This window comes from Cynocephalus volans, unplaced genomic scaffold (assembly GCF_027409185.1).
Source record: "Cynocephalus volans isolate mCynVol1 unplaced genomic scaffold, mCynVol1.pri scaffold_35, whole genome shotgun sequence".
NCBI classification, from domain to species: domain Eukaryota; kingdom Metazoa; phylum Chordata; class Mammalia; order Dermoptera; family Cynocephalidae; genus Cynocephalus; species Cynocephalus volans.
In genome coordinates this window covers 2,131,206-2,275,384 of record NW_026902463.1, presented here as the reverse complement: position 1 = coordinate 2,275,384, position 144,179 = coordinate 2,131,206, and the positions used below count along the sequence as shown (strand labels likewise).

The window sequence follows — 144,179 nt, the reverse complement described above, 5'->3', positions numbered from 1 at the left end:
AGATGTGTAGATGATGCTGAGGAGTACACAGCATGTGTCACCATTGGCGGCTGAATCCATGCAGGCTCAAAATGCATCGATGACAGTACAATAAAATAATTCTGATTATTACCTGCCCCTCAACCCCAAAATGACTAACTTATTTTTCTGAAACTCAGATCACCAAGGGGAGAAACTGCTCTGAGTATGTGGATGGAAAGGACAAATCTCGGGCCAACTGGATGAGGTAAGGCCAATAGGTTTCGGGTTCCAGCAGGGACACTCATCTCTCTCAAGCTCGGCTTCTTTCCTCCTCAGCATGCCTCCCTCGATGGATTTTACACTCTCTGTTCTCCTTACAATGTTCTTTCATATAATGAACATCCAGGAAAAAAGAGATAAAATATAAATATTACCATTTCTTTTATGAAAAAACTAAATCTCTATGATAGACAAAATTGGGGCACCAGAATAAACGCTGAGGAGCCTAGATTCATTGGGGATGCTGGATTCGCACTTTCATTGATCTAATCAGCATTTATTAAGCACTTACTATATTCTTGTTTAGAAAATGGAGTACATCACATGAACAGATCACACAACCCATGCCCTCGTGGAGGACTATTGCGCGGAGATGTGAAACATTTGATTATAGGAGAAGTACACAAGGCCAAGACAACCTAAAACAAGGGACCTTTAAACTGTGAGGGCAGGAAATCTTGCCAGCTTCAATGAAATTAAAACCTGAAGCCTGAGAAGTGAGCTGCAGGGTGGTCACGGGCCTCTGTGCTGCATGGGCCAGCCCCTTTCCATGAGGGACTCTCATTTTATTAGAAGATAAGAATATGGACATACTGTTATTATTCTGTATTTTCATGCTAGGACAAAGGGACCTCTAAGTTTCTATGGAAACCCAGGGAGGCAGGTGAATGGCACCTGGGTAAACTATGGGAGATTAGAGAAAGGTCTCTTAAAAGAAGATAGACTTGGGGTGAGTAAAGAATGATGTGTGCTAATCCAGAAGCGGAGTACATGATTGATCAAACACCAAATTCTGTGCTATCAGCAGAAATCGATTGAGAGTTTAGAGAAGTGAGAAGTTAGTATTTTATGGCCAATCAAGGTGGAGGTAAGTTTGTAATTGGGCTTTGAAGAATGGATAAGTAGGCAAAGGGGGGGAAAGCATTCCAGGCAGGATGAGCACCATAAGCAGGACTTGGAGAAAGAGGCTTAGGTATGAACAGCAGGTTCCTGGAGGAGGGTAACGGCATGGCCCGTCACAGCATGGGGGCCTTTACCATCTGGTGACAAGCCCAACACGGCCCTGGCAGGTAGTGGAGACTCACTGCCTGTTATTTTCTGTCCCTTTGTCTGCCTCAACCCCAGGTATGTGAACTGTGCCCGGGATGATGAGGAGCAGAACCTGGTGGCCTTTCAATACCACGGGCAGATCTTCTATCGAACTTGCCAGGTCATCAGGCCGGGCTGTGAACTGCTGGTCTGGTACGGGGATGAATATGGCCAGGAGCTGGGTATCAAGCGGGACAGCAAGTGGAAGAAAGAGCTCACAGCAGGGAGAGGTGGGCACCACTATTATTCTTTAAATAGAACAGAAGAGAAAGAATTCTCCTTGGGAATTTTCATGGTACAACTCTTAAGTAGAGTAAAAGGCAGTCGAAAGATGGAAAAATTTCAAATCAGGTGCTTCTGAAATTAAGGATTCATTTCATTTGCCTTTGACTCTTAGGGACAATTTATATTTTGAAATTTCTGTTCTTATTTCATTTTTTTAACTTCTTTATATGAAAAATATATAACAACATATAGTCCTGACAGGCTTAGAGACAAAGAAAAAGTCTCAAGCACCTACCAGCTCTTTTATCAAGGCAGTTTCATCTGGCTCTTTTAATTGTTTCTTAATTTCTTCCATATTTCTAAATAACATGCATATATTGTTTTTCATTCATTCATTATTTCAATTAGTTGTCACGTGAATTCCTACTCTGTGCCAGACGATGTTCCAGGAACAGGAAATACACACAGAACAGGATGATCAGAATATGTGCTCTTGAGCAGCTGACACGTGAATTAAGGAAACACGCAGACACGCACAGGCATGTGCATATCAGACAGTGATTCGTGCTTTCAAGAAAACTAATCCAGAAAAGAGCCTAGAGATCATCATGAGGGGAGGGAGGGTGTGACAAGGGATGGTCAGGGAAGTTTCTTCTCAGGACATAACATTTGAGAGGTGCAGAGTTGTGGGCAAAGGACTCCAGGCAGAGGGAGCAGCGCGTGCAACAGCCCTGAGGCAGGAGAGAGTGAGGGTGTTTGAGGAATGGCTGAGACCACCCAGGTGAAGGAAGCAGAGAAGGGAGCAGAGGTCAGAGAGATACACAGAAGCCTGGACATGTAGTGCCCATGATTCCTGCCCAGAAACTGGGGATTTTCCTAAGATGGAAACAATTGTGGAGTTTTGGTTAATTTTCAGAAAATAAACTGCAGTGGGTAATCCCATCAGAGGCCACTTTAGACTCCAGGTAAGAGAGGATGGTGGGTTGGATAAAGGTGGAAGTCAGGAGGTAAAAAGTCTGATTAGGGATACAATTAAAACAGAACTTTCTATTAAATTTGAAATGGCCTAAGACTGAATGAAATAACTCAAGTAGGAATATTTGGCGTGTCACCCAAGGAAGGACATATTTTCATTTTATGATTTGTGGACAGAGAGAGAAGCAATTCACAATCTAGTTTAGGCAGCAGGAACCAGAGTCCTTTACTCAAGGGGGACTGGACCACTCTGAATCCCACTTCCTGATGGAGAACCAGGTACACAAGAGTCCTCAATTAAATGTCTTTGACTGGGGAAACTCAAATTCAGTGCTCTTTAACCACTACTCTACACTGCCTTCTACATTTGTGCATCTCCAGACAAAGTGGCTCCTGACTTTATAGATCCCTTTCCCCTCATAAGAAAAGTCACTAAGGATGAGTCCATCCATAACAGCCCCTTTTCGTGTTGCTATAACACAATACCTGCGACTGGATAGTTTATAAAGAACAGAGGTTTATTTGGCTTATGATACTGGGACAGCTGCATCTGGCATGAGCCTCAGGCTGCTTCTACTCATGGTGGAAAGTGGCAGGCAGCTGGCAGGTACAAGCGGCAAGAGGAAGCATGAGAAAGAGAGATGGGGGAGGTGGTAGGGTCTTTTAAACAACTAGCTCTCGTGGAAACTAATAGAGTGAGATCTCACTCACTACTGCCACCTTCCAGGGAGAACATTAATTCATTCATGAGGGATCTTCCCCCCATGACTCAAACAGCTCCCAACACTGCCATATTGGGGATCAGAATTTCACATGAGTTTTGAGGGTTCAACACATCCAAAATCTATCACCATCTACGTAATCCAAAGTCAGTTATTATTTCTCAGTAGAATAAAATAGCTGCAGATGCTCTATCAGGAAAAGTACCCAGAGATTAGGGGGAGAAGACGATATGATATGACCCAGAAGATACTTGTAGTGTGTGTGGCAAAGTCACTGCAGTTCCTTCTGTATAAAGACTGAAGCTGCCTCTGATGCTACTGAAGGTCCCTGGTTTGGCTGGTACATAGACAAGGCCCTTGACCTAGGCTTTCTGGATTTCTGTGGAAGTTGTAGAGAACAAAAAATGGAATGAAAAAAGACTGTAAAGGAACACTCGGTGGGAGACAGCAGGCGTTACCACATGAGGAATGATTAGGGGAGCAGGCCTTACCATACAACAAAGCAGATGTCCCAGACAGTGTTGTCTACACCTCCCCTAACCAAAAACTTCCTCTTTCAGCAGAACAAAAGCCAGAGATCCACCCATGTTCTTCAAGCCCTCTGGCCTTCTCCAGTCAGAAATTCCTCAGGCAACATGTGGAACACAATCACTCCTCTCAGACCTTCCCAGGGACATCTGCAAGAGAACTTCTCCAGCCAGGGAATCTCCATCTAGTTGGTCAGAATCAGGAGCAGCAACGTTCTGATCCACACAGCTGGAATGACAAGGCTGAAGGTCAAGAGGTCAAAGAAGGGTCCAACCCCTTATATAAAAGGACAAAGCAGAGGAGAATTTCAAACACATTTTAAAGCCCACCCAAAGGACTAATGGGGAGTTCTCAAGAAGAGTCCAGAACAGGCCAGAAAGTGCGTCCAGAGGACACAGGCAAATTATTTGTGGGGTTAGGAATCTCAAGAATTGCAAAAGTCAAGTGTGGAGAGTGTGGGAGAGGCTTCAGTAACAAGTCAGGCCTCATCCTACACCAGAGGACACACACAGGGGAGAAGCCCTACCTTTGCGGGGAGTGTGGGAGGGGCTTTAGCCAAAAGCCACACCTCGTCCAACACCAGAGGACACACACAGGGGAGAAGCCCTACCTTTGCGGGGAGTGTGGGAGGGGCTTTAGCCAAAAGCCACACCTCGTCCAACACCAGAGGACACACACAGGGGAGAAGCCCCAGCAATAAAACCACATCTCAACAGAGAGAGAGGTGGCCACCACACACCTCCACGCCCCAGCACTGAGGGGGCTTCAGAGAACGTCTTTTGACCTCTTGCCTTCCCCAGGAGTGTCGAAAAAGATGTAAGTGATCAAACACACCCTCCACTTTCATGACCAGAGACGAGGCAGAAAATGTGGGGGGGCCGGGATTCCTTTAGGGCTCACGGGCTATGGACAGGTACAGATCCCCTCCATGTCCCGCATGGCTCCCCTCTATGTTCTTCTGGCCTCCTTTTCCAATAAACGTTGTTCCCACACAAACCTGCAGCACGGGCTGTGTACCTCGTCCCCAGTTCCGAAGGCGAGAGAGTCCGGGAGGCCACGGGAACTCAGACTCTCAGCAGGGTCTCACGGGAACCAAGTCCCACTTAAATCACCTCCTGGGCCCAGGGAGAGAACCAGGGGAGGAGATGGAGACAGGGATGGGTCGGGAGGGGACCACCCCCACCAGCGACCCATGGTCTCTCCCGTTACCCCCATCTCTGTAGCCTCAGAGGCGAAAGCCAGGCCCAGACACGAGTGGGAACTCAAGAGAAAAGGAAAAGAAGTCAGGAAACCAGTTGGCCAAGGCCCCAACTTCTTCTCAATGGGTCCAGTCATCAGGTTGGGTATCAGGTATCATAGCAGAGGGGGCAATTGCAGCCCCAGGATCTAGGGCACGTTTACAGAGCAGGGCTTCAGTGGTGGGGTGGTCCCAAACCCTTTAATGACAGAGGCCTCGTTCCTGTCGGGTCCTGACCACATGAGCCAAGTCACTAAACCTCTCTTGAAACAGTAAGGCTAAGCCTGTGAACCAAACTGACTCCATTTTCCCTGCAGAAGACACTTTGTTACTTTTCCACTCCTCAGTCATGAGACCCCTCCGGGCAAATGATTACCCCATGGGCTGCCCTGACAAAACAGACTGACATAAGACAGGAAACAGATATTTCCTGAGTGGCAAAACCCCTCCCCAAGGCTTGTTTACTATAATTGTAAAAGTTACAGTTTAACCTAAGACCGCTTTAGGAATTCCCACCTGTGCACAAAGTGTCAAGGTGACTGCTACAATGACCCTCCTGGGGTGACAATGATGAATAGCACTGCCTACTGAGCATGCACCCATGACACAACCAGGAAGAACAGAACGGAACACCTCCTGTGATGCTGCCTGCCACCCCTTAACTCCTTTCCTATAAAAAGACCCTGAGCAGCTCCCCTGGGGGGGCTAGCTTTACTGTTGCTACCCCCCTCATGCATAAGTCCATCTCCTCTTTTAATAAAGCGCTGCTTGCTCTATTGCTGGGTACATTGTTCATTTCTATGACTTTGGAATCCGAGAACCTAATTTAATCACTGGCAAAAATTGGAAGGGCATCGGAGAGGACCCCAGCTGCAAGAGGCAAGTGGCCACTGGGACTATTTTGCTCCCATGTCTCTGCTGCTGGCAGATCTCTCCTGGAGTCCCTGGCCTAAGTTCTGACAAGTCAATGCTTTATTCTCTTTACGTTTCTCTGACTTTCCCGGCCCTCTTCTGTTTGCTGGATTGTATCCACGTCTGTACAGGTGCACCGTGGAGGGCTCCTGGCTATGCTTTGTTTTTCTGATTTAAATCTAGTTGGTACTTTTCTTCTTTATGCTGAAAACAAAGGGGAGAACTGCTTTTATCAATTCTTGTTAATGGAGTAGGTTGGCCCCGCAGATTGGGACTAGGCTGAACTGGACCCCACTGCTCCTCTTTTCTCTTTGTTTGTTTGCTTGGTCAGAAATTTAGTTGAATACGTGTAATCTGAATAAACCTTCCAATCCTTGCATCAGCTTTTGGACTTCGAGGTCATTTGTTTAATGCGAGAGGGCAGGGCAAGCCTGGCCGGTTGGTAACACTCTGTGCCTCAGTTTCTTTGTCAGAAGAACAGGGAGAGTATATGTTCCTGCCTGTACGAGTTTGTCAGGGCTGCCATAACAAAATACCAAGAACAGGGCTTCAGCAGCAGAGCTCTATCCTCTCACAGTCCTGGAGGCTGGCAGGCCAAGATTGAGGTGTGGCAGGGCCAGTTTCTCGTGAGGCCCTCTTCTCCCTGTGTCCTTGCGTGGTCTTTTCACTATGCACAAGCATCCCTTCTTTGTGCTCAAATTCCCTCTTATAAGAACAGGACATTTAATTAGGGCCAGCCCTAACACACAACCTCATTTTATCACTGTGAGACCACATACAGTCACATTCTGAGCTACTGGCGGTTAGGGTTTCAACTTATGAACTGGGGTGGGGGAGCACAATTCAGCTCATAGTACTACCTCACAGAGCTGTTGCAGGGTTACTGAATGAGTGTAACGTGCTTAGCACCATGTCTGGCACATGGTAAGTACTCAGTAAAAGTTAGCTATTGATATTATTATGTATGTCTGTGATTGCTTGTATATCTTTGAAAGGCAGACTGGTATGGCATGAATTGTGTTTCCCCCAAAAGTCATAATCCCCAGTACCTGTGAATATGACCTCGTTTGGAGATAGGGTCTTTACAGACGATCAGGGTAAGATGATGTCATTATCATGGGCCTATAATCCAATACGACTGGTGTCTTTACGGAAAGAGGAAGTTTGGGTATAGGAAAGACGTGCACGGGGGAAGCCGGCCATCTACAAGCCAAGGCCGCTGCAGCCTCTGGAAGCTGGGAGAGAAGCATGGGGCAGGTTCTTCCCCACAGCCTCAGAAGGAGCCAGTCCTGCTGACACTCGATCTTGAGCTTGTGCCCCAGAACGGTGAGAGAGGACACCTTGCTGTTCAAGCTTCAGCTGTTCGAGCTGCCCGGCCCGTGGTCCTCTGTTGTGGCAGCCCCTGGAAACTCATGCGCAGACTGCCCTTTACACTCCTAAACACCTAGAGCCCAGTCTAGCCCTGGCGATGCCGCAGGCGTGCTGTAAGTAGGTTCTGAGTCTGCTGCGAAGTTTCACCGTCTCTCTGGGTTGAAATCACGTGTCCTCATCAAGCACTCACTGCTGGTTCCCAGAAGTTCCTTCATGATATTTAAGGTGCTGGAGTCATGAACTAATTCTTTCATTTTTTTTTTGAAAGTATGATTTTCCTGATGTTTTCCCCCTAAGTTCTCCCAAGAGGTCCTCCAGGAAAAAAAAAAAAAAAAAAAAAAAAAAAAAATTATGACTCTTTTATTCTGCAGGTGTCTGGGAAATGGAGGAGGGGGAGAGAATCTATCCCAGTTCTCCTGTCCCTGGAGATCAGGATTCCCCCCAAGCCTTGCTGAAGTCCTGTTGCAGCTGGGAACAGGTGAAAACCTGCTATTTAGTTTTTGGAGAGTCAGATAAACAGGCCGTTTGCGGCAGCACCGGTGTGGGCTCAGGGGCTGAGAAGAGGGCTGGGATCCAGCTGCTCCCCTGGATAGCTCAAGCAGCAGCTTTTCTGCCCTGCTTCTGTCATCCAAACAGGCCGTGGACACCTTGGAGTTAGGGGGCGGCCTCCTCGATACACAGTGCCATGCAGAGTGGGAACCGTGGAAACCGCAGCACGTGTGGAAAGTCCCAAAGCCAGGAGGCAGTGCTGACACCGCTAGACCCTCCCTAGGGCAGAGCGCCTCTGCTGCCCCCCACCCCAGCGATGCACAGCAGAGCAGCCCTCTGAGCCACCAGCCTGCGCCATGGCAACTTCACAGCAGCTGGATTTAGAGGCGTGACGCGTCTGAACTGAGAGGCTCGAGCCACCGAGGCCGCTGCCGTGTGTAGCTCAGAACCGGCCTCAGCCAGGATGGCCCCTGACCACCCTCGGGGTCTGCTGGTGACAGACGTCCCCTCGTCCCTTCCTTGTCATCGCTATGCTGATGACACAAGCACTGCCGCCTCCAGCCTGGGCTCCTCTCCCCAGTGCCAGGTGCATCTATGCAGCCACCAAGTGGCCACCTCCCCTGGGGGCTAAGGGGTGTCCAGACAACAGAGATGGGGTCTGCTGTGCCTATCCCGGGGCGTCACTCTGAGCCAGACATAGGGACTGTCCCCCACCCCCCACTCCCCTTCATGCCCCAGCTCTGCACGTTAGTGCTCCTGACGGTTCCTCCTCCAGAATCTAATCCCACCACTCACATCACCTGAAGCCACAGCCCCATCAAGCCCCCACCTGTGTCACTGCCCAACACACTCCTCACCCCCAGCATCGCATACCTAGGCCCATGAGGCTTCCCGGATCAAATGTCAGACTAGGGCACCCCAACTCCCAGCTCCTGAGGGTCCCCATGTTTGCTGAGCGTCTGTTGCCGGGGACGTCACACGGCCCTGAGGTCCTCCTCAGGCTTCCCCTTAGCTTCCTGACGCCAAGCACTCCTGGGCGGGTCACATGGGCACCCCAGTAGGTCAAAGTGACACAGCCTGATGGAAGACACCCCAGAACTGCTCAACTCAGGAGGGGACTGGCCCCCTCACCATGGGATTAGTAGTGTCAGTGGATTTCCCAGCTGGAACTCCAATCCCTGCACATGGAGTGTCCCCCAAGCCACCACATCACCCCATGGGACTTGAGGTGAGAGGGACTAGCACACATCTTAGCCCTAAGAAGGGTGCATGGGCTACACCAAGTCTCCCCAAAGCTTATGTGTTGGAGTCCTGACCCCAGAATGTGACTCAGAATGCAACTGTGTTTGGAGATGGGGTCTTTAAAGAGGTGATTAAGATAAAATGAGGTCACAAGGGTGGGCCCTAATCCAATAGGATTGATGTCCTTATAAGAAGAGAAGATTAGGACACAGACACACATAGAGGGATGACCATGTGAGGACACAGGGAGATGACAGGGTCTACAAGGACAGAGGCCTCAGGAAGAACCGGCCCTGCCACATCTTGATCTCAGACTTCAAGCCTCCAGGACTGGGAGTGATACATGTCTGTCGTTTAAGCTGCCCAGGCTGTAGGACATTGTTATGGTGGCCCTGGCAGGCTCACACAGAGTAAAATCAGATCCCAGAGTCAAGGAGCCCACGCACCCCCCTTGTATGTCCCCTGTAACTTTACAGGGTCCCCAGGGACCCAGGGGCGTCCTGAGAAGAGGGCTGTGCCTTGATGTACATAACCTTCAGGAAGCAGCCTCTTGCTCCCTCTGTCACAGTCTGTCTGGCCTGGCTGCGACATGTGCTCGATGTGTGAGTGCTCTCGACTACTTGACACTGTGCATAATTGACTGCACTGAGCGTCACAGCCATACTTAGACTGGGACTTTTCTAACCCTAACTGGCAGCCTCGCGGCTGTGCCGCTGAGCAGGGAGGGGCTGCCCTGGGTGCGCATGTAGCAGGGGGCCGCTGTCCCAGGGTGCACGCTGTCAATGGTGAAACTGGATCCTCCACACAACTCTGCCTCCAGCTCCATGCTCCCTGCACTGCCCAGCGACATCTCCCACAAGATGAAGGGATTTCAGCCTTGGAGCAGGGATGCTGCTGTTCTCCAGGGGCAGCAGGTTCATTGGGGAGGGACGCTGGACTCATAGAACATCTGACATGTGGAGAACCAGGGTAGAAACCATTGTGCCCATGCCTCAGCCTTGGCCTGGTCCCGCGCCCAATTCACCACACAGGCATGGGACTCCAGGTGTCCTCACCTGAGTGTGCTCAGGCCCAGCTGTGCCCTTCTGGACAGTTGTATCCGTGCTACTAATTTCAACCATGACACCAAACTCACTTTGGGCCTCATGGATCCAGTAGTGGTCCCCACTTGGGACTTCCAGGTGTGTCCCTTGGGCTCCAAAGATTAGTGTGTTCTCTGCCCAAGGCGGCCACTATCTGCTCAGACGTATGCTCTGTGTAGGGCCCTGACCGGGAATCTACCTGTCAGGCCATGAAGTGGTGCCTGGGGTCTGCTGGTATCTTTGGGCCTCAGTGACCTCCCTAGGGACAGTGAAACAGAATCAGTTCTGCAGATCTCATCAGAGATACCAGGCACCTCTAGCTGGCCTTCTGCATAAACGGTGCCCTTTTGTAAAAGACTGTGTCACACATGTGGCCCCAGCCTGAAGCTGCCCCGTGAACACAAGGTGAGACCTTAATGCTGCCTGGGGAGCTAAGAGCAATTAATGCCTCTCAAATGATAGTGGTGGATATTTTCCGTGTAACAGAGACTTACGGCGCCTGGGAGTTTTAACTATGCCGGTTGATGTCAGACATGCTATTGGCCATTCTCTACCAAGTGTCTGCAATTACAGTGAATTTGCTGATTTGTGCTGTTAAACAAGGCCGGCTTTCTGTAAGTACGGCTGTCCCACTCACAGGCTCCCTGGGAGGCTGGGCTGCAGATAAAGTGCCACCCTCCCTCGTAAACCCTGAAAATGTTTACATTGCAAGCACATTCACCCGAGCGCTCTCTACAAAGCACCGACGTACCACAAGCGCTCTGACACACCAAGAGAATGGCAACATCCCTGGGGGCCTAAACCCGACTAAGTGCGGACCAGCCACTTGCTACAGCAGGGCCCAGCACGGTGGCCCACAGCCATCTGCATGGACTTAGCTGGATTATTCAACAGGATAGACAAGGGTGTGTAATATGCAGACAAATAGAGGAAGCAATAGGAGAAATGTTGTGCATAACACGACTGCATCCGTGTTGAATACAGCTATACACACTCTCAGAAGGCAAGTTTATTCCTGCAATCTTCTCCAGGGCACCCACTCTCACACTTGATGCAGAACTGCAGTTTGGCGTGATCACCTCCACTGTTAGCGTCAGGCTGGAAGCTGCCACACACCCCTCTAACAGGATTCCCACAGCCACTCTGCTTCGGGGTCTGGTCTGCACTGACCTGCAGCCCAGGCATCACCGTGGCCAGAGCCCACCTCACCCCGCAGTGCTGGAGCCACCTGGCTGCCCGCCACAGTGTGCTTTCCTTTGTCCTGAGATTGTGTCCAAACAACGTCTCCCACCCGCCCTGCCCTGCAGCTTGGGCGCAATGTCCCAAGTTTCCAGTGGGAAGTGGGTGGAGGTGAGGTGTATCCGAGCTGGCCTGGTGTGAGGAGGAACGAAGGACGCTGTGCCTCGTGGTCACTCCACACCACCACCCACCTGCCCTGCTACTGGCCCTCCACCAAGGAGGAAAGTGAGAAGCCAGGAGGACACAGCCTGGGCCCGAGTCACCGCGGCAGCAGAGCTGTCCACTTGCATCCCTAGATGCTGACATGAGGGAACGGACGCCTCCTCCTTCCAGCCCCTGGTGCATCGGGACTCTTTGTAACCTCGACGTTTCCCTAAACACAAAGGTGCTTTGCAAACCCCTCCCCAGTGGTAACAGAAAATGAGACTTAATGTAGCTCACACTTCCTCAACCACAGCCCACGCTGCAGAGATGTGTCTCAAGACCATTACTCACGCGACGGTGCTTAAAGGCATGCCCTCGGGAAGAACCCTCGGGTCCAGCCTCCCCCAACTCTGCTGTCTGCTTTCAGGAGAGGCTTCCCTGAAACCGTGCAGCCTGCTCAGTTTCCTGTACAGCCACTCTTTGCAACTGCCTGAGCTTTCCTTGTTTTAAACATCCATTTCAGTCCCATTGAGCCTAAGGCAGCAGTGCCATCATGTGTCTCGTACTGGCACAGCCTCGCTGCAGACAGGCTCATACTCTTCCAGTCCTTCTAGGTATTCTTTGGTGGCATTAGACCTTTACTGGTTAATATCAGAACTTTGTCACTTCTGTGTTAGAGTATTTACTGTTCCTACCACTTAAACTCTGCACTGGAACTAGTTTGTTGTCCTTTGCTTACTTCTAAAATGGGGGAACTTCCTGTGAGGACCAGCACTCGAGCTCTGTGGTTGAGCTAAATTGCTGCTTTGCTGCTGATTCTCTGGGGAAGGCTTTTTGTGCAGCTCAGGATTTAATTGTGGTTACAAGATGGTCTTGTAGGTGTCTGGGTGCCAGTGTGTGTGCGGCAGGAGGTATCTGCTTAAGCGTGGTGAGGTCACCTGACCCTCGCGGGGACATGCTTCGTGCGTGCGGCGTGAGGGCGCCCGGTATTTTGGAGACCTGTTTAGTGCTTTTGAGGAATACAAACTTTATCGGTGTGACCTTGAGGCGTGCGTCCCTCCGTAGGGGAGATGGAGAACAGTTAGTGGTTGTCAGAGATTTAGGCGGGGGACGTATTCCTGTGAGTAGAGGAAGGTCACGTGAACCGCAGTTGGGGATCATGCTCCATTAGGGTGCAGGCCACATGGCCCGCGGGCATCCTGCTACCTGAGGGGTGATGTCCTTCGCTCTGATGGGGAAGACATTTACTTAAAGGGTGAAGGTGCTCGGCCTTCGGGGACGGACCTCGTCCGTGAAGTTTGAGGGCTCCAAATCTTATACGTGTCCTGGTGAGGGTGCGCGGCCCACGGTGCGGACCTGCGCCTTTCGAAGTGAGGTCTCTAGGCCTTACAGGTAGGTGTCCAGGTGAAGCGTGCGTCTCTACCGCGTAGGGACCTGCTCAGTGCAGAGGCAGGGCGTGCTTCCCGCGGTGGACGAGCACACTCCATTCGGAGGGAGGGCATACGGCCCGCGGGAGTCTTGTTCCCTGTGAAGTGAGATGATGTGACACTCGCGGGAACGTGGGCCAAGCGTATGGTGTGAGGGCTCTCGGCCCTTGTCGTGACGTTCTCAGTGCGTCACGGTATAAGGCCACCGCGGGGAACTGCTGCACCGTGTTGGGTGAGGGCATTCCACTGGCTTCTGGGACCTGCTCCGTCAGGGCTAAAGGCGCGGGACCCGCTTTGGTGACATCACGTGACCCTGGAGCGGACATGTTCCCTGCGTGCGGGGTGAGTGTGCGTGGCTGATTTGGAGACCTGCTTACTGCGTTGGGGGACTAGAGACTTCATCGGTGTCCCCTTGAGGCACGCGTCCCACCCTAGGGACCCGTTAATGGTAGAGTGAGGTTGCACGTCCTGCAGTGGGGTGTCATGCACCATTCGGCTGCAGGGCCCGGGTCCCGCGTGTGTCCTGCTCCCTGTGGGGTGAGATCCCGCGGTCCGCTGGGGGCGACCTGCTCCTGAGGGGTGAGGGCACTCGACCCCCGGGTGTTCTGCTCCCTGCGGGATGAGATTTGGCGGTTCGCTGGGAACCACATACTCTAGTGGTGAGGGCGCCTGTCCCGCGGGGGTCCTGCTCCCTGTAGGGTGAGGTCCAACGTTCTGCTCTGGGCGACCTCCTCTTCAGGGGTTATGGAGCGGGACCCACGGGTTCATGCTTTCTGTGGGGTGAAGTCTCGCTGTCCCCTAGGGGCGACATGCTCTTCAAGCTCGGGTCGCGTGCCCCCCTGGGGTCCTGCTCCCTTTGGCGTGAGGTCCTGCGGTCAGCTTGGGGCGACCAGATCTTCAGAGGTGAAAACGCGCAACGGGTGTCCAGCATCCTGTGGGCTGAGGTCCCGCGGACGGCTGGAGGCGACATGTTTTTCAGGAGTGGGGCACGCATCCCGCTGGTGTCCTGCTGCCTGTGGGTGAGGTCCCACGGTCTGTGGAGAGGACATGTTCTTGAAGGGTGAAGGCGCTCGGCCCGCGGGGACGGACCTGGTCCTTGAAGTGGGAGGGCTGCAAATCTTATACATGTCCGGGAGAGGGCGCCTGGCCAACGGTGCGGAGCTGTGCCTTTCGGAGTGAGGTCTCTAGGCCTTACAGGTAGGTGTCCAGGTGAGGCGTGAGTCCCTACCGCGTAGGGACCTGCTCAGTGCAGAGGCAGGGCGTGCTTCCCGCGGTAGACAAGCATACTCCATTCGGAAGGAGGTCATACGACCCGCGGGAGTCTTGTTCCCTGTGAAGTGAGATGATGTGACACTCGCGGGAACGTGGGCCAAGCGTACGGTGTGAGGGTTCACGGCCCTTGGTGAGACGTTCTCAGTGCGCTATAACAGTATAAGGCCAGCGCGAGGAACTGCTGCGCCGTGTTGGGTGAGGGCATTCCACTGGCTTCTGGGACCTGCTGTGTCAGGGCTAAAGGCGTGGGACCCGCGTTGGTGACATCACGTGATCCTCGCGGGGACATGCTCCGTGCGTCCAGGGTGAGGACATGCAGCTGGTTGGGAGACATGCTTCGTGCTTTTGAAGACTACAGACTTTATCGGTGTCTGCTTGAAGTGCGCATTCCACAGAAGGGAACTGCTCAGTTTAGACTGAGGTCGCACGTCCCGCGGTGTGGGATCATACTCCATTCGGGTTCAGAGCACACGGCCCGCGTGGGTCCTGCTCCCTGTGGGGTGGGGGCCTGCGGTCCGCTGTCGGTGACCTGCTCTTGAGGGGTGTGGGCCCGCATTCTGCGAGAGTGGGGAGGTGGTGATGTGCCCCTGCCGTGTGATGGTGCGAGGCCCACTGTGGGTACGTGCTCCATGAAGAGCGTGGCTTGCGTGTCGCCGGGCACGGCATCAGCTTCTTTTGGTTGGAGGGTGCGCGGCCTTCGGGAGTTCCTGCTTTGTGTGGGATAAGGGCGTGTTTGCCAAGTCAGGGTGACCTGCTCCGTGTGGGGCGAGAGCTCCAGACCTTATCCGTGTCAGGGTGTGGGCGTACGCCTCACAGAGGTCCTGCTTGGTGCATAGTAAGGGCGCGCACCCGCTGGGGGCCGTGCTTTGTGTGGGCTGAATGCTCCAGAGTGTACTGGTGTCCCGGTTAGGGCTCTCAGTCGCGGGTTGGGCGGGATATCTGAGCACAGGTAAAGGGGGTCATCCAGGAGTGCTTTCCTAGGGTATTCTGCAAATACTATGGTTGGTAAAATTCGTGTCCGAGGGACGTTGGTTTTAAAAATTCAGTTTATGGTGTTTGGCGTTTGCTTACTCGGAAAACTTCACTGCAGTTAAGCAAAGTGCAAAAAAATGTATTGGATCTCTACTTAACCCACCAGGTGGTGTGTGTATTCTTTTCTGTTTTGCACCATATATTTTGTCTCGCGTGTTTTTAAATCTGAAACCTGAAATCCTTCCCCTGTCCCGGTTTTTCAGGTTTGGATTTTACACCACAGGTGCGCAAGCTGCTCTCCAGGTCCGAATCCGGCTTGCTGCTCATTTCCTATGGCCCATGAGCTAAGAGTGGGTGTACATCTTTAAATGTTTTTTTTTTAAATCGAGAGAGGAATAGTATATGTTGCCATGTGACTGTCACATGACGTTTAATTGTCAGTGCCCATGAGTAAAGTTGATGGGAACGCAGCTATGCTGTTCGTTTGTGCGTTGTCTAGGGCTGCCTTTGCCCTGCAAATGCAAAGTTAAGTTCTGGACAGACAAAGCCAGAAATATTTACTATCTGGCCCTTTACAGAACAAGTTTGCCAACATCTGCTTTAAATTATAGGATGGCACTTTTTACAGACATCTAAGCTAGATTTTGCCATTTTGTTTAACTTTTTATGTTGGAAAATTTCCAGCATATGTTAATGTAGTAAATGATATATAAATGAATAAAATAAATTCCTCTTACCCTTCATTCAGCACATCTACACACCCCCTCATCCGCCTCACTGGATTAATTTTAAGCAAATTCCAGAACTTTTATCATTTCATCCCTACGGATTCCAGTGTACAGCTCTAGAGGACAAAGACTCTTAAACATATATAACCTTTATATCATTATCACTTTAAAATGATTAAAACCAATTCTTTAATGTCATCAGTGTATGTTTAGTTGTATCGTAAGTGTTTTTGTTGTTTTTTGTTTTTGTTTTGTACAATAGATTTCTTTGAATCGGGTCAGAATACTGTCCACACTGGCAATTGGGTGATAGGGGCTGACCATTTTGGAATCATGTATTTGCAGAATGTTTGTCCTTGAAGGCGGTTAGGTATTTTCTAACTGCCCTCCATACCCCACCTTGTGCAAGTTTCTGGGCACAGGGCTGTGTGTCTAGGGCCCAGCTATTCTGTCCCCTTACCCACATTGCCAAAAACGTGACTGAAGGCGCTCAAGAAACTTGACTTCAAATAAATGCTTTGCAACCTCAAGGTACTTTATCAGACTTGAGGAATAAGACAGGGAAGCAATATTTCCTTTATATTTGGCGTAAAATCACTTGCGTGCAGGCTAATTCAATCAAAACTCCTTTTCTTCCTGATTCTACTAAGTCGTTTTGGAAAAGCATCTTAATAGTAACTTAGTTTCTATAACTTGAATATCTGGAAGTAAATGTGTACCCAGACATCTTTTGAGGGTTAGTGAATTATTATGCGTACATCCTTTAGCCTTAGAAAGGGTGGTGGATAGTGTTGTGAGGAAATGAGGAGAAAGCAGAAGTCAGAAGAAAGCTGGTGACCTGTCCCCTTACAGAAAAATAAGAAATACGATGCCTACCTCATAGGGCTTTTATTGATCTCAAAGGAGTGCTATGTGCCAAAAGTTATATACAGAAGAAAGGCATTATTTTTATTAGCAGTGGCTTGATAATGAGAAATAGTATGTCTTAGTGTCCCCAGTTCTCCTTTAGTAGTGTATTACATAGTGTATGTTTAAACAAAGGGCATTGTATTACCTAATGAAAAAACCATAATATGTACCGAAAGTGTGTGCGCTGTTTTAAGTAGCATTAGATATGTGGGTCTAATAACAAGGGAAACTCACAAATAACAAATGTAAAAAGCAAATTATTGAGAGCTAATTTGTGAAAATCTTAAATGTATGTTTTTTAAAAAGAATGAAGGATTTATATATTCAAACTTCCAAACTGTGCTTTATGAATAATTCGTTTTCAAATGAGGTATAATTAACATGGAGATTAAAATTGAAGCTGAGAAATACAGATTGCTATTCAAAACATCACGTTGCAATGCCAAGCAAACAATAAAAAAAAAAAAAAAAAATAGGGATGAGACTGTAGCCAAAGATGGTTCAATTTGAAATCAAAGTGCATGGGATTGCCTTGCTATCATAAGAGTTATTTCCTGAGTAATGCAGTATATTTTCTTTCTCTCTCTCTGCACACTCCAATATGTGTAGATTTTTCTAACTTCCTTCAATTCCCTTCTCTTCACTTCCATCCTCTCCCTTCCCTTTCCCCTCTCTTCCTCCCTTCCTTTCTATCATCTATCTCTATGTGTCATGCTTATCTTCTATCTAGCATATCTACCTAGCTTCCTTACTATCATATCTGTTGTCTGTCTGTCTGTCTGTTAATCTATCTGTCTGTCTGTCTGTCTGTCTATATCTATATCTGTCCATCTATCTATCTGTTATCTGTACAAAGCAACTAAAGTCAGCTTTAGATTTGAATTAGAATCAGACACCAAGCATCATTTAATTCTCACGTAGGTATCATAATACGTTCTTCGGTGTTGTTAGGACTCCAAGATTTCGTTGAGAACATCTCCGATGTGAACGGAACAGACATCTGGCCTGCCTCTTTCTGCATGGGGAGTGCGGTAGGTGCTCCCACCTTTGTTCCCCTCTCCACCCTACTTACGTTCTTGTCACACTGCCATGATTGACTAAGGAGTAAAGAGGGACATACATGACCCAAAAGACTAACATGATTCCAAATACGCATTTTTACTGATCGTACAGTCCGTCACCTGGTAGAGTCAAAATAAATAATCGGTGAGAAACACACAAATGAATGTACAATAAAGATCCGCCAGGTGGGAAGGTGGCCAGGAAACGATTTAGAATGCTCGGCAAGTCGGAGGGCAGAGTTACTGGTAACCAGGGACTGATCCTCCTCCACCCTGCACCAGCTGTGTGTCACTTGACAAGGTAATAAACATCTCTGGCACTCCAATTCTTCCTCTGTAAAATGGAATTGAACATACTAATGCCTGCTTGCTGTAAATGTTAGCGATCATTTTCATGAATTATTTTCATAATTCAAGTGGCAGTTACCAATGGCCTACTGAAGGCATGACAGAGTGCTGTGTATGCGTATTAATTGAACTAGAACATCTTGGGAAAAATTTGATGGTAGTTACACGACACATTTAGTATGTCAACCACAGCAGCTTATCTTTTCTTATATTATAATAAATTAGGCTCCCAAGTCTGAATGAAGAGTTTCTTGGCTTAAATATAGAGAAAAGGAACAAATGATTCACTGACCTACACAGTTATATCCACATACAGGCGCTGGCACTCTTTCTGTCATGGGGCCCCTGGTAAATACCTTAAAGTTTGAGGTCCAATGGTCTTCTATTGCAACTCCTCAACTCGGCCACTAAGGCGTGAAAGCGGCTACCGACAATTCTCAACAAATGAGAGTGGCTGTGTATCAATAAAACTTATTTAGAAGAACAGGTGATGGGCCAGTTATCGCCTGTGTGGGCTGTACCCTGCCAACTGCACCCATGACTTCTCCAAGAGTGTGATGATGTTTAGAGTTCGTTTATTATTTTATATTAAATTTTACACCTTGAATGGACAGAAAGCAGTAACAGAGTAAAGTTTTCAAACTATCATGAAACCAGTGTAGTTTCTGTGGGGGAATGGTTCTATGTCTCCTTCCTCTTTGTTCTGGGATCTTCCACCCCATGATGGCTTCGAGAGGCACCTGGCTCTAAAGCCATCACATCTCTCTGGCAGCCCTGTCCAAGTGCAGAGTAAAGGAGTCCCACTTTGGCTCCGTGGCCTGTCAGGGGACAGTGCCCTGTCCCTGGGTCCGTTTTACTCCTGCTCAGGAATTGTGCAGTCTACAGTGGGAAAAAGGAGCTTATCAAATTAAGAGAGCAGAAGTCTGCTAAGAGAACAGTCTGTGTCACTAACATCAGTCTAGGGGTGAAAGTTTACACAGAGCACACCCACACCCCCTGCTCTGTCCAGCCATTGATAAACACAGTCTGGAGATTTTCCTCTCTTTATCATTAAACTATGAACCTCAAAAGAAGAGACACTTTGCACAGAGGTCTGTAGAACAGTGGAATATACTGACAGAGATTACATGGTAAAATTAACACGAAGATCAAAATTACAAAAACAAAACCTATACAGGTCCTTTTGATTTCTTAAGGGGAAGGAGAAAGCCTAAGAATTCAAAGAAAACATCGTGTTATCTGGAGAATGAAAATAAACATGTATAGATCGAAAGTATTTTTTTTTAAGTTAATACTCACTTTGTCTACACCAGCACTCAAAATATAATTCCCCTTTTTGTTCCATTTCAAGGCAAAGATGGGGTCTCTATGTTGGCCTAAGGTGCTGGCCAGAATACCTGTTATGTAAAACCAATACAGACAAACATGTTGACTTCAAAGTCATGGTCTGTTCACTTCACGGTTACATACAGAAGAGGGTCCTGTCCAACCCCAACACGACAGACACAGGACTACCGTCTTCCATCCATATCCTTGCAAAATGGTCATATGAACCTATGGCCAGAAGCGTCCCATTGCTCTGCGGGCCAGAAAGAGACACAAACCCACAGAAGCAGCTTAGTAGTGGTGGCACCAGAAAAGCACACAGAAATCGCCAGGATCCCAAGTCTAGAATATTCCTAAGCCGATAACTGATGCCACATTAAGAGACTAACGGGTCATCTCTGACTACTTCAGCACACAGTGCTGTTAAATTAAATGCAAGGCATGTGGACCAGGAAGTGAGAAAGCCACACTGGAACCACTCAACATGTGTGCTGTCTAATTAAGGACAGAATTTAAAATACCTACAGAAAGTCATCCTAAGACTATGCAGAAAGCAAAAAGAAGTTGAACGGCATGTGTCCCACGTATAAATGCACTTAGCTGCTGGTCCTGAGCTCTCCAGGTGGAAAGTTTTCTTTCCTGGCTGCTTGTCACAGCTCCCCAGCTGAGCCTCCCGGGGGTCCCACCTTCACGCTGTGAGGTCCCCCTCTCAGCGCCATCAGGCTTGACTCGCTCATGTGTGCTGACCATGGGAAGGCACGGCCACCCAACACCCAGCTCATTCTGTGCCCGCCATGGCCTCAGCAGGATCTCTTGGAGATGGAGAGCACCTGTGAGCCCACAGCTCAGGGCAGGGCCACCACACATTTCAAGGGGCCCAGGGGGTGGAAGATGCTTACATTCCAGTCCAGTGAGGTGACATCTTTGTTACTGGGGACATCGTGTCCCCCCTCCCGTATACATTGCCTCAGTAAAAGCTGGGTAGAGTCCCCGTTGCTGTGTTCATTAAGGTTCCATATCCTGGCCGTCGAGTCTCCAGACCTGCAGAATAAAAACACACGCACGTTGGCTCTTGGTGGGAACAGCTCTTTCCCCCTTTCCCATCCACCCCCACTCTGCTCCTTCCCACCTCTGCAATTAGCAGTTTTAAATGTCTTTGCTCCCCATCCCATGGAGAACACGGCGTGGAATGTCGACTTCACAATCTGAGACACACAGATCTGTGGACTTCACAGGACCCACTAGGGATCTGCTCATGTCGGAAAGACATGACACACGAGGTCAGACAACAGCACGTGTCCCTTGAGGCAGAATGCCAGAGACGAGAAGGGGTTCCCCTGACCCTGGAGCATCCCCCACCTGACATCCTCACCCAGAAGCCAGCAGATCACTGACAGGGTTCCAGGCACAAATGAACAACTCAGACTCATGGCCTCGAAGGACTGTGGCTTTGTTGGGTGGAATCTCAACGTCCCCATCAATTTGCATGGGTTTCGAGTGATTATCTGTTGTAGGAAACACAAAAAGGCACGTGGCTCATCAATAAAAAGGAAACTCATTCTCAGGGGGCTTCTGTTTTAGGAACACCTTGTTTTTATATACTAGGTGATACCATCTCTGATGATTATAACTAAATCATGACTTTGTGTGATTGGGTATTTTATGTCTCTTTGTATTTTGCCAGTCTTCAAATTTGAGTGAGAAATACACTAAATTATTCCTTAAACTGGGGCCAGTCAACTATGGCCCATGGGCCAAAACCTAGCCTGGTGCAGCCTCTCCTCATAAATAACGTTTAAGTTATTTACTGATGCCCACATATTTAGGCATTACCTGCAGCGACTGTTATGGTGTGAACCATGTCCCCAGTACCTCACACAGTGACTGTATTTGGGGACGGGGTCTTTAAAGAGGTGATTAAGGTAAAATGAGGTTGCTAGATTGGGTTTTAATCCAATATGACTGATGTCCTTATAAGGAGAGGAGATTAGGACACAGACACACACAGAGGGACGAACATGTGAGGACACAGGGAGAAGATGGTGTGTACTAGCCAAGGAGAGAGGACTAAGGAGGAACCAGTCTGCCCCGCCTTGAGCTCAGACTTGTATCCTCCAGGCCTGTGGGGAGAAATGTCTGCTGTTCCTGCCGCAGATCTGCGGTGCTCTGTCACAGCTGCCCGAGCAGAAGAGGACAGCTGCTACGGCATTTCAAGACAAAATTGGGTCACTGTGACAGAGACTGCCTGGCCCTGAATGCCTGTGACAGCCACTGTCTGGCCCCTTAGGGAAAGTTTACTAGCCCCTGCTTTACGGGAAAGAGAAGGCAGAGGTCCAATCTAACTAGCACACAGTCAGCAGCAGCTGACAGTTTTGTAATGCAGTGTAGAGTTGAGTCTGCTGTTACATCTTCTTGTTCAGATATTTTGGTGGAAAACCCCAGGAAGAGAAGGACTCACTTCTCAGTGGCAGGTAACCTAAGATCCACTGCTTCTGGGTCAACACATAAAAATATGAAAATGCCTGGTGACCCTTGCTTGGATTGAGAAGCCTGACACAAAATCTTCACAGCCTACCCTCAGGAACAGTGGGGCTGTGAAAAAAACCCTACTTCTTTTATGCTTCCCAAGTTCCCATGTGGCTGGGAGAAGATGAAGATAAGCAAAATGATCTTCCATGTTTGGTGTATCCATCCCCTGGTGATGGCGAGAGGACAGCTGGCATCCTAGCCAGCCGTGCAGTGGGGGCCTGGGACTCTGTAGAGGCGTGCAGAGTAGGCTGTCACCTGCTCACTTATCCACAGGCAGCCGTGGCACGCTCCAGCACAAACAGGCTGGTCTGCAGACCAGGCGTGAGGTGCTGAGAAGGGGGTTGAGCTGGCTGCTGCAGAAATTAAGAGCAGTGAGCGAGGGTGTGTTAGCCACGTGCACCAGCAAGAGAAGGAGGCTGGGCTCCCTGGGGCAGGGGTCAGTGCCCAGACGCAGCCTGGGCAGAAGAACTCCCACTGCCATGGCCACAGCAGGGAACAGCCTCCAGAGGAACAGACCAGAGATGGGGAACGGGCAAGGAGCCGACCTCAGACCAGAGGGGTTGCAGAATGGCTCAGGTCCTTGATGGAGCACAGGCATGCCTTGCATTCTGACTTTGGGTCCCAGGACATGGCACCTCTTTTGTCTCCGTTGTTCTAGTTTTAAATAGATTTTCTGATGTGGGAGTTAGTTGGTGGAAGGTGCACCGGGCCTGAGCAAGTTTTGTGATATGATTGTCGAGCTCTGACTCATCTGCTGCATACTCTTGGGAGATTAGCTAACAGGTCTAACCTCCCGGAGTTTTGCAATGACCTAGTAAGATGATGCCTGGTGTTCGGGGCGTGGTGCCCTTGCACTGACCATGGGCTCGACTACTAGACCATAATTTGGCTGAAAACCCTCTGCATGGAAGGCTGAGAGAGATACTTGCTTATGTTGGACAGTGATCATCTGGTACTTGTCCCTGTTACACGCGTGCCCTCAGGAGCAGGGCAGCAGGATTTCATAAAATCCAGGATGTGTGTCGAGAAGGTCATGTCTAAGGATTTTGCTGACAAACAGGGAATGTGAAGGTCTTCCGGCCGTACAGTAAGCAAGCACTGGAAAGCAACTGGTGAGAAGTTGACAGCAGGCAGATCTCTAAGAAGTCGTTGCATTCGCCCAGCTTTAGAAGCACAATAAAGCGCCAGAAGAAACACACTTAATTATTGCGTGTGCTCGTTCTCCTCCCCGTTGACCGTGGCCTCTCCATTCTTTGGTGGATTTTGCTGGGAAACTGCTGCCGGCGCTGACGTGGCTGCCGTGGCTGCTGCTGCAGCCGCTGCTGCTGCCGCTGCGGCCGCCGCACTGGCCTGCTGCGGCGCGAGCTTCTCGCGGAACGCCTGCTGCCGCGTCTGCACCACGTCGGGCATCACAGCGTCTATCAGGGACAGGGACTCTATGGGGCTGCCGTCAAACACCGTGCCATCCTGAGAAAGTAAGCCAAGGGCAGCCGTCAGCAACCGCAAGAGGACCTCGAGGACCAGACTCTGCCTTCCAGGTGGGAGAGGTGCAGGAAGGTGGCCCAGAAACAGAGACGCCTGGGAGCTCAGGGGCTGGGGTCGGGGGTCGGCGGCATCAAGCAGGTGCCCGGAATTTAGGGGCAGGGCAGAGGGACTCTCTGGTGGGCCAAGGACAGGGAGGTGGACAAGGGGAACCATCGATGAAGAACTAGGTATGGTGGCTGTCTCGAGGGAGACCTGATATTTGGTAAGTGTCAACCTGAACTGGGACATTAAGGACATGTGAACGTGTCTCCTTTATTCCTAGAAAAAAGTGCTATATCCCTGAGGGAAGGATTCTCAACAGGGGCAGGGATGTGTGTAAGGGGGGAGTTATTTTGTCTCCTTGGGGGACATCAGGGAATGACTGGAGACATTTTTCATTGTCACCACTTGGCAGGGAATCTACTGACAGCTGGTGGGTTGAGACCAGGGATGCCGGTCCACATCCTCCAGTGCACAGGACAGTCCCCACTACAGAGCAGGGTCCAGCCACATGTGTACATAGTGCTGAACAGGAGAAACCCCGTCTGGTGCCACGGCAAGTGTGGAATCTCTTAGTACCCACTTTTGTGGGAGGAGTAAGTCTTTGGAATCAGCAGCCCCGTTTTAGAGATGCCTGCAGCATTCAGGATTTCCTTCCTGGTGAACGTGCCCATCTGATCTAATAAAATAAGCACTTGCAGCTACTTGAAACGATGCCCTGGGTTCAGGGTTTAGACCGAATACAGCCACGATACAACCGACAATGACCTCGTTTACTTCTGATTCATATATTTTTTTTTTTTTTTTAAAGATGACCGGTAAGGGGATCACCCTTGACTTGGTGTTGTCAACACCACGCTGTACTGAGGGAGCTCCAGTCTGGGCCTCTGATTCACATTTTTGTCTGAACATCCTTCGATTCTCTGGTACTATCAAAAAAATTTCTGTACACACTTAAAAGTAAGACGTGCTTTCTAAATACTCGAATCACATGAAACCCGCAGTGCTCCGGGTGCTGCCTGGTGGACGGACAAACACATTTTTGTGTGCTCTGAACTTGAGGAAGGCGGGACAGAACTGGGACACGTGGACTCATCCGTGTGGGACTCAGCTGAATCCAGAGAGCACAGATGAAGGGGCCAGGGAAGAGAAGGGATCTGTTTAAATCCCAAATAACACTTTCAAAATTTCTATCAAATCGGCACAGCTCCAATCTAGTAGGTGGCAGGGGATACAAGAGAATCTGTATGATTTTAATTGATGGTTTTTGTTCTATACTTCCCCGGATCAGCTCCACAAAGAGCACAGTCGTGAAACCAGCACCTGAAGTCACTTTAACACAGGGCCATCATCTCTCTGTCCCTGACTGTCCCTCTGGTTATGCCCTCTGTCAGGCTCCCAGGAATGCTTGGAACCAGAAGCGTTTCACAGTGTGAAATTTTTTCTGAGTTTGGAATACTTGCATTATACTTACTGGTTATACACCCCAAATCTGAAAATCCAAAATCTGAAATGTTCAAGTGAGCATTTCCTCTGAGGATCACATTGATGCTCAAAAACTTCAGATTTTGGAACATTTAGGACTTCGTATTTGGGATGCTCAAAGTGTAACAAAAACCAAACAAACAACCCCAGCTTGCTCTCAGACGCCTGCAGGAAGCACACGCGGGCTTTGGACTGGGGTCCCGAGACCCCGCTGCTGGGAAGCCCAGCCCCGCAAACATAACGTACCTCGTTGATGCTGATCTCAGCCTCCACGTACTGCAGCCCCTTCTGCAGGATGGAGATGAGGGCGGCGGGCGGCACCAGCGTCCCGTTGATGTTGGACTGGCTGATGTGGCTCTCGATCCCAAACGTGAAGGCTGAGTGGGAAAAACCTGCTGCGAGAGGGAGGCCAGGCAGGTGAGACCAGAGCAGGAAGAGCGGGCAGAGCCAGCAAGCTCTGAAGGGGGCAGCGCGGATTTCAACCACGCTTCATTAACGGGGTGGCCACTGCTGCAGGACTGCGGCTTCCGATGTGGGGTCAGGCAGGCAGGAAAGGGCAGGGGGAGAGAGACGAGTGTGAGATCAAGGAAGACTGGGGAAGGGATGAGGTTCCTTCATGGGAGGACCCTTTCAGTGCTATTAAGAAGCAAAAGGGAACAGAGTGGAGGCTGCCCCACGTGCCCTGGATGGCTGTCTCTTGCAGAAATCCAACTCTGGGAGTCCCCCGACCCCTCGGTTCACATATTCTTTGCGGGAGCTCAGTGCCGCAGCCTCTCTGTGTCCCCTTCCTCCCCCAATGTGTCTCCGTTACTGCCTGTGTGGGAAGCTGCTTGGCAACTCAAAGGAATTTTGGATGAAGGTTTTTAAGGAAAAGTTCAGGAGAGCCAGGATGGCTACTGCGTGTGGATGACAGCCGCGTTGCGAAAAGAAGGCAGTGGCATGAGGCATGGAAGGAGGTGCTGAGGGTCCACGTACGGGTCTGAGGGCAGTGGGAAAGCTGCAATACCCCCTCCTCAAGGAAAGGAAAGTGGCCCCCTGCTGTCGGTGGGGGGATCTCTGCAGCTGCATGTAAAACGGGCAGTCCAGTCGGTGGGGCTTGATCGCCCCGTGTGGACCACAGGCGGCCCTGGGGTGCTCGAGGGCTCGTAAACCCAGGGAGGTGAATGCTGTAGGGGCATCCGAGTAACCTGGACCTCCATGCTCGGCTCCCCGGCCAGAGGTGGGGCAGGGCCTCTCACTCCGTTTCTATTGTCTGCTGATCGGGCAGCAAGGGTTCTCAAAGTGACCACTCCTCCTGACTTGGTTCTGCCCACTGTTTATGGCGACGTTGCCGGTTTGCAGGCTTAGTCCCTGGTTACCCGAGCAGGTGGGTGCCTTTCCACCTGGCCTGGCGATTGCTTCCCTTCCACCCTCCCTCAGTCACCCGAACAGAGGCAGCGGGATCAGGAGCGTGAGGGCTTGGCTCTCATCAGATGCAATATCATCAGCCCTGCTGCCTCCCGTTACCCAAATCGAACTGACTTTGCAATAAACCAAAGTCTCACTAGATGGGAGCACACCTCCATGCAAGGAGGCGTCTGTGTCTGTGCTCTCCTGCCCCTTTCCCTTCTCACTTCCCTGTCCACTCGCTCCTCCCCAACCCACCCCGTCCCTCCCTCATCTCCCGGTAATAACTGATGTGTAAAATAGGTAGTTTATATTGACGGGACGGAACAAACGTGGTAGATGTCATTAATTCTGCACTCAGTTGCCTACAGCCCTGTAATTCTTTACAAAACCATACATAAATTAGGTTGCAAGGCTTCCTCTCTTCTGCGTTTTTAGAGGATACAAGCACAGGCCCTTTACAGTAGACCTTACCTTTCCCTTCTCCCCTGTTTTATTTTTTTTTCTCTTTACCCACCTTCCTTTCCCTTACCCACTCCTAGCAAATCAAAACAAGCCACCCCTGCGTTCAACCAGTGACTCCCCTGTATCTCCACCATGCTCTGCAGCGTTATAGCTCCAGGCTTTCCTCGTCCAGGTTTCCAGCATTGCAGATCAATGGATGGAGGGCTATGTCTCATCCTCCTGGTATCCTGAAAAGACCTCATGCAGGGCTATGACACTGTGCTCCAAAGCTTTGTTACTTCAAATATTACTGATTTTGCGAGTGTGATATAAATTGCCAGTACCCCCAGATACTACATCCTGTGTGAGTCTGTACGTCTGCCTGGCAACTCTGGCCGGTCTTTTACCATTGGGACCTAGGAGCTGCCTCCCTGTGATTCTGGCTCTTGTCCCTCTGCCTACAAGTGGCCCAGCTTCCACTGGCAACACTGGGGCCCAGACTGAGGCTCTAGGTTTGCTAGTGAGCTGGCTGGAATGAGGTGTTAACTTGAGTGATCTGAGCCTTGAGTGATTCAGTGCCCCTCTTTTTTCCTGTAAGGTTTGTACATTTTGAGTCCAGAGACTATCATGTACTTTCTCTTTCCTGTGAGTTTTCCAGGCATTTAAAGTGATCTTTCCCCTAGCTTTGCCTCTCAGTCCATCTTTGACCCTCTCTAGCCAGCAGAATTTTGCACTTTGAGCTCTAAGTCCTTCAGGCACACACAGCATTTGCTTTGGTCTTCCATGCATGTGATTTCTCCTCCTTGGAATGTCTTAGAGAATATGTTCTAGAGTGGGATTGTCCAAACTTTTAAACCCAGGGCTCCGTCCACAAGGGTAAAAATGCCACATGCTTCTGTAGTGTGCAAAATTAAAACATATATAGTGTGACTACTAATTGAGAGGAAAAGCACTGCTTTTTTCAGGCTACAGAAGGGATTGTACTGGCAAGTGGCAGAGCAAACAAAGTCGATTTCAATCCTTCCACGGCCTCGTGCTGGGACTTGCTTACAAAGCCCTCTGAGGCTGATCCAGTTGGTGAGAGAATGCTCTTGGATAGAGAGGAGGGGCAATGAGGGGCCCACTTTGCAATGCATGGTGGACAGTATTCCTTCCTCTACATCCCTGCTGTTTGGCTTGTTCTGTCCAGTTGGACAATGAGATTGAACCTTAAAAGTGACTCTCCTTGGGCTGGCCTGTTAGCTCACCACAATGTGGCTGCAAATCCCTCTTGTGCAAGCAATTTAAGACTGAGGCATAGCACAGTAAGAAGCGATCCAAGAGAGAGGCAGAGGCATTCACAGACCTTTCCCAAAACTGAGCACGTGTTAAGCTACAATGAACATATGAATCATACAAAATAAAAAATGTCTTTTGGAACCTAAGTGTCAGTCAGAAGTGACAGATGACCACTTGTCTATATTCTACCGGTCATGCAGATCAGGCCTGAAAGAATGTGGGCGGGAATTACACAGAGTGTGGATAGCAGGAGTTGGGAACCATTGGGGACCACCTTGGAGGCTGTAAACTCTTGCATACATGAGAAATGTCAACCTTAAGTAATTAAAGAAATACGAAGGAATACAGGATATATGTGATTCTTCTCCTTTTAGAAATGTAGCAAAGGTCAAAACCAACAGTAAATGTTCATTCTAATAGGACATAAATTTGGTGTTACATGTCCAGAACACAGTTTAGCTTTACATATAGGAAGCCTGAGGAGTGCAAGTGCCTGATGAATTAGTAATTTCAAGACTTCAAATGTTTCCTATGGATCTAACCATCTGCTGAAAAGATTAAGGTTTTAACAAGCCTATACATCACAATATTCTCAGTAATAGCAAAGAGTTAATAAACCAGTCCACAGTAGGGAAACTGTTTAAATTATGATTCATCCTTTCAATAGGATAGATTGGAAGCATTAAAAATTACTTGTGGGAAAGTTATTTATTTTCAGGAAAAAGATTTGTACAATATGCTGATCCAAGCAGGTCACAGATGGAGATGTATTCCATTACGTCTATAAGGTGATTATAATTTGTGTTTCTATACAGATGTGTTTACATGCCTAGAAGATATACATGAACCTGTTTAATGGGCACCTCGGGGTGGGTGAGATTTGGGATATGTTTCATTTCTTATTTCTCTGCTGTGTATTGCTTTTATAAATAAGGGTTATTGTTCAGGTTAGGATTATGGTTCGGGATAGGTCTCAGGTTAGGTTAGGTGTTAGGGTGAGTGTAAGGGTTGGTTTCGGGGGCAGTTTCGGGTTTTGGTTCTGCTTCGGGTTCGGGTTAGTGTTAGGGTTTGGGTTTTCTTTCCAGTTTGGGTTAGGGTTACGGTAGTTTGAGGGTTCCGGTTTTGCTTTGGGGACTGGATAGGGTTTGGTTTAGGGTTCGGGTTCTGTTTTGGGTTCGGGTTCGGGTTCGGGTTCGGGTTAGGGTTATTGTTAGGTTTAGGGATTGTGTTTAGGGTTAGGGTTCGTGTTATCGTTCAGGTTTGCCTTACGGATAGGCTTAGGTGTAGTGTTAGGTTTAGGGTTTAGGTTAGGGTTAGGGTTAGGGGGAGGGTTTTCTTTCGGGTTCGGATTATGGTTAGGTTAGTGTTACAGTTCCGGTTTTGGTTCAGGTACTGGTTACAGTATGGTTTAGGATTAAAGTTCTGGTTTGGGTTAGGATTAGGATTAGAATTAGGGTTATGGTTATTGATAGGGTTAGGGTTAGGGTTCGTGTTAGTGTTCTGGTTTGTGTTTCGTTTAGGTTTAGGGTTAGTGTTAGGGTAAGTTGTTGGGTTAGTGTTAGGGTTCGGGTTAGTGTTCGGGTTCGGGATAGTGTTAGGGACAGGGTTATGGTTAGGCTTAGGGTTAGGATTGTGTTCGGGTTAGGGGTTTGGGTAGGGATAGCGTTGGGTTAGTGTTAGTTTTCGGGTTATTCTTCGGGTGAGGGTTAGGGTTTGGGATCGGATTCAGGTTAGGTTTTGCGTTCGTTTTGGGGTTAGGGTTAGTATTCATTTTAGTGTTCGGTTTCAGTTAAGTGTTAGGGTTAGGGTCAGGGTTAGGGTGAGGTTTAGGTGTTGGGTTTGGGTTAGTATGAGAGTTTGGGTTCGGGTTCGGGTCAGGTTCAGGTTCAGGTTAGGGTTGGGATTTGTGTTAGGTTTACGGTTAAGGTTAGGCTTGTAGTTTGTGTTCATTTTTGTGTTAGGGTTCCTTTTAGGGTTCGGGTTAGGGTGATAGTAGGGTTTGGGTTCTGGTTCGGATTCGGGTTCATGTTATGGTAAGGGTTAGTTTTAGGGTTCAGCTAAGGCTTTGGATTTGGTTTAGGGTTAGGGTTATGTTTAGGGTTCTGGATAGGATTAGGGCTTGAGTTACTTTTTGGTTTTGTGTTATGGTTAAGGTTAGTGATAGGGGTAGGGGTAGAGTTAGGTTTCGGTTTATGGTTAGAGTTAGGATGAGGGTTAGGGTTCGTGTTAGGGTTAGGGCCCAGGTTAAGGTTAGAGCTTTGGTTAGTGTTAGGGTGCAGGTTAGGTTTATGTTTAGGTTTAGGGTTCTGGTCCAGGTTAGGTTTCTGGTTAGGGTTAGGGTTAGGGTTATGCCTGGAGTTTGGGTTAGGTTTAGGTTTCTGGTTCGAGTTCTAATTCGGGTCAGGGTTTTGGTTAGGGCTCGGTTTAGGGTTCGGGTTTGGGTTAGGGTTAGTGTTAAGTTTAGTATTCCATTAGGATTAGGGATCGGTTCCTTTGTAGGGTCAGAGTTAGTGTACAGGTTCAGGTTCGGGATCAGTTCAGGGTTAGGATTAGGGTTAGGTTTAGGGCTAGGATTAGGGTTACAGTTCGGTTTAGACTTAGGTTGAAGGTTAGGGTTAGGGTTCAGGTTCAGGTTAGGGTTCAGGTAATGGTTAGGGTTAGGATTCTGGTCCAGATGTGGGTTAGTGTTAGGGTTAGTTTTAGGGTTAGGGGTAGGGTATGGGTTAGGGTTAGGTATCGGATTTTGGTTACATTTAGGTTAAGGGTTAATGTTCGGATTCTGGTTAGGTTTAGCATTAGGGTTATGGTTAGGTTTAGGTTACGGGTTAGGGTTCTGTTTATGGTTAGGTTTATGGTCCAGGTTCAGGTTCTAGTTCGTGTTTGGGTTCGGGGTAAGGGTTAGTGGTCGGGTTCGCATTCGGGTTAGGGTTAGGGGTAGGGGTACCATTAGGCTTCGATTTAGGGTTAGGGTTAAGGTTCCGTTTGGGAATACGATTCCGGTTCGGGTTAGGTTTATGGTTAGGGTTCAGGTTAGGGTTACCCTTTGTGTTCGGCTTCTGGTTAGGTTTAGGTTTAGGGTTAGGGATCGGGTTCTGTTTATGTTTAGGGATACGGTTAGGATCAGGTTTTCAGTTCGGGTTTCTGTTAGGGTTAGGCCTAGTGTTATGGTTCAGATTTGGGTTCGAGTTGGGTTCGGTTTAGGGTTGGGGTTCAGGTTCGGTTTTGGGTTCTGGTTAGCATTAGGGTTAGGGTTGGGTTTCGAGTTCGGGGTCAGATTCGGGTAACGGTTAGGGTTAGGGTTATGGTTTTGGTTAGGGTTTGGGTTCTGATTAGGGTTTCAGTTAGGCTTAGGGTTAGGGTTAGTGTTAGGGTTTTGGTTAGGGTTCAGGTTGGGTGTAGGGTTAGGGATCGGGTTCGGGGTCAGGTTTGGGTCTGGGTCAGGGACAGGGCTAGGTTTAGGATTAGCATTCAGTTTCCAATTAGAGTTACAATTAGGCTTAGGGTTGTGGTCAGGGTCCTGGTTAGGCTTATGGTGAGGGTTAGTGTTAGGGCTCTGGTTACGGTTAGAGTTAGTGCTAGGTTTCGGCTTTTAGTTCAGGTTCAGTTTCGGGTCAGGTCAAGGTTAGTGTTAGTGTTAGGGTTCGGGTTATGGTAATGGTTTGGGTTTAGGTTGGGGTTAGTGTTAGGCTTAGGGTTAGGGTTAGGGTTAACATTAGTGTCCTGTTAGGGTTCGGATTATAGTTCGTGTTAGGTTTAGGGTTAGGGGTAGCATGAGTGTTATCATTAAATTAAGGGTTCAGGTTACAGTTAGGGTTACGGTTTAAGTTCAGGTTAGGGTTATGGTTAGAGTAACGGTTACGTACAGGGTTAGAGTTAATGTTACGATTAAGGATAGGCTTCGATTCTGGGTTAGGTTTTGGATTCTGGTTAGGGTTCAGGTTTCGGTTAGGTTCGGGTTTGGGTTAGGGTTAGGTTGATGGTTAGGGTAAGGGGTTGGATTTGGTATCTTGTAATGTTTTGTTTTGGATTAGGGTTATGGTTAGGTTTAAGTTGAGGGTTATTGTTGGGGTTCTAGTTAGGATTAGGGTTAGTGACAGATTTATGGCTCGGGCTAGGGTTAGTGTTAAGTTTGGGTTTAGGGTTCGGTTTCAGGTTATGGTTAGGGATCAGGTTAGGGTTAGGGTTAGTGATTGGGTGCCGGTTTGGGTTCAGGTTAGGGTGTGGGTAATGTTTAGGTTTATTGGTTGAGTTAGGGTTAGGGATTGGTTTAGTGTTCGGTTTTGTGTTATGGTTATGTTTAGGGTTAGGTTTCGGTTTAGGGTTAGAGTTAGGATTGGGTTCGGGTTAGATTTGTGGTTAAGGTAGGGTTAGGATTAGGGTTAGGGGTTATGTTTAGGGTTAGTGATAGGGTTAGGGTTAGGGCTAGTGTAAGGGTTAGGGGTTAGGGGTTAGGGTTAATTTTAGTGTTAGGGTTAAGTTTAGGGTTAGGCTTCAAATTCGCGTTAGTGTTCTTGTTAGGGTTAGGGTTAGGGTGAGGTTTAGTGTTCGTTTTAGGGTTAGAATTAGATATTTGCTTAGTGTTAGGTTTAGGGTTATGGTTCGGTTTCATGTTCGTATTCGGGTGAGGTTTCAGGTTATGGTTCAGGTTTGGATTCTGGTATGGTTTCAGTTTATGGTTCGGGTTAGGGTAATGTTTAGGATTCAGGTTCGGGTTAGAAATAAGGTTAGGTGACGCATTAGGGTTAGAGTTTGAGTTAGGGTTCGGTTTAAGGTTAGGGTTTGGTTTCTAGGTAGGGATAGGTTTAGGATTCGGGTTAGTGTTAGTTTTAGGGTTAGTGTAACGATTAGTGTTAGAGTTCGGGTTAGGGTCCAGGTTAGGGTTAGTGTTTGGCTTCGGGTTAAGGGTTGCACTAGGGTTAGGGTTCAGGTTAGGGTTCAGGGTCAGTTTAGGGTTAGTGTTATTGTTAGGGTTAGGCTTAGACTTAGCGTTAGGTTTAGGGTTCGGGATTGGGGTAGGTTTCGTCTTCGGCTTAGGGATATGTTTAGGGTTTGGGTTACATTTAGGTTTAGGGTTATGGTTAGTGTTCGGTTTAGGTTTAGATTTTGGGTTAGGGTTTGGGTTAGGGTAAGGGTTAGGGTTCGTTTCAGGGCACAGGTTAGTTTTATGGTTCTCTCTAGGTTTAGGATTACATTTCAGGTTAGGGTTAGATTTATGGTTCATTTTAGGGTTAAGGGTAGCTTTAGGGTTAGGATTACGGATAGGGTTAGGATTATGTTTAGTGTTATGGTTCTTCTTCAGGTTAGGTTTCTGGTTAGGGTTAGGGTTAGTTTTGGGTTTTGGGCTAGGGTTAGGGTAGGGTTCAGGTTAGGATCCAGGACAGAGTTAGGTTAGGGTTAGGGTTAGGGCTCGGATTAGGGTTCTGGTTTGTTTAAATTTTAGATTTATGGTTAAGTTTAGGGTTAGCATTCGGGTTGTGGTTATGGTTAGGGTTCAGGTTCAGGTTAGTTTACTGGTTAGGGTTAGGGTTAGTTTTGGGTTTTGGGCTAGGGTTAGGGTAGGGTTCAGGTTAGGATCCAGGACAGAGTTAGGTTAGGGTTAGGGTTAGGGCTCGGATTAGGGTTCTGGTTTGTTTAAAGTTTAGATGTATGGTTAAGTTTAGGGTTAGCATTCGGGTTGTGGTTATGGTTAGGGTTCAGGTTCAGGTTAGTTTACTGGTTAGGGTTAGGGTTAGTTTTGGGTTTTGGGCTAGGGTTAGGGTAGGGTTCAGGTTAGGATCCAGGACAGAGTTAGGTTAGGGTTAGGGTTAGGGCTCGGATTAGGGTTCTGGTTTGTTTAAAGTTTAGATTTATGGTTAAGTTTAGGGTTAGCATTCGGGTTGTGGTTATGGTTAGGGTTCAGGTTCAGGTTAGTTTACTGGTTAGGGTTAGGGTTAGTTTTGGGTTTTGGGCTAGGGTTAGGGTAGGGTTCAGGTTAGGATCCAGGACAGAGTTAGGTTAGGGTTAGGGTTAGGGCTCGGATTAGGGTTCTGGTTTGTTTAAAGTTTAGATTTATGGTTAAGTTTAGGGTTAGCATTCGGGTTGTGGTTATGGTTAGGGTTCAGGTTCAGGTTAGTTTACTGATTAGGGTTAGGGTTGGGGTTTCGGTTCACGGTTTGGTTAGGTATAGGGTTAGTGTAAGTGTTAGGTTAAGTATTATTGTTAGGGTTAATGTTAGGGTTATGGTTCGGGGTAAGATAATGTTTAGGGTTAACGTTCGCGTTAGTGTTAGGCTTAGGGATATGGTTAGGTTTAATGGTAGGGTTCGTGTTCGGCTGTGTGTTCGGGTTTAGGTTCGGGTTCGGGTTAGGGTTATGGTTAGTGTTCGGGTTTGGTTTAGGGTTCTGATTAGGGTAGGTTTCGGGTTCCGGTTTTGGTTCGGGTTTGGGTTATGTTTCGGGTTCGGGTTAGGATTAGAGATCGGCATAGGGTTACATTTAGGTTTACGGTTAGGGTTGGGTTTAGGGTTTGGTTTCCAGTTAGCTTTAGATTTATCGTTAGGGTTAGGGTTAGGGTTCGGCTTAGGGTTAGGTTTAAGGCTATGGTTATGATCCGGGTTCAGGTCGGGTTTGGGTTTCATGAAGGGTTAGGGTTAGCGTTAGGCGTCTGGTTCGAGTTCGGGTTAGACTTAGGGATAGGGTCAGTGTTGGGGTTAGGTTTGGTTTAGAGGACGGGTTAGTTTTAGGGTTTGTGTTCTGGTTTGGTTTTGAGTTCAAATTTGGCTTATGGCAGGGTTCCAGGTCCGGTTTTTGTTCAGGTTAGGGTTAGGGTTAAGGTTAGGGCTTGGGTAAGGTTTAGGGTTCAGGTTAGTGTTCGTGTTTGTGTTATGGCTAGGGTGAGTGTTAGGGTAAGGTTTAGGATAAGGGTTATTGTTCAGGTTAGGATTATGGTTCGGGATAGGTCTCTGGTTAGGTTTGGTGTTAGGGTGAGTGTAAGGGTTGGTTTCAGGGGCAGTTTCGGGTTTTGGTTCTGCTTCGGGTTTGGGTTAGTGTTAGGGTTTGGGTTTTCTTTCCAGTTCGGGTTAGGGTTATGGTAGTTTGAGGGTTCCGATTTTGGTTTGGGGTCTGGATAGGGTTTGTTTTAGGGCTCGGGTTCTGTTTTGGGTTCGGGTTCGGGTTCGGGTTCGGGTTAGGGTTATTTTTAGGTTTAGGGATTGTGTTTAGGATTAGGGTTCGTGTTATCGTTCAGGTTTGCCTTATGGATAGGCTTAGAGGTAGTGTTAGGTTTAGGGTTTAGGTTAGGATTAGGGTTAGGGGGAGGGTTTTCTTTCGGGTTCGGATTATTGTTAGGTTAGTGTTATGATTCCATTCTTTCTATATATTTAACCATGTTATCTGCACAGAGGGACAAATTGACTTTCTCCTTTCCAACTTGGATGCCCTTTATCTCTTTCTCTGGCTCTATTCACAATTGCTAAGATTTGGAACCAACCTAAATGTCCATCAGTAGATAATTGGATAAAGAAAATATAATTTTCACAATATTGCTCTGGTCAGAACTTCCAGTTCTATGTTAAATAAGAGTGGAGAGAGTCGGCATCCTTGTCTTGTTCCAGTTCCCCATTCAGTATGCTGTTATGTGTGGGCTTATATATGGCTTTTATTGTATGAGATTATTTCTATACCGAATTTGTTGAGAGTCTTTATAATGAAGTGATGTTGAATATTATCAAATTTTTTTCTGCATCAAGATCTATATATTATTTTGATGATTTGGTGTGTTACATTTCTTGATTTTCATGTATAGAACCATCTTTGCTTCCCTGGGATAAATCCCAGTTCATTATGGTACATAATGTTTTTGATGTGTTTTTGGATTCAGTTTTCTACTATTTTATTGAGATTTTTTGTATCTATGATTATGAAAAATATTGGACAATAGTTTTCTATTTTTTTTGTGTCCTTGCCTGGTTTTGGTGTCAGGCTAATGCTGGCCTAGTTGTATGACTTTGGAAGAATTCAGTTCACTCTGATTTTTTGAAATATTTGAATGTTGTATTATTATTAGTTCTTCTTTAAATGATTGGTAGAATTCAGCAGTAAAGCCATCTGGCCTTGCACTTTTCTTTGTTGAGAGACTTAGTAAAAACATAAAAATATAATTCGATCTTGTTCTCTGTTATTGGTGTATTTAGTTTTTCTATCTCTTCTTGGTTCAGACTTGGCATGTCATATATGTTTAGGAATTCCTCTATTTTGTCTAGGATAGAGAAATAAAAATTTTGAATTTACTGGCATATAGTTATTCATAATGGTCTCTGTTGATCTTTTATTTTTTAGTGGTATCATTTGTAATGACTCTATTTGCATATATCATTTTGTTTACTTGGGTCTTTTTTCTTTATTTCTTTGTTAGTCTGGCTAATGATTTGTCAATTTTGCTTATGTTCTTAAAGACCTACTCTTCATTTATTGGTCTTTTATATTGCATTTTTAATTTCAATTTTATTTGTGTCTACTCGGATTCTTATTATTTCTATTCTTTTCCTTGTTTGGGGGTTAGTTTGTTCTTTCTTTTCTAGTGCCTTGAGGTGCATTTCTAGGTTTTTTATTTGCTAGCTTTAGATTTTTTTGATATAGGCATTTATTTCAATAGACTTTTTTCTTGCCTCGGCTGTGTCACCTAAGTATCGTTATGCTGCATATCTGGATTCATTTGATCCAAGTTTTTAAAAATTATTTCCTTCTTAATCTATTTGTTCCATTGTTTGTTTAAGAACATGTTGTTTGATTTTAAAGTATTTGTGTCACTTTGAAAGTTTCTCTTATTATTAATATCTAGTTTATTCCATTATGGTCAGAAAAATACTTGGCATGATTTTTATTTTTTTTGACCTTGTTGAAATTTATTTTGTTATCTAACGTGGTCAATCCTGGACTATGCCTTATGTGTTGAAAAAAAAATGTGTACTCTACAGCTGTTGTATAAAATGTTATGTAAATATATCAGGTCTGTGTTGTCCATGAAACCATTTAAACAGCATGTTCTTTTAAAAAAAAAATTTTTCATTATGTTTTTGTTCTAATGATCTGTCCAATGATGTGAGTGGTCTTTGAAGTCCCTATTATTCTGTTGACAACTATCTCTCTGTTCAGATCTAAGAATATCAACTTTATATACCTGGGTGCTCTGATGTTGGGTGCATATATAACTTATTCTCTCATTTTATTGATTCCTTTATCATTATATAATGCCCATCTTCATCTTTTAGAATAGATTTTGATTTAAAGTGTGTTTTATCTGATGTAAGTATAGCTACTTTTCACTTTTGATTTCCATTTGCAGAAAATATCTTTTTCCTTCCCTTCACTTTCATTCTGTGTGTGTCTTTGCAATCTTCACCACTTTGGGCCTAAGATGTTCCCCAGTGGAACCTTAACATGCATTAACTTCTGGGAGTTTAAATGAGGTGAATGATATTACTTTTTTGTGTATATGTGCAGATGGGATGGTAGTTTGCTTATTTCCTGCATCAATACTGTGGTCAAGTTTTCTTCTAACATACCTCAAAAATATTTATAACTTCCCACCAAAGGAGGAAGCTATAAAAACAAACAAACAAACAAAAGAATGCCAAGTTGATTGGACAAACAAAATTCTGCTTATTACCATCATTTTGTATCTGCTGCTTTTGTAATAGTAAAAAAAAACAGACATTATTATTAAAAAACTTTGCTTATCTCTTTTCTGGTCTGGCTTCTCTCCAAAATTATTTATAAACTTGCTTTTCTGCCTGAATCATTCAATACCAGACTCATTTAGTTTATCTCTGGGAGCCACATGATTTTTCTCTAAGAATAGTGGTAAATTTTTCAGATTATTTAACTTTAAATTCATCATCTCCAATCTCAACTGTGCCCATCATTCTAGACCAGGTTGTAATTTGAAGCTATTTAAACTGTGCCTTCATAGGGGCAACAGATTCTGATACCAAATTTTTTGGTTTTGAATTTTGACTCTATTGCTGACTACCTGTGTAACTTTGTGAACAGTATTTAATAATATCTGTGCCTATGTTTTCTCGTTTATTAAATAAGGATAATAATTTACCCTAGTATTATTTTTTTAACTATAAGTACATTACTTAAAAGAGAGCTGTGTATAAGTAAACGTGATATAAATGTTCTCTTATTGTTAGCAATCTTTAATTTTTATTCTTCTCCAGATTCTTTCCATTCAAATTTAAACATGCATGTGTTTTTCACATCTTAAGAATATTTATTTGTCCCACATCTGCCCCCAGGGAACATTCAGTTTCTTATGTCCAATTTATAGCCCAACGCCTCATTTCTGCACTTGAAATCTTTACATTCTTGTCTTCTTCCATTAATATCACTCATGCAAGCATCTTTTGCACTCTGACTTTGGAGTCCCCAACTATTAAAAAATCTTCAGCTAAGATCATCTTTTGTTTACTACAATTTTGGTTACTAAAATTCTTGCTTCTCTGACTTCTCTGCATCATTTTACATGGTTGAGATATTTTTTTATGGTGTTCCATGCTAGTTTTCTTTTCTTTCTAAAAAAATTTTCTTTATAATTGGCACATAATAACAACACGTTTATGGAGATACAGCATAATATTTAAATGCATGTGTACATTTTTCTAATGATCAAATGAGAATAGTTAGCATATTTATCACTTAAACAATTTATTTGTGGCGATAACATTCAAGATTCTGTTTTCTAGGTAGTGTAAAATGAACAATGCAGTATATTTATCTGAAGTCACCCTACCATGTAATAGAAAACCAGAACTTACCTTTTCTATCTTTTACTTTGTATCAGTTGACTAACCCATATGCAATTGGTTATTGCTATTTGCATTTACCCTACAATGAAAGAAAATACTGCAACTTATGTCTTCTATCTAATTTTAATTTTGTACCCATTGACCACTTTCTCTTTATTTTCCCTCACCCTGCTCTTCCCAGCCTCTCATAACCACTATTTTACTTTCTACTTATATAGAAATAATGTGCTAAGATTCCAATATGAGTGAGATTACGCATCATTTGTTTTTCTGGACTTGGTTTATCTCACTTAACATATTATTCTCCAGATTTATTTATGTTTTCACAACTGAGAGAATATACTATATGTAAATTTATTTATGTTCTCTCTATTCTCTTTCATTGTTCTCTGTACGTTTTTATGCCAGTATTATGCTACTTTGGTTACTATATTTTTGTAGAAATTTTGATGTCAGGTACTGCGATGCCTACAGATTTATACTTTTTGCTCAGGATTGCTTTGGCTATTTGGAGTCTTTCATGGTTTTCCACAAATTATTTATTTTTTTCTATTTGTGTAAGATTATCATTGGTATTTTTGTAGGGAGTGTGCTAGATATATAGAGTACTTTGGGTAGTGTAAATATTTTAATGTAAATATTTTTTTAGTTTATGAACACAAGTTATCATTCTAATTAATTGCCTATTTCAATTTCTTTTGTAAATGTTTTATAGTTTCTATCACAGAGACTTTTAACGTCGTTTAAATTTATCACTAGTTATTTATTTTATTGTAGTTGTTGTAAATGCAATTACTTTCTCAGCATTTTTAGATAGTTTGCTGTTGGTGTTTAGAAACATTAAAATTTGTGTGTGTGTGTGTGTTTTTAATCCTGAAAGTATACTACATTCATTAGTTATAACAGTTTTTGTAAAGTCTTTAAAGTTTATATATGTAATAAAGTTTATGTATGTAGTCACATTGCTTGCAAACAGATATCTGACTTCCTACTTTACAAATTGTATGTCTTTATTCTGTTGTCTGATATTTTTGGATAGTACGTTCAGGACTTTGTTTAAAAAAAGCAGCATAAGTTGGCAACTTTTCCTTCTTCAAGTTCTTAGAGAAAAAAATCTTTTAACTTCCCTCTTTCAGTATGATGTGGTTTTGTCATATATCACTCTTATTGTGTTTGACAACGTTTTTCTCTGCTTCCTTTTACAAAAAAATTTTATTATAAAACGATGTAGAATCTTGTAAAGTGCTTTTGTACATATTTCTTGGTTCTGTTATTATGATTTATCACTTTTATTAATTTGCATATGTTGAATCATCCTTATATTACTGGAACAAATCTTACTTGATCATGGTGAATAATCTTTTAAATGTGATATTGGATTTTGTTTGCTAGTATTTGCTGAGAATTTTTGCATTTAGGTTTATCAGCAATTGGTCTTTATATTTATTTATTTATTTTTATGTCTTTTCTTTTTGATACCAGTATAATGCTAGACTCATAATAAGTTTAGAAGTGTTCTCTTCCTTTCAATTTTTTTGATGGCATTAAAGAAAAAAAAAATTTGTTTGTTGCTTTTGTTTTGTTTTTAGTGTTTGGTAGAATTTAACAGTGAAGTCACCAGGCCCTGAACTTCCATTTGACAGATGGCCTTATTACTGATTCAACCTTATTGCTCATTATTGGTCTCCTCGTGTTTTCCATTTCCTCATGACTTGGTCTTCATACATTGTAATTCTACAGAAATTTAGGTATTTTTTCTAGTTTTTCCTGTTTGTTGAAATGTAGTTGTACAAAATGCTATTTTATTATCCTTTTTATTTCTGTGATTTCAATTGCCATGTCTTCTTTTTATTCATGTGAGTTTTCTCTTTATTTTTAAAGGTAGTCTAAAGTTTTGTCCACTTTGTTTATCTTTTCAAAAAACACTGCTTGTTTTATCGACTTTTTAAATTTTTAAATCTATATCTTTTCTAATCTTTGTTGCTTTTTCTTCTACTAATTCTGGGTTTATAAATTTTTTTTTTAATTTCTTAAATTGTAAAATTAGGTTGTTAATTTTACACCTTTCTTCTTACTGTAGACACTCTTTGCTATAAATTCTCTTCTTGAACTGTGAATGTTGTATTGTATAGACATGATGTGTTGAGTTTTCATTTTAATTTGTCTCAGAAATTTTTCAGTTTTCTAATTTTGTTAAAATCCCATTGATTCAGAAGCAAATGTTTAATTTCTATGTATGTGAAGAGTTTTTAATGTTCCTTTTACTACTGATTTCTAGTTTAATTTCATTGTGGTAAGCAAAGATACGTTCTATGATTTCAATATTTTTCTTAAATTTTAAGGCTTATTTTGTCACCCTACATAGGGCCTACTTTAGAGAATGTTTTGTGTGCTGTTTATAAGAATGTGTATTGTTTAGATGTTAGATAAAAAGTTTTCTACATGTTTTGTGTATTTGGCCATTTTAATCTAGAACTTTGATGTTTCTTTGCTGATCATTTGTGCATATAATCTCTTTATTGCTAAAAGTGGGGTGTTTAACTCTCCTTTATTGTATTGAGTCAATATCATTCTTTAGGTTTATAAACATTTGCCTTTTATGTTTGCATGCTCTGGTGTTTGGTGCATTTATATTTAAAATTATTATATGCTTCTGGTGTTTTGGCTTCTTTATCACTATGTAATGCCATTATTTCTGTTTTTTCTTTTGACACATTATTAGTGAATTGTATTTATCTCATATAAATATAGCTACTTTTATTGGTCTTTATTTCTATTCATAGTGACTCCATTTTGTTCAACTTCTAAATTAAAAGGTATTTTTCTTACTCTTGCAACCTGAACGGCATAGCTTGCAGCTCGACATTAGAATACAATGATTTTGGTTCACATGATTCTCTTAATTATTGTCTGTGGAGTAGTGAGCAAACAGACATTTGGGGTTTTGGTAACAAATGGATTATTTTTTCCCCATTTCTTCACTTTCAGCCTGTGTGTGTCTTTTTAGATGAAGTTTGTTTTGCGGAGGCAGCATGTGGTTAGGTTTATTTGTTAAAATGTATTAACCTACTCTAATCCTTTAATTAAAAACTGTACTGTATTTACATTTAGAATTATTGTTACATTAGTAGTCACTACAGCTATTTCATCACTTGTTTTTTTGTTCATATTTTTTGCTTTTGTAGTCTCTTTTAACTTTTTTTTTCTTCTCTTACTGTCCTTCTTGGTATTTAAGTGATTATCTCTGGTGGCATATTTTAATTCTATGCTATTTATTTTCAGTATATATATTATAAGGTTATTTTATGTTTACCATGTGTTGGGAAAATAGAATAGTTTGGTCAGGGCCCTCACCTCAGGCCCAGTTGGGTGTGGTTTTAGCACATCTTTGTAAGCAAATTGTGCGTGTGTGTGTGTGTGTGTGTGTGTGTGTGTGTGTGTGTGTGTGTGTGTGTGTGTGTAGTTAGTACAAATGCACACCGATGTATCTTTTAATGTTGTTGCTATTCTTGTGTTCTTCAGACAGAGAGAGAGAGAGAGAGAGAGAGAGAGAGAGAGAGAGAGCAGTTTTAGTGAATGAGACAGGTGGACATCTGCCTCAGGCATCTGCCCTGTGCAGCCATGTTTTCCCACCTTTTGCTCCATGACCTTTTGGCTGGTTACCCAGCTTATAGACTTATGTGAAGGAGTCTGGTGACCCAGCCTGGCGTGTGTGGGGTCTGGTGACCCAGACTGGCATCTGAAGAGTTTGTGAGCCAGTCTGTGAATGGGCTTGAGGGGCCTGGGAGCTTCAGACCCAGCCCTAGTGCAACAGTTGGCCCAGTCAGCAGGATTACCGGCAGGTAAAAGAGCCCGACAACTGGTATGGTTGCCTACCTTTACAATTGGTGATGTTGATAGGATTCCAGACCTTAGCTGTGGTTCCACAATTGGTGTAGTTGGCAGGATTAAGAGTGCCACACCATAATACTAACGATAAACGTCTTACAGATATAATAGGTTATTTAAAACTGATAACAACATAACTTTTATTAGAAACAAAAGGATGAAGCAAAAGCATACTCTAAACTTTAACTTTATTACTTTTTACCTTCTGAATTTTTAATGTCTCTGTTTACATATTTCATTCTGTCTCTTAACCAGTCCTCATAGTTATTACTTTCAACATTTTCTTTTTAGTCTCTATTAAAGATATGTTATTTACTCTCCACATTTACAATATTAGAATATTTTAAACTTGTCTGTATATTTATATTACCAAACAGTTGTATACTGTCTATATTTTGTTGTTACAAATTAATATCTTCTTTTTTCAGACTGAAGAATTTTCTGTAGCATTTCTTTTAGGATGGGTCTGGTGTTGATAAATTTCTTCAGGTTTTTCTTGTCAAAACTCTCTTCTTGCTAAAATGATAGCTTTGCTGAACAATAGTTTTGATTGGCAGTGTCTTTCTTTCCTTTCATTTATCAGCACTCTAAACATATTATCTCAATCTCTCCTAGCTTGTGAGATTTCTTCTGATAAATCCACTGAAAATTGTATTGAGGGTCCTTGAAATGTGACGTATTTCTTTTTGCTGCTTTTAGCATGCTTCTTTATCACTGATTTTGATAATTTGATTATTTTGTGCCTAAGAAATATGGTAATCCTATTTGGGTTGAATATGACTAGTAAATTCTGAGATCCATGTACCTGAGTGCTGTTGTCTTTCTTCAAGTGTAGAGAACTTTCAGCCATTATTCTAAAATATGTTTCTAGGCCATATTTGGTTTGTTTCCTTTGTAATTTATTTGCTTGGTTATAGTTTTCCATAATGTTTACAGGCCTTTCTCATTCTTTGTCTGTCTATCTGTTATCCATCCTCTACATAATCTATTTATTTTTGTTTCTCAGATTCGGTGGCTCCAGGCATCCCTGGGCTTGTGGGCACATCACTCCAGTCTCTGCCTCTGTCTTCGCATGGCTTCTTCTCTGTGTCTGTGTCTCTTCTGCCCCTTATAAGGACAGCTGTCATTGGATTTAGGACCACCCTGATCCAGAATGACCTCATCTCAAGGTCCCTAACTAATCACATCTGCAAAGACCCTGTGTCCACATAAAATCCTCTTCAAGGTTCTGGGTGGACTTTAATTTGGGGGTGTCCCGCTCCCCCCACTGCAGGTTTTATTATGAGGTCCATCTCTGGTCTCCACATTTTTTCTTCAACAAATAAGACTAGCCGAGACCCAGGAAGACTAATAAATCCAGTTTTATAAAGCATCTTTCACACGACCAGATGTTTAGCTCTGTTTGTGGCAACATAAGAAGAGAGCCACAGAAGCAGTAAAGTCACAGGTGTGAAACTGCCAACAGCAGCAGGACAGATCAGCAGACACTGGTCTCGGACGCTGAGAAGATACTGTGCCAAGTGCATGGCAGCCCCAGCACTGTCCTCTGAGAACACTCAACACCCAGGATGGAGCAGGCTCTGGATGGGCAGGCAGCTGACCTCACGGTGTCTGCGTATGACCGGCAGGCCCCGGACCCAGCCCCTGAGCGGAAGCCCGGTCTCCCCCCACATCGAGTCTTCCCCATGGAGATAGCAAACTCCAAAAAGGTGGACAGAGATCATCATCGGTGACAGCAATAACCACCTGCACAGAGACAGAGCCAACGGGTCCCAGGGCTGGGAGAGGAGGGCATCCCTGCGACCTAATTCTAACCCTCCCCACCAGGAGAAGAGCCAGGACTGGAGAAAACACAAACTGATGTTCTCAACCTGTAGAGGGTCCAGCGAAGCCAGCAGATGCACATGTTCTGTCTCCTAAATGCTCTGTCCTCTGGACACTCTGTCCTCGATGGTCTATCCCCTGGATGCTCTGTGCCCTGGAAGCTCTGTCCACTGAACACTTGGTTCCCTGGACACTTTGTCCCCTATTTGCGCGGCCTCTGTGTACATTGTTCTCTGGACACGCTGTCCTAAATGCTCTCTCCTCTGTGTACTTGGTCTTCTGTCTCATCTCCTGATTATTCCGTCCACTGCCTGCTTGACCCCAGGTCCCCATCCCCCAGGAGGAACCCCTCTTTTGGCTCTGCCTGAAACCCTGCTCTGCTCTGTCACCCAGGGATGTGGGGAGCACAGAGGTCTGTCCTGGATGTGGACACTGCTGTCCTCTGAAGGGCAGAGATGGCCGTGTGGTCATCGTGGGCTTTGCAGCCAGCAAAGGACCAGGACCTGGTCAGCTGAAGGAAAGAGGAAGATCTCTACTAACTCAGGCAGCGACCTCACTGAGTGACTGCCCCATGGGCAGGCAAGAGGCCCCCTTGTGGGGAGGCTGGTGGGAGGGGATGCTGATATCCATGCAACTACCTCCGGATCCAAGGTGCAAGATGTATCAGAGCCCCAGGAGCAGCAGGCCTGACACAGTAGGTGATAGGAGACACCCCTGGGGGAGGTGGTGAAAAGGTGGAACCCCAACATGGCCCCAAACCCTGAGCCTCTGCAGTGGGGAAAACCCTCCCATTCCTCCAACAGGGACCAAACTCAAAGGGAAAATCCAGGAGAGTGGCTTGGACCCATCCAAGCAGTTGGCTGCGTGGACACTTCTGCAGTAGGAGAGGAAGGCCATCCAGTGGGGATGGAGGGAGTGGCTCTGCAAGCAGCCATGGCTGGGAGACCTGGGACAATTTCTCAGTGCTGGCAGGACATGTGCTGAGGCAGAGAGCTTGGCTGAGTGATCCTGACGGAGTGTCGAAAAGGCTGGTCCAGGAGGTGGCAAATGCCATCCAACCCAGGCAGCATGATGGGCATGGCCTGTGAAGACCTCAGTGCGGAAAGCTTTGGGCCACCTGGCAGAGAAGTCCAAGCACAGGACCGTGACTACTCAGAGAGGACCTGGAAGGCGCAAGTGTGTGTCCTCTCAGAATAAAGATTCAAGTCTGTGATTCCTAGGAAACCCTCATGGGAGCCAACACCACCTGCTTTTCAGAGGATTAGGACAAAACCTCTCATTCAGGTTAGGATTGTGGTACCAAGTCTCAGGACAATGACGACTCAGCACCCAGTGAGACAGTGTGATGGCCTCTAGGGCCACTGGCCTGTAGGATTACTGACCTCTGGTGTTGCTGACCTCTGACCAGCTGGCCAGCCTGCCCCTAGGGCATTAACAAGCAAAAAGAAGCCCAGAGCCTTTAAGAACCAGACTGACATCAGCCCCTAACATCAGCCTTGAAGTGTGCTTTGTTACAGTCCATGAATCAGTATTGACAGATTATTGTTAACTAACACACACTGGGGGCTCACTCTCAGTGTTGTGCATTTTGTGGGGTTGGGCAAATGTGTAGAGAGCACTAACATTTATGGAGCAAATGTATTTCACAGGGTCTGTTTTCCAGGGCCGTGTGGCTTCAGGTTTAGCCTAACCTTTTAAAATTACATATAGAAATGTTAACCTTGCAAAAGACAGGAAACTTTCTTCAGGCTAGGGTCTCTGATGTGGATGGAGAGTTGTGGCAAAGCAAGGTTGCTGGCTCAAGGACAGACAAGTTACTGATTGATGCGTAAAGATACTGGGAAATTGCTGCAGGGAAAAACAGTGTTTTCTAAGATCAAACTTTTGTTGGTGGACCGACTTAACCTTTTGCACATTGCATTATGGAATGCACGTTGCTGTTTCACGTTGCTGAATTTTACCAGCCTCTACTGTTAAACTACAATTGATCATAAGTACACCTATGTTCCCTTCCTGTAACTTCCTGGTCTGGAGAATAAATGTGGGCAGAGAACCCCAGTGTGTAGTTAATTTCCCATAGGAAGGAATGCTTCTGTCTTGAGGGTTCCAGGAAATTAACCCCTTCGGGTCTCTCACTGCTCAGGAGAAATGGGCTTTAAGTAATCCTTTTTGTGGCTCCATCAACCAGGGGAAGAACGGTGACAAATCCATGTGAGGGAAAGCAACAAAATGCATAAGGTCATGTATCCCCATTAAAGTTGTAGTTTCACTGCCCTGAACATCCTCTGTGCTCCACTGGTCCATCCCTCCCTCCCCTGACCCCTGCCAACCAGATCTATTTACTGTCTCCATGGTTTTTTGCATTTTACAGGTGTCATGTGGATGGAATCATACAGGATGCACCTTTTTAGATGGCTCCTCTCACTCAGCAACATGATTTTCATGTTCATCTGTGTCTTTACATAACTCAATAGCTTATTTGTTTTTTATTGCTGAGTAGTGCTCCATGGTGTAGTTGTAGCAGAGTTTGTTTTCTGCTCACCTACTGGAGGATTTCCTGCTTGCTTCCAAGCTTTGGCAATTATGAACAAAGCTCCTATAAACACGTGTGGGCACATTTTTGTGTGGACATAGCTTTTCTGCTCGGTTGCTAAATGTCAGGAAGCATGATTGCTGCGTCGCAACAGAGTGTTTAGTGCTGTTAAGAAACTGCCAGTCATCTTCCAAAACCACCACACCATTACACATTCCAGTCTTTCTTTTCTTTCTTTCTTTCTTTCTTTTTTTTTTTTTTTGAAAAATTTCTGTAACCTACTACTGTCTGCCTAAACTAACAATCGTACCTTGTTTCCTGCCGATTCCTTAAAGAGCCATGGGGAGTTTAGTCTCCCCAGAAGGTCTGTCCACCCCTGAGGGCTGTACCAGCTTCCATCCAACAGACCAAGCTCTGAAAATGATGCCGTCTGGTATCAAAGACATCCCCCATTAGTCCTCACAGTCAGCTTAGCATAAGCACAGACACGGTCACCCTCCCTCACCCTGTCCCCTATCCCCTCTAATTCCTTCAAGGCCGGTGCATTCTGAAAACCTCTGGCACAAAACGGGATCTTAGGGGAAACAACGAAGCCGTTAGTGTCAGGATTGCTGCCCATCCGCTTCTCAGAACTTAGGCTCTTCCCCCAACACCCTCCTTCCTAAGTTCAAACCCTATGAAGCTTCACTAGACTGTACGGAGGCAGACACTGACCTTTCAGTCTCCCCTCGAGGTTCACTGGAGATAAACTGTCTTATTTGATAACATTTGGCTTGGAGTCCTTAAGTCTCTTGGTCTCGCTGACCTAACACACCCATCCCTGGTCACAGGGCTGCAACCTTTCAAAAGTTCAGCAGAAATACAGCAGGTGCAGAGATACACCACGCACACATGGCAAAACCTCAGCAAGTCGTGAGTCACTAGCAAGCATCTCTAAGTGTTCATTTTGCTCTTCTTTCCATTTTTCCGTGTATTAGAAGAATTTCAAAATGCAAGTATTGGGTCAAACAACCTAGTCGAAGGGGAAAAGTCTTCCCAGTATATGTGGCTGAGGAGACTCCCCTTTGAGAATCTGCCCCAGGGAGGAACCAAAAGGTCCTGAAGAAATGTGAGAATGGAGGTGCTCATCCCAGTGTTATTTACTGTAGAAAAACATGAAATAAATGAAACACCTGCCAGTTCGATTGTACATTCAGGTGGTGAAATACTGTGCAGCCCAGAAAGCCATGTTTTTGGAGCACGTTTGAAATGTTTCCACAACGCGTGCACACGAGGAGGCTGCAGGAAGTCGGAGCTGGCTCTCAGAGGCTGGTGAGGAGGTTTTTGTTTCTTCACTGTACTGGACACCTGGGGCTGCTGGGCTGGGCAGGCATTGTGCAGGAATCAGACACAAGCCCACCCCTGCGACCCTTGCTGAGGTGTCAGCGGTGGGAACTAGAGGGCATTTTGTGGTGAAGTCGTGGTGGGCTCCAGGCACCTGCAGACCCACCTGTGGCTCTGCCCCAGCAGGTCAGGTGGGTGACTTGTGGCTCTCTGGCCATGAGGCAGGTGGTGAATCTGAGGTTCTCATAACAGTGGGTGTTTGTTGCCCCATATGGAATGCTCTCCTGGTTTACTGTCTGCCCCAGCAGGAATGACAGGGATGGAAGACTGCTGTGGTCGTGGCAGGAGGAGGATGCAAAACCCCCTCAGGACCTTTGAGTTCCACCCCCAGTGTCAGGGGCATTTCTAATACCACCATGTACATTTCCACCCTCTCCAAGGGATCTTCCATGCACATGCTGGACACACCATCAGCAAAAGCAAGTGATTAACGGCAGGAGAAAAGAGTTCACTTGTACCTCCCTTCCCAGTGTTCCCAGTGTTCCCGGTATCCCCAGTATTCCCAATGTTCCAAGTGTTCCCAGATTTCCTGGTGTTCCTAGTATTCCCAGTGTTCCCCGTGTTCCCAGTATACTGGGTGTTCTCGTGTTCCATGTGTTCCCGGTGTTCCCCGTGTTCCCAGTGTTCCTGGTGTTCCCCGTGTTCCAAACATTCCCAGATTTGCTGGTGTTCCTAGTATTTCCAGCGTTCCCCATGTTCCTGGTGTTCCCAGTGTTCCCCATATCCTCAGTATTCCCAATGTTCCCAGTGTTCCTAGATTTCCCAGTGTCCTAGTGTTCCCTGCGTTCCCAGTGTTCCCAGTATTCCCAGTATTCCCATTGTTCCTGGTATTGCAAGTGTTCACCATCCTCACCAGTCGTGCTCAGCCGGGTCCACTCCCAGATGACTAGGTTCACATTGGCCTTGCCCAGCTCCCGGATCCCTGATGTGAGAGTCTGTACCTGGGCTGAGGTCCCCTCCCCTGTCCCCTGGGACCCGCTGCCCATCCCCCAGGTTGACCCCTCAGTCAGGAGCACCTTCCAGTGGGCCTCATGTCCTCCCACGTTAATGAAGGTGGCCTAGTCCCTGTGGACTGTCTTCCTCGCTCCAGACCAGGACTTGGAGACCAGTTCCAGCACCCTGTTCCTTCACAGGAGGACAAGTATGCACTTTGAAAACACGAGCCATGTGCCTCCACATCTGAGACACTGGATGGTGCAGCAGGCAGAACCAACTGCACACCCTCGTTTGCCCACACGCATGGCGAGACCCTTGTGGCCACATCACTCCAGTCTCTCCCTCCATCTTCATGTGGCTTCTCCTCTGTGTCTGTGTCTTATCTCCTTCTGCCTCTTTTAAGTATTGTGTCTCGGGGCTGGCTTAGCTCAGCACAGCTATGTTAAGTGGCTTTTCCACTGTTCCCCTCCTGGCAAGGGGTAAACATTACCTTCATCATCAAGGGAAAGTCTTGTGCATTGTGTCCGCAGGCTTCAGGCTGGATTGCTTTGAACCAAGACAGTGGCTCATTGGGAGCCTGTGCCTTAACCAACCAGATGTTATCAGACCACAAGGGTGGTTTCACTTGCATACCACTGATTTCAAAACTGCCCCTTACTCTGCCAGAACCCGCAAAGCCTTATAATCCTCCTGCTTTCCTTTGTTGGTGGAAACTAACCTGGCTCAGTCTCCCTTCCATGTTACTGGAATAAAGGTTTTTGGCTGAAATAGTGCCTGGCTCGGTCTCTCTCTCTTTCCCTATTCTGTGTCTCACTGTATCTAATAATAAGGGCCTTGTGATGACACTGAACCCACTCACACAATCTGGAGCAATCTCTGCATCTCAGGATCCTTAACCAAATCACATCTGCCAGGTCACTTTGCCATGTTAGGGGCCGACTCACAGGTTCTGGGATGGGGACGTGGGCATCTTTGGGGACAGCATTCAGCTGACCACAAAGTCTCACATACAAGAGGTGGAATTCTAGCACAAGAGCCCCAGCTGCAGGCACATCTCCAGGTGACCCTTGCTAAGAGGGAATGCCACGAGTACCCTGACTGGTTCCAGGAGAGCTTTGGGGCATAAGGAGCAGCTGCCTTGTGGTGGGAACTGCTCAGACCCCTGTGTCCTGGAGACCTGGCAGGGCTGGCAGGAAGTCAGGGGCAGGGTCACACAGAAGGAACAGTGCCATGCGGGGATGCGGCTGCCCCTCCCCTCCCCATCTCTGCTCACAGCACCTGCCTCAGAGCTGAGCTCTGACCTGCCAGGGAGCCAACCCAGCTGAGGGGCCTGGGAAGAAGCAGCCCCCCCCCCTAAATGAGCCCAAACGAGAGGGGAGTATTCAGTGGTGGCCCTGCACTGCACATCCCAGGCCCTCAGAGACACTCTGTGGTGACAGTGGGTGGCCGTCCTCCCCAACTTTGCGTTGAAACAGAGCAAGGACAGCCCAGGCATCCCTTGTGCATGGATAGGTGGATACACATGGTCTGTCCACACCATGGAGATGGTTCACCCGAGGCCTGAAGCTGTGACATGCTGATGCGGGTGAGCCTCACACAAGGAGCGGAGGGGAGGACGCCAGACACACACGGCACAGAGCATGTGAGGTTTTTCACACGTGTGTACAGAACAGGCGAGTCCACAGGGACAGAAAGCAGATCAATGCTAGCCGGGGCGGGGACTGGGGTGACTGCTGATGGGGACGGGGTCTCCTTTTGGGGTGATGAGAATATCCCGGGTTAACAGCACCGTGATGTATTAAAAACCAGTGAGTCGTTCACGTTTGAATGGTGAAAATGATTTTAAAAAGCCAAGCCATCTCAGAGAAAAACGTCATTGGAATTTTGGGGGGCGTTCCATTGAATTTGTAGATCACTTTGGGTAATATGGACATTTTCACAATGTTCATTCTTCCAATCCAAGAGCATGGGATACTGTTCCATCTTCTCGTGTCCTCTTTATTTGCTCTCAACAGTGGCTTGTATTTCTCTTTGCAGAGAATTTTCACATCCTTGGTCAGCTTTATTCCTAAATTTTTTAATTTTATTTATTTTTTTTCTTTTTTTTGTGGCTCTTGTACATGGGTTAGCTTTCTTGATTTCTTTTTCTGCATGTTCACGGGGGATGTATAAAAATGGTACTGATTTGTGTGTGTTCATTTTGTATCCTGCAAATTTGCTGATATCATTTATCAACTCCAAGAGTTTTTCTGTAGAGTCTTTACTGTGTTTGATATGTAGGATCATGTCATCTGCACACAGGGACAGTTTGACTTCATCCTTTCCAGTCTGGGTGCCCTTTATTTCCTTCTCTTCTCTGATTGCTCTGGCCAGTACTTCCGACACTATGTTGAATACCAGTGGTGAGAGTGGGCATCCTTGTCTAGTTCCTGTTCTTAAAGGAAAAGCTTTCAGCTTTTCCCCATTCAGGATGATGTTGGCAGTGGGTTTATCATATATGGCTTTAATTATGTTGAGATACTTTCCATCTATGCCTAACTTGTAGAGAGTCTTTATCATGAAAGGATGTTGAATTTTGTCAAATGCTTTTTCAGCATCAATAGAGATGATCATATGGTTTTTGTCTTTGCTTTTATTAATGTGGTGTATCACATTTATTGATTTGCATATGTTGAACCAACCTTGCATCCCTGGGATGAATCCCACTTGATCATGGTGTATAATTTTCTGTATGTGTTGCTGTATTCTGTTAGCTGGTATTTGATTGAGGATTCTTACATCTCTATTCATCAAGGATGTTGGCCTATAATTTTCTGTTTTTGATTCATATTTGGTTTTGGAATTGGTGATAGTTGCCTCACAGAATGAGTTTGGAAAAAATGGCCTCTGTTTCAATCTTTCGGAACAGTTTGTAGAGAATTGGTATCAGTTCCTCTCTGAAGATTTGGTAGAACTTGCAGCGAACCCATCCAGTTCTGGGCTTTTCTTTGTTGGGAGCCTTCTGATAACAGCTTCAATCTCTTTTATTGTTATTGGTCTGTTCAGATTTTGTATATCTTCTTTCTTCAGTTTTGGTAACTTGTATGCATCCAGAGATTTATCCATTTCCTCCAGATTTTCAAATCCAGACATTTATATGGAACAACAAAAGACCATGCATAGCCAAAGCAATCCTGAACAAAGAAAAATAAAGCTGGAGGCATAACACTCCCTGACTTTAAATTATATTACAAAGCTATAATAACCAAAACAGTATGGTACTGGTGTAAAAAGAGAAACATGGACCAATGGAACAGAATAGAGAACCCAGAAATTAAGCCATATGCCTTCAACATCTGATCTTTGACAAAGGCAGCAAGTCTACATACTTGGGAAGAGACTGCCTTTTCAACAAATGTGCTGGGAAAACTGGATAATCATATGTAGGAGAATGAAACTAGACCCATATCTGTCACTATATACCAGAAACAACTCAAAATGGATTAAAGAATTAAATATACATCCTGGAAAATAAAACTCCTTAAAGAAAACATAGGGGAGGGCTGACCGCATGGCGCACTTGGGAGAGAGCAGCGCTCCCGCTGTGCAGGTTCGGATCCTACATAGGGATGGCCGGTGTGCTCACTGGCTGATCGCAGTGCAGGCGACAGCAAGTCAAGCGTTGCGATCCCCTTACCGGTCACGAAAAGGACAAAAAAAAAAGAAAAAGAAAACATAGGGGAAACGCTCCAGGAAATAGGAGTGGGTACAGAATTCATGAATAGGACCCCCAAAGCACAGGCAACTAAAGGTAAAATAAACAAATGGGATTATATCAAACTAAAAAGCTTCTGCACAGCAAAAGAAACAATCAACAGAGTAAAAAAACAACCAACAGAGTAGGAGAAAATATTTGCAACATATACATCTGACAAAGGTTTACTATCCATAATATACAAGGAACCCAAACAAATTTACAAGAAAATAACAAATAAACCTATTAAAAAATGGGCAAAGCAGCTGAACAGACATTTCTCAAAGGAAGATATACGAATGGCCAACAGACATGTGAAAAAGTGTCCAATATCACTCCTACATCTGGGAAATGCAAATCAAAACCACACTGAGATACTATCTCACCCCAGTTAGGATGGTTAACATCCGAAACACTGACAATGATAAGTGCTGGAGAGGTAGTGGAGAAAAAGGAACTCTCATCCACTGTTTGTGGGGCTGCAAAATGGTACGGCCTTTATGGAAAACGATATGGAGCTTCCTGAAAGAATTACAGAGTGATCTACCATAAGACCCAGAGATCCCACTGCTGGGAATAGACCCAGATTAATGGAAATCATCATGCCAAAGGGATACATGCACTCCAATGTTTATTGCAGCTATGTATACAATAGCCAAGAGCTGGAACCAGCTGAAATGTTCATCATCTGATGAGTGGATAAGGAAACTGTGGTACATCTACACAATGGAATTCTACTCTGCGATAAAAAAGAAAGATATACTACCATTCACAACAACATGGATGGACTTAGAGAAAATTATATTAAGTGAAACAAGTCAGGGACAGAGAGAAATACCACATGTTCTCACTTATTTGTGGGAGCTAAATATGAACAAATGAATAAATACACAAACAAATAACGGTTGGGGGGAAGAAGACAGAATAAGCACAAAAATTCCTTGAAGTATTTAGGCCAACTGCACAGATATGATGTGGGGGTGGGGGAGGAGAAAGGGTAAAGAGGAACAGATAAAGGGGCATGAAAATCAAGTACAACGTATTTTGAGAAGTAAAATTAAATTCAATTAAATTCAAAACAAACAAACAAACAAATAATAATAATAAAAAGCCAAACCAGAGCAGCAGCCCCAGGCCCATACTGACACCTGCTGACCCAGGACCTGTTCCTGGGAATGGGCTGGGATACAGCAAGGTTGTTTTCTTCAACTACAGTTCCCAGTGCTGCTCTGATGGGCCACCATCAGCCCATCTGGGCAGCCAGCCCCACCCTGCCAAGGCCAACCCAAGGCAGGCAGGCCCAGGAGGGCCAGACCCCACAGACCCAGAGGTCTTAATAAATCGCCTTCCCTGCAGCCACAGTGCACCTGAGGCTGCACTTCCTGCCTCCCATCAGTGCTGCAGGGCTGCAGGCCAGGAGGGGTGTGAGGACTCCGGGGCCATGCAGCATCCAGCTCAAGTGGCCTGCTGGGCCCACCGCAGGCAGAGCTGGACAGCGAGCTGCTGCTAAGGTTGGTGCGGCTCCCACAATTGCCATCTGAAGTTCTCCTACAGCAGGCAGACATCGGAAGCAAGAAAAAAGCCCTAAGGAGGCATAGCCTAGGTTAATCCACCCAGATAAAAAGAGCACCTGGGGCCAGAAACCAGGAGGCGTGACTCAACTCCAGCACTGTGTGCCTCTCACCTGGCTCCCATCCAGTGTCTGCTCCTTGGTGTCTAAAATCTTTGCACACATCTGGCCTGGTGTTCCCTTTGAGGGATGGGTGAGCCACCACAGGAGCAGCCAGCACAGGGACAGCTCACATTCATAAGAGGCTGGCTCTGGGGGCCTGCAAGCTTTTTCATGAGGACTGACCACTGGTGACTGTGAGAAAGTCCCCGTCTCCCTGGGGACTTGGTCTCAACTTCAGAATCCTGTTCATTTGCAATGCAAATGTCAGGAGTGGGTTTTCACAGATGTGGCTGGTGGCTTCCTAATCACCAGTGTGAATGGTGATGCTGGAGTCTCCACAATCAGAGGTTGACTGAGATGCGCCTGCCCCTCCTACTGTGGCTTGAGTATAGTGGGGGATCTGGTCATGGGCTGCAGCCTCTGGGATGGGTCCAAGGCGTGCACTCCAGCAGCCTGTGACCAGACACTGTGCTATGACTCCCGGTGACCCCGAGGATGACTCTAAGGGGTGTGTGATCCAGCCTCTACAACCCTTTAAGGAGACCCACACTCCCAGGAGCCTACACAATGGGGACTGCAGGAGTGTCCTGGGACAGCCATAGCAAAGGACCACAAACTGGGGACTTAACACAACAGGAATTGATTCTCCCCCAGCTATGGAGGCAGAAGTCTGAGATCCACAGAAGGCAGGGCCACGCTCCCTCTGGAGGCTCCAGGGGAGGATCCTTCCCACCTCTTCCAGCTCCTGGTGGCTCGAGGAGTCCCTGGGCTCGTGGGCACATCATTCTGGTCTCTGCTTCCATCTTCACATGGCTTCTCCTCTGTGTCTGTTTCCTCTTCCATGTCTTATGAGGACACCTGTCATTGGATTTAGGGCCCACTCTAATCCTAGATCATGTCATCTCAAAATTATTAATTACATCTGCAAGCACTCTTTTTCCAAATAAAGTCCCCTGAACGGGTACTGGGGATAAATCTATCGGGGGCACTATCCAACCCACTACAGTGTGTAATAAAATAACCTTTTGTGTGGGAGGTGACCGAGGTCTGGAGCAGACTGTTACAAATAGCACTGGGCAGGGTCTGGGCTGAACAAGGGTGCCAAAGGCCCTTCTGGTGGAAGGTCCATGGCCCGGCCTGTCAGAGTATGAGCCTGTCTGCAGCGAGGTTGTGCCAGTACCAGACCCAGAATGAGTTACCTTGGAAAGCTGGTTCTTCTGGAATTCATCATTAAGACCATCTTGTAACCAATAATTACAGGGTTAGAAGAAATCGATCACAAGACACATGATGGCACTGCTGTCTTAGGCTCAACAGGAATGAAATGGATGTTTAAAACAAGGAAAGCTCGGGCAGTTGCAAAGTGTGGCTGTCGAGGAAACTAAGCAGGCTTCACGATTTCAGGGAAGCCTCTCCTGAATGCAGACAGCAGAGTTGGGGGAGGCTGGACCCCAGGGTTCTTCCCGAGGGCATACATTTAAGCACCGTCGCGTGAGTAATGGTCTTGAGACACATCTCTGCAGCGTGGGCTGTGGTTGAGGAAGTGTGAGCTACATTAAGTCTCATTTTCTGTCACAGCTGGGGAGGGGTTTGCAAAGCACTTTTGTGTTTAGGAAAAAGTTGAGGTTATGAAGAGTCCCGACACACCAGGGGCTGGAAGGAGGAGGCATCCGTTTCCTCAAGTCAGCATTTAGGGATGCAGGTGGACAGCTCTGCTGCTGTGGTGATTCAAGCCCAGCCTGTGTCCTCCTGGCTTGTCACCTTCCTCCTGGGTGGAGGATCAGCAGCAGGACAGGTGGGTGGTTGTGCGGGGTGACCACGGGGCACAGCGTCCTTCCTTCCTCCTCACATCAGGCCAGCTGGGGTACACCTCACCTCCACCCACTTCCCACTGGAAAATTAGGGTCATTGCGCCTGAGCTGCAGGGTGGGGCAGGTGGGAGATGTTGTCTGGACACAATCTCAGGACAAAGGAAAGCAGACTGTGGTGGGTGCTGGGTAGCTCCAACACTGTGGGGTGAGCTGGACTCTGGGCACAGTGATGCCTGAGGTGCAGGTCAGTGCAGACCAGACCCCCGATGCAGTGTGGCTGTGGGAATCCTGTAAGAGGGGCGTGTGGTAGCTGCCAGCCTGACGCTAACAGTGGCGGTGATCATGCCAAACAACTGCAGTTCTGCATCAGGCATGGGAGTGGAGTTCCTGGAGAAAATCGCAGGAATAAACTCGCCTTCTGAGAGTGTGTGTAGCTGTGTTCAACACGGATGCAGTCATGTTATGCACAAAATTTCTCCTATTGCTTCCTCTATTTGTCTGCACATTATACACCCTTGTCTATCCTGTTGAATAATCCAGCTAAGTCCATGCAGATGGCTGTGGGCCACCGTGCTGCAGCAACTGGCTGGTCAGCACGCAGTCAGGGGCCAGGCCCACAGGGATGTTGCCATTCTCTTTCTTGGTGTGTTGGGGCATTCGTGGTATGTCGCTGCTTTGTAGTGAGCACTCGGGTGAACATGCTTGTAATGGAAACATTTTCAGGGTTTATGAGGGAAAGTGGCAATTAACCTGTCACTCAGCTGATTCCAGCCCAGCCTCCCAGAGAGCCTGCAAGTGGGACAGCCGTACTTACAGGAAGCCCGCTTTGTTTAACAACACAAACTAGCAAATTCGCTGTAATTGCAGACACTTGGTAGAGAATGGCCAATAGCTTGTCTGACATCAACCTGCATAGTTAAAATTCCCAGGTGCCATAAGTCTCTGTTGCCGAGAAAATATCCAGCACTCTCAATTGAGAGGCATTAAGTGCTCTCAGCACCCCACATAGCATTAGGGTCTCACCTTGTGTTCACGGGGCAGCTTAGGACTGGGGCCACACGTGTGACACACCCTTTCACAAAAGGATACCATGTGTGTGCAGAAGGCCAACTAGAGGTGCCTGGTAGCTCTGATGAGATCTGCAGAACTGCTTCTGTTTCCACTGCCCAGGGAGGTCACTGAGGCCCAAAGATGCCAGCAGACCCCAGGCACCACTTCATCGCATGACAGGTAAACTCCTGGTCAGGGCCCGACACAGAACACCCATCTTAGCAGACAGTGGCCTCCTTGGCCACAGAACACACTAATCTTTGGAACCCAAGGGACACACCTAGAGGTCCCAAGTGGGGACCACTCCTGGATTCAGGAGGCCACAAATGAGTTTGGAATGATGGTCAAAATTAGTAGAACAGATGCAACTGTCCAGAAGAGCCTGGTGTGGCCTGAGCACACTCAGGTGAGGACACCTGGAGTCCCATGTTTGTGTGGTGAGTTGGGTGAGAGACCAGGTCAAGGCTGAGGCATGGGCACAATGGTTTCTACCCTGGTTCTCCTCACATCAGACACTTTGTGAGCCCAGCATCCCTCCCCAGTGAACCATCTGCCCCTGCAGAACAGCAGCGTCCCTGCTCCAAGGCTGAAATCCCTTCGTCACGTGGGAGATGTTGCTGGGAGGTGCAGGGAGCATGGAGCTGGAGGCAGAGTTGCATGGAGTTTCAACATTGACAGCGTGCACCCTGGGACAGCAGACTCTGCTATCCATGCCCCCAGGGCAGCCCCTAACTGCTCAGCATCGCAGCCTCGAGGCTGCCAGTTAGGGTTAGAAGAGTCCCAGTCTAAGCATGGCTGTGATGCTCAGCATAGTCAATTATGCACAGTGTCGAATACTCGAAAGCACTCACGCATCAAGCACACGTCGCAGCCAGACCAGCCAGACTGACAGAGGGAGCAAGAGGCTGCTTCCTGAAGGTTATGTACACCAAGGCACAGCCCTCTCCTCAGGACACCCCCAGGTCCCTGGGGACCCTGTAAAGTTACAGCGAACATACAAGGGGGGTGCGTGGGCTCCTTGAGTCTGGGATCTGATTTTACTCTGTGTGAGCCTGCCAGGGCCACCATAACAAAGTCCTACAGCCTGGGCGGCTTAAACAACAGACATTTATTTCTCCCAGTCCTGGAGGCTGGAAGTCTGAGATCAGGACGTGGCAGGGCTGGTTTTTCCTGAGGCCTCTCTCCTTGTAGACACCATCTTCTTCCTCTGACCTCACATGGACATCCCTCTGTGTGTGTCTGTGTCCTAATCTTCTTTTCTTATAAGTACACCAGTCCTCTTGGATCAGGGCTCACCCTAGTGACCTCATTTTATCTTAATCACCTCTTTAAAGACCCTGTCTCCAAACACAGTCACATTCTGAGGTCCTGGGGTCAGGGCTCCAACACATGAGCTTTAAGGGGACTTGGCGTAGCCCATGCACCCTACTTAGGGCTAAAATGTGTTCTAGTCCCTCTCGCCTCAAGTCCCATGGGGTGATGTGGTGGCTTGGGGGACACTCTATGAGCAGGGGTTGGAGTCCCAGCTGGGAAATCCACTGGCACTTTTAATCCCATGGTGAGGGGGCCAATCCCCTCCTGAGTTGAGCGGTTCTGGGGTGTCTTCCATCAGGCTGTGTCACCTCGACCTTCTGGGGCACCCATGTAACCCATCCAGGAGTGCTTGGTGTCAGGAAGCTAAGGGGCATCCTGGAGAGGACTTCGGGGCTGTGTGATGTCTCCCCTGACAGATGCTCAGCAAACATGGAGACCTTCAGGAGTTGGGAGTGGGGGTGCCCGGGTCTGACGTTTGGTTCCGGAAGCCTCATGGGTCTGGGTGTGTGATGCTGGGGGCGAGGAGTGCATTAGGTGGTGACGCAGGTGGGGGCTTGACGGGGCTGTGGCTGCAGGTGGCATGAGTGGTGGGATTAGGTTCTGGAGGAGGAACCTTTAGGAGCACTAAGGTGCAGAGCTAGGGCGTGAACGGGAGTGGGGGATAGTGGACAGCCCCTGTGTCTGGCTCAGAGCAAACCCCCGGGGTGGGCACAGCAAACCCCATCTCTGCTGACTGGATGCCTCTTAGACCCCAGGGGAGGTGGTCACTTGGTGGCTGCATAGATGCAGCTGGAGCTGGGGAGAGGAGCCCAGTTGGAGGCGGCACTGCTGGTGTCATCAGCATAGCGATGACAAGGAAGGGGCAAGGGGAAGTCTGTCACCAGCAGACCCCAATGGTGGTCAGGGGCCATCTTGGCTGAGGCAGGTTCTGAGCCACACAAGGCAGCGGCCTCGATGGCTTGAGCCTCTCAGTTCAGATGCGTCACACCTCTAAATCCAGCTGCTGTGAAGTTGCCATGGCGCAGGCTGGTGGCTCACAGGGCTGCCTGCTGGGCATCACTGGGGTGTCGGGCAGCAGAGACCCTCTGCCCCGGGGAGGGTCTAGCGTTGTCAGCACTGCCTCCTGGCTATGGGACTTTCCATCTGTGCTGTGGTTTCCATGGTTCCCACTCTGCATGGCACTGTGCATCGAGTAAGTCACCCTGCCCACCCCCAAGGTGTCCATGGCATGTTTGGATGACAGACATGGGGTGGAGAAGCTGCTGCTTCGGCTATCAAGGGAAGCAATTGGATCCCTGCCTTCTTCTCAGCCCTGAGCCCAAACTGTTGCTGCTGCAAATGGCCTGTTCATCTGACTGTCCAAAAACTAAATAGCAAGTTTTTACCTGTTCCCAGCTGCAACAGGACTTCCACAGGCTTGAGGGGAATCATGGCCCCCAGGGACAGGAACACTGGGACAGATTCTCTCCCACTCCTTCTCCAACTCCCAGACACCTGCAGAATAAAAGAGACTTCGGGGTTTTATTTGGGTTTTTTTGGAGGATCTCTTGGGGAAACTTAGGGGACAAAAGTCCAAAAAATCATACCTTCAAAAAAGACGGAAGAATTATTTCATGATTCCAGCACCTTAAATATCGTGAAGGAACTTTTGTGAACCAGCAGTAAGTGCTTGATGAGGACACATGATTTCAACGCAGAGGGACGGTGAAACTTCATAGCAGACTCAGAACCTACTTACAGCACGCTTGCGGCATCGCCAGGGCTAGACTGGGCTCTGGGTGTTTAGGAGTGAAAAGGGCAGTCTGTGCATTAGGTTCCCGGGGCTGCCACAACAGAGGACCACAGGCAGGGCAGCTCGAACAGCTGAAGCTTGAACAGCAAGGTGTGCCCTCTCACTGTTCTGGGGCACAAGCCCAAGATCGAGTGTCGGCAGGACTGGCTCCTTCTGAGGCTGTGGGGAAGAACCTGTCCCATGCTTCTCTCCCAGCTTCCAACGGCCACAGCGGCCTTGGTTTGTAGACAGCCAGCTTCCCCCTATCGTAGACAGCCAGCTTCCCCCATCCATGTCTTTCCTATACCCAGATTTCCTCTTTCAAAAAGGACCCCAGTCGTCCTGGCTTATAGGCCCACGACAATGACCTCATCTTACCCTGATCGTTTGTAAAGACCCTATTCACAGGTACTGGGGATTACAACTTTTTGGGGAAACACAATTCAAGCCATACCAGTCTGCTTTGAAAGATATACAAGCAATCAACGACATACATAATAATATGGAGAGCTAACTTTTATTGAGTACTTACCATGTGCCAGACATGGTGCTAAGTGTGTTATACACATTCATTAGCCCTGCAACAGCTCTGTGAGGTAGCACTATGGGCTGAATTGGGCTCCCCCACCCCAATTCATAAGTTGAAGCCCTAACCCCCAGTAGCTCAGAATGTGACTATATGTGGTCTCACGGTGATAAAATGAGGTTGCTAGGCCTGGCCCTAATTCAATGTCCTGTTCTTATAAGAAGAGGGAATTTGGGCACAAAGAAAGGATGCTTGTACACAGTGAAAAGACCACGCGAGGACACAGGGAGAAGAGGGCCTCACGAGAAACTGGCCCTGCCACACCTCGATCTTGGCCAGGACTCTGAGAGGATAGAGCTCTGCTGCTGAAGCCCTGTTCTTGGTATTTTGTTATGGCAGCCCTGACAAACTCGTACAGGCAGGAACATATACTCTCTCTGTTCTTCTGACAAAGAAACTGAGGCACAGAGTGTTACCAACCGGCCAGGCTTGCCCTGCCCTCTCGCATTAAACAAATGACCTCGAAGTCCAAAAGCTGATGCAAGGATTGGAAGGTTTATTCAGATTACACGTACTCAATTAAATGTCAAACCAAGCAAACAAACAAAGAGAAAAGAGGAGCAGTGGAACCAGTTCAGCCTAGACCCAATCGGCAGGGCCAACCTACCCCATTAACAAGAATTGATAAAAGAAGTTCTCCCCCTTGTTTTCAGCATAAAGAAGAAAAGTACCAACTAGATTTAAATCAAAAAAACAAAGCATAGCCAGGAGCCCTCCACGGTGCACCTGCACAGACGTGGATACAATCCAAGCAAACAGAACAGGTCTCGGAAAGTCAGAGAAAGGTAAAGAGAATAATAAAGAACTTAGGCCAGGGACTCCAGGAGAGATCTGCCAGCAGCAGAGACATGGGAGCAAAATAGTCCCAGTGGCCACTTGCCTCTTGCAGCTGGAGTCCTCTCCGATGCCCTCCCAATTTTTGCCAGTGATTAAATTAGGCTCTCGGATTCCAAAGTCATAGAAATGAATCATGTACCCAGCAGTAAAGCAAGCAGCGCTTTATGAAAAGAGGAGATGGACTTATGCATGAGGGGGGTAGCAACAGTAATTTAGCCCCCCCAGGGGAGCTGCTCAGGGTCTTTTTATAGGAAAGGAGTTAAGGGGTGGCAGGCAGCATCACTGGAGGTGGTCCGTTCTGTTCTTCCTGGTTGTGTCATGAGTGCATGCTCAGTAGGCAGTGCTGTTCATCATTGTCACCCCAGGAGGGTCATTGTAGCAGTCACCTTGATACTTTGTGCACAGGTGAGAATTCCTAAAGCGGTCTTAGGTTAATCTGTAACTTTTACAATTATAGTAAACAAGCCTTGGGAAGGGTTTTTTCCACTCAGGAAATATCTGTTTCCTGTCTTATGTCAGTCTGTTTTGTCAGGGCAGCCCATGGGGTAATCATTTGCCCGGAGGGGTCTCATGACTGAGGAGCGGAAAAGTAACGAAGTGTCTTCTGCAGGGAAAATGGAGTCAGTTTGGTTGCAGGCTTAGCCTTACTCTGTTTCAAGAGAGGTTTAGTGACTTAGCTCACGTGGTCAGGACCCGACAGAAACGATGCCTCTCTCTGCAGCACACACACTCTGGGGTGCTATGCTGCGCTTCCTTAGACTCCCTGGAAAAATGTGATTCCTCAGTGCACCCTCAGTGTGCAGGAGCGTGAGTGTGGAGATAAAACCCGTTTCAACCATCTTAAGCAAATGGGCACAAGGCGGAGTATTGGATATGTTGGGGAAGGAATGAAGGACCAAGCCCAGGAGCGAGAGACAGACCTGGCCGCAGAGATAGCTGGGTGCGGACTGGATGCACTGGGCTTTGTCTCCTCTCCCCGCTGCACCCTCAGAGGAAGAACTGGCTCTTCTCCCATCACAGAGCATGTGCCACACCTCACAGTCTGTGACGAGGTAGATTGATTTAGCTAATGCCATTTTTACTGTTCAAAAAGTGTCCTTGTTTGAACCCACCCCCCAACACCTATGGTGAAAATTGAAGTTTAAAAATTGTCCTGTTCTTACACAAATTTTAAATTCTTCCTGCCTTTGCTGTTTCCCGCCTATGCTGTCCCTGACTAATAAAACCAAGAGCTGTTTCTGGATGTATCTAGACAACCTGAGGAGGAAACCTCTCTGTGGAAGTTTTTGCTGTCCCTAAGTGATTAACTGGCTTGTCTTGGCTTCTGTAGCCAGCTTGCAGGAGGCCTCAAAAAACCCCCTCCCTCCTCAAACTAGGAGGAAACGTGTGTGACTATATGATAACTTTAAGTGTGTGACTATATGATTTTCTTGCCTGTGTGACAATGTGCCTTTAAAAGACCCTTTCAATTTAAACTCAGGGCTCTTCTCATACCAGAATATCTGGAGAGACAGTTGCCGGTAAAGACCCCCTTTTACAATTCTCAGTTGGACGTTCTGGTTCCTTTTCTGTGCGACAGCCTCACCACAAGTCCAGCTGCGGAGAGACTGGGATCCAGGCTGGTCAGATTCCCAAGTGGCAGATGTCCACTGGCTGCCGCCAGCCCAGCACTGCGGGAGTTGGTGTTTAGTGGGTGCAGAGTCTCAGTCTGGGAGATGAGAGAGTTCTGGAGAGGGACAGTGGTGATGTTTGCACAGCAGTGTGAACGTGCTCAATACCCCTGACCTGGACACTTAGATGGTCAAGATGGTCAGTTCTATGTTACGAATGTTTCACCACAATAAAGATTATTCCTTAGAGAGAGATACTGACGGGTGCACTGAGAGATGGGCTTAGATGGGGCCCACTTGGGTTGGGCCCCAACCTTAAGCCATGCAGCTTGCGTGGCGCCGTGGCTGGGCGCTTGCAGGCGTCAGTGGCATGGCCAGGGAGGTCAGTCCCCAGCCCAGGATGGCGCAGGCAGCAGAAAGGCGTCCTGGCGAGGGATCATCCCGGGGCTGTCCAGGGCCAGGGGACCCTCGGGCTGCAGCAGCGAGTAGGACTAATGGTCCCAGAAGGAGCGCGGCTGTGAGGGCGTCGTGTCCATCCATACTCGGGTGGCCAAACGGCAGAGAGCAGGTGTCCGCGAGAGCCCTCTTGACCCGCGGGCGGAGCGGCGGACCCCGGGTCGCGGTGCGTGCGGCCCGTCTCTGGACCCTGCGGGCCGGGTCCACACAGCTGTGGGGTGGCGAAGCCTGGAGCCCGGGAGCCCGGGACCCCGGGCCGCAGCCGCACCGCATAGTGAGCCCCGGGGACGTGTGCCAGGCGCGGTCGGGGGCGGGAGTCAGGACGGGGAGGGAGCCAAGGAGCGACAGGGGCAACCGGGGCGCCGCCCAGGGCCATGCTCTGCCAGAGACTGCGCGACGGCCGCCGTGAGCCTCCCAGCGCCCGGGCACCGCCGCGCGCCCCGGGCCACCTGCTCCCCGGGGCCCAGCAGCCGCGCGGCTACCCCAGTCCAACGCCCCGCTCTCTGCCGGCGCCACCCCGCCTACCCGCCACACCCGTCACCGCTCGGCTCCACTCGGTCCCATCCGCCACCGCTTGGCTCCACCCGCCACCGCTCGACTTCACTCGCCACCGTCCGGCTCCGCTTGGTCCCATCCGCCAGCATTCGCTCAGATGGCAGCCTGAGGGTGGGGTGCAGGTGTAGGTCCTGCAGAGCGACAGCTGAGGGGCAGGTGTTGGTGCAGCAGAGTGACAGCTGGGGTGCAGGTGTAGGAAGTGGGCAGCTGGCAGACGGGAGGTTTGCCCCTACTTTAGGTGGTTCCCGAGTGTCCACCTTCTGACTGCATCCTTCACCCTCTCCGCGAGCCAGACGGAGCCTGTCAGCAGGTGGGAAGCCGAGCGTGCAGGGCGTCAGCAGTCCAAGGGGATCTGCCATCACCGGACAGGGGCTACCTCAGCAGAGCTTGAGCCACGACGCCAGGTGTAGTGGATCGAATCATGCCCCCCGCCAACTCATTGCAGCTTGAATTGTGTCCCTCAAGTTTTATGAATTAGAAACTTAGGGAGGTCAAGATGGCGGAAGAGGAGAGGTGCCTGCCGCTTTTCCGCCACCAGTAGAAGCAGCCTGAGGCCCGCGCCGGATGCAGCTGTAGCAGAGTCAGCGCAAAGGAACGGCTTCGAAAGGGTGTCTTTACCCTGCCGAGAACCGGGAATCTTCCCCCAACGCAAGCAAGGGACCCCCCGGTTCGCCGCAGCCCGCGTCTCAGCCGCAGCCGCAGAAGTGGAAACATGGAGGCCTGAACAGCGTGTGTCACCCCAGGCTGCAGAGGTGACCACAGCTTCTGACCCCCACCCCCCGCCTCCACCTGCCCGTCCCTGGAGCTGGAAGCAATTCAACTGGCGGCCGAGAAAGGGAGACGTCCAGTGGGAGAGGCAGAATTTCCATGGAGACCACATGCCCTGCAGGGCCGCCACTGCGTGATCCAACTGGTAGGCTTCACAGCTGCCACCCAGCTTCATTCCCAGCTCAGCCCAGTGCATACAAGGCGGGGAGACGTCTGGCAGGGGAGGCGGGAACTCCACAGGGTCCACGCTGCTGCTGCACAATCCAGCAGCAGGTAGGCTTCACCTCCGCCACCCGGCTCCATCCCAAGCCCCGCCTAGCGCACACAGGGCAGGGAGACATCCTGCAGGGGAAGGGGAAGCTCTGCAGAGACCACACGCTCTGCGGTGCCTCGGTGCATCCCAGCAGCCCGGAACAGAGCACACAGGAACAGGGAGTCACTGAGGTAGCGATACCAAATTGGCAACCACAGCAACATCTTAGTCAGTCAATAGTGCCAAACCTGTGGACTGTGAAACCCCCTGCCACAATGAATAAACAACAAAGAAAAGATAGAAATACAAAAAATCAAGAAAGTACACCACCAAAAGATAATAAATCTCAAGCTCTAGATCCTATAGAACAAGAAGCCCTTGAAGTGACTGACAAGGAATTTCAAGTGATAATTCTGAGGGAACTGAATGAGATACAAGAAAACTCAGCTAGACATCATGATGAAATGAGGAAAAGTATACAGGACCTGAAAGAGGAAATGTACAAGGAAATCAATGCCCTGAAAAAAAATGTAGCAGAACTTGCCGAACTGAAGAAGTTATTCAGGGAAATAAAAAACACAACGGAGAGCTTAACCAACAGGCTTGTGGAACTTGAAGAGAGAACCTCTGAACTTGAAGATGGGCTGTTTGAAATAACACAAGCAGACAAAAAAAAAAAAAAAAAAAAAAAAGAAAGAAAGAAAGAAAGAAAGAAAGAAAAAAGAATCAAAGGCATTGAAGAAAATCTGAGAGAGATATCAGATAACCTTAAGCGCTCAAATATCCGACTCATGGGTATTCCAGAAGGGGAGGAAAAAGGAAATTGCATTGAAAACATATTCAACAAAATAGTGGCAGAAATCTTCCCAGGTATAGGAAAAATCACAGATCTTCAGATCCAGGAAGCTCAACGATCTCCAAATGTATTCAACTCAAAAAGGCCTTCTCCAAGACACGTTATAGTCAAATTGGCAAAACTCAAAGACATAGAGAGAATCTTAAAAGCTGCAAGAGAGAAGCATCAAATCACCTATAAGGGAGCCCCAATCAGACTAACATCAGACTTTTCATCACAAACCCTAAAAGCCAGAAAGGAAAGGGATGATATATTCAAAACACTAAAAGAGAGATTGCCAGCCAAGAATACTCTTCCCTGCAAGGCTATCCTTCCGAAACAAAGGGCAAATAATATATTTCTCAGATAAACATAAACTGCGGGAGTTCACCACCACACGACCACCCTTACAAGAAATCCTCAAGGGAGTACTGGGTTTGGTTCCTGAAAAATAACTACCACTGCCATAAAAACCCAAGAAAAATCTAAAGCCACTAGTATAATACAAATGGCATTCATGAAGAGAAAACAAACAAACAAAAAGGCTATCTACAACCTAAGGAACCAACAAACACAGAAAACAAACAGTAAATCAGAAAGGAAGGAACAAAAGACACTGAAGCCAACCAAACAACAATCAACAAAATGCTAGGAATAAACCAACACTATTCAATAACAACTCATAATGTAAAAGGCTTAAATTCCCCAATCAAAAGACACAGACTTGCTGACTGGATTAAAAAGGAGGACCCAACTATACGCTGCCTTCAAGACACCCACCTCACCTATAAAGACTCACATAGACTAAGAGTGAAAGGATGGGAAAAGATTTACCATGCAAACAGAAAAGAAAAAACGAGCTGGAGTAGCTATTCTTATATCTGACAAAGTAGACTTTAAACTAAAAACCATAAAAAGAGACGACGAGGGAACTATATAATGATAAAAGGACTGATCCATCAAGAAGACATAACAATCATAAATATGTATGGACCCAATGTTGGAGCAGCCAGATTTATAAAACAAACTCTATTAGACCTAAAGAAGGAAATAGACACTACTACCATAATAGCAGGGGACCTGAACACCCCACTGTCAATATAGGACAGATCATCTAGGCAAAGAATCAGCAGAGAAGCACAAGATCTAAAAAATACTCTAGACCAGTTGGACTTGGCAGATATCTACAGAACATTCCACCCAACAACCTCAGAATATTCATTCTTCTCATCAGCACATGGATCATTCTCCAGGATAGATCACATATTGGGTCATAAATCAAGTCTCAACAAATTCAAAAAAATTGGAATTATCCCATGTATTTTCTCAGACCATAATGGATTAAAACTAGAAATCAATAACAAACGAAATTCTGGAAACTACACAAACACATGGAAATTAAACCGTATTCTACTTAATGACATATGGGTCCAAGAAGAAATCAAGCAGGAAATCAAAACATTTATTGAAACTAATGAAAATAATGATACATCATTATTATTATCCCAAAACCTGTGGGATACGTCAAAAGCGGTATTAAGGGGGAAATTTATTGCATTAAATGCTCACCTCAGAAGAATGGAAAGATGGCAAGTGAACAACCTAACACTTCACCTTAAAGATCTAGAAAAACAAGAACAATCCAAACCTAAAGTTCGCAGACGGAAAGAAATCATTAAGATTAGAGCAGAACTTAATGAAATTGAAACCCAAAAAACAATACAACAGATCAATGAATCAAAAAGTTGGTTTTTTGAAAAGATAAATAAAATTGACAAACCATTAGCATGGCTAAAAAAAAAAAAAAAAAAAAAGGAAGAGAGAAGATTCAGATAACAAAAATTAGAAATGAAAAAGGTGATATTACAACTGATTCATCTGAAATACAACGAATCATTCAAGACTACTATAAACAACTATACACCAACAAGTTTGAAAATCTGGAGGAAATGGATAAATTTCTGAACACACACCAGCTCCCAAAACTGAGCCATGAAGATACAGAAAATCTGAACAGACCAATAACAATAAAGGAGATTGAAGCTGTTAGCAGAAAGCTCCCAACAAAGAAAAGCCCAGGACCAGATGGATTCACAGCAGAATTTTACCAAACATTCAAAGAGGAATTGACACCAATTCTTTACAGACTATTCCAAAAGATTGAAACAGACGCAAGTCTCCCTAACTCTTTCTATGAAGCAAACATCATCCTGATACCAAAACCAGGTAAAGACATAACCAGAAAAGAAAACAACAGGCCGATATCCTTGATGAATATAGATGCAAAAATCCTCACTAAAATACTAGCAAAGAGAATACAGCAACACATATGTAAATTTATTAACTACAATCAAGTGGGATTCATCCAGGGATGTAAGGTTTGTTCAACTTATGCAAATCAATAAATGTGATTCACCATATTAATAAAATCAAACACAAGGACCATATGATCATCTCTGTAGATGCTGAAAAAACATTTGATAAAATTCAACACTCATTCATGACAAAGACCCTCTATAAGTTAGGTATAGAGGGAAAGCATCTCAAAATAATTAAAGCCATATATAATAAACCCACTGCCAATATCATCCTGAATAGGGAAAAGCTGAAAGCTGTTCCTTTAAGAACAGGAACTAGACAAGGATGCCCACTCTCACCACTCCTATTCAACATAGTGTTGGAAGTACTAGCCAGAGCAATCAGAGAAGAGAAGGAAATAAAGGGCATCCAGATTGGAAAAGGTGAAGTCAAACTGTCCCTGTTTGCAGATGACATGACCCTATATATCGAACAGCCTAAAGCCTCTACAATAAAAAAAAAAAAAAAAAAAAAAAAAAAAAAAAAAAAAAAATTTGAAGGTGATAAATGACTTCAGCACAGTAGCAGGATACAAAATCAACACACAAAAATTAGGAGCATTTCTATTCTCCAATAGTGAACATGCAGAAAGAGAAATCAAGAAAGCCTGCCCATTTACAACAGCCACCAAAAAAAATAAAATACTTAGGAATTGAGTTAACCAAGGATGTGAAAAATCTCTATAATGAGAACTACAAACCACTGCTGAGAGAAATTAGAGAGGATACAAGAAGATGGAAAGATATCCCATGCTCTTGGATTGGAAGAATCAACATAGTGAAAATGTCCATACTACCCAAAATGATATACAAATTTAATGCAGTCCCCATCAAAAGTCCAATGACATTTTTCTCAGAAATGGAAAGAACTATCCAGAAATTTACGTGGAATAACAAAAGACCACGCCTAGCCAAAGCAACGCTGAGCAAAAAAAATAAAGCTGGAGGCATAACACCACCTGACTTTAAACTATACTACAAAGCTATAATAACCAAAACAGTATGGCACTGGCATAAAAACAGACACACTGATCAATGGATTAGAATAGAGAATCCAGAAATCAACCCACACACCTACAGCTATCTGATCTTTGACACAGGCACCGAGCCTATACTCTGGGGAAGAGACTGCCTCTTTAGCAAATGGTGCTGGGAGAACTCGATATCAATATGCAGGAGAATGAAACTAGACCCACAGCTTTCACCATACACTAAAGTCAACTCAAAATTCATTAAAGAATTAAATACACACCCTGAAACAATAAAACTTCTTAAAGAAAACATAGGAGAGACACTTCAGGAAATAGGACTGGACACAGACTTCATGAATACAACCCCAAAGCACGGGCAACCAAAGGAAAAATAAACAAATGGGATTATATCAAACTAAAGAGCTTCTGCACAGCAAAAGAAACAATTAACAGAGTTAAAAGACAACCAACAGAGTGGGAGAAAATATTTGCAAAATATACATCTGACAAAGGATTAATATCCAGAATATACAAGGAACTCAAACAACTTTACAAGAAAAAAACAAGCAACCCAATTAAAAAATGGGCAAAAGAGCTAAGTAGGCATTTCTCTAAGGAAGATATACAAATGGCCAACAGACATATAAAAAAATGCTCAACATCACTCAGCATCCGGGAAATGCAAATCAAAACTACACTGAGATACCATCTCACCCCAGTTAGGATGGCTAAAATCCAAAAGACTCTGAACAATAAATGCTGGCAAGGTTGCGGAGAAAAAGGAACTCTCATACATTTTTGGTGGGACTGCAAAATGGTGCAGCCTCTATGGAAAATGGTATGGAGGTTCCTCAAACAATTCCAGATAGATCTTCCATATGACCCAGCTATCCCACTGCTGGGAATATACCCAGAGGGATGGAAATCATCAAGTCGAAGGTATACCTGTTCCCCAATGTTTATCGCAGCACTCTTTACAATAGCCAAGAGTTGGAACCAGCCCAAATGTCCATCATCGGATGAGTGGATACGGAAAATGCAGTATATCTACACAATGGAATACTACTCTGCTATAAAAAGGAATGAAATAGTGCCATTTGCAACAACATGGATGGACCTTGAGAGAATTATATTAAGTGAAACAAGTCAGGCACAGAAAGAGAAATACCACATGTTCTCACTTATTGATGGGAGCTAAAAATAGATAAATAAATTCACACACACACACACACACACACACACACAAAAAAAAAAAAAAAAAAAAAAAAAAAAAAACGGCGTGTGGGGGGGAGTTATAATAGCTATAATTCCTTGAAGTTGATACGATGAGCAAACAGAAAGGACATTGTTGGGAGGGAGAGGGGAGAGAGAGGAGGGAGGGAGTTTTCAGTAATGGGCCACAATAATCAACAACATTGTATATTGACAAAATAAAATTAACAAAATAAATAAATAAATAAATAAACTTAGCCCCCACTGTGACTGTTAAGAGGGTGGGAAATCCTATTATGGTAATTGAAAGGTGGAGCCTTAAAGAGGTGACTGGATTGTAGGACCATGCAGTAGTGAACGGATTAAAAATGGTGCTCAGGGGCGTGTTTCCGAGGGCTTTAAAAGAAGAGGAGAGCCTGACTCTCTCTCTCTCTCTCTGTCTTGCTTCCTCCCACCATGTGATCTGCTGGTACCCGCCAGCTGCTGCTGCTTTTCCTCCATGAGTAGAAGCAGCCGGAGGCCTGCGCCAGATGCAGCTGTCCCAGAATCCTAAGCCAAATAAACCTCTTTCCATTTTAAATTACCCAGTCTCAGGTATTCTGTTACAGCAACACAAAAATGGGCTAATACACCAGGGTCTGTGACTAAATTTTGCCACAGACTGGCTGAGTTCTTGGATAATTTGCCAAGAAATGGAGACTTTTATGTAAGTGTGCTTCTGGACAAATACATATACACCTCTATATATCTCTCTCACCGTATAAATATCTCACTATATATCTCTCACTGTGTATCTCTCATTATATAAAAACCTTACTATTTATTTATTTCATTATGTATCTCTCACTGTATAATCCTCTCATTATACGCATATCTCACTATATAAACATCTCACTATAAAAATATCTCACTATATATCTCACTATATAAATATCTCAGCATATCTCACTTTACATCTCTCACTGTATATCTCTCATTATACACACAATCGAACTCTCTTCTCTCATGTTCTTTTCCATCTATCACAATATTATCGATGTCACTGGCTACAAGAAGCAGCAGTCACTGGCTGCTTCTGACCTTAATTGGGTAGACACACATGGTGTTTAGGACAATGTCAGGCCGATGTCCTCAGTGTCAGCTCTCTGCAGGTCATCAGCTGGGGGACACTTGGGTGACTTCTGAGATGTGCTGACCATTCCTGCCCATCTCCAGGCACCACGGGTACATTGCTGAGGGTCAGACTGGACAATGGGTAGATTGTGGTGACAAGACCCACCCAGGGCAATCTGGGTGCCCAGACACCTCAATCCCAACACCTGGCATGGTCCAGTGACTGCCATCCCTGGCTGCACTGCAGACACTCTCGGGATGCTTCTTTTTCATTCTGGCTAGTTGATTTGAAATTCTTATGTGGTCGTCATAGGGTTCAGGGCTACCTGTGATCCAGGTGGAGGCCCCTTCTCAGTCTGGCTTCCACTCTCATCTACTGAAAGGAAACAAGCAATGTAGACAGGGTTTAATTCCCTGTTGGAAAGCAAGATGCAGACAGAAGTTTTGAGAAATGGTTCCAGGTCCAGAGCTGTGTGGCCCCCCATCCCCACCCCAACACCCCAGGGCTCTGTGAACCCATGGGGGTGGGTTCGTTCTGTTGATAGGAACTGTAGGGACAGAGACGCCAGTATTGCACGGGTTAATGTTAGGATTATACCTCGAGGTTTAGGGCTGGATATCATGGTTGTGGTCAGGGTTGGTTCTCAGGTAACCTCAAACCCTTCCTTAACTTGAAAGGGCTGAGGCCAGTGTTTCCTGTACTCAGTTGCATTTTTCTAGGATCCCAATTTGCTCCAGCACTTGTTTAAAATTCCCCATATTACCTTGTAATATGTCCAGTGCAGTCAGTCTCCAGCACGTTGTTTCAATCCTGTAACCCTCAACAGGCAGGTGGATGTTTCGTCAACCTTTGATTTCCTTCCTCAGCATTCTGCGCACATCAGGACAGCCATGACACATCTGCAGGGATTACTTTTAGCACTTTTCTTAGAGGAATTAAATGCTGTTTTCGAGACTCTGGGTTTCATCACAACTTCATTGCTTGTGATGCACTTGCCAACTCCAGGTCAGCCTGTTGTTTTTCTGTGAACTCACCACCTCTCTCTCTCTCAACAGCAGAATCTGATCAGAAATTGGCTCCCACGTCGAATGCTGTATGCCAGTCACAGCCCTGAGGGAAAGAGGTCTTCAAGTCTGAACCTGTGGGCTGTCCACCTAGCTCCCTGGAGCTGTGCCTGGACAGGGCCTTGAGACCTATGGGGCCTCCATGTTGGGCAGTGCCCCCAATGCTCAGAGCCCACCCGGCACAGGATCAGTAGCTTTCTCCCCAGTGCCCACCGGCCTCTCACTGAAGACACACTCAGTCTGTGCAGAGACATGGTTTTCTTCTCTGTGTGAGGATTCACTCCCAGAAGGGACCAGGGGCAGAAGGAGGAGCAGAGGAGGGGGCACCATCCCCATCTCCCCCCTGCTCCTCTGTGGAACCCTGGCCCTGGACACCAGCCTTTTATACCCCATCCCAAGCTCCCCAGCTTCAGACAGGTCACAGTGGAGTCCCCAAAATGTTACTCCCATGACTCCATCCATCTACCACCTCCTAGAGCATTCTCCTCCTGGGTACCTGCCCAGGCAGATTTGTCCCATGACTCCTTCCCTTCTCCAGGCCCCACCTCCCTCTCCCCAATTCCAGAGACTTCATTTTACAGGTGGAACGTTTGGGTCTGGGGGAGATGACCTACCCAGGAGCATATGCAAATTATATGTCGGGCAGCCTCAGACCAAGACCGCAGTGGTCTCCTCCCACCCCCCTCACGCTGTTTCCAGGAGCTGGAGGATCAGGGACCAAGGGCCCACAGCTGGGGAGGGCTCTGTGATTACAGGGTTTGGGCCCACCCCACCACCGAAGCCCTGCTCTGTAAACATGCCCCAGATCCTGGGGCTGCAATTGCCCCCTCTGCTATGATGCCTGATACCCAGCCTAAGACTGGACCCATAGAGAAGGGTTTGGGGGCTCGGGGAACTGGTTTCCTGACTCCTTTTCCTTGTCTCTTGAGTTCCCACTCACGTCCCTGCCTGGCTTCTGCCTCTAAGGCTACAGAGATCAGAGGAAACAGGAAAGGCCAAGGGGGTGCTGGTGGAGGCGGGCCCCTCCTGGCCCATCTCAGTCTCCATGTCCTCCCCTGGTTCTCTCCCTGGGCCCAGGAGGTGATTTAAGCAGGGCTTGGTTCCCATGAGACCCAGCTGAGAGTCCAAGTTCTCCGTGGCCTCCTGGACTCTCCCAACTTTGGGACTGAGAACAAGGTACACAGCCTGCACTGTAGCTTTGTCTGGGGATGATGTTTATTGGAACAGGAGGCCAGAAGGACATGGAGGGGAGCCAAGTGGGACATGGAGGGGATCCGCACCCGTCCACAGACCATGAACCCTTAAGGAACCCCTGCCTCCCACATTTTCTGCCTCATCTCTGGTCATGAAAATGGAGGGTGTGTTTGATCGGTCACATCTGTCTCTACACTCCTGGGGAATATGAGAGGTCAAGAGAAGTTCTCTGAAGTTCCCTCAGTGCTGGGTTGTGGAGGTGTGTGGTGGCCACACACTCTCTGTTGAGATGTGGTTTTACTGCTGACTCACTTGCCCTTCCTGCAAACATAGGGCTTCTCCCATGTGTGTGTCCTCTGGTGTCACATGAGGTGTGACTTACAGCCAAAGCCTCTCCCACACTCCCTGCAAACATAGGGCTTCTCCCCTGTGTGTGTCCTCTGGTGTCAGATGAGGCCTGACTTGTTACTGAAGCCTCTCCCACACTCTCCACACTTGACTTTTGCAATTCTTGAGATTCTTACCCCCACAGATAACTTGCCTGTGTTCTCTGGATTCACCTTCTGGCCTGTTCTGGACTCTCCTTCCATCTCACTCTCCCTAGAACTCCCCATTTGGCCTTTGGGCGGGCTGGAAAATGTGCTTGAAATCCTCCTGTGCCTTGTCCTCTTATATAAGGGTTGGACCTTTCTTTGGCCTCTTGACCTTCGGCCTCATCATTCCAGCTGTGTGGATCAGGATGTTGATGCTCCTGATTCTGACCCACTGCACAGAGATCTCCTGGCTGGAGATGTTCTCTTGCAGATGTCTCTGGGAAGGTTGGAGAGGAGTGATTGTGTTCCACATGTTGCCTGAGGAATTTCTGACTGGAGAAGGCCAGAGGACATGAAGAACAAGGGTGGATCTCTGGCTTTGGTTCCGCTGAAAGCAGAAGGTTTTGGTCAGGGGAGGTGTAGACAACGGGGCCATCTGCTTTGTTGTATGGTAAGGCCTGCTCCACTAATCATTCCTCATGTGTTAATACAAGCTGTCTCCCACCGAGCATTCCTTTACAGTCCATTTTTCATTCTGTTTTTGTTTACTACATCTTCCTCAGAAATCTAGAAAGCCCACATCAAGGGCCTTGTCTATGGATCAGCCAAACCAGGGACCTTCAATAGCATCAGAGGCAGCTTCAGTCTTTATACAGAAGGAACTGCAGTGACTTCCCCCCCCCACACACTACAATTATCTTCTAGGTCATATCATATCCTCTTCTCTCCCTAATCTCTGGGTACTTTTCCTGATAGAGCATCTGCAGCTATTTTATTCTACTGAGAAATAATAACTCTGGATTACATAGATGGTGATAGAGTTTGGATGTGTTGTCCCCCCAAAACTCATGTGAAAATCTGATCCCCAATATGGCAGTGTTGGGAGCTGTTTGAATCATGGGGGCAGATCCCTCATGAATGAATTACTGTTCTCCCCGGAAGGTGGCAGTAGTGAGTGAGTTCTCACTCTATTAGTTCCCATGAGGGCTGGTTGTTTAAAAGACCCTAGCACCTCCCCCATCTCTTTCTCTTGCTTCCTCTTGCTGCTTGTACCCGCCAGCTGCCTACCACTTTCCACCATGAGTAGAAGCAGCCTGAGGCTCATGCCAGGTGCAGCTGTCCCAGAATCATAAGCTAAATAAACCTCTGTTCTTTATAAATTATCCAGTCTCAGGTATTGTGTTATAGCAACACGAAAAGGGGCTATTATGGATGGACTCATCCTTAGTGACTTTTCTTATGAGGGGAAAAGGATCTAGGAAGTCAGGAACCACTTCGTTTGGAGATGCACAAATGTAGAAGGCAGTGTAGAGTTAAAGAGCATGTGTAAGTACACCTGAGTTTGAGTCTCCCCAGTCAAAGACATTTAATTGTGGACTCTTGTGTACCTGGTTCTCCATCAGGAAGTGGGATTCAGAGTGGTCCAGGCCCCCTTGAGTAAAGGACTCTGGTTCCTGCTGCCTAAACTAGATTATGGATTGCTTCCATCTCAGTGTCCACAAATCATAAAATAAAAATATGTTCTTCCTTGGGTGACACATCAAGTATTCCTACTTGAGGTATTTCATTCAGTCTTAACACATTTCAAATTTAATAGGAAGTTCTGTTTTAATTGTATCCCTAATCAGACTTCTTTCCTCCTGACTCCCATCTTTATCCAACCCACCATCCTCTCTTACCTGGAGACTGATGTGGCGTCTGAGGGGATTACCCACTGCAGATTATTTTCTGAAAATTAACTCAAAGTCCACAATTGTTTCCATCTCAGGAAAATCCCCAGTGTCTTGGCAGGAATCATGGGCACTACATGTCCAGGCTTCTGTGTATCTCTCTGACCTCTGCTCTCTTCTCTGCTTCCTTCACCTGGGTGGTCTCAGCCATTCCTCAAACACCCTCACTCTCTCCTGCCTCAGAGCTGTTGCACGAGCTGCTCCTTCTGCCTGGAGACATTTGAGCACAACTCTGCACCTCTCAAATGTTATGTCCTGAGAGGAACCTTCCCTCATGTTCCCTGCCATACCCTCCCTCCCCTCATGATGATCTCTAGGCACTTTTCTGGCTTAGTTTTCTTGAAAGCATGAATGACTATCTCATTTTATGCACATGCCTGTGTGTGTCTGCGTGTTTCCCTAACTCACATGTCAGCTGCACAATAGCACTTATTCTGATCATCTGGTTCTATCCATATTTCCTATTCCTCGAACATTGTCTGGCACAGAGTAAGAATTCACATGACAACTAATTGAAATAATGAATGAATGAAAAACAACATATGTATGTTATTTAGAAATACGGAAGAAATTAAGAAATAATTAAAAGAGCCAGAAGAAACTGCCTTGTTGAAACAGCCCGTAGGTGCTTGAGAACTTGTTCTTTGTCTCTAAGCCTGTCAGGACTATATGTTGTTATATATTTTGCATATAAAGTAGTTAAAAAAATAAAATGAGAACAAAAGTTTTAAAATATAAATTGTCCCTAAAAGTCAAATGCATATGAAACAAAGCCTTAATTTCAGAAACACCTGATTTGAAATTTTTCTGACTTCAGACTGCATTTTACTCTACTTAACAGTTGTACCATGAAAATTCCCAAGGAGAATTCTTTCTTTTCTGTCCTTTTTAAAGAATAATGTGGTGCCTACCTCTCCCTGCCGTGAGCTCTTTCTTCCACTTGCTGTCCCACTTGATACGCAGCTCCTGGCCATATTCTTCCCCGTACCAGACCAGCAGTTCACAGCCCGGCCTGATGACCTGGCAAGTTCGATAGAAGATCTGCCCGTGGTATTGAAAGGCCACCAGGTTCTGCTCCTCATCATCCCGGGCACAGTTCACATACCTGGGGTTGAGGCAGACAAAGGGACAGAAAATAACAGGCAGTGAGTCTCCACTACCTGCCAGGGCCGTGTTGGGCTTGTCACCAGATGGTCAAGGCCCCCATGCTGTGACGGGCCATGCCGTTACCCTCCTCCAGGAACCTGCTGTTCATACCTAAGCCTCTTTCTCCAAGTCCTGCTTATGGTGCTCATGCTGCCTGGAATGCTTTCCCCCCCCCTTGCCTACTTAACCATTCTTCAAAGCCCCATTACAGACTTACCTCCACCATGATTGGCCATAAAACACTGACTTCTCACTTCTCTAAACTCTCAATCGATTTCTACTTATACCACAGAATTTGGTGTTTAATCAATCATGTACTCTGCTTCTAGATTAGCTCACATCATTCTATAATCACCCCAAGTCTATCTTCTTTTGAAAGACCTTTTTCTAATCTCCCATAGTTTACCCAGGTGCCATTCACCTGCCTCCCTGGGTTCCCATAGAAACTTAGATGTTCCTTTGGCCTAGCATGATAATACACAATAATAACAGCATATCCCTATTCTTATCCTCTAATAAAACAAGAACCTTCATGAAAAGGGGCTGGTCCATGCAGCACAGAGGTCCATGACCACCCTGCAGCTCACTTCTCAGGCTTCAGGTTTTAATTTCACTGAAGCTGGGAAGAATTCCTGTCCTCACAGATTAAAGGTCCCTTGTTTTACATTGTCTTGGCCTTGTGTACTTCTCCTATAATCGAATGTTTCATTTATGCTTGCAATAGTCCTTCACAAGGGCATGGGTTGTGTGATCTATTCATGAGATGTACTCCATTTTCTAAACTAGAGTACAGTAAATGCTTAATAAATGCTGATTAGATAAATTAAAGTGTGAATCCAGCATCCCCAATGAATCTAGGCTCCTCAGGGTTTATCCTGGTGCCCCAATTTTGTCTATCATAGAGATTTAGTTTTTTGATTAAAAAATGGTAGTGTTTTTATTTTACCTCTTTTTTCCTGGATGTTCATAATAAGAAAGAACATTGTAAGGGGAGCAGAGAGTGTAAAAACCATCGAGGGAGGCATGCTGAGGAGGAAAGAAGCCGAGCTTGAGAGAGATGAGTGTCCCTGCTGGAACCCGAAACCTATTGGCCTTACCTCATCCAGTTGGCCCGAGATTTGTCCTTTCCATCCACATACTCATAGCAGTTTCTCCCCTTGGTGATCTGAGTTTCAGAAAAATAAGTTAGTCATTTTTGGGTTTGATGGGCAGGTAATAATCAGAATTATTTTATTCTACCGTCATCCATGCATTTGAGCCTGCATGGATTCAGCCGCCAATGGTGACACATGCTGTGTACTCCTCAGCATCATCTACACATCTGAGTTGATTTGTCCCGTCAGAGCTGAGGCACCATAGGGAGAATGCACTTTTTCTGTCTCTGTGCCACTTTTCTCCCACTCACCCACTGACCTTTAAATAGGAGTTCCAGGTTCATGCAAAGACCACTAAGTACACAGATCTAACCATGTTGTCACTATCCATGTTCTAGCATGTAGAAGGTGATGTCCCACCAAAGGCACAGAAGGGATATAGGAAGCCAGAAGACGGGGTTAAGGTAGGCCCTTCTCACCATCCAGGAGTAGCCACTGTTGGCTGCCTCTTCATCTTCTGTGATCTGGCCCTCATAGGGGCCAAAGTGCTGACCCAACAGCAGATCGGATGCCTCATTCCATACTCCAAGCCCGGCCTCGGGGATGCCCGACGGCCCAATTCTCAGCCCAGGGGGCAAAGTGAGGGCTGAGTGGTTGGGATGCCCCTTGTCCACTGCACTGTCCTTTTCAAATGTAGGGGGTCTATAAGCCAGTCAGCTGTCGATGAAGTAGTCCTGGCATTGCTCACAATCTGAAGGCAAGAGCAGCAGGGATTAGGAAAAGTATAGTGCGTGTTCCTGGATATAAAGAGCTTAAGAAAGAGCCCAGCATTTACATAATTCAGCCTCAATCCTGTACTCCAAGCCACCATAGTAAAGGAATGATTTGGGTTCAAACAACAAGATAAAATTATTGTACCGGGACATAGCCTTCTCCATGAGTGGGCCAAAAGGGTCACTTACACTGGTAGTCATCATCCTGAGGTTCACGGACCTCTTTGTATGCATGACCCTTTCTCGCAGGCTACACATCTTCATTTCAATCTCCTTTCTCTTGAGTTCTACATTGGAGAAGATTAAGTGAGTGAAGTTAGGAGTCTGGAGTGTTTGTCCCTGTATCGTCAGAATATGTGAAATCTCCTACCATCAAATTATTTTCTATCCTTCTACATACTCTGGCTCGCCACCCCTTCACTACCTCTTAACTATTATTTCAGAGAGACTAAGACTCTACACCCACACTGACTACAGATGCATAATTCAATTTTAGTTTCTGGATTCCCAGGATCAGGATTAACTTCCGAAACTTTCTAGTCACAAACCGTTAATTCATGCATGTATTTATCCATAAAATATTTGTTGAAGTTGCATTACATATTAGGCATTGAACAAGGGCAGGGATATACAGTAAGAAAATGTGGTCTCTATTATCACAGATGGATTTATTGGACACCTTGAATGTATATTTATTTTAGTGCTTTCAAACAATATATGAGCCATTGGTCTTTATCTTCATTTTACAGATTAGCATTAATGAGCTCAGAGAATTTATAATGTCTTCCCAAGGTCCAAATGATTCTACGTGGATTATAACAAGTGTGTGACTTCAGAGTTAGTGTTTGTTCTTACATGTTATTCAATACAGCATCTAACTTCTGGTCTCAGCTTAGTCCAGCTTAAGCACAGGTCTATCGTAAGTCTATGCCACATATCTAGACCATACTCATCAACCGTTCTAAAGGACCTAGAGGGACTAAAGTCCCCAAATTATTTTCTCTTACCCAATTTTTCTCTAGAATGCTGTCCGGAGGTACTTGCTTCTGCAGGAGGGGACACTCGTTTCCGGGCCTTCTCTGAGTCCCTTGTGTTCAGTAAATCTGTTGTTCCTGACAAATTCTTCAAAATAGATTCATTATTTAACAGTGATCTGGATATTCCCTTTAATGTGAGAATCACATATTAAAAGACAACATACATTTCTTTCGTTCCTTAGGGCTTGCAACCTGTTTTCACATGCATGACTTTGGTTAATGGTTCAACAATCCCTGGAAAAACTTGGAGTGACTGAATACCAGAGAGAAAGGGAAAGGCCTGTGTGGGAAGGACAGTCTTAAGGCTCTTTTGATTCAACTTTCTATATATACATGAGAGCGAGGGAGGGAGAATAATCTGGAAGACTACCTGGAGACTCAACAAGGTCTGTGAAAGAAGGAGGTAGGGGCTTATAGGGAAAAAGAGGGGATCTTCTATGAACTAGGAGACATTTGACAGAAGGAGAAAGGTAGGAAAGCACAGAGGGTACAAAACACATCTGGAGAATGAACAGTGAGGTTGGGAAGAGAAGAAACAGTTGGCATAAAGGTTATCTAGACAACTAAGAGAGTGATGCTAAGAGCTGCAAACTGCCATATCCTGGAAGGGATATTTAACTTTGAAATTGAATTAACTAGTTCCTGTACCAATTCTGCCTAAGTAAGGGTGTACTACCAGCTAATTCTATTCACTTTCCCGATCCGTAAATTGGCATACATGCTAATTCTTAATGGTACAGTGAACATGAAATGTAATAACGCTCACCAAAGTGTTTTGAGATTAATAATTTCTCTTATAGTCCTGACATCAATTTTCCTCCTCAACCATCTCTACAGCCAAAATCTAATTCAAAGATATTATCTTCAGCACTCTCTGACCCTGTTACCTCTATTCTAATTTGAAAAATTTGGAATTATTCAGAAAACACTGAGGGGGTCATCAAGGGCTCTGAGTTGGGCCTGGGACTCCTGAGAATAATCAGTTATGGACCAGGCTCTCAAAGAGCTCGTAAAACAGAGGTGGCAGGCTATACAAATGATTACAAACAGCATGAGATTTGCCTAGTTCGGGCCCAGAGGAAGGAGCAGTTAACTTCTTCCTACAGGGATGAGCATTTCAAATCAGTACCAGGATACATTTCTACTGAATAGTGTAATATACATGAAGTGCTAAGTCATTCTCCTATCTGTTGTTTCTCAATCAAACTTCAAACTTCTCAGGGCTAGGAGCAGTCTTCTCACATCCGAATGGGTCCCTTATGAGAGAGTAGGAACTATCTCCGTCTTCATCTGGGACCAGGCACAATGTAAATTGACTGTATATTGCCAAGCTCCCCTCAGACTGTCTTAGCGTATCTCTCACTTAGCACATCAGAGAAGAATCAGGTTGAAATAATCAGTCAGATGAATAATGTAAAGGTGTATGAGTAAGGCAGCATGAACTTTACAAAAGAAGAAAGTTTTAATCAGCTCTTAAGTACTTTAGGGAAAGAAGGAGTATTGGATTAGACTGAACCACTACTGACTGTGATGTCAGGCATAATCTAACATTTCTGTACTTCAGTTTTCTCATCCACAAAATGGTTATGCTTATAGTACCAACTTCATAGGGTTGTTGTAAGGTTTGAGTGAGTTTATTCACGTACAATGCTTAAAATAAAGTCTGAAATATTGCAAAAATAAAACAAGCAGTAGTGATTATCATTGCTCTTCTTATTAACTCTTAAAAGGATGATGTCCGCCATTGTGCTAAAGAGATCAGAAAAGGGAGGCAGCAGTCCTACGATACTGTGCACATTCTCCTTCTCTTACCTGTGTTTGGATCTTACATGAGGAAGATTGTTGTGTCAATAGGATTTTTCAGGTATTCACCTTCTGGTGTTTACTCTGTTCCACTCTGAAGACCACCCAAGGAGGATTGACCAAAAGGTGATGAGAAATCAGTGTTTTGATGGGTAAATATTTCCAAGCTCAGAAGATTCTCATTAGGGACAGAGAATTCTGAACTAGAGAGTGACAATTCCAAGTATTATCCAAGGGTGATTTGAAAATGGTTTCTGAAGTACCATGAAGACCTTTGCTTCTATTGGAGGCACTGCTAATTTTCTTAAAATGTTTTTTAAAAATAGAGCTCTGGATCTTGGTGTTAACACCACACTCTAACCAACTGAAGTAACTGGTCACCCACCAAAAAACAAACAAAACAAAACAAAACCTCATCTCTGCTTCATCTTGTGTTGACAAGGTTTCTATTACATTTATTTAAAAATATATATATATATATTGGCTTGACTTTCATGAAAAAACGCTGAACAAAACCACACAATGGAGGAAAGGACAGTCTCTTCAAGAGATGGTATTGGGAAAACTCGATCACCATATGCAAAAGAATGAAGATTGACCCTATGTTACACTACATACAAAAATTACATCAAAATAGATTAAAGGCCTTCATGTGACACCCAAAAGTATAAAACTTCAAGAAGGAGACATGGGGGAAAGCTTCAAGAAATTGAGTTTGGCCACGATTTCTTGGAAATGACACCAAAGTATAAGTGACAAAAGCAAAAATAGACAAAGAGAAGTATGTAAAACTTAAAAACTTCTGAGCACCAAAGGAAACAATCAAGGAGTGAAAAGGCAACCTACAGACTGGAAGAAAATATTTACAAACCATATATCTGATGAGGGGTTAATATCTAGAATATATAAAGAATTCCTACAGCTCAGCAAGAAAAAAACTACTTCCTGGTGTGATAATATTTGGAGATGGAGCTTTCAGGAAGTAACTAGGGCTAGATGAGTTCATGAGGGTGGGGTCCTCATGATGGGATTAGTGCTTTTTATAAGAAGAGGAAGAGAGAGATTCCCCCCAAGAGGTGGAAGAAACCTAAATATCCATTAAAAAATGAATGGATAAGGAAAATGTGGTATAGAAATACAATGGAATATTATTTAGCCTTAAAAAATAAAGAAACCCTGCCATATGCTGCCACATGGATAAATCCTGAAGACATTTTACTAAGTTAAATAAGCCAGTCACAATAAGCCAAATATGGCATGGTTCATTATTTGAGGTATCTAAAGTAATCAAATTCATAGAAACAAAGTAGAATTGTTGCCAAGAGCTGGGGCAGGAGGAAATGTGGTGTTGTTGTTCAATGGGTATAGTTTTATAGTCATGCAAGATGAAAAAGTTCTAGCAGTTTCTTGCACATCAGTGTGTATATAGCTGATAATATGAAACACTCAAAAACTGTTAGGAGGGTGAGTTTATGTTATGTAATTTCTTACCACAATAAGAAACAATAAATTGACTAAGATGGGGATTTAACTGAATCCAGATTATGATGTGTGACAAACCGTGGGGTTAGTCATTTCTTCTTCTAAGACACTTGATCCAATGACTGCACTATTATGAGATTAGGGTTAGAAAGCTCTTTGGTGGATTTACAGTTCAATTAAGGTTTAGTTAAATTGCCCACTAATTAATTAACAATGTTTAGCAAAACCAGTCTTTCTTTATGACTTTAAAGAATGGTAAACTTTAAACGTATAGAAAAGTACAGAGAATAATGCTGGAAAACATAAATCCACCACCATGCAGTCCCATTTCAACATTCTGCCACAGCTGCTTGAGATGTTTTTATTTCTACTTTTTATTTCAAAATTCAAAAGTAAAAATAAAACAAACAAAAAAGGTAACTATGACATAGTGAAGCCACCTGCCAGCCCTTCCTCCTTCTCTTGTGATGATAACTTCTGAGTTTGGTATTTCTTACTCACATTCAGGTTTTTATACTTTTAGCACTTATTACTGTATCTGTAAATAAAATATGTAATCATTTTACACGTTTAAAACCTTTATATGAACAGCCTCTTACTGTATATACTCTTTCGCATCTTGCTTGTTTGTTGAACATTTGTTTTTGAGAGAACATGTTCTCCTTTGTTAACTCCTAAGATAAAGCCGAGACATCAACCCAGGCTGGTTTCAGGAGGTCACTTCTAATTCCTCCTGGCCCCTCACCTTTCTGCCTAGGTATCCATTCTTCATCGGAATCCTCAGTGTCATCCACATGGAGTTTGGCCTGCCTTCATTGACACATGAAAGCTGTTCGAGGGGCTCTAGAAAGAAGCCAAATCTTTGTCCTAAAAGGGAAGAGGTGGGAGGAGGAACAAAGAGTGGTGGCAATGGAAAGCACCACAAAGCCAGTGTGGCTCAGCATGGGCTGGGAGAGTCTTGAACAAGGTCAAGATGTGAGCTCTGCATGACTAGTGCCGACACTCAGCCATACCCTGACAAATAAAATGAACAAAATTTCCCCTCCAGATTTGTCTCCATACAGAAGGGAACTGTGGGCAGATGCAGCCACCTAAGAGAGAGCCATAATAATACAGGGACAGAAGACCTGTTTTCTATTTCCCAGGCTGGTCTGCAGCCAGCACTTGGAGTAACCTATGTTAATCAGTTCATTATAGTTCCTTTTCACATTCCTATAGCAAATTTTCTTTGATTCTCCCATCTCTGCCCCTTCTTCCTTGGAGAAGTATATCGAAATGCCTTTGAAAGCATCTTTAGCCTAGAGAAAATAACATAGTTCATCAGTGATTTACTGTATACATCACAACACCGAGTGGGGCCTTTTCTTCTACCTTGTAATCATAACAAGCAGAACACAGCCTGAGGCCTTGGGGTGGTCTCTGTGAAACAAGGATAAAGACATTTGTTCCCGCCCTCCCCAGATTGTGTCCTGTTTGAGAGGACACAGCATTTTTCTAGCTCTCCCCAACACAGAGAGTTTGATTCCAGTGTCCTCTTCTCTCCCATGTCCCAGACGGGACAAATTGTCCCCACTCCACGCACATTCACAGCCAGGGTCACACAGAGTTGCAGGCCATGGGTCTGTGGCCCCCCAGACACCAGCTCCTGTCACTCGGTTGCCCTCTCCATCCTTCTTACAGATCCTGCTTGGAGCCCAGCTTGACTTCCCCCACCTCTCACCTTGGGCTTCTGCCCTGTACTCCCTGCATCTCCCTCAGGGGTCTCCTCCCGGGACCTGTTGGGGCTCTCGGTGCTGGGACAGGCTGGCAACTACCTGCTCCAACTCCAAGGTTGGGAACAACCCTTGAGTCTCCCAGCTACAAGACCAACGTTCCTGTGGAAAGAGATGGTGCTGAGAGGAGGCCACAGCCCAGACCATTATGCACAGCCAGGCTCTGTCTTCTCCACTTGGCCATGTTGTCCAGACCAGGAAGATGTGGAGACCTTGCAAGAACTGGAGGATGTTGGGGAGGTCTGAGGGCTATCGATGGGATAGGGGGAGGGTCTCTGCTGGCCATGACAGACCACCTAACATAAGCTGTACTGTTTCAGTTCCCCTGCATCTTGACGCTTCTGAGGAAGGGTGGCAAAGGTGCCTGAGGGTCAAGGCTCAGGTATCTTCGAGGGGAGTCCTGAGATGTGAGGGCTTGGGGAGGCCCATGTAGACTTTGAGGCCCCCTGACTGATGGGACTCGGGTCAGACTCACCAGCTCCACTGAGAGGAAATGAACATTTCTCATAGGAAGCTTCTGGGATCTTCAACTGGAGATTCTGGAAAACTGTGGGAGTAAAGCAGTCTGGATCTCTAAGGAGCAGCAATCCCACAGGCTGAGGAGATTGCGGGTCTCCAAGGCCAATGAGATTTGGGGTCTCTCAGGCTGAGGTTCTGGGGGTTTTGGGGTTGAGGGGATTTGGGGTATCTCAGGCTGATAGTATTTGGGGTTTTTCAGGACAAGATTTTGGGTCTTTCGTGCTGAAGAGATTTGGGATACTCAGGTCGAGAGGCTTTGGGATTCATCAGGTAAAGGGAGTTTGGGGTCCCTGAGGATGAGAGGATTTTGCATTTTTGAGGCTGAGGAAACTCGGGGTCTCTCAGGCTAAGGAGATTTGGGGTCTCTCATTAGGGGGCATTAGGCTCTCTGACACTGACGTTATTTGGGGGTCTTTGAAGCAGAAGGACGTTTCCAGGCTGAGTAGGATCTCTGAGCTTGGGGAAATTCAGTCTCTCTGTGGCTGCGGTATTTAGCGTTTCCCAGGCTGAGGGGAATTGTGATTCCTCAGGCTTAGGGTGTTTGGGCTCTAAGCATTAGAGGATTTGGCGTTCCTGTGGGTGAACGGTAGATTTGAGGTGTCTGAAGCTGAGGTGCTTCGGGGTCTCACGCCGAGGGGGTTTGAGGTCGGTCCAGGTTAGCGGATTCGAGGTCTCTTGGGGATCAGGGGATCTGGGGTTTCCCAGGCTGAAATTTGAAGGTCTCAGGCTAAAGGTTTACAAGGGTTTCTTACTGCACGGCAAAGACTTCCCGAGTTCCTGTCAGTCTCCCTGGCTTTCTCCTGCGCCGCTGCCCACCCTGACTGGCGCCCGCTGGGATCCTCTCTGGTTGAAACGGCCACGCAGCCACCGGTACCACCAAACCACCTATCAGAGTTGTGACCCAAACGCTCCCGCCAATGAGCGATCAGAAGGACATAAAGGGGCGGAGAGTAGGGAGGAGCCAAGCCTGTCAGTCACAGGCTCCCCTCAGTCCTAGGTTCGGGTGGTAAGGCGGGACCTGGTCTTTCCCGCCTTGGGGACAATCCACCCCAAACCTCAGGGACTGGCCGCTCTGGGTGGATCCCTGAAGGGGTGATTGGATTATAGCACCATGCAGTAGTGAATGGTTTAAAAATGGTGGTGAGTGACGTGGTTCTGAGGACTTTAAAAGAAGAGGAGAGTCTGTCTCTCTGCTCTCTCTCTCTCTCAGCTTCCACCATCTTGCAGCGTGAGACCCCTGGGTCACTGTTGCCACCACCAGATGGACTTTGGACTTCCCAGCCTCAGAAACTTTCGCAATAAATTTCATTTTCTTTATAAATCACCCAGTTCAGGTATTTTTTTATACGCAACAAAAACAGACTAATACAGCAAGCTTTTCTCTCAGGCTCATCTTTAGGCTTCAGGTAATCCACAAGAGAAGACTTGAACAGATGTAAACTGCTCGTATAGTTTTGACGGTGTACCAAAATTCTGAGCCAATCTGAAAAGAACAAGACAGCATTTTTTTTATTTGTCCTGTCTTACATTTTGTTCTGGGCACATAAAGAAATGTCTCCCAAATTACTGCTTAATGGAACAGAGACATCAGTGATTGCACACGACAAGTATGGTCTACTCAAAACAGTTTTGAAAAGTAAGTTTAAAAAATCGACTATAATGATCAGAAATAAACCATGGTGAGGGAGAATAACGTGTTCTCCAAAATTACTACATTGCAATAATCATAAATTCCAGGTTTCAAAAACAAAACAAAACAAAAACCTAACAAACGGGAAAACTTTTCAAAGCATGCAAAGAAACATGAAAGCACTTCCCATTCACGGGAAAATAGTAATGATGATGATGATGATGATGATGATGATGATGATGATGATGATGATGATGATAATTTTAAAAATGGTGGGTGGGGACTCCCAGCCAATGAACTTATAGGACAGTCTTTAAATCACCCAAAACAACTGTCATACATATGTCCAAGAGGTAAAGGGAATGATGCACAAAGAAATAAAAGAAACCAAGGGTACAATGTCTAACCAAATAGAGATTCTCAATAAGGAGATAGAAATCAACAGCTCGAAAACCATAACATGTGAATTGACAGCTTCACTAGAGGGTTCAAATGAAGGTTTGAGCATGCAGAAGAAAAAATCAGAAAACTTAGTTAGGTCACTTGAAATGATCCTGTATGACGAGCAGAAAGAGAGAAGAAAGAAAAAAATAAACACAGCCTAGGAGACTGTGTGATCCCCATAAAGCAAGCCAATTGTATTAATCCACTTCTGTTGCCGATAACAGAAAACCTGAAACTGAGTGATTTATAAAGAAACAAAACATGTTTCTTACAGTTCTGGAGGCTGGGAAGTCCAAGGTCCAGGAAACATATCCGGTGAAGGCCTCTTCTTGGTGGTGACTCCACAGCAATGCAGGCTGTCACAGGGAGAGAATGGGTGAGCAAGAGAGCTAACCTGCTCACTTGCTTTCCTTCTAAAGTTGTCAGAACCACACCCATGATAACTCATTACTTCACGGACAAGGGCATAGTACTCACAATCCAATCCCTCCTCAAAGACCCTATCTTGCAAATATTATAATAGTACTTCCCACTCTCTTAGCACTGTTACAATGGAGGTCAAGCCCCAGTGAGTTTTGAGGAACAGTCGAAGCCCAGAATGACAGTCCCAGAAGAGAGGCTAAAGAGAAAAGGGCAGGAAAACAAACAAACACACAAAAACAACAACAAAAAAAAAACACATTTCGAAGAATAATTGCCCGAACTCCCAAAATTCTTGAGAAGACATGAAAGTTCAGATAGAATGTTCTTTGGCTTAGAAGCCTTTAGACCAAATTATCTCTTCCTGAAGCCCTCACATTTCTTCAACACCCAGACCCTGTAGGCAGAATAGGCTCACACTGTTACCTGCCCTTTCTGAATGCCCTGTTTAGTTTATGTCCCCCTCTCACTTCTCTGCAGGAGGTCAACGAGAATAGAGATTTTTTGACACCTTCTCATGCAATGACAAACCCATACATAAATAGCTTAGAACAAACAAATCATGAAGAAATTGTGCATAGAGTAAGTTTATTAAAGGAATAATCCAGTTAAAAACTGGAGGGGCTGTGACCATCAACTCCATTCACCACTGCACTGTGTTTACAGAACACTTACAAGTAAACCTGACAAGTAAACCCAAGATTCCCTCCCGCCCTTGAAAACGACCTGACACATTCCCTTCAAAGCGTTCATTCTCTTCTGGGGGCTAGGGGTAAAGGGGGCAGAACTAGGAGGCGTAGTTGTTACTGACTTTTCCGAAAGCCTCTCTTATGTGATCCAAGTGGGATTTATGCTCCTCGTTAACTTCAGTGAGTGCACAAGCTATCCCTGTTTCTAAATATGTAACAAGGTTAGTTATGCCTATAAGTAAAGCATTTCCGTGACTCACAAAAATAACTCACAGATAATCTCAGTTAAAGGAGATAGACGGATTTGATGCAGAAATGGAGAAAACAGCCAAATTCACATGGAGACAGACTCAGACACAAACTATATATGAATGAATGACCAAACGGTAACAGTGGCAGACAGCAAAGCAAAGAGATGAAAATATTGAAACCACTGTAGAGATGTGAGTGTTCAGTTTACATCAGCAAGGATAAATGATATCAGATGATAAAAGTATAGGCAGAATCAGAGAAATGGAGAAAACAGCCAAATTCACTTGGAGACAGACTCAGACACAAACTATATACGAATGAATGAACAAACGGTAACAGTGGCAGACAGCAAAGCAAAGAGATGAAAATATTGAAACCACTGTAGAGATGTGAGTGTTCAGTTTACATCAGCAAGGATAAATGATATCAGATGATAAAAGTATAGGCAGAGTCAGAGGAAGAGACACACACTCACACACAGAATGAGAAAGAAACCTGGGGAAATGTAGACACTCAATTTGAATTTTAAACAGAGAATACCAAGACACTGACATCAGGAAAAACAAATGTGGTTCAGAGATATCAAGTCAGAATGCTCACAAATTAATCATGTGATTATCAGGCCCACATGCACTGATACTCCATGGAAGGAAGCATTAGGGAAAATGTACAATTTCACACTTCTTTTGGTAACCCCAAAACAGCGGGACCATGTGAAAGCAGTAATATGACTGAATTACACCTATGAGTCAAGGACGAAACTCAGGAAGCTGCATTCTCTTGGGTGGACATGACCAAGCCACTAGGCAATAGCAGTTTAGTCAACAGTAGACAGCTACGGTTTTGCTAGACCCTCCATGGAAGTTCTCCTCACATTTCACTCCAAGAGCAGCTACAGTTAAAACTGGCAACCAAGGCCTAGCGGGAGATAAGTATTTGGAGAACCCTTTCCTAACCTTTTCTCCATTCATTAAACGCTAAGTAAGACCCCTAAACTTGCAGCTAAATACTCAGAAAAGGGCACACAGAAATCTGCTGACCTGCTCTCATGCAGGGCTTCTGGAACTGCTCTCTTTTACAAGCACAATGGAAGATAGGTAGCAGCACATGGCACCGGAAAAGGTTCCTGCTGTTTCGATCAAGATGGACCAAGTTGCTTAGAAAGCCTGTCCCGTTCTTTCCTTTTATGTTAACCTTATGCACAACATGCTGAAAACACCACAGAAAATGAAAGGTTTCTGGGTTCCTAATACGGTGTGGGGTATCATTTACTAAGACAACATTCTCACTGGAGTATACCAAGAAAGGAATGTACTCATAATGGCTTACCTATTTACATTTTGGGATCTTCACCTAATACACAGGGTCTTGGGTAAAAGCTTAGACCATCTGAAAATAGGAATATTAAGAATAATGTCTACATCTAGGATCATCTAGGGACAGACAGCACATGGGTGAAAGTCTAGCAGTTGTATATTTAACCACTCCACCTCCCTGCTCTGTTTATATTTTTTGCCCAAACTCAGTCACCTGGAAAAACAACGGGACTCACATACAACTACAAGGAGACCCGCTTTTTCCCAAAAGTTTATCTTTTCACTTAGTCACCTTTGCCAGAAACAAAGCCACACCTTCACTGCCTTCCCTCATCCCTTTGTGTCCTTTCCCACAGTCCCTTCATATACCATATATTCCCATTTCTTAAAATGTTGCTGGGAAGCCTGGCCCTGACAGGTTGATTGTCCCAGCAAAGCACTGTGCATTCATCTACCTAAGGATGACATTTGGTTCAGAAGTGAAACGAACTTTAATATTTCCACCTTGAATTCTCTTAACGCACAAGAGAGGATATTTGGAGGAGCCCTGTGCAAGAAAATTTCACCCTGATTATCTTACTTCTGTAATCACTAGGTCCTTTCCTTGAACTACCCTCACATTCCTGGGAAAAACAAGAAGTGTCAAACTAAACTGTTTCTCTTTCCTTTCTTCTTTCTCCACAACCCCCTGCTCTGTGGGGAAGGAATAAAAAAAGTCCTCAGACGGAATCCCAAACCTTGGTGTATCTGCTCTCTACAACTTTATAAGCCCAGATCCTCCACAGACTGACAGTTCCAGGACAAAGAATTAAAAATCCCACATGGATTTGACCTATGTAGAATCTCACCCCAATCCGGTACACAAGCACACACACAGAGACACATATGTTTGATGGTGTTTATTTCTCCTTCACACCAATCCGATTTTATCCAAGTGTCTTGCTGTCTGCATTTTTCATCACCTGACCGGCTTTTCTTTCAATCCTGAGCATGAGAACACTGTATCTGAAGTCACTTTTTAGAAGTTCTGCTTCTTTAGGTAAAGTCTGATGCTCCGAGATATTCAACTCAAAAACTTGGAATACTCTAAAACACACAAACACACATAAAAACTCATTTTCTCTGAAAAATGTTAAAAATTGCTTTAATTATGCAAGGTCCTGCCCAGGAAAAACTAGCCCTTCCCCGTTTGTGACCTCTTCAATTTCCCCTTACCATGTGTTAGAAATTGCTCTCCGTAACATCTGCCCCACTGCCAGTGTTCTCTGTATGAGTAGAATAAGCTAAGGAGATAAACAAGAAAATTAAAAGACACTGATTACCAAAATGGAAAATTGATGAGAGAAAGGAATGAGAGACTGTACAAATATTCATAGCCTTTTGTGGAAAGGGTGAAAGGAGGAACATTTGATGAGCCAAAATTTAAGGGGGTGGAGAAATGACTGAGGGTGGGGTTGGCTGTCATGGAATTAAGTTCAGAGAAGTAAAGGATTGAGCTTTGCTTCTGTCCAAACGACTCCGGACACTGACTATAGTGCAGTGGGCTTAAGCTTCCCCAGCTATAACTTGTTTTGCAGTGCAGTTTCTCCAACGTTCCTGTTTCATCTTGATGCCCTGGGTGACCTGGTTTGTGTCATTCCCTGTCTTTCAATTTCTACACTTGTGAAATGAGTGTCCAGGTACCTAAAAACATGCATTTCAGCCCCTACTTCCTGAGCTGCTCACCTGCCCTCTCGGTTCCCTGTCCAGGCACCTGCATCCTCATGTGGTACCGCAGGGGATTGAGCCATAGGTCTTTACAGATGATCTGTTAGGGGAACCAGGACAGGACCGCTCAGGGTTCAGACACCATTCCCAAGAAGGCTGGGAACCCTCCCTGGTCATTTCTGAATTTTCGCAGTGAGGCCCTACCTCAGCGATCCTGTTAGATCCTGCAAAGTTGTGGTCAGAAAACCAGTTGAAGAAGTTAACACTGCTGTTGTGGTGCCTGCGGCTATAAGCCTCATGTTCATAATCCTGATACCACTGAACTGGAGTGGAATGAGATGCCCTGTATCCTGCAGGGAAGAAAAGTATACAGGAAGGGGTTGGAGCATGCTGACGATGATAAACCCAACACCTTCACTACCCATCCTGGGATCCACCTCCTACCGGTGACATTAATGAGATATTCCTTAATAATCACTTTATTCCGGAAGTACGGGTTGTTCCGAAAGAACAACATGATCTTGCAGCAGTGAATGGGATGCCTGATTTCCTCCACCTGTCATGACAAAGTGGAGAAGGTTAAAATTTCTTTTCAGGTCACCTACCCTTTTCTGTTTGCCTGAAAGTATTGCTTCTCTTATCCTTCCCCGCTCAACCTTCCAGCCTCAGTCTCACTAGTTCTGACCTCCAAGTCGATCATGTAGCTAAGCAAGTCTTCATCTTCATCGCTGATCATGGCCAACATCTTGGGGTGGTTCACAATCTGCCTCAGGTCAAGGAGCCTTTCCATGCTACGGAAGTAGGCGCTAGAAGCAACTGAGCATGTATAAACAGCTAGGAGAGTGTGTTGCGCAGGGGTCTCCCACACCTCACACATTGTGTCTCCCACACCTTATGCACCGTGCCCTCCCTGCCTTTCATGCGACACACTCAAGGCAATGGGAGCCTTGTGTGGCCTTAAATGGGAGACTGTCCACGTTGACACAGGGAGGGGCTCCTTTCTGAGGGATGCTGAGCTCTATGTGTCCCTGATGTACTAGGGGCAAAAGTGAATCTGCTTGTATCTAAGTATGCACTTTATCAGCTCTTACTGACTAGGGTGGGAATTCATACACTTTCCTACAGCATTATTGTCAGGAAAGCCTGTCCTTCAAACACCTTTTCTACATGAGAACTCCTTTGTGCTATTCACGACACTGATCCAGAATGACTTCTAATTCTCCGCCCCAGTTAGTGTCTCTGTGCCATAAGTATTTGTATTTGCACGAGTGTGGCTGCAGCTCCGTCTTCCCTCAGTCTGTACCTTCCCCCACAACCCCCAAGTAGATGTTTTCCAGTACAGGAATGGAACACTGGTCCTTGGTGCTATCAGTTCCATTCTCTAAACAACTGAGCAACCGGCCAGAAAAGCCTGTATATTCTCATGTTGAGCTGTCCCGTGGATCGATTGCTATTACCCTTGCCCATGCTCCTACTGGTCAGTACAAAGCGAGATTCAAAAGGATACGGCTTTGGCCCAGAAGCCAGGGATGCCCTGGATGATGGCCCTTCGGTGACCGAGATGAGTCCTGCGTCTCTGCACCAGGTTCTGCCTCAAACGAGCAAAGGCCCTCCTGGCTTGGTTGTTCACGGGCTCCAACTCTAACTGAAGGACCTCCAGTGACTACAGAGGGGATAAGGACAACATGGGGCTCCACAGAGTCTGTGTCGGGGTCTTCTATTCAAGCTTCTCCTCAGGCTCTACAAGTTGCATCAGAGTTTCCTCCCCCAGGTCTTCTTCCTGAACTTTTTCCTCAAATTCCTCCTCCTCCTCTTCCCTGTCAGGCTCCTACACCACCCTCTCACCGTCCATCACGTGCTGCGCCCACTCCCCCTTCCACTGCTCCTGCTCCTCCTTCTCCTCGTCCTGCTCAACTGCCTCCACCTCCTGAATAACATCCACCAACACAAGCACCACATCCTCCTGCTCCTCGACTTCTCTCTCCCCTTGTCCCTCTTCGGATTTCCCCTTCTCTTCCTGCTCCTCCTGCCACTCAATGACCTCCGCCACCGCCATTACATCCACAAGCACAGCACCACGTCTTCCTGCTCTTTATCCTCCTGGTCGTCGACTTTTCCTTCCTCACAAGCCTCTTCCGGTTTCTCCTCTTTCCTCCTCCACAGCGACCTCCACCACCTCCACTGTCTCAAACAAAACTGGCGCCACCTCCTGCCCGGTCGCCGCCGCCTCCCTCTCTGCCAAGGCCTCGCTTTCCTGCACAGCTTCAATCCCAGTCCCGGAGGCCTCCTCGGGCGTCCCACCCAACTCTGCCAGGGTCGCACACCCCACGCCATTACTGGCCTCTGGCGGCTGCTCCCCAAGAGGCCTACCGGCCCCTCCCTCCCCAGGGCCCTTTCCCACACCTACCTTTATCCAGGGATCGGCGGAAGCCCCTTCCTCCCGGGAGCCCGCCTCACTCGCCATGCTGCCCTGGTCCTCAGCAGGCTCAGCTGCGCCGGGTACGCAAGGTCGAAAGCCTTGAGCTGCACACCCCCAGCAGCAGCTAGAGAAGCCGAGCCGCAGGCAGCTTCCGGCTCTGAGAACTTCCGGGAGCCTCGCGGTTGGTCACGGCATTCTGCGCATGCGCAGTACTTTGGCCCGCTCTGCCGGCTTCATGGCGCCAAGGCACCCAGCCACGCCCAGACCTCTACTGTGGGTCCACGGCCAATGGATGAAGAGGTAGTGGCTGTCACGCAGGATGGCCCCGCCTCCCGTACTCAGGCATCTGGCGCACAACTGCCCCGCCTGCGAGCCCTGGCCGTTGTCTCTAGGAAGCCCTCCAAGCTTGCCCGGTGCAGTGCACACACACAGCCGGTTTGCACTTTGTAAAGTCCAATGAGTGTTCCAGTCCAAAGTCCATGCCTGCGTCTTGTGTGGCACCGAACCCAGACAACATAAAGTACTTAAGGACACGAAGTGGGCGCATTGGACAGTACTGGGTATTTCAGTTCCAGCCCACAGACAGAATGAGGTTCTCTGAGGGTCGGGCCCATGTGTTGCTCTATATGATGCTGCGCTGGATTTCATCGGGTCTAGAGGCAGAGAGCAGTACTGCAAGCCCTCCCTCAGGATTAGGAAAATTAGGGGTCTCAGAAATAGTGCACGATTGTCTCTGCAAGTATCAGACCCACTCCTCCTCAGTGCCTGGCACAATGGAGGTGATTCAGCAGAATGTCAGTCCGCCTGCATGCACACATTTATGCAGTGCCTTCCCAGAGACTGAGAGAGCAAGCCGTGGCCTCCTTTCTACCAATGGCAGATGGCCACCGGCCGTTTGTGCTTTGGAAGAAAGGAAGTCGTGCTCAGGTATGTAGGTTCCTCTCTTCGGTATGTATAGTGGGTCGGTAGGTCAAGGGTGTCGTCCAGATCTCCTACACCCTTCTTCCTCGTGATCTTTCTCTTTACTCCCCTCCCTGTTGGGTAGAGGGTACCGATCGTGGTTCCCCATGGGCTGTGTTGAGTGACTGATGTCACTGTCTTGTTTTCTAGTGTCTCGATGGAATTGTACACGGGCACCCCCTTGCTTCACAACTGTGTTTTCTGCCCTTCCTTCTTTATTCTGGTAACCTGGTTTTGCACTTTCACTTGCACAAGTAGACTCCCGGGCTACCTCTTGCAAAAGAGGCAAGGTGAAAGTGACCAGGGCAAAGAGCACATGAAGTACACAGTAAAAACTGCCTGGGACCATGTTGTGTGAAGTCCTACCTGTCCTTCGACCCTTTTGATGATGACAGATTAGCACCAATTAGTACACCTGTACCACCACATCCTTCTTTTTCGATGCTGCCTGTCCCCAGACACCATGCTTGAGCCTCAAGCACTCTCTGGTCAATCAGCCTCTGAGTCCAACTTTTTCTTCATGACGCTCACATGTTCCCATGGTTTTCCCTGAACTTCCCTGGGAGTGTCCTCACACCAGCTGCTGTGTGAGCCCATGTCTTCAGTGGCTTTTATTTTCTCTAACAAACGTAGAGGAGCCCCCTGGGAGCCAACGAGCTCTGAGATGTTCTCCTTTGCTCCTGACATGCAGAAATGTAAACTGTCTAGGTAAATATCAGGAAGGGGATTTTGAGGGAAGTAGAGTCATGCAAGCTCGTCGAAGCATTAGGTCATCTGAAAGTGAGGAAAAGAGAAGGCATCCTCCCCTCCTGACCGATAGAGACTTTGCACTGCACACTCATGGACACCGCATGAGAGTGGCTGTCCCGGGAAGTGTCCGTGCTCTTGGGATTGTCATTACTGGTCTCTTTGAAAGGAGCAAACATTTCTTAGTATGCCTCCTGGTCTGGGTGGAATGTGAACGCCCTCTTTGATTTCTTTGTAAGAGTCACTACTTTTTTTTCCTAAAGTGTATGTCTTATCTGGACATTACACCACCAAAAGCAATCCGTGAAGCCTAAACACGTGAAATCAATCAACCACCTACCAGAAACCTCTTGGTTCATTGAGGTATGAAAGAGTTTCCCTTTATCTCAGTGAAACAAGGTGAGATCTCCAAGTCACCCTCAGACGGGCTGCAGAATAATGGTGACCAAGATGAGAGAAAGAGCAGTAAGGGCATGTGACACAGAGTGCTATGGACATCTTGAACTGAAAATTTTGACATGCAGGCATAGAAGACGCGAGACTCATCGAACAATACACCTAGGGAGATCAGGTGACACCGTCTCACTGACACAGACACTGAGAGAGAGAGAGAGAGAGAGAGAGAGAGAGAGAGAGAGAGAGAGAGAGAGAGAGAGAGAGAGAGAGAGAGAGCAGAGACTGAGGATATGAATGGACGAGTACGGGGACATCCTCACGTGCACGGTGCACTGTAAAAGAGTAACAAGAAACACCTCATCGAAGAGGACACGAGGAAAGGAATTGTTACAGAGGGGGTGAGCCAGAAAACTCACAAATTGATCAGGTCATTACCCCTGGATTGTGACGGGCTAGGGCCCATTGGAACTGGCATTGAAGAGAGGACAGCAGGGGCAAATCAAACCCATGGAACCTCACTTGGGATAACCCCCTATCATTTGGCCCTGGAAAGATCCCTAGTGAGAATGGGTTCCCCCTATGTGTAGATCTGTGCTCCGAGAAGACACTCAGCGTAGTCGTGTTCTCTGGGATGGCACCCGGGACGAAACGTTGGCACATGAGTCTAGAGACGGCTCCCTCAGACTTCCCTGTGCAGTGCACGTCATAGCCCTCCACTTGCACGCTTCATTTTAGGGCCGGGCAGAGTTTAACGGTGCCGTCACTTGTCCCTGCCGGGAGATGACCTTGGTTTAGACAGACGGCTAAGGCTTTCCCCTGCTCTTCAGAGCCTGAGTGCTTTCTTTTCTTTTCTTTTCTTTTCTTTTCTCTTCTTTTCTTTTGTAAATATAGAATATTGATAATTCTTGTGGCTCATTACTGAAACCTCCCTCCCTCCTACCTCTACCGCCTCCCTCCCAACAGCCTCATGTCTGTTCACTTGTCATGTCAACTTCAAGGTATTGCAATTTTTGTGTCGTTTTCCCTCCTCCACCAGTTTATTTATTTATTTATTTTTAGCTCCCATCAATAAGTGAGAACATGTGGTATTTCTCTTTCTGTGCCTGACTCGTTTCACTTAATATAATCCTCTCAAGGTCCATCCATGTTGTTGCAAATGGCACTATTTCATTCGTTTTTATAGCTGAGTAGTATTCCATTGTGTAGTTGTACCACATTTTCTGTATCCACTCATCCGATGATGGACATTTGGGCTGGTTCCAACTCTTGGCCTTTGTAAAGAGTGCTGCGATGAACATTGGGGAACAGGTGTACCTTCGACTTGATGATTTCCATCCCTCTGGGTATATTCCCAGCAGTGGGATAGCTGGGCCACATGGCAGATCTATCTGCAATTGTTTGAGGAACCTCCATACCATTTTCCATAGAGGCTGCACCATTTTGCAGTCCCAGCACAATGTATCCCACCATTCTATATACTATTTTTATGAAGTGCAACTTCTTATTTAGATTCCATAGATGACTGAAATAGCGTGGCATTTGTATTTCTGTTTCTGAAATTTTACTCATAATTTCCTGCAATGTTATCCATGTTGTTGCATATGACAGGTTATTGTTTTTAATGGCTGAATAGTATTCCATTGTGAATATGTGCCATATTTTATTATTCATCTATCCATTCCTGAAAACTTACCTTGATTTAACGTCTTGGCTATCGTAAATGGTGATGCAACAAACATGAGATTGCAGATATCTTTTCAAAATACTAATTACATTTTCTTTAAATATATTCAAATTAGTCTGTTCCTTGACCATTTTGTTCTACTACTTTTAATAGTTCAAGTAAATTTCATACTATTTTATATAATAGTTGTACTTAAATTTTATTTCCACTGAAACTGTGTGTGAGCGTTTTCTTTTCTCCACATTCTCATCAACACTTATTGGCCATTTTGATAATAGCCACCCCAGCAGGAGCAAGATGATATATCATTTTGGGTTTGATGTGCATTTTCCTGATGAGTAGTGAAGCTCAACATTATTTTCATATACCTGTTTTTCTTTTGTATGTCTCCTTTTGAGAAACGTCCATTTAACTCTTATAACTATTTTTAATTCGGTGTTTGTTTTATTACTATTGAGTTGTTTTAAGGTTGTTATATACACATATTTTGGGTGTTAACCTTTATAAGATTTATAGTTTGAAATTTTATTTTTATATTCTGTAGATTGGCTCTTTACTCTTCTGATTTCCTTTGCTAGTTTAGTTTGATGTAATCCCAATTGTTTATTATAATTTTTGTTGCCTCTGCTTTTAGACGCATCCCTGAAATCATTACTCAGCCTGATGTCATGAATTTTCTTCAAGACTTTATGGCACAGCCCTGCATTGTCTTGTAATATTTTTATAGTTCATAGTCTTACACTTAAGTTTTTATCTACTTTGAGTCAGTTTTCATAGAAGGTCACAAACAGGGGTCTAATTTTTTTCTGCAGGTAGATATCCAACACATTTGACAGTACTTCTTTCCCATTGTGTGTCCTTGGCACCTTTGTCAAAAATTATATGGCTATGAATAAGTTTATTTTGAGTCTCTCCATACTGTCTCATGTTTTGTTTCCTTGTTTTGTTTTAATACTAGTCCATTTCTGTTTTGGTTACTATAGCTTTGTAGTATATTTTAAAGTAAGGTGAGGTAACCCCTCCACTTTGTTCTTTTTGTTAAAGATTGCTTTTCTTTTTCGGTTTTATTGGGGGGATTATACAAATTTTAGGACTTTTTTTTTCTGTTTTTCTGAGAAATTTCTTTGATATTTTGATAGACATTGCATTTATGTCTACATTGCTTTGGGTAGTGTGGATTTTTGAACAATATTTAGTTTTACAATCCACAGACACAAACTATCTTTTGATTTTTGAGTCTGTCTAAATTTTCTTCATCAATGTTTTATGTTTTTTTATTATATAGGTCTATTAGCTCTTTGGTTATATCTTCCTAGCCTTTTTGTACCACTATAAATATAGTTGTGTTCTTGTCCTTGTTTTTCCAGATAGTTAACTAGAGTATAAAGATGTTACTATGTCGTGTATGTTAGTTTTGTGTGCTCCAATTTTACTAACTTTATTTATTATATCTCACAGTTCAGGGGTGCAGTATTTAAGATTTTTATATGTAAGACAGTATTATCTGGAATGAGAAAAAGTTTAACTTTTTTTTTTTTTTTTTTTTTTTAAGTTTGGATGCCTTTAATTTCTTCCTCTTTGCTAATTGTTCTGGCTATCCAGGAAAATGTTGAATAGCATTTTTGTCTTGCTTTAAATCTAAGTAAAGTAACTGTAACTTTTCTTTACTCAGAGTGATATTATTTGTGACTTTGTCATATATGGCTTTAATTATACGAAAGCACATTTCTCCTACATCTAATTTGTTTGTAGTTTTTAATCATAAAAATTGTTTAATTTTATCACAAGATTTTTTTGGCACCTATCAAAATAATTATAGTTTTGTGTTTTAATTCTGATAATGTGATGAATCATGTTTATTGATTTGCATGTGTTTAATCATCTTTGCATCCCTGGGATAAATTCCAGTTGATCACATTAAATAATCTTTTTAATGTTCTGTTGAATCTAATTAGCTAACATGCTAACATCTTGTTGATAGTTTTTGCCTCTACATTCATTAGGTTAGGTAATTAGTGTGTAATTTTAGTTGTTTTTGTTGTTGTTTTGTCCTTGCATGGCTTTGTTATCAGAATAATTCTAGCATTATAGAATGATTTTAAAGTACTTCTTCCTTCTCAATTTGAAAAAAAAAAAGTGAGAAGAACTGGCATTTTACGTTTTTAAATTTTTGGTAAATTTCAGCTGTTGAGCTGTCAGAGACCCTGGGCTTTTTAACTTTATTTTATTTTTTGTTGTTTATGTTCATATTTTTTTCGCTATTGAAATATAACTGATTACACATATTTGTGGGAAACAGATTGATATCAGTACCTATGTACCTATGTGATGATCAAATCAGGATAACTAGTACATTCATCATTCTTTGTGACCCTTTTCCACTTTCTCACTAATCTTTCTCCCACTCCCACATTTCCACCCCTAGTAACCACAGTTATGTTCTCTCCTTTTGAAAGTTCTTTATTGTGATTGTTGTATTTTTACTACTTATTTATTTATTTGTTTTTTAGATCCCATTCATGAGTGAGGACATGTGGTATTTCTCTTTCTGGTGCCTGGATTATTTCACTTAGCATAAATTTCACTAAGTGTGAAGAGATCCGTGTGAAATGTGGAAGGAAGAAATGGAACCACAGAAAGAAGAACAGGGCATCCAGCCTCAGCCACACTGCAGTATTCTGGCCTTGAGCCAGGTAGAGAGAAGGTAAGCTGGAAAAGACCTCAACAATTCCCAGGACAACCACAAATGCCAGTGATCGCCTACTTGGGGTAGTCTCCAAATAGTTTTGGATCTGAACTCATTCAGCACTTGCTCTCTACTTCCCAGGTGGGCAGACAGACATGCTGAGTGGGAAATGCACTAAAGTGGAGTGGTTCTGCACATTTGTGGCCAGCCTTGCATAGCCTGCAGCAGCTGAATCAAGAAGTGACCCATGGCCCATAGCTGAACTAGTAGCAGCCATGGCTCTCACTATGACCCTCCACATGGTCACATGAGTGACACCAGCAGGTCCGTGATCCTAGGTACATGGTAGCTGGACCCCTGTGCTGGGTTGAGTGTGCCTGAGTCTCTTTGTCTGGAGACACTGTTTACATTCTATAGTTCTCAGGTGTTAGCAGGACCAAGGCATAAGCTGCATGGAGCCTAGGGCAGACAGAAAAACTTAGACCCTAGAGACTGAAATCACTCAGTACTCCTCCACCCAAGGTGAGCAGGCAGACTGACTGAGCAGAAAGTCTGCTGGAATTCAGCAGGTCCCCACATTCACAGTCTGCCTTGTGTGACCCATGGGGACTCAGGCCATGGGTGCCCACATGGCCAATGGATAACTTAGCAAAAGCCTCACTGTAGAGGATTCTTAAAGCAAATGTACTTCACAGGGCCTGGTTTTTCAAAGCCTTGCAGTTTCCAATATTGACCTTGAAGAGGACTGGAAATTTTCCTCAGGCTACAAAGTCTCCATTGTAAGATAAAGATTTGTGGCACAGCAAGGTTGCTGGCTCAAGGACAGACCAGTTACTGATTGTTATGTAAAGATACTGAGAAATTGCTGTAAGAAGGTATGTTTGCTAAGATCAAGCTTTTGTTGATAGGGTCACTTATTTGCCTTACTGGGATGTCATCTGATTTGTTTCACTGAAAGTTACCAGCCTACATATATTGTTAAACTATAACCCCACCTATGTTCTCTTCCTGTAAATTCCTGGTCTGGAAAATAAATGCAGGAAGAGAACCCCAATTTGGGGTTAATTTCCCCAGGAAGGGATGCCTCTCGCTTGAGCTTCCTGGGAAGATTAACCACTTTGTGGTCTCTCACGGGTCAGAAGGGATGGGCTTTGAGTAATCCTTTGCATCCAGGGGAAGTAGGGTGACAAATCCATGGGGGACACCTCACTTCCCTCCAGGGCCATCCACATACTTACATGGCTACTGGAATCCCAGCCATTTGGAGCCTAGACCCCTGAACTATAAGGGGCAAGTTTGGATCCCTTCGTCTGGAGGAGCTTCCTGAATTCCACAGTGCTCACATAGGCACCAGCAAGGTCAGGACACAGGCAGCCTGGAGCCTAGGACAGACAGAGTAACCTAAACCCCAGCCTCTGAACTCACTCAACACCCTTCTCCCCAGGCAAGAAGGAAGACTGGCTGAGCAGAAAATCCTCTGGAGTGTAGCAGATCCCCACAATCACTGTCTGCCTGGCGTGGCCCATGCAGGCTGAGCCCATGGGTGCCTGCACAGCCCACAGTTAACATGACAGAATTCCTGCCTCCCCTGCAACACGACACATGGTAGCATAGGTGCTGGTAGGGCCCAAATCCCAGCTAACTGGAGCCTAGACTCCTATGCTGGACCCAGAGAATCTGAGTCCCTTTGCCTAAAGGCACTGACTGCATTCTGCAATGTTCATTCAGATGCACGTGGGACCAAGGTGCAGGCTGTCTGGAGACTAGGACAGATGGAAGGACTGAGACACAACATCTGAACATAGGCAGCACTCACTCCCCAAGTCAGGCCTTGATAGTTCTGCTAGGCTCAGGTGAAAGCTTGTTGGCTCACATTGGTCTCAACAGTTATTGAATAGCAGCTTTCTGTTTTTACAGCATTCCTCCAGACAGGTGCTGGAGGAATCATTCACATAGGCATAGTTCCGGCTCAGCTGAGCCTGTGGCCCTCTACAGACCTACCAGGAACTGCTACAAAAGTATACATCTATGCACTGACTGACAGCAGATCATGAATCCCAACAAGAAACCCACCTCAGCCAGACACTGCTGAATGACCCTCCACCTAGGTGACAAAGACATCCACTGACAACTCTGATTGAATACAGTTGAAGAAGTTACCTGAAGGCTGCACTACCACTCACCCAGATCCAAAATTAAAACGTTCAACCCAACTGACAATATAGAGTATTTCTGAAGGAAAGTCTCTGCATAATATGAGGCCTCTGCTGAGCATTGTGCCGTCAGAACTCTAACTTCTGAAATGGGTAATGGGGAAGACAGGCGGGTGACGGTGGCAGTGTGAGACGGGACATATGCAGCAGCGTGCGTGTGTCGCATAATTGCTCTGCCACTTCCTTATTTCAGGCGGGTTGTTTGTGGCTGGCATCAACCTTACGGAGAACCTGGAATACATCCTGGTGCATCCGTGTGAGTCCCTGCAGAAGATGACGGTGCCCGAAGTGCCGTACCTGAGCACCTGGGTCCGAGCGCAGTGCCCGGGGCCGGGCTCACGGTGCACCAACGTCATCGCGGGTGACTTCATCGGGGAGGACAGTTTCGTCAGTGACGTCATCAGACTCAACGAGATGCTGCTTTGGTGCTGACGAAGCTCAGTACGGGGCGGCTCGAAGATTCAACCATAATCCTTCAAGTATCGCGCTCTTGTTTCGGCCAAGTACCAGTGAGGGCAGGGGTCTGAGAGTTTGGGGCGAGGCCAGCACGGCCTCCTGCCACCTGCCCTCGTTACCCTCCAGTTTCGACGCGGGATGGAGTCAACGTACATGCTGATGGCTAAAGATGACTACGCGGCAGCACCTTCAAAGGAAGACGCGACTCACCTGTAAACGTGGGCTTCTCCCACCACCGCGGCCGTGGCGTGGGTGCTAATGACAACCCTCAAGTGTGTCCTTCACCTGACCACTTTCGAGAGCACCACAGTGCAGTGACGTTTGAATAGTGACAAGGCGCTCCTTAAAGTGCTCACGATTGTGATGCTGGCGGAGTAGGACTAAGGGGGTTGAAATCCTACCGAGAAACAAATTTTTTTAAAAGAGAACGAGGGTTACCTATTTTTAATTCTGATGAAATCACAGACTGTTCCCCTAGGCCAAGAGGATTCTTGGGTGCTCGCTGGTTTTGCTTTGGCTTTTCCAGCTGTTCATAGGAACAAATTTAATGAGATGTTTGAGGACTTACACAGATGGGGATGACGGGCCGTGTACGAGATCGGTGTCGAACACACGCTCCTCACGTGTCCCCCGGGCCTCCCTGTGCTGTTCTTATGTGCAGGAGTAAGAACACAGGTGTGAGCGGCACAGCACAGGTATTTTGGGCCCCCGTGCCACAGCCATGCTGTGACCTCGCTGTCACAGCTGTTTCTCACGTCTTCTCTCTCAACTGCCACTTCCAGTAACCTTCCTGGGCCTCCTCTGTCCACCCATCTCTCCCTCCAGGTGAGAGGCTGCGCTGCCTCCGCCAGGTGTCCCCAGTTGCCGGCTGAGATGCAAGCCCACCTGTCCTTCCTGCAGTCCCACCCTCTCTGCCTGCCAGTAACTCTTCCCTTTCCTCCAAGGCCACGGTGGGTTTGTCAGTTTTCCAACGTTTCTGCCTGTTCTGTGTTTTCTTAGATTACATTTTTGTCTGTTTGGCACCTTTCATCACAGGGCCGGCTCTATTAACTACATTTTCCTATTTCAAATTCTGGATGCTCTGGCATTTGGGGGCCTTACAGATGAGAAAAGAGACTGCCCTTCCCAGGGCCAGCAAACTCCTGAAGGTAGCCAGCGACCCGCTCAGGAGCATCCTGCTCCTGTGCAGCCCCTTTTCCTAATTGTCACACACCCAGCCAGTATCTCCCTGCCCTCAGTCACCTCAGGGATGGGTATCAGGCCAGCAGAGGACCCCCAGCAAGAAGCCCACTGTGGTTTTACAAACTCACCAGCCCCGAGCTGTCCACGCAGCCTGCCTTCCCCTCCTGTGGAAGCTCCAGAAAAGGCTGTGACCCAGGCTCTCCGTCGCCCCTTCCTGCCTCCTGACACACACCAGGGCTTTCCCCACAGCCCCGTGTGCGGTGACGGGCCCATCCTCTTGATTAATGTAGTAATTTCTTCTTTCAGTGGCATTGGCCTGTGTTGGCAGTTGGTCACCTCCAAACTTAAAGGCCAACGGGTACACATGAGACTCCCCCACTGTGGCCTGCCGTCCTTGGGTGATGTGACATTTTCCAAGTGGGTTTTTGCTTCACTTCCCAATACTGAGGGGTCCAGGTTTCACAAACCCCAAAATCACAGAAATACCTCCTTCTGTACATCTAGTTTTTCAGAGCTGGTGGTTTAAATTCTCAGCCACATAATGGATACCAGACATAAGTTGTCTTCCAGTTCCCTCGTAAGAGGGTACCCAGCTAGGGATTCTTGTTTGTCCATGTTCTGGAACAAGACAGGTTTTCTTAGGATAGTCTTAAAAATAATTCTTTAATCTACATTGACGTGTGTTGTTTGGAATCCAATTAGTCGTTCTCCAGAGGAAAATCTGCTTATACTTTTGGTATCCAGTTGCGATGATTCTATGAAGGTACCTGAAATCCAGAAGGACAAACTCATGGGCCACCACCCACTGGCTACCTCAGACCCATGATTTTCCTGGATCCAGCAGCCCAAAGCTTGATGCTCAGGAAGAGCACGATGGAGATGAAGGAACACGTCTAAGGATAAGTCTGTGACACTGGCCAGTGTTTCCACTAAACCCGTATCATGATTCCGTCGTCTGTGCTATTCAGCATGACTCGTTTAATTCCAGAGATTAAAAGAAATTAAAGTCAAATGTCTTTATGGGTTTTTGTGACCATGGAAACAGCCAAGACAATTTTGGTAGATTTCAGAATAATCCATGGGAAGAATCTAGAAAATGTTACCTTGATTGAACACTTTTTTCAGATCACAGAGTTAAAAGAAAACAATAAAATCTTGCCTCTCTCCTCCTCAGGTTACTTTTGTCATAGAAACTCAAGGATTGGGTCAAAGTTTTGAGTTTTGCATGATTTAAGCTCCGCCATGGGGACATTAAGTAAAGGTTGTGTATTGAATTTTAAAGACGAACTTCTGAAGCTTTTGAGTTCAAAGAGACATGCTCTGTCAGAAAGAGCTTTCTGGCGGGGAGGGACTCCATTGCTCTGTGCACAGAACGCCAGCCCCGTGCAGGGCTGAGTCTGGCCCACCTTCCCGCCTTCACAGCAGACAGTGCAGCTTCTGTGTCACTACCCGATAACGTTTTCAAGGGGATCTATGTGGCACGGGTGCACCTCGGGCTCTCTCGCAACCCGTCACGTGACAGATCCGGGAGAGGGGCCCCCATGGGGATCAGCCCAACGCAGACCCCCTCCTCTGAGTCCTGCTTTCCTCCCACCCAACGGGGTTTGTTCTCAGGACCCCAGTGCTCTGGTACAGCCAGATTGAGGAACTGGGAAGGGATAGGCCCAGCAGCAAAGCAAGGAGACTGGAGACACTGGGAGCTGGGAAGGATGGGGTGCTACACCTGTGCCTATCCCACACGAAGCCCACCACCCACTGTTCTGGGCTCCCTGAGACGCCCACCATCTCCTCTGGGCTGCATGAGACCCCCACCCTCTCCTCTGGGCTCCCTGAGACCCCCCTCTCCCCTCTGGGCTCCCTGAGACACCCAACCCTGTCCCCTGGGTTCCCTGAGGCCCCCACCCTCCCCTCTGGGCTCCCTGAGACCCTCTCGCTTCCCACATGAAGGCCCCTGTGTTGCCGAGCTCCTTGCACGGGGTCTCTCACTGGGCTGTGCCTGAGGAAGCAGTGGGGGCCACGCTCTCCCTCAGTGTCTGAGTCAGGGTGGAGACCACGAGAGTGGCCAGGTGGGTGCTGGAGGACAGCCAGGAGACCAGACCCCGTGCGGCCATTCCTGTGTCACCCATTCAGGGAAGACTTGGACAGGACCAGACACAGTCTGGAGCCAGACCTGGGAGGACAAGCTGGCCTTGCAGATGGGGAGAGGTCTCGGGATCCATCTGGCCCTGCAAGTCCCAGGAGGGGGTGTCTGGGAGAGCTCCTAGGAGCACAGTGGGCACAGCCCCTGGATGGCCACAGGCTGGCAAGCGGTGGGCTGTACCCCACGAGCCCCCAGGAGGCACTGCCCAAGCACGATGCTTCACAGCCCACAGGAGAGTCTCCAAAGTTGCGGTGAAGTGACTCCTCCACAGCAGAGCCCAGTGAACCAGATGGGCTGGGGGAAGCACCCGTCTCCAGCCACCGAGTCCTGAGGCCTTCAGTGGTCTCCTCACCTACTGGTCCCTGTCCCAGACGAGTGGGCTGTTCTGCTCCACTTAGTAAAGCCTGGGCGACCTGCACGTGTCATCCACCCTGTGAGGCTGGGGGCAAAGGGCTAGACAGAGGGTGCAGCTGGGACCACGTGCAAGCTCTGTCCTCACCTGTGGGTCCCAGGACACGGCCCCAGCCCTGGAGCTTACTCTCCTCACCTGTGAGAGGTGTGGGAAGGACAGGTACTGAGCTGGGAGGAGTGGGAAGGAACAGGAGGGGCCGTGTGTCTGGCAGGGCTGTGTGTACAGCAGGGCCACCTGGCCCGCCATTGGAGAAATTCACACGCACCCCATTCACACACTCAGGAGAGGGGTATAGATTTCTTTTTTCTTTTTTTTTTTTTTTTTTTTTAACTTATCCCTGAATGCTGAATTCTGGAACTCAAAAACACTGACCACTATAAGTTGAATGTAAACCTAAGAAAAAAATACGATTTTTCCTTAGTGCCAAAAGGGAAAAAGGACACTACCCGACTTCTCTCAGGCATTTCCTTAGGAAAACGTGCCATCGCAGGGCTCCCTCAGTGTCTCCGACTCTGCAGATCACTTTAAAATCTGAATGAGCCTGGGGCCAGCTGTGCATCCCATGAATGTCTTTCCAGGAGCTGAGAAGCCTCCTGTGCAACGTGAGCATTAAGTGGGGCCCTGTCTCCCTGCCTTTGTTGGAGTTTTGCTCTAAGAGGTAATTTCCCACTCCTTGAAAAGATGCAAGTAGTTTCACTTTTCTTTTGGGTAAAGACAATGGATGTGTATGTGATGGGCTGTATCCACCTGCATTTAGGAAGGTGAGATTCTCTCTTTCTCTGCGATCTCTTAGCGGTGTTCCTGGTTTGTTGCTTTTCCAATAATAAAACTGTTTTCTTTCTCTTTTACCTTTGTGGGGAGCTTTCTGGGCTGTGTCTCGACACCAGCAAGGGGACAGCAGGGCAGTCTCTGAGTCCGTGAACACCCGGTGCCCAGCACGCGCTGAAAGAACTAGAAATGCCAGTTGAGGCGCCTCAGAACAAAGCTTTTAATACCTCGTCACTGAAACATCCCAGAGGGAAACCAGTTCTTGCCACGCACTGATGGCTGGCCTGGATGTTTCAGAGCTGACACTCCAGCCGCCCACTCCGAGGTGACACCAGCCCCACCGTGGTGTCGTCATTGGCAGCAGACGCCAAGGCACACACAGGCGGAGGTGGCCTGCTCTGCTCTGATGCTGGAAAAATGCGATTCGCTGGCCGAGGGTGTCTTTTCATTCCAGAAAGAGCTTCCAGAATTTGCCATAGGTGGCGTTGCTGATGGTGACTGTAACATCGGCTGCCCCGTCCTCAGGTATCACGTCCACCTGCTGCACAGTTGCCTCCTTCTACAGCCAGCTGGGGACAGAGAAGCACGTTCCATGAAGACCGTGAGGACCCTCCACCCATTTGGTGAGTTTCAGCATAAATACCCTGGAGGACAGCCTAGTCACCCCCAAGCCCCTGCTCAGACCTCCTTGTGTTGCTCAGGGAGGTACAGCATGTAGCCCAAGAATTTCCATGAGCACAGATTAGGCACCTGGTGTACGCAGGCTGAGTCATTAACACAGCTCAGGTTCTTTCAGAAACATCCCAGCTACTTGCAGAGTCAGAAAACAGACCTAGGGTTGCCAGGGTGGAGGGGGGCAGGGGGAGGGACGCTGGGGAGAGGTTGGGTGGGGACACAGGGAATAACTGCAATTTGTTTTGAGGGGCACACTGAGAGTATTGATCTGATCATCACATCTTGGGCACAGGAGGGGATAGCTCTGTGCTCCATGAATATGCATAATCAATTAAAAAAAATAATCCCAGCTGATGCCTGCACATCTAAAGCTGGGGGTGCTCTGCCTGTTTTGTGGCTCTCCCCAAACACCCAAAGGCCCAGTTCTGGGCCTGGCGCTGGGACCCAGGTCATCACCCTTTCCCGCCCGCCAAGGCCGCTCACCTGAGCTGGGCCCCTGCCAGGCGGACACGGAGGGTGACGACCCACCTCCTGGTGGCTCTCAAAACTGCCTCTTCCAGCTCAGTTCTCAGTTCCTCCAGCCCATGCCCCAGGAGGGTGGACACAGCCAGGACGTTTGGTTCTGTGGGGCTGTACCTGCCAGGGTAGGACACAGACCCAGAGAGGACACAGACCCGGCTCAGCCTCAGGGATGACCTGTCGAGAAGAGGGTCCCCTTGTCACCCACCCACAGCCGGCTTGTGACACTTCAATTGGTGCAAGGTGAAGACACCAGCCCCACCGGATGGTTAGGACATGGAAGAGTGAAAAGAGGTGGCAGAGGCGGAGGCAAACCCCAGGCTGGGAACGAGGAACTGTCCTGAGATCACCCCTGCCCGCCTGCTGGCCACACCTGGGGAACGGGATGCTCAGCCGGCACTGGGTCCTTGGCTCACCCAGGCACCAGGTCCACCTTGTTGTGCACTTCCACCATGGAGTCCAGGAGCGGGGCGGGCAGGCCTAGGCCCTGCAGGGCAGACAGCACGCTGGCTTTCTGCAGCTCCGTCTCGGGGTGGCTCACATCCCTCACATGGACAATCAGATCCTGCAGGACGGGCCACACGTCAGAGCTGAGGTGAGTCCGACCCCAACCCCACACCCGTGGATGGCCTGCACGGTCACTGCAGGCCGGTGGGGGCAGGAGCTGCCCCGCGTGCAGTCTCAGACGGGCACCTGAGGACGGGGGCTGCTGAGGCCACCCATCGCCCCTGCGTCCGGATCCCACCCACTACCCGCCGTGACTCGCTTAGGCCACTGCTTGTGTGACACGGGGACCACCACTCGGTGCCTGACTGGTCTCCGGGGCCACAGGTACCGGCTCTGCCCCTCCAGATCCATGGACAAGGTGAGTGCCGGGTGTGACCACCCATCCACTGACACCTCATTCAAAGCTTCCAGCTGTTTAATCCTTCTGAAAAATCTTAAAAAAATTTTTTGTAAATGATTTCATGTTTTAAAGGATGCTTTTCTTCATTTTAAAAGTATCTGTACATAGGTTCCTTATGGAAAGTCTGGAAAACACAGAAGAGAGGAAAATAAAAGCCACGTGTAATCCTGCCACCAGAAACAGGTGCCACTTACAGATTAGGGTCTTCATGTCTAGGTTTTGGGGTTTGTTTGGATGTTACTTAAGCTTTTAAAAAATCTTTTCACTTTGGATAACTTTAAGACTTTCAGAAAACTTGCAGATGTTGGAGTGGGTAGCCCTTGGCCCTTGGCCACCTTTTCCCACAGTCCACCCGTGATGTGAGTGTAGGCACCTGTCCCATTGGAGGGCCGACACTGTTACATGCTTGTCACTCCTCACCTCGTTTGATTTCACTAGCTTTCCCTGAAGGCCTCCTGCCCCAATGCCCAGAAGAAACAAATACGTAAAGTCCTCACGTCTCAGGCTCCTTGGCTATGACTGCGTGTAGTTCTTCTGCTCCAATGGTTGTAGGATGTCCTCTGTCTGGAGATTTTCTCAGGTTGACACGGGGTTAAGGGTTTTGGGGGTAGACCACAGAGCAGGGTGTCCCCCTCAGCACCTCATGTCAAAGGCACTTGCTGCCAACCTGACCCTCCATTGGGGACGCCAATCCTGGCCACCTGGCTGCAGAGTGTTTGTCAGGTGTGTCCCTGTTCAGTGACTCTCTCCCCAATGATGTCCTTCTTGGAAGACGTCACTAAACACAGCCCACACTTGTGGGAAGGGTCCACCTCTTTGAGAGGTTGGAGCTACATCAGTCACTGTTTTCAGGAGATTTATCTCTTTTCCCCATTGCAGAAACATAATTGAGAAGGAGCTGGAAGTGGCAGGTAGGATCCTCCTCTGGAGCCACCCTAACCCTAACCCTCACCCTAACCCTAACCATTAACCTAACCCTAACTAACCCTCACACTATCCCTCACCCTAAACGTAACCCTCACCCTCACCCTAACCCTCACCCAAAACATAACTCCTAACCCTAACCCCTTTGAGATCCCCTGTGGACAGGACCGCGGGGCAAGGCTACGCTAGTGCTGAGAGCCAGATATGTGCCTCATGACAAGCCTGTAAGGCCGGTCACGACCTGAGAGACTGCTCTTCAGGACTCGAGGCTTCTTGACTGACGCATGCGCAGTACCCAGAGTGGCGAATGCCTGAGGTTTTGGTCAGGATCGTCCACCAGGCGGGAAAGAAGTGGTTCCTATTACTGACAGGTTTAGGTTCCGCCCTACTCCCTGCCCCTTTATCCCCTCCTGATCGCTTATTCTCGGGAGCTCGGATTGGCGGTTTGGTGGTACCGGCGGCTGCGTGGCCATTTCAAAGGTCGTCTCCCTCCTGAGAGGATCCGAGCGGGCGCCAGGCCAGGGTGGGCCGCGCGGCAGGAGAAAGCCAGGGAGACTGACAGGAACTCGGGAAGTCTTTGCCGTGCAGTAAGAAACTCTTGTAAACCTTCAGCCCAAGACCTTCAAATTTCAGCCTGGGAAACCCCAGATCCCCTGATCCCCAAGAGACCTCGAATCCGCTAACCTGGACTGACCTCAAACCCCCTCGGCCTGAGACACCGACGCACCTGAGCTTCAGACACCTTCAAATCTACCGTTCACCCACAGGAACGCCAAATCCTCTAATGCTTAGAGCCCAAACACCCTAAGCCTGAGGAATCACAATTCCCCTCAGCCTAAGGCACCCCAACCCCCTCAGCCTGGGAAACCCTAAATACAGCAGCCACAGAGAGACCAATTTTCCCCAACCTTAGAGATCCTGCTCAGCCTGGAAACGTCCTTCAGCTTCAAAGACCCCCAAATAACGTCAGTGTCAGAGAGCCTAATGCCCCCTAATGAGAGACCCCAAATCTCCTTAGCCTGAGAGACCCCGAGTTTCCTCAGCCTCAAAAATGCCACATCCTCTCATCCTGAGAGACCCCAAATTCACTTTACCTGATGAATCCCAAAGCCTCTCAACCTGAGCATCCCAAATCTCTTCAGCACGAAAGACCCAAAATCTTGTCCTGAAAAACCCCAAATAATATCAGCCTGAGAGACCCCAAATCCCCTCGACCTGAGAAACTCCCAGAACCTCAGCCTGAGAGACCCCAAATCTCATTGTCTTTGGAGACCCCCAATCTCCTCAGCCTGAGGGATTGCTGCTCCTTAGAGATCCAGGCTGCTTTACTCCCAGACTTTTCCAGAATCTCCTGGTGGAGATCCCGGAAGCCTTCCTATGAGAAATGTTCATTTCCTCTCGCTGGAGGAGAGCCCCGCTGGTCAGTGTAACCTGAGACCCACCAGTCAGGGGCCCTCAAGGTCTCCATGGGACTCCCCTAGCCCTCACACCTCAGGAATCCCCTTGAAGACCCGTAGCCTTGACCCTCAGTCACCTTTGCCACCCTTCCTCAGATGCATCAAGATGCAGGGGAACTGAAACAAAACAGCTTACATTAGGTGGTCTGTGATGGCCAGCAGAGACCCCCCCATCCCTTCAATAGCCCCCAGACCTCCCCAACGCCCTCCAGTCCTTGCAGGGTCCCCACATCTTCCTGGTCTGGACACCCTGGCCAAGTGGAGAAGACAGAGCCTGGCTATGGGTAGTGGTCTGGGCTGTGGCCCACTCTCAACAACCTCTCTTTCCACAGGAGCTTTGGCCTTGCAGCTGGGAGACTCACGGGACCTTCTCTACCTTGGAGGTGGAGCAGGGCTTGCCATCCTGTCCCAGCACCATGAGCTCCAACAGCTCCCCGGAGGAGAACCCTGAGGGAGATGCAGGGAGAACAGGGCGGAAGCCCATGGTGAGAGGTGGGGGAAGTGGAGCGAAGCTCCAAGCAGGATTTGTACGAAGGATGGAGAGGGGGTACTAGTGACAAGCAGCTGGTGTCTGGAGGGCCACAGACTTGTGGCCTGCAACTCTGTGTGACCCTGGCTGTGCATGTGCATGCAATGGGGACAATTGGTCCTGTCTGGGACATGAGGGAGAAAAGGAGACAAGAATCAAACTCTCTGTGTTGGGGAGAGCTAGGAAAATGCTGTGCTCTCTCAAACAGAACACAATCTGGGGAGGGAGGTAATGAACATCTTTATCCTTGTTTCACAGAGACCACCCCAAGACCCCAGCCTATGTTCTGATTGTTAAGATTACAAGGCAGAAGGAAAGGCCCCACTCGATCTTGTGATGTGTGCAGTAAATCACTGATGAACTATGTTATTTTCTCTAGGCTAAAGATGCTTCCAAAGACATTCCCATATACTTCTCCAAGGAAGAATGGGCAGAGATGGGAGAACTGGAGAAAATTCACTATAGGAATGTGAGAAGGAACGATAATGTGCTGATTAATTTAGGTAACTTCAAGTGCTGGTTGCAGACCGGCCTGCTAAATATAAAACAGGTCTTCTGTCCCCGTGTTATTTTGGCTCTCTCTTAGGCAGCTGCATGGGCCCACAGTTCCCTTCTGTATGGAGAGAAATCTGGAGGGGGAATTTTGTTCTTCTTAATTATTTATTTATTTTTTTTGTCAGTGCACAGCCGAGTATCGGCACTAGTCATGCAGAGCTCACATCTTGACCTTGTTCAAGACTCTCCCAGCACGCGCTGAGCCACACTGGCTTTGTGGTGCTTTCCATTGCCACCACCCTTTGTTCCTCCTCTCACCACTTCCCTTTTAGGACAAAGATTTGGCTTCTTTCCAGGTGTCGGAGCCTCTCAACCAGCTTTCCTGTGTCACCAAAGGCAGACCAAGCACCATGTGGATGACACTGAGGATTCTGATGAAGAATGGACACCTCGACAGGAAGGTGAGGGGCCAGGAGGAATTAGAGGTGACCTCCTGAAACCATCCTGGGTTGATGTCTCGGCTTTATCTCAGGAGTTAACAAAGGAGACCATGTTCTCTCAAAAACGTAAATGTTCAACAAACAAGCAAGATGCAATACAGTATATACAGTAAGAGGCTATTCATATAAAGGTTTTAAACCTGTAAAATAATTACATATTTTATTTACAGATACAGTAATAAGTGCTAAACGTATAAAAATCTGAATGTGAGTAAGAAATACCAAACTCAGAAGTTATTATCACAAGAGAAGGAGGAAGGGCTGGCAGGTGGCTTCACTGCGTCATAGTTAGCTCTTTTGTCTGTTTTATGTCTATTTTTGAATTTTGAAATAAAAAGTCGAAATGAAAACATTTCCATCAGCTGTGTCCGAATGTTGAAATAGGACTGGATGGTGATGGATTTATAGGATTTCCAGCATTATTCTCCACACTGTTCTATATGTTTAAAGTTTATCATTCTTTAAAGTAATAAAAGAAAGACTGGTTTTGCTAGACATTGTTAATTAATCAGCGGGAAATTAACTAAACTTTCATTGAACTGTAAATCCACCAAAAAGCTTTCTAACCCTAATGTCTTAATAGGTCAGTCATTGGATCAACGGTCTTAGAAGAAGACATGACTAACCCCATGGTTTGTCATACATCGTTATCTGCACTCAGTTGATCCCCACCTTAGTCACTTTATCATCTCTTATCGAGAAATCTTGTGGGATTTCTACAAGAATTTTTTTTTTTCCTTTTGAGATTTCTTATGAGAAATCACACAACGGCAACTTACCCTTCCTAACAATTATTGAGTGTTTGATTTTATTAACTATATACACACTGATGTGCAAGGAACTGCTAGAACTTTTTCATCTGGCATGACTAAAGCTACACCCGTTGAACAACAACACACCATTTCCTCCTGCCCCAGTTCTTGGCAACAATTCTACTTTGTTTCTATGAATTTGATTACTTTAGATACCTCATATAAGTGAACCATGCCATATTTGTCTTATTGTGACTGGCTTCTTTAACTTATCAAAATGTCTTCAAGGTTTGTCCACGTCATAGCACTGGCAGGGTTTCTTTATGTTCTAAGGCTGAATAATAGCCCATTGTATTTATATACCACATTTTCTATATCTATTCACTTGTTGATGGATATTTAGGTTGCTTCCACCTCTTGGGGGGAATCTCTCTCTTCCTCTTCTTGTAAAAGCACTATTCCCATCATGAGGGCCCCACCCTCATGAACTCATCTAACCCTAATTACTTCCTCAAAGCTCCATCTCCCAATGTTATCACACCAGGAATTAGAATTTCAACATATGAATTTTGGAGGAGCAAAATCCAGTCATAGCACCCATTTTTTAACTGAGTTTTTTTTGTTGTTGTTGTTGAGTTGTAGGAGTTCTTTAGATATTCTAGGTATTAACCCTTTTTCAGACATATGGTTTGTAAATATTTTCTCTCATTCTGTAGGCCGCCTTTTCACTCCACTGATTTTTTCTTTCAGTGCTCAGAAGTTTTCAGGCTTTACATAGTCTCTTTGTCTATTTTTGCTTTTGTCACTGATGCTTTTGGTGTCATTTCCAAGGAATCATGGCCAAATTCGATTTCTTGAAGCTTTCTCCTATGTCTTCTTCTTGGAGTTTTATACTTTTGGGTGTTAGATTAAGGTCTTTAATCTATTTTGATGTTATTCTTGTATGTAGTGTAAGATAAGGGTCAATCTCCATTCTTTTGCATATGGCGATCCAGTTTTCCCCATACCGTCTCTTGAAGAGACTGTCCTTTCCTCCATTGTGTGGTTTTGTTTAGCGTTTTTTCATGAAAGTTAAGCCAATTCATTTTTTAAAAGATAAATGTAATGGAAACCTTGTGAACACAAGAAGAAGCAGAGATGAGGTTTGGTGTTGTTTTCTTTGCTTTGTGGTGGGTGACCATTTACCTCAGTTGGTGAGAGTGTGGTGTTAACACCAAGATACAGGGTTCTATTTAAAAAAAAAAAAATTAAGAAAATTAGCAATGCCTCCAATAGAAGCAAAGGTCTTAATGTTACTTCAGAAACCGTTTTCAAATCACCCGTGGATAATACTTGGAATTGTCACTCTAGTTCAGAATTCTCTGTCCCTAATGAGAATCTTCTGAGCTGGGAAATATTTACCGACCAAAACACTGATTTCTCATCACCTTTTAGTCAAACCTCCTCGGGCGGCCTTCAGAGTGGGACAGAGTAAACACCAGAAGGTGAGTAACTGAAAAATCCTATCGACAAGTCAATCTTCCCCATGGAAGATCCAAACACATGGAAGGGAAGGAGAATGTGCAGAGTATCCTAGGACTGCTGCCTTTCTTTTCTGATCTCTTCAGCACAATGTCTGACATCAGCATTTTAAAAGTTAATAAGAAGAGCAACAATAATCACTACCACTCGTTTTATTTTTGCAATATTTCAGACTTTATTTTAAGCATTTTACATGAATAAACTCACTCAAACCTTACAACTATAACTATAACCATTTTGTGGATGAAAAAACTGAGCTACAGAAATGTTTGAGATCACAGTCAGTAGTGGTTCAGTCTAATCCAATACTCCTTCATTCTCTAAAGTACTTACAAGCTCATTAAAACTTTCGTGTTTTGTAAAGTTCATGTTGCCTTACCCGGACACCTTTACATTATTCATCGGACTGATTATTTCAACCTAATTCTTGTCTGCTGTGCTAAGTGAGAGATACGCTAAGACACTCTGAGGGAAACTTGCAAATATACAGTCAATTTGCACTGCGCACGGTCCCAGAGGAAGACGGAGAAAGTTCCTACTCTCTCACAAGGGATGCATTCAGATGTGAGAAAGTTGCTCCAGGCCCTGAGAAGTTTGAGGTTTGACTGAGAAACAACAGATAGGAAAATGACTTAGCACTTCATGTACTTTACACTATCCAGTAGAAATGCATCCTGGTACTGATTTTAAACTCTCCTCCCTGTAGGAAGAAGTAATTACTCCTTTCTCTGGGCCCAAATTAGGCAAATGTCATGCTGTTTCGAATCATTTATTTAGCCTGCTGCTTCTGTATTGTGAGCTCTTTGAGAGCATGGTCCATACCCGATTTTTCTCAGGAGTCCCAGGCGAGGCTTAGAGCCCCTGAGGGCCCCCTGAATGTTTTCTGAATGATTCCAAGTTTTGCAAATTAAAATACGTGTAACAGGGTCAAGTAATGCTGAAGATAATATCTTTGAATTAGATTTCAACTGTAGAGATGGTTGAGGAGGTAAATCGATGTCAGGACTATAAGAGAAATTAGTAATCTCATGTTTGCACTGTATTTAACAACTCGCAAAACACTTTGGTGAACATTATTGCATTTCATGTTCACTATACCATTAAGAATGAGAATGCATGCCAATTTGTGGATCAGAAAGCTGAGTAGAATTAACTAATAGTACACCCTTCCTTAAGTAGAATTGGTACAGGAACCAGTTCATTCAATTCCAAAGTTAAATATTCCTTCCTGGTTATGGCAGTTTGCAACTCTTAGCATCACTTTCTTAGTTGTCTGCATACATTTATACCAACTGTTTCTTCTCCTCCCAACCTCACTGTTCATTTTCTAGATGTGTGTTGTACCCTCTGTGCTTTTCTACATTTCTCTTTCCATCAAAAGTCTACTAGTTCATAGAAGATCCCCTCTTTTTCTCTATAAGCCCCTACCTCCTTCTTTCACAGACCTGGTTGAGTCTCCTGCTAGTATTCCAAAATATTCTCCCTCCCTCACTCTCACGTATATAGAGAAAGTTGAAAGAAAAGAGCCTTAAGACATGGGTTCTAGTCCTGGAGTCACTACCCAATCAGGCCTTTCCTTTTCTCTCTGGTATTCAGACACTCCAGGTTTTTCAAGGGACTGTGGAACAAAACTCCTACATGTGAAAACATGTTGCAAGCCCTAAGAAACTAAATAAATGTATGTTGGTTTTTAATATGTGACTCTCACATTAAAGGGAATGTCCAGGGCACTGTTAAGTAATGAATCTAGTTTGAAGAAATTGCCCGGAACAACAGATATCCTGAACACAAGTGACTCAGAGAAGGCCCAGAAACGAGTGTCCCCTCCTGCAGAAGCAAGTACCTCCAGACGGCACTCTAGACAAAAATTGGGTAAGAGAAAATAATTTGGGGACTTTATCCCCTCTAGGTCCTTTAGAAAAGTTGGTGAGTATGGTCTAGATATGTGGCGTAGACTTTCAATAGGCCTGCACTTAAGCTGGACTATGCTGAGACCAGAAGTTAGGTACTGTACTGAATAGCATGTGGGAACACCAACTCTGAAGTCACACGCTTGTTTTAATCCACGCAGAATCATTAGGGCCTTGGGCAGACATTATAAATTCTCTGCACTCCTTAAAGCTAATCTGTAAAATGAAGATAAACACATATAGCTCATATATGTTTTAAAAGCATTAAATTAAATATAAAAGAACTGATACATACAACTGTGATAATAGAGACCACTTTTTCTTATTGTACATCCATGCCTTTGTTCCATGCCTAATATGTAATGCACCCTCAACAAATATTTTGTGGATAAATAAATGCATGAATGAACTGTTTTGTAAGTAGAAAGTTTGGGAGGTTCAATCTGATCATGGGCATCCAGAAACTAAAATTGACTTATGCATCTGTAGTCAGTGTGGAGTCTTAGTCTCTCTGAAATAATAGTTAAGAGGTACTGAAGGGGTGGGGAGCCAGAGTATGTAGAAGGATAGATAATAATTTGATGGTAAGAGATTTCACATCTTCTGAAAAAACAGAAACAAACACTCCAGACTCCTAACTTCACTCACTTACTCTTCTCCAATGTAGAACTCGAGAGAAAGGAGATTGAAGTGAAGGTGTACAGCCTGCGAGAAAGAAAGGGTCGGTCATACAAAGAGGTCGATGAGCCTCAGGATGATGACTACCTGTGTAAGTGACCCTTTTGGCCCACTCATGGAGAAGGCTATATCCCGGTAGAATAATTTTATCTTGTTGTTTGACCCCAAATCATTCCTTTACTCTGGTGGCTTGGGATACAGGATTGAGGCTAAATTATGTAACTGCTGGGCTCTTTCTGAAGCTCTTTATATCCAGGAACATGCACTATACTTTTCCAAATCCCTGCTGCTCTCGCCTCCAGATTGTGAGAAATGCCAGGACTTCTTCATCGACAGCTGTGTGGCTCATGGACCCCCTACATTTGTAAAGGACAGTGCAGTGGACAAGGGGCATCCCAACCGCTCAGCCCTCACTTTGCCCCCTGGGCTGAGAATTGGGCCGTCGGGCATCCCTGAGGCCGGGCTTGGAGTATGGAATGAGGCATCCGATCTTCCACTGGGTCTGCACTTTGGCCACTTTGAGGGCCCGATCACAGAAGATGAAGAGGCAGCCAACAGTGGCTACTCCTGGATGGTGAGAAGGGCCTATCTTACCCCATCTTCTGGCTTCCTATATCCCTTCTGTGCCTTTGGTGGGACATCACCTTCTACATGCTAGAATATGGATACTGGCAACATGGTTAGCTCTGTGTACTTAGTGGTCTTTGCATGAACCTGGAACTCCTATTTAAAGGTCAGAGGGTGAGCCGGAGAAAAGTGGCACAGAGACAGAAAAAGTGCATTCTCCCTATGGGGCCTCAGCTCTGACTGGACAAATCAACTCAGATGTGTAGATGATGCTGAGGAGTACACAGCATGTGCCACCATTGGTGGCTGAATCCATGCAGGCTCAAAATGCATCGATGACAGTACAATAAAATAATTCTGATTATTACCTGCCCCTCAACCCCAAAATGACTAACTTATTTTTCTGAAACTCAGATCACCAAGGGGAGAAACTGCTATGAGTATGTGGATGGAAAGGACAAATCTCGGGCCAACTGGATGAGGTAAGGCCAATAGGTTTCGGGTTCCAGCAGGGACACTCATCTCTCTCAAGCTCGGCTTCTTTCCTCCTCAGCATGCCTCCCTCGATGATTTTTACACTCTCTGTTCTCCTTACAATGTTCTTTCATATTATGAACATCTAGGAAAAAAGAGATAAAATATAAATATTACCATTTTTTTAGTGAAAAAACTAAATCTCTATGATAGCCGAAATCGGGGCACCAGGGTAAACCCTGAGGAGCCTAGATTCATTGGGGACGCTGGATTCGCACTTTAATTTATCTAATCAGCATTTATTAAGCACTTACTATATTCTTGTTTAGAAAATGGAGTACATCACATGAACAGATCACACAACCCATGCCCTCGTGGAGGACTATTGCGCGGAGATGTGAAACATTTGATTATAGGAGAAGTACACAAGGCCAAGACAACCTAAAACAAGGGACCTTTAATCTGTGAGGGCAGGAAATCTTGCCAGCTTCAATGAAATTAAAACCTGAAGCCTGAGAAGTGAGCTGCAGGGTGGTCACGGGCCTCTGTGCTGCATGGACCAGCCCCTTTCCATGAGGGACTCTCATTTTATTAGAAGATAAGAATATGGACATGCTGTTATTATTCTGTATTTCCATGCTAGGACAAAGGGACCTCTAAGTTTCTATGGGAACCCAGGGAGGCAGGTGAATGGCACCTAGGTAATCTATGGGAGATTAGAGAAAGGTCTCTTAAAAGAAGATAGACTTGGGGTGAGTAAAGAATGATGTGTGCTAATCCAGAAGCGGAGTACATGATTGATCAAACACCAAATTCTGTGCTATCAGCAGAAATCGATTGAGAGTTTAGAGAAGTGAGAAGTCAGTGTTTTATGGCCAATCAAGGTGGAGGTAAGTCTGTAATTGGGCTTTGAAGAATGGATAAGTAGGCAAGGGGGGGAAAAGCATTCCAGGCAGGATGAGCACCATAAGCAGGACTTGGAGAAAGAGGCTTAGGTATGAACAGCAGGTTCCTGGAGGAGGGTAACGGCATGGCCCGTCACAGCATGGGGGCCTTGACCATCTGGTGACAAGCCCAACATGGCCCTGGCAGGTAGTGGAGACTCACTGCCTGTTATTTTCTGTCCCTTTGTCTGCCTCAACCCCAGGTATGTGAACTGTGCCTGGGATGATGAGGAGCAGAACCTGGTGGCCTTTCAATACCACGGGCAGATCTTCTATCGAACTTGCCAGGTCATCAGGCCGGGCTGTGAACTGCTGGTCTGGTACGGGGATGAATATGGCCAGGAGCTGGGTATCAAGCGGGACAGCAAGTGGAAGAAAGAGCTCACAGCAGGGAGAGGTGGGCACCACTATTATTCTTTAAATAGAACAGAAGAGAAAGAATTCTCCTTGGGAATTTTCATGGTACAACTCTTAAGTAGAGTAAAATGCAGTCGAAAGATGGAAAAATTTCAAATCAGGTGCTTCTGAAATTAAGGATTCATTTCATTTGCCTTTGACTCTTAGGGACAATTTATATTTTGAAATTTCTGTTCTCATTTTATTTTTTTAACTTCTTTATATGAAAAATATATAACAACATATAGTCCGAACGGGCTTAGAGACAAAGAACAAGTCTCAAGCACCTACCAGCTCTTTTATCAAGGCAGTTTCATCTGGCTCTTTTAATTGTTTCTTAATTTCTTCCATATTTCTAAATAACATGCATATGTTGTTTTTCATTCATTCATTATTTCAATTAGTTGTCACGTGAATTCCTACTCTGTGCCAGACGATGTTCCAGGAACAGGAAATACACACAGAACAGGATGATCAGAATATGTGCTCTTGAGCAGCTGACACGTGAATTAAGGAAACACGCAGACACGCACAGGCATGTGCATATCAGACAGTGATTCGTGCTTTCAAGAAAACTAATCCAGAAAAGAGCCTAGAGATTATCATGAGGGGAGGGAGGGTGTGACAAGGGACGGTCAGGGAGGGTTCTTCTCAGGACATAACATTTGAGAGGTGCAGAGTTGTGGGCAAAGGACTCCAGGCAGAGGGAGCAGCTCGTGCAACAGCCCTGAGGCAGGAGAGCGTGAGGGTGTTTGAGAAATGGCTGAGACCACCCAGGTGAAGGAAGCAGAGAAGAGAGCAGAGGTCATAGAGATACACAGAAGCCTGGACATGTAGTGCCCATGATTCCTGCCCAGAAACTGGGGATTTTCCTAAGATGGAAACAATTGTGGAGTTTTGGTTAATTTTCAGAAAATAAACTGCAGTGGGTAATCACATCAGAGGCCACTTTAGACTCCAGGTAAGAGAGGATGGTGGGTTGGATAAAGGTGGGAGTCAGGAGATAAGAAGTCTGATTAGGGATATAATTAAAACAGAACTTTCTATTAAATTTGAAATGGCCTAAGACTGAATGAAATAACTCAAGTAGGAATATTTGGCGTGTCACCCAAGGAAGGACATATTTTCATTTTATGATTTGTGGACAGAGAGAGAAGCAATTCACAATCTAGTTTAGGCAGCAGGAACCAGTGTCGTTTACTCAAGGGGGACTGGACCACTCTGAATCCCACTTCCTGATGGAGAACCAGGTACACAAGAGTACTCAATTAAATGTCTTTGACGGGGGAAACTCAAATTCAGTGTTCTGTAACCACTACTCTACACTGCCTTCTACATTTGTGCATCTCCAGACGAAGTGGTTCCTGACTTTATAGATCCCTTTCCCCTCATAAGAAAAGTCACTAAGGATGAGTCCATCCATAACAGCCCCTTTTCGTGTTGCTATAACACAATACCTGCGACTGGATAGTTTATAAAGAACAGAGGTTTATTTGGCTTATGATACTGGGACAGCTGCATCTGGCATGAGCCTCAGGCTGCTTCTACTCATGGTGGAAAGTGGCAGGCAGCTGGCAGGTACAAGCGGCAAGAGGAAGCATGAGAAAGAGAGATGGGGGAGGTGGTAGGGTCTTTTAAACAACCAGCTCTCGTGGGAACTAATAGAGTGAGAACTCACTCACTACTGCCACCTTCCAGGGAGAACATTAATTCATTCATGAGGGATCTTCCCCCCATGACTCAAACAGCTCCCAACACTGCCATATTGGGGATCAGAATTTCACATGAGTTATGAGGGTTCAACACATCCAAAATCTATCACCATCTACGTAATCCAAAGTCAGTTATTATTTCTCAGTAGAATAAAATAGCTGCAGATGCTCTATCAGGAAAAGTACCCAGAGATTAGGGGGAGAAGACGATATGATATGACCCAGAAGATACTTGTAGTGTGTGTGGCAAAGTCACTGCAGTTCCTTCTGTATAAAGACTGAAGCTGCCTCTGATGCTACTGAAGGTCCCTGGTTTGGCTGATACATAGACAAGGCCCTTGACCTAGGATTTCTGGGTTTCTGAGGAAGATGTAGAGAACAAAAATGGAATGAAAAAAGACTATAAAGGAACACTCGGTGGGAGACAGCAGGCGTTACCACATGAGGAATGATTAGGGGAGCAGGCCTTACCATACAACAAAGCAGATGTCCCAGACAGTGTTGTCTACATCTCGCCTAACCAAAAACTTCCTCTTTCAGCAGAACAAAAGCCAGAGATCCACCCATGTTCTTTAAGCCCTCTGGCCTTCTCCAGTCAGAAATTCCTCAGGCAACATGTGGAACACAATCACTCCTCTCAGACCTTCCCAGGGACATCTGCAAGAGAACTTCTCCAGCCAGGGAATCTCCATCCAGTTGGTCAGAATCAGGAGCAGCAACGTTCTGATCCACACAGCTGGAATGACAAGGCTGAAGGTCAAGGGGTCAAAGAAGGGTCCAACCCCTTATATAAAAGGACAAAGCAGAGGAGAATTTCAAACACATTTTCCAGCCCACCCAAAGGACTAATGGGGAGTTCTCAAGAAGATTCCAGAACAGGCCAGAAAGTGCATCCAGAGGACACAGGCAAATTATTTGTGGGGTTAGGAATCTCAAGAATTGCAAAAGTCAAGTGTGGAGAGTGTGGGAGAGGCTTTAGTAACAAGTCAGGCCTCATCCTACACCAGAGGACACACACAAGGGAGAACCCCAGCAATAAAACCACATCTCAACAGAGAGAGAGGTGGCCACCACACACCTCCACGCCCCAGCTCTGAGGGGGCTTCAGAGAACGTCTTTTGACCTCTTGCCTTCCCCAGTAGTGTCAAAAAAGATGTAAGCAATCAAACACACCCTCCACTTTCATGACCAGAGACGAGGCAGAAAATGTGGGGGGGCCGGGATTCCTTTAGGGCTCACGGGCTATGGACAGGTACAGATCCCCTCCATGTCCCACATGGCTCCCCTCTATGTTCTTCTGGCCTCCTTTTCCAATAAACGTTGTTCCCACACAAACCTGCAGCACGGGCTGTGTACCTTGTCCCCAGTTCCGAAGGTGAGAGAGTCCGGGAGGCCACGGGAACTCAGACTCTCAGCCGGGTCTCACGGGAACCAAGTCCCACTTAAATCACCTCCTGGGCCTAGGGAGAGAACCAGGGGAGGAGATGGAGACAGGGATGGGTCGGGAGGGGACCACCCCCACCAGCACCCCATGGTCTCTCCCGTTACCCCCATCTCTGTAGCCTCAGAGGCGAAAGCCAGGCACAGACACGAGTGGGAACTCAAGAGAAAAGGAAAAGGAGTCAGGAAACCAGTTGGCCAAGGCCCCAACTTCTTCTCTATGGGTCCAGTCATCAGGTTGGGTATCAGGTATCATAGCAGAGGGGGCAATTGCAGCCCCAGGATCTGGGGCACGTTTACAGAGCAGGGCTTCAGTGGTGGGGTGGTCCCAAACCCTTTAATGACAGAGCCCTCACCAGCTGTGGGCTCTTGGTCCCTCCTCCTCCAGCTCCGGGAAACAGTGCAAGGGGGGGCGGTGGGAGACTGCTGGGATCTGGGTTTGAGGCTGCCCTACATATAATCAGGGTATGCTCCTGCGTAGGTCCTCTCCCCCAGTCCCAAAATTTCCACCTGTAAAATTAAGTCTCTGAAATGGGGGAGAGGGAGGCGGGGCCTAGAAAAGGGAAGGAGTCATGGGACAAGTCTGCCTGGGCGGAGACTCAGGAGGAGAATGCTCTAGGAGGTCGTAGATGGATGGAGTCATGGGAGTAACATTTTCGGGACTCCACTGTGACCTGTCTGAAGCTGGGGAACACAGGACGGGGTATAAAAGGCTGGTATCCAGGGCCAGGGTTCCACAGAAGAGCTGGGGGGAGATGGGGATGGCACTACACCCCCTGCTTCTCCTCCTGTCCCTGTCCCCTCTTGGGAGTGAGCCCTCACACAGAGAAGAAAACCAGGTCACTGCACAGACTGAGTGTGTCTTCAGCGGGAGGCCGGCGGGCACAGGGGAGAAAGCTGATGATCCTGTGCCAGGTGGGCTCTGAGCTTCGGGGGCACTGCCTGGCCTGGGTGCCCCACGTGACTCAAGGCCCTGTCTAGGCACAACTCAAGGGAGCTAGGTGGGCAGGACACAGGCCCAGACTTGAAGTCCTGTGCCCCTTAGGGCTGTGACTGTCATACAGCATTCAACGTGGGAGCCAATTTCTGATCAGACTCTGCTGTTGAGAGAGAGACAGAGAGGTGGTGAGTTCACAGAAAAAGCCAGGCAGACCTGGAGTTGGCAAGTGCATCACAAGCAATGAAGTTGTGATGAAACCCAGAGTCGCAAAAACAGCATTTAAGTCCTCTAAGAAAAGTGCCAAAAGTCATCCCTGCAGAAGTGTCATGGCTGTCCTGCTGTGCTCAGAATGCTGAGGAAGGAAATCAAAGGTTGCCGAAACATCCACTTGCTGGTTCAGGGTTACAGGATTTAAACAACATGCTGGAGACTGACTGCATTGGATACATCACAAGGTCATATGGGGAATCTTAAACAAAATGCTGGAGCCAATTCGGATCCTAGAAAAATGCGACTGAGTAGAGGAAGCGCTTGCCTGGGCCCTTTCAGGGTAAGGAAGTGTTTGAGGTAACCTGAGAAGCAACCCTAACCACAACCATGATATCCAGCCCTAAACCTCGAAGCGTAATCCTAACACTAACCCCTGCAATACTGGCCTCCCTGTCCCTGCAGTTCCCATCAACAGAACCCACCCCCTGGGGTCTTGGGGTGGGGCTCGGGGCCACACAGCTCTGGAGCTGAAACCATTTCTCAAAACTCCTGTATCTTGCTTTCCAACCGGGAATCACAACCCTGTCTACATTGCCTATTTCCTTTCAGTAGACAAGAGTGGAAGCCAGACTGAGAAGGGGCCTGCACATGGATCACAGGTAGCCCTGAACCCTATGAAGACCACATAAGAATTTCAAATCAACTTGCCAGAATGAAAAAAGAAGCATCCCCAGAGCGCCTGAAGTGAAGCCAGGGATGGCAGTCACAGGACCATGCCGGGTGTTGGGATTGAGGTGTCTGGGCACCCACATTCCCCTGGGTGGATCTTGTCACCACAATCTACCCGTTGTCCAATCTGACCCTCAGCAATGTACCCATGGTGCCCGGAGGTGGGCAGGAACCATCACACATCTCAGAATTCACCCCAGTGTCCCCCAGCTGATGACTTTCGGAGAGCTGACACTGAGCACATCTGCCTGACCTTGTCCTAAACTCCATGTGTGTCAACCCACATAAACTCAGAAGCAGCCAGTGACATCGATAATACTGTGATAGATGGAAAAGAACAAGAGAGCAGAATTTGATTGTGTGAGATATACAGTGATAGATATAAAGTGAGATATATATATATAGTGAGGAATTCATATAGTGAGGGATATATAGTGAGAGATATATATAGTGAGAGAAATATATAGTGACATAGTTATAGTGAGATATTCATATGGTGAGAGATACATACAGTGAGCTATATGTGCTGAGATATTTATATAGTAAGATATTCATATAATGAGAGAATTATCCAGTGAGAGATACAGAGTGATATATTTGTACATAAGCACACTATTATAAAAATCTCCATTTCTTGGCAAATTACCCAAGAACTCAGCCAATATGTGGCAAAATTTAGTCACAGACCCTGGTGTATTAGCTCATTTTTGTGTTGCTATAACAGAAATACCTGAGACTGGGTAATTTATAAAGAACAGAGGTTTATTTGGCTCAGGATTCTGGGACAGCTGCATCTGACGCGGGCCTCATGCTGCTTCTACTCAAGGAGGAAAGTGGCAGGCAGCCGGTGGGTACAAGCAGATCACATGGTGAGAAGCGAGAGAGAGAGAGAGAGAGAGAGAGAGAGACAGACAGAGAGATAGACAGACAGACAGACAGACAGACTCTTTCTCTCTTCTTTTAAAGCCCTCAGAACCACACGCCTGACCACCATTATTAATCCATTCACTACTGCACGGTCCTAGAATCCAATCACCTCTTTAAGGCTCCTCCTTTCAATTATCCTAATAGGATTTCTCACCCTCTTAACAGTCACAGTGGGGGCCAAGTTTCTAATACATAAAACTTGGGGGACACAATTCAAGCTGCAATGAGTTTTGGGGGGGCACGATTCAATCCGCTACACCTGGCGTCGTGGCTCAAGCTCTGCTCAGGTAGCCCCTGTCCGGTGATGGCAGATCCCCTGGACTGCTGACGCCCTGCACGCTCGGCTTCCCACCTGCTGACAGGCTCCATCTGGCTCGCGGAGAGGGTGAAGGATGCGGTCACAAGGGGGACACTCGGGAACCAGCTAAAGTAGGGGCAAACCTCCTGTCTGCCAGATGCCCACTTCCTACACCTGCACCCCAGCTGTCACTCTGCGGCACCTACATCTGCCCCTCAGCTGTCGCTCTGCAGGACCTACACCTGCACCCCACCCTCAGGCTGCCATCTGAGCCGAATGCTGGCGGATGGGACCGAGCGGAGCCGGACGGTGGCGAGTAAAGTCGAGCGGTGGCGGGTAGAGCCGAGCGGTGGCGGGTGGGCCGGATGGAGCCGAGTGAAGCCGAGCGGTGACGGGTGTAGCGGGTGAGGCGGGTGTGGCTGGTGGGCCGGGTGGCGCCGGCAGAGAGCGGGGCGCTGGACGGGGGGAGCGGCGCGGCTGTTGGGCCCCGGCGAGCAGGTGGCCTGGGGCGCGCGGCGGTGCCCGGGCGCTGGGACGCTCACGGCGGCCGTCGCGCAGCCTCTGGCAGAGCCTGGCCCTGGGCGGCACCCCGGTTGCCCCTTTCGCTACTTGGCTCCCTCCCCGTCCTTATTCCCGCCCCGGACCTCGCCTGGCGCACGTCCCCGGGGCTCACGCTGCGGTGCGGCTGCGAGCCCCTGGCTCCCGGGCTCCAGGATTCGCCGCCCCACAGCTGTGTGGACCCGGCCCGCAGGGTCCAGAGACGGGCCGCACGCACCGCGACCCAAGGTCCGCTGCTCCGCCCGTCGGTCAGGAGGGCTCTCGCGGACACCTGCTCTCTGCCGTGTGGCCACCCGAGTATGGATGGACACGACGCCCTCACAGCCGCGCTCCCTCTGGGACCATTAGTCCTACTCGCTGCTGCAGCCCGAGGGTCCCCTGGCCCTGGACAGCCCCGGGATGATCCCTCGCCAGGACGCCTTTCTGCTGCCTGCGCCATCCTGGGCTGGGGACTGACCTCCCTGGCCATGCCACTGACCCCTGCGAGCGCCCAGCCACGGCGCCTCGCAAGCTGCATGGCTTAAGGTTGGGGCCCAACCCAAGTGGGGCCCATCTAAGCCCATCTCTCAGTGCACCCGTCAGTATCTCTCTCTAAGGAATAATCTTTATTGTGGTGAAACATTCGTAACATAGAACTGACCATCTTGACCATCTAAGTGTCCAGGTCAGGGGTATTGAGCACGTTCACACTGCTGTGCAAACATCACCACTGTCTCTCTCCAGAATTCTCTCATCTCCCAGACTGAGACTCTGCACCCACTAAACACCAACTCCCACAGTGCTGGGCTGGCAGCAGCCAGTGGAAATCTGCCCCGTGGGAATCTGATCACCCTGGATCCCAGTCTCTCCGCAGCTGGACTTGTGGTGAGGCTGTCGCACGGAAAAGGAAACAGAACGCCCAAATGAGAATTTTAAAAGGGGGTCTTTACCGGCAACTGTCTCTCCAGATATTCTGGTAAGAGAAGAGCCCTGAGTTTAAATTGAAAGGGTCTATTAAAGGCACATAGTCACACAGGCAAGAAAATCATATAGTCACACACGTTTCCTCCTAGTGTGAGGAGGGAGAGGGTTTCGCGAGGCCTCCTGCCAGCTGGTTACAGAAGCCAAGACAAGCCAGTTAATCACTTAGGGACAGCAAAAACTTCCACAGGGCGGTTTCCTCCTCAGGTTGTCTAGATACATCCAGAAACAGCCCTTGGTTTTATTAGTCAGGGACAGCATAGGCAGGAAACAGCAAAGGCAGGCAGAATTTAAAATTTTTGTAAGAACAGGGCAATTTTTAAGCTTCAATTTTCACCATAGGTGTTGGGGGGTGGGTTCAAACAAGGACACTTTTCGAACAGTAAAAATGGCATTAGCTAAATCAATCTACCTCATCACAGACTGTGAGGTGTGGCACATGATCTGTGATGGGAGAAGAGCCAGGTCTTCCTCCGAGGGAGTAGGGGGAACAGGAGACAAAGCCTAGTGCATCCACTCCGCACCCAGCTATCTCTGCGGCCAGCTCTGCCTCTCGCTCTTGGGCTTGGCCCTTCATTCATTCCACAACATATCCCATACTCCTCCGCCTCGTGCCCATTTGCTTAAAATGGTTGAAACGGGCTTTACCTCCACACTCACGCTCCTGCACACTGAGGGTGCACTGAGGAATCACATTTTTCCAGGGAGTCTAAGGAAGTGCAGCACAGCACCCCAGAGTGTGTGTGCTGCAGAGAGAGGCCTTGTTCCTGTCGGGTCCTGACCACATGACCCAAGTCACTAAACCTCTCTTGAAACAGTAAGGCTAAGCCTGTGAACCAAACTGACTCCATTTTCCCTGCAGAAGACACTTTGTTACTTTTCCACTCCTCAGTCATGAGACCCCTCCATGCAAATGATTACCCCATTGGCTGCCCTGACAAAACAGACTGACATAAGACAGGAAACAGATATTTCCTGAGTGGCTTGTTTACTATAATTGTAAAAGTTACAGTTTAACCTAAGACCGCTTTAGGAATTCCCACCTGTGCACAAAGTATCAAGGTGACTGCTACAATGACCCTCCTGGGGTGACAATGATGAACAGCACTTCCTACTGAGCATGCACCCATGACACAACCAGGAAGAACAGAACGGACCACCTCCAGTGATGCTGCCTGCCACCCCTTAACTCCTTTCCTATAAAAAGACCCTGAGCAGCTCCCCTGGGGGGGCTAGCTTTACTGTTGCTACACCCCTCATGCATAAGTCCATCTCCTTTTTTAATAAAGCGCTGCTTGCTTTACTGCTGGGTACATTGTTCATTTCTATGACTTTGGAATCTGAGAGCCTAATTTAATCACTGGCAAAAATTGGAAGGGCATTGGAGAGGACTCCAGCTGCAAGAGGCAAGTGGCCACTGGGACTATTTTGCTCCCATGTCTCTGCTGCTGGCAGATCTCTCCTGGAGTCCCTGGCCTAAGTTCTGACAAGTCAATGCTTTATTCTCTTTACGTTTCTCTGACTTTCCCGGCCCTCTTCTGTTTGCTGGATTGTATCCACGTCTGTACAGGTGCACCGTGGAGGGCTCCTGGCTATGCTTTGTTTTTCTGATTTAAATCTAGTTGGTACTTTTCTTCTTTATGCTGAAAACAAAGGGGAGAACTGCTTTTATCAATTCTTGTTAATGGAGTAGGTTGGCCCCGCAGATTGGGACTAGGCTGAACTGGACCCCACTGCTCCTCTTTTCTCTTTGTTTGTTTGCTTGGTCAGAAATTTAGTTGAATACGTGTAATCTGAATAAACCTTCCAATCCTTGCATCAGCTTTTGGACTTCGAGGTCATTTGTTTAATGCGAGAGGGCAGGGCAAGCCTGGCCTGTTGGTAACACTCTGTGCCTCAGTTTCTTTGTCAGAAGAACAGGGAGAGTATATGTTGCTGCCTGTACGAGTTTGTCAGGGCTGCCATAACAAAATACCAAGAACAGGGCTTCAGCAGCAGAGCTCTATCCTCTCACAGTCCTGGAGGCTGGCAGGCCAAGATCGAGGTGTGGCAGGGCCAGTTTCTCGTGAGGCCCTCTTCTCCCTGTGTCCTCGCGTGGTCTTTTCACTATGCACAAGCATCCCTTCTTTGTGCTCAAATTCCCTCTTCTTATAAGAACAGGACATTTAATTAGGGCCAGCCCTAACACACAACCTCATTTTATCACTGTGAGACCACATACAGTCACATTCTGAGCTACTGGGGGTTAGGGTTTCAACTTATGAACTGGGGTGGGGGAGCACAATTCAGCCCATAGTACTACCTCACAGAGCTGTTGCAGGGTTAATGAATGAGTGTAACGTGCTTAGCACCATGTCTGGCACATGGTAAGTACTCAGTAAAAGTTAGCTATTGATATTATTATGTATGTCTGTGATTGCTTGTATATCTTTGAAAGGCAGACTGGTATGGCATGAATTGTGTTTCCCCCAAAAGTCATAATCCCCAGTACCTGTGAATATGACCTTGTTTGGAGATAGGGTCTTTACAGACGATCAGGGTAAGATGATGTCATTATCATGGGCCTATAATCCAATACGACTGGTGTCTTTACGGAAAGAGGAAGTTTGGGTATAGGAAAGACGTGCACGGGGGAAGCCGGCCATCTACAAGCCAAGGCCGCTGCAGCCTCTGGAAGCTGGGAGAGAAGCATGGGGCAGGTTCTTCCCCACAGCCTCAGAAGGAGCCAGTCCTGCTGACACTCGATCTTGTGCTTGTGCCCCAGAACGGTGAGAGAGGACACCTTGCTGTTCAAGCTTCAGCTGTTCGAGCTGCCCGGCCCGTGGTCCTCTGTTGTGGCAGCCCCTGGAAACTCATGCGCAGACTGCCCTTTACACTCCTAAACACCTAGAGCCCAGTCTAGCCCTGGCGATGCCACAGGCGTGCTGTAAGTAGGTTTTGAGTCTGCTGCGAAGTTTCACCGTCTCTCTGGGATGAAATCACGTGTCCTCATCAAGCACTCACTGCTGGTTCCCAGAAGTTCCTTCATGATATTTAAGGTGCTGGAGTCATGAACTAATTCTTTCATTTTTTTTGAAACTATGATTTTCCTGATGTTTTTCCCCTAAGTTCTCCCAAGAGGTCCTCCAGGAAAAAAAAAAAAAAAAAAAAAAAAAAAAAAATTATGACTCTTTTATTCTGCAGGTGTCTGGGAAATGGAGGAGGGGGAGAGAATCTATCCCAGTTCTCCTGTCCCTGGAGATCAGGATTCCCCCCAAGCCTTGCTGAAGTCCTGATGCAGCTGGGAACAGGTGAAAACCTGCTATTTAGTTTTTGGAGAGTCAGATAAACAGGCCGTTTGCGGCAGCACCGGTGTGGGCTCAGGGGCTGAGAAGAGGGCTGGGATCCAGCTGCTCCCCTGGATAGCTCAAGCAGCAGCTTCTCTGCCCTGCTTCTGTCATCCAAACAGGCCGTGGACACCTTGGAGGTAGGGGGCGGCCTTCTCGATACACAGTGCCATGCAGAGTGGGAACCGTGGAAACCGCAGCACGTGCGGAAAGTCCCACAGCCAGGAGGCAGTGCTGACACCGCTAGACCCTCCCTAGGGCAGAGCGCCTCTGCTGCCCCCACCCCAGCGATGCACAGCAGAGCAGCCCTCTGAGCCACCAGCCTGCGCCATGGCAACTTCACAGCAGCTGGATTTAGAGGCGTGACGCGTCTGAACTGAGAGGCTCGAGCCACCGAGGCCGCTGCCGTGTGTAGCTCAGAAACGGCCTCAGCCAGGATGGCCCCTGACCACCCTCGGGGTCTGCTGGTGAAAGACGTCCCCTCGTCCCTTCCTTGTCATCGCTATGCTGATGACACAAGCACTGCCGCCTCCAGCCTGGGCTCCTCTCCCCAGTGCCAGGTGCATCTATGCAGCCACCAAGTGGCCACCTCCCCTGGGGGCTAAGGGGTATCCAGACAACAGAGATGGGGTCTGCTGTGCCTATCCCGGGGCGTCACTCTGAGCCAGACATAGGGACTGTCCCCCACCCCCCACTCCCCTTCATGCCCCAGCTCTGCACGTTAGTGCTCCTGACGGTTCCTCCTCCAGAATCTAATCCCACCACTCACATCACCTGAAGCCACAGCCCCATCAAGCCCCCACCTGTGTCACTGCCCAACACACTCCTCACCCCCAGCATCGCATACCCAGGCCCATGAGGCTTCCCGGATCAAATGTCAGACTAGGGCACCCCAACTCCCAGCTCCTGAGGGTCCCCATGTTTGCTGAGCGTCTCTTGGGGGGGACGTCACACAGCCCTGAGGTCCTCCTCAGGCTTCCCCTTAGCTTCCTGACGCCAAGCACTCCTGGGCGGGTCACATGGGCACCCCAGTAGGTCAAGGTGACACAGCCTGATGGAAGACACCCCAGAACTGCTCAACTCAGGAGGGGACTGGCCCCCTCACCATGGGATTAGTAGTGTCAGTGGATTTCCCAGCTGGAACTCCAATCCCTGCACATGGAGTGTCCCCCAAGCCACCACATCACCCCATGGGACTTGAGGTGAGAGGGACTAGCACACATCTTAGCCCTAAGAAGGGTGCATGGGCTACACCAAGTCTCCCCAAAGCTTATGTGTTGGAGTCCTGACCCCAGAATGTGACTCAGAATGCAACTGTGTTTGGAGATGGGGTCTTTAAAGAGGTGATTAAGATAAAATGAGGTCACAAGGGTGGGCCCTAATCCAATAGGATTGATGTCCTTATAAGAAGAGAAGATTAGGACACAGACACACATAGAGGGATGACCATGTGAGGACACAGGGAGATGACAGGGTCTACAAGGACAGAGGCCTCAGGAAGAACCGGCCCTGCCACATCTTGATCTCAGACTTCAAGCCTCCAGGACTGGAAGTGATACATGTCTGTCGTTTAAGCTGCCCAGGCTGTAGGATATTGTTATGGTGGCCCTGGCAGGCTCACACAGAGTAAAATCAGATCCCAGAGTCAAGGAGCCCACGCACCCCCCTTGTATGTCCCCTGTAACTTTACAGGGTCCCCAGGGACCCGGGGGCGTCCTGAGCAGAGGGCTGTGCCTTGATGTACATAACATTCAGGAAGCAGCCTCTTGCTCCCTCTGTCACAGTCTGTCTGGCCTGGCTGCGACATGTGCTCGATGTGTAAGTGCTCTCAACTACTTGACACTGTGCATAATTGACTGCACTGAGCGTCACAGCCATACTTAGACTGGGACTTTTCTAACCCTAACTGGCAGCCTCGCGGTTGTGCCGCTGAGCAGGGAGGGGCTGCCCTGGGTGCGCATGTAGCAGGGGGCCGCTGTCCCAGGGTGCACGCTGTCAATGGTGAAACTGGATCCTCCACACAACTCTGCCTCCAGCTCCATGCTCCCTGCACTGCCCAGCGACATCTCCCACAAGATGAAGGGATTTCAGCCTTGGAGCAGGGATGCTGCGGTTCTCCAGGGGCAGCTGGTTCATTGGGGAGGGACGCTGGACTGATAGAACATCTGACATGTGGAGAACCAGGGTAGAAACCATTGTGCCCATGCATCAGCCTTGGCCTGGTCCAGCGCCCAATTCACCACACAGGCATGGGACTCCAGGTGTCCTCACCTGAGTGTGCTCAGGCCCAGCTGTGCCCTTCTGGACAGTTGTATCCGTGCTACTAATTTCAACCATGACGCCAAACTCACTTTGGGCCTCATGGATCCAGTAGTGGTCCCCACTTGGGACTTCCAGGTGTGTCCCTTGGGCTCCAAAGATTAGTGTGTTCTCTGCCCAAGGCGGCCACTATCTGCTCAGACGTATGCTCTGTGTAGGGCCCTGACCGGGAATCTACCTGTCAGGCCATGAAGTGGTGCCTGGGGTCTGCTGGCATCTTTGGGCCTCAGTGACCTCCCTAGGGACAGTGAAACAGAATCAGTTCTGCAGATCTCATCAGAGATACCAGGCACCTCTAGCTGGCCTTCTGCATACACGGTGCCCTTTTGTAAAAGACTGTGTCACACATGTGGCCCCAGCCTGAAGCTGCCCCGTGAACACAAGGTGAGACCTTAATGCTGCCTGGGGAGCTAAGAGCAATTAATGCCTCTCAAATGATAGTGGTGGATATTTTCCCTGTAACAGAGACTTACGGCGCCTGGGAGTTTTAACTATGCCGGTTGATGTCAGACATGCTATTGGCCATTCTCTACCAAGTGTCTGCAATTACAGTGAATTTGCTGATTTGTGCTGTTAAACAAGGCCGGCTTTCTGTAAGTACGGCTGTCCCACTCACAGGCTCCCTGGGAGGCTGGGCTGCAGATAAAGTGCCACCCTCCCTCGTAAACCCTGAAAATGTTTACATTGCAAGCACATTCACCCGAGCGCTCTCTACAAAGCAGCGACGTACCACAAGCGCTCTGACACACCAAGAGAATGGCAACATCCCTGGGGGCCTAGACCCGACTGAGTGCGGACCAGCCACTTGCTACAGCAGGGCCCAGCACGGTGGCCCACAGCCATCTGCATGGACTTAACTGGATTATTCAACAGGATAGACAAGGGTGTGTAATATGCAGACAAATAGAGGAAGCAATAGGAGAAATTTTGTGCATAACACGACTGCATCCGTGTTGAACACAGCTATACACACTCTCAGAAGGCAAGTTTATTCCTGCAATCTTCTCCAGGGCACCCACTCGCACACTTGATGCAGAACTGCAGTTTGGCGTGATCACCTCCACTGTTAGCGTCAGGCTGGAAGCTGCCACACACCCCTCTAACAGGATTCCCACAGCCACTCTGCTTCGGGGTCTGGTCTGCACTGACCTGCAGCCCAGGCATCACCGTGGCCAGAGCCCAGCTCACCCCGCAGTGCTGGAGCCACCTGGCTGCCCGCCACAGTGTGCTTTCCTTTGTCCTGAGATTGTGTCCAAACAACGTCTCCCACCCGCCCTGCCCTGCAGCTTGGGCGCAATGTCCCAAGTTTCCAGTGGGAAGTGGGTGGAGGTGAGGTGTATCCGAGCTGGCCTGGTGTGAGGAGGAACGAAGGACGCTGTGCCTCGTGGTCACTCCACACCACCACCCACCTGCCCTGCTACTGGCCCTCCACCAAGGAGGAAAGTGAGAAGCCAGGAGGACACAGCCTGGGCCCGAGTCACCGCGGCAGCAGAGCTGTCCACTTGCATCCCTAGATGCTGACATGAGGGAACGGACGCCTCCTCCTTCCAGCCCCTGGTGCATCGGGACTCTTTGTAACCTCGACGTTTCCCTAAACACAAAGGTGCTTTGCAAACCCCTCCCCAGTGGTAACAGAAAATGAGACTTAATGTAGCTCACACTTCCTCAACCACAGCCCACGCTGCAGAGATGTGTCTCAAGACCATTACTCACGCGACGGTGCTTAAAGGCATGCCCTCGGGAAGAACCCTCGGGTCCAGCCTCCCCCAACTCTGCTGTCTGCTTTCAGGAGAGGCTTCCCTGAAACCGTGCAGCCTGCTCAGTTTCCTGTACAGCCACTCTTTGCAACTGCCTGAGCTTTCCTTGTTTTAAACATCCATTTCAGTCCCATTGAGCCTAAGGCAGCAGTGCCATCATGTGTCTCGTACTGGCACAGCCTCGCTGCAGACAGGCTCATACTCTTCCAGTCCTTCTAGGTATTCTTTGGTGGCATTAGACCTTTACTGGTTAATATCAGAACTTTGTCACTTCTGTGTTAGAGTATTCACTGTTCCTACCACTTAAACTCTTCACTGGAACTAGTTTGTTGTCCTTTGCTTACTTCTGAAATGGGGGAACTTCCTGTGAGGACCAGCACTCGAGCTCTGTGGTTGAGCTAAATTGCTGCTTTGCTGCTGATTCTCTGGGGAAGGCTTTTTGTGCAACTCAGGATTTAATTGTGGTTACAAGATGGTCTTGTAGGTGTCTGGGTGCCAGTGTGTGTGCGGCAGGGGGTATCTGCTTAAGCGTGGTGAGGTCACCTGACCCTCGCGGGGACATGCTTCGTGCGTGCGGCGTGAGGGCGCCCGATATTTTGGAGACCTGCTTAGTGCTTTTGAGGAATACAAACTTTATCGGTGTGACCTTGAGGCGTGCGTCCCTCCGTAGGGGAGATGGAAAAACAGTTAGTGGTTTTCAGAGATTTAGGCGGGGGACGTATTCCTGTGAGTAGAGGGAGGTCACGTGAACCGCAGTTGGGGATCATGCTCCATTAGGGTGCAGGCCTCATGGCCCGCGGGCATCCTGCTACCTGACGGGTGATGTCCTTCGCTCTGATGGGGAAGACATGTACTTAAAGGGTGAAGGTGCTCGGCCTTCGGGGACGGACCTCGTCCGTGAAGTTTGAGGGCTCCAAATCTTATACGTGTCCTGGTGAGGGTGCGCGGCCCACGGTGCGGACCTGCGCCTTTCGAAGTGAGGTCTCTAGGCCTTACAGGTAGGTGTCCAGGTGAAGCGTGCGTCTCTACCGCGTAGGGACCTGCTCAGTGCAGAGGCAGGGCGTGCTTCCCGCGGTAGACGAGCACACTCCATTCGGAGGGAGGTCATACGGCCCGCCGGAGTCTTGTTCCCTGTGAAGTGAGATGATGTGACACTCGCGGGAACGTGGGCCAAGCGTATGGTGTGAGGGCTCTCGGCCCTTGTCGTGACGTTCTCAGTGCGTCACGGTATAAGGCCAGCGCGGGGAACTGCTGCACCGTGTTGGGTGAGGGCATTCCACTGGCTTCTGGGACCTGCTCCATCAGGGCTAAAGGCGCGGGACCCGCTTTGGTGACATCATGTGACCCTGGCGCGGACATGTTCCCTGCGTGCGGGGTGAGTGTGCGTGGCTGATTTGGATACCTGCTTACTGCGTTGGGGGACTAGAGACTTCATCGGTGTCCCCTTGAGGCACGTGTCCCACCCTAGGGACCCGTTAATGGTAGAATGAGGTTGCACGTCCCGCAGTGGGGTGTCATGCACCATTCGGCTGCAGGGCCCGCGTCCCGCGTGTGTCCTGCTCCCTGTGGGGTGAGATCCCGCGGTCCGCTGGGGGCGACCTGCTCCTGAGGGGTGAGGGCGCTCGACCCCCGGGTGTTCTGCTCCCTGCGGGATGAGGTTCGGCGGTTCGCTGGGGACCACATACTCTAGTGGTGAGGGCGCCTGTCCCGCGGGGTTCCTGCTCCCTGTAGGGTGAGGTCCAACGTTCCGCTCTGGGCTACCTCCTCTTCAGGGGTTATGGAGCGGGACCCACGGGTTCCTGCTTTCTGTGGGGTGAAGTCTCGCTGTCCCCAAGGGGCGACATGCTCTTCAAGCGCGGGTCGCGTGCCCCCCTGGGGTTCTGCTCCCTTTGGCGTGAGGTCCTGCGGTCAGCTTGGGGCGACCAGATCTTCAGAGGTGAAAACGCGCAACGGGTGTCCAGCATCCTGTGGGCTGAGGTCCCGCGGACGGCTGGAGGCGACATGTTCTTCAGGAGTGGGGCACGCATCCCGCTGGTGTCCTGCTGCCTGTGGGTGAGGTCCCAGGGTCTGTGGAGAGGACATGTTCTTGAAGGGTTAAGGCGCTCGGCCCGCTGGGACGGACCTGGTCCTTGAAGTGGGAGGGCTGCAAATCTTATACATGTCCGGGAGAGGGCGCCTGGCCAACGGTGCGGAGCTGTGCCTTTCGGAGTGAGGTCTCTAGTCCTTACAGGTGTCCAGGTGAGGCGTGCATCCCACGGTAGGGACCCGGTCAGTACAGAGGGAAGAAGTGCTTCCCGTGGTAGGCGAGCATACTCCATTTAGTGGGATGGCATACGACCCACGGGAGTCTTGTTCCCTGTCATGTGAGATCATGTGACACTCGCGGGAACGTGGGCCAAGCTTACGGGGATGAGGGCTCACGGCCCTTGGTGTGACGTTCTCAGCAGGCCATAAGGGGAAAAGGCCAGCGTGGGGAACTGCGCCATCTGGAGTGAGGGCATTCCACTGGCTTCTGGGACCTCCTGCGTGAGGGATAAAGGCGCAGCACCCCGTTGTCGACCTGTTCCTGCGCGCTGAGGGCATGCGGTCTGAGGCACAGCGGGGGACGTGTTCCTGTGAGTTGAGGGCCCGTGGACCGCGGGGGTATTTCCTTGGTTCTGGGTACGGGTGCGCGTCACGCCATGGTACATGCTCCGTGCGGATCGAGGTGTCTAAGTCTTGTAGGTGTCCGGGTGCCAGTGCGTGTGCGGCGGTGGTTATCTGCTTAAGCGTGGTGAGGTGACCTGACCCTCGCGGGGACGTGCTCAGCCCGTGCGGCGAGAGGGCGCCCGGCATTTTGGAGTCCTCCTTAGTGCTTTTGAGGACTACAGACTTTATCAGTGTGCCCTTGAGGCGTGCGTCCATCCGTAGGGACCCGCTTAGTGTAGAGGGAGGTCGCACGTCCCGCAGTTGGGGATCATGCTCCATTAGGGTGCAGGGCGTTTGGAACGCGGGCATCCTGCTCCCTGAGGGGTGATGTCCCTCGCTCTGATGGGGAAGACGTAATCTTGAAGGGTTAGGGCGATCGGCCTGCGGAGGTCCTGCTCCCTGTGGCGTGAGGTCGCACGGTCCGTTGGGGACGACATGTTCTTAAAGTGTGAAGGCACTCGGTCCACGGGGACGGATCTGGTCCGTGAAGTGTGAGGGCTCCAAATCTTATACGTGTCCTGGTGAGGGCGCGCGGCCCACGGTGCGGACCTGCGCCTTTCGAAGTGAGGTCTCTAGGCCTTACAAGTAGGTGTCCAGGTGAGGCGTGAGTCCCTACCACGTAGGGACCTGCTCAGTGCAGAGGCAGGGCGTGCTTCCCGCGGTAGACGAGCATACTCCATTCGGAAGGAGGTCATACGACCCGCGGGAGTCTTGTTCCCTGTGAAGTGAGATGATGTGTCACTCGCGGGAATGTGGGCCAAGCGTACGGTGTGAGGGTTCACGGCCCTTGGTGAGACGTTCTCAGTGCGCTATAACGGTATAAGGCCAGCGCGAGGAACTGCTGCGCCGTGTTGGGTGAGGGCATTCCACTGGCTTCTGGGACCTGCTGCGTCAGGGCTAAAGGCGTGGGACCCGCGTTGGTGACATCACGTGATCCTCGCGGGGACATGCTCCGTGCGTCCAGGGTGAGGACATGCAGCTGGTTGGGAGACATGTTTCGTGCTTTTGAAGACTACAGACTTTATCGGTGTCTGCTTGAAGTGCGCATTCCACAGAAGGGAACTGCTCAGTTTAGACTGAGGTCGCACGTCCCGCGGTGTGGGATCATACTCCATTCGGGTTCAGAGCACACGGCCCGCGTGGGTCCTGCTCCCTGTGGGGTGGGGGCCTGCGGTCCGCTGTCGGTGACCTGCTCTTGAGGGGTGTGGGCCCGCGTTCTGCGAGAGTGGGGAGGTGGTGATGTTCCCCTGCCGTGTGATGGTGCGAGGCCCACTGTGGGTACGTGCTCCATGAAGAGCGTGGCTTGCGTGTCGCCGGGCACGGCATCAGCTTCTTTTGGTTGGAGGGTGCGCGGCCTTCGGGAGTTCCTGCTTTGTGTGGGATAAGAGCGTGTTTGCCAAGTCAGGGTGACCTGCTCCATGTGGGGCGAGAGCTCCAGACCTTATCCGTGTCAGGGTGTGGGCGTACACCTCGCAGAGGTCCTGCTTGGTGCATAGTGAGGGCGCGCACCCCGCTGGGGGCCGTGCTTTGTGTGGGCTGAATGCTCCAGACTGTACTGGTGTCCCGGTTAAGGCTCTCAGTCGCTGGTTGGGCGGGATATCTGAGCACAGATAAAGGGGGTCATCCAGGAGTGCTTTCCTAGGGTATTCTGCAAATACTATGGTTGGTAAACTTCGTGTCCGAGGGACGTTGGTTTTAAAAATTCAGTTTATGGTGTTTGGCGTTTGCTTACTCGGAAAACTTCACTGCAGTTAAGCAAAGTGCAAAAAAATGTATTGGATCTCTACTTAATCCACCAGGTGGTGTGTGTATTCTTTTCTGTTTTGCACCATATATTTTGTCTCGCGTGTTTTTAAATCTAAAACCTGAAATCCTTCCCCTGTCCCGGTTTTTCAGGTTTGGATTTTACACCACAGGTGCGCAAGCTGCTCTCCAGGTCAGAATCCGGCTTGCTGCTCTTTTCCTATGTCCCATGAGCTAAGAGTGGGTGTACATCTTTAAATGTTTTTTTTTTTTTTTAATCGAGAGAGGAATAGTTTATGTTGCCATGTGACTGTCACATGACGTTTAATTGTCAGGGCCCATGAGTAAAGTTGATGGGAACGCAACTATGCTGTGCGTTTGTGCGTTGTCTAGGGCTGCCTTTGCCCTGCAAATGCAAAGTTAAGTTCTGGACAGACAAAGCCAGAAATATTTACTATCTGGCCCTTTACAGAACAAGTTTGCCAACACCTGCTTTAAATTATAGGATGACACTTTTTACAGACATCTAAGCTAGATTTTGCCATTTTGTTTAACTTTTTATGTTGGAAAATTTCCAGCATATGTGAATGTAGTAAATGATATATAAATGAATAAAATAAATTCCTCTTACCCTTCATTCAGCTCATCTACACACCTCCTCATCCTCCTCACTGGATTAATTTTAAGCAAATTCCAGAACTTTTATAATTTCATCCCTACAGATTCCAGTGTACAGCTCTAGAAGACAAAGACTCTTAAACATATATAACCTTAATATCATTATCACTTTAAAATGATTAAAACCAATTCTTTAATGTCATCAGTGTATGTTTAGTTGTATCGTAAGTGTTTTTGTTGTTTTTTGTTTTTGTTTTGTACAATAGATTTCTTTGAATCGGGTCAAAATACTGTCCACACTGGCAATTGGGTGATAGGGGCTGACAATTTTGGAATCATGTATCTGCAGAATGTTTGTCCTTGAAGGCGGTTAGGTATTTGCTAACTGCCCTCCATACCCCACCTTGTGCAAGTTTCTGGGCACAGGGCTGTGCGTCTAGGGCCCAGCTATTCTGTCCCCTTACCCACATTGCCAAAAACGTGACTGAAGGCGCTCAAGAAACTTGACTTCAAATAAATGCATTGCAACCTCAAGTTACTTTATCAGACTTGAGGAATAAGACAGGGAAGCAATATTTCCTTTATATTTGGCGTAAAATCACTTGCGTGCAGGCTAATTCAATCAAAACTCCTTTTCTTCCTGATTCTACTAAGTCGTTTTGGAAAAGCATCTTAATAGTAACTCAGTTTCTATAACTTGAATATCTGGAAGTAAATGTGTACCCAGACATCTTTTGAGGGTTAGTGAATTATTATGCGTACATCCTTTAGCCTTAGAAAGGGTGGTGGATAGTGTTGTGAGGAAATGAGGAGAAAGCAGAAGTCAGAAGAAAGCTGGTGACCTGTCCCCTTACAGAAAAATAAGAAATACGATGCCTACCTCATTGGGCTTTTATTGAGCTCAAAGGAGTGCTATGTGCCAAAAATTATGTACAGAAGAAAGGCATTATTTTTATTAGCAGTGGCTTGATAATGAGAAATAGTATGTCTTAGTGTCCCCAGTTCTCCTTTAGTAGTGTATTACATAGTGTATGTTTAAACAAAGGGTGTTGTATTACCTAATGAAAAAAACATAATATGTACCGTAAATGTGTGCGCTGTTTTAAGTAGCATTAGATATTTGGGTCTAATAACAAGGGAAACTCACAAATAACAAAGGTAAAAAGCAAATTATTGAGAGCTAATTTGTGAAAATCTTAAATGTATTTTCTTAAAAAGAATGAAGGATTTATATATTCAAACTTCCAAACTGTGCTTTATGAATAATTCATTTTCAAATGAGGTATAATTAACATGGACATTAAAATTGCAACTGAGAAATACAGATTGCTCTTCACAACATCACGTTGCAATGCCAAGCAAACAATATAAAAAAATATATATATATATATAGGGATGAGACTGTAGCCAAAGATGGTTCAATTTGAAATCAAAGTGCATGGGATTGCCTTGCTATCATAAGAGTTATTTCCTGAGTAATGCAGTATATTTTCTTTCTCTCTCTCTGCACACTCCAATATGTGTAGATTTTTCTAACTTCCTTCAATTCCCTTCTCTTCCCTTCCATCCTCTCCCCTCCCCTTCCCCTCTCTTCCT

General features: G+C 47.1%; 3 pseudogenes; 2 read left to right on the top strand and 1 right to left on the bottom strand.

Annotated features, from left to right (window-relative positions):
* LOC134369094 (histone-lysine N-methyltransferase PRDM9-like) overlaps positions 1-4,479 on the top strand; it is an 11,276-nt pseudogene extending 6,797 nt beyond the window's left edge.
* A 59,757-nt stretch (positions 4,480-64,236) lies between these two features.
* Positions 64,237-95,703, bottom strand: LOC134369093 (histone-lysine N-methyltransferase PRDM9-like; annotated as a pseudogene).
* An 18,305-nt stretch (positions 95,704-114,008) lies between these two features.
* On the top strand, positions 114,009-129,696 carry LOC134369092 (histone-lysine N-methyltransferase PRDM7-like; annotated as a pseudogene).
* Positions 129,697-144,179: the final 14,483 nt, after the last annotated feature.